Source organism: Argiope bruennichi, chromosome X1 (assembly GCF_947563725.1).
Source record: "Argiope bruennichi chromosome X1, qqArgBrue1.1, whole genome shotgun sequence".
In the NCBI taxonomy this organism is placed as follows: Eukaryota; Metazoa; Arthropoda; class Arachnida; order Araneae; family Araneidae; genus Argiope; species Argiope bruennichi.
Window position 1 is genome coordinate 107,043,781 of NC_079162.1, and position 139,190 is coordinate 107,182,970.

The window sequence follows — 139,190 nt, forward strand, 5'->3', positions numbered from 1 at the left end:
TTTTTATAAAAAATATTATGCTATTCATATACATTAAAACCATGTTGCACATTACAAATAATAATAATAAGAAATTACTACTGTTTAGTGCTTTTCAAATATGTTTCTAAACCCTTAGAAATAGTTTCAAACAAATATTGCTATTAGAGTATAGTATCCACCAAGTATAAAATTCTTAACCGACACTTAAAAAAATTGATTATCTTTTATTAACACAAGAATGAGAAAAAGTAACATAATATTTATGCCTTGCTTTTTCATATATAAGTTTTTTTTTTAAAAAAAAGGTATTAAAAACGCATTTTTATTAATATGAAAAAAAAAAGTACATTTTTTTTTTATTTTAAACATTTTCTACTTTTTATAATGCATTATTATAAAAAAATCATAGAGTTTTCAAACTAAATTTTTCTTCAATTTTCTGCCTGGTATTATCACTAATAGAGAATCAAAATTTAATTAAACTAATTGATAATTAAGTTCTGAATATATTAATAATGTATTATTAATGAGAATACATAAATGTACAAAATTTCATTATCGGCAGTGACAATGACACAATGCCACCTTTACAAACATGAAACAATTTACAAAAAGTGAACACACACGTTTATTGGGCACTTTTATTTATTGCATTAATTAACAGTTCAAGGTACTGATATTCAGAGGATCATTTACTTTTAGATTCGATTTCTTATGACCCTCTGAATAAGGCAATGTGTATAAAAAATTGAGATTATTGTCATTTTCGTCCCTCCTTCCAATTATTTTGCTAGAGTGCACATGAATAAAATTTATTAAAAGAAAACTGTTTAAATGCTAGCCTTATTAATGTTATTTGAAAACAACTTTTCTTGCACTTAAGTTAAATTTAGAAACTCTCACTAGTGGAACATTTTTCTCAACCTCTTAAAAAATGAAATTAAAAAATACAAGGCACTCCTATAGGTAATATTTAAAAATACTATAGTAATAAAAAAACACAAATGATGATTATTTGACATTTCTCATAAAGGGAATTTACATATGGATCACTTAAAAAAACTTATACATACATAATTAATGTATGCATAAGTATAATTGATTTTTTTAATGTATAATTTAAGATGGAACAAAGAAGCACTGCAGCAAAGAATGGACCCATATTAATAATACATAGTTATACAATCAATTTTTAGGATAAATAACAATATACGATGACAGAAAATATCTTTCAATATGAAAAACTAAAAGTAAGCAAAGCAGCAGAGCAATTATATATGCATGTAACAATTACTAACAAAAAATGATTAAAACAAATATTTGTGAAACAATATAAATACTGTTCAACAGAAGCATGAAATAAATTTTAATTCAAAGCAAAAAAAAAAAAAAAAATTACAAACAACTCTTCCTATTAAAATAACCAACAAGAAAAATTCATAATTTAATAATGCAGGAATGTTCAATATTTGATGAAGAAATGTTCATCAGGTCTTAAAATTTTTTTCACTGTGCACAAATTTATTAACAACTTATGTTAATGATAAATAAAATTAATTAGATATTTTATCATTCAGAATTCATCATTACAATTAGGATATAAATTAGGCTTATTAGAAATGCAATAACCAATTCTTAGAATAAATATCTTTAAATAAAAACTGATTAACTATTATCAAGTATTTATAACTTTTATTTGATCTTTTGATTTCAGACAATAATTTGCAGTCAGTTTAAAATTCAATAAATGACTTCAATTTTAAACATTTAATACTCAAAGCTGTCAGAAAATATAATCACCTAGTATTGTGCATCATACTCTGTTTTTAATAATTGGTAATTTTAACAGAAACTTGTCCAAATATATAGAAAAGAGCATGTTTTTTCAACTATAATTGATTATTCACATATTATGATGCTTAATTAAAAATATAACATTCAAGAAATCTTAAAATTTTTTTAAGAAAAAAAATCAAGCACTATTCACCAAACCCTTAACTATAGTTTGCTAATTTGAAATGGCTTCCTCAAATAATGGCATAGTTTCAATTCAAAATAAAATTTTATAAATATAATAAATACATTTTGTTTAAAATTGAATGCACCAGAACAATTTATAATTATGCAACATAATGGAATCAATGCATGCTCACTAATTTAAATTTGAAATTCATAGCAAACTTTGTATTCCAGAGTTCTTCAAAATACAAACAATTCTTTAACAATTTGAAGATTTTTTCCCCCTCCCTTTCTATTTTCTTAGGTAATATATATGTACCTTTTATATTAAGACTTTATTTTTTTAGTTCTTAAAATTTATCTAATTACAATAAAATCAAGTATCATTAAATTTAGTCTTATCTAAGCTGCATTTACATTTTCTAAAATTATAATATATTTGATTAAATATCTTATCAGATTACTTTTTTTTATTTTAACAAAGTTAGCCAATGAATGCACACATAAGCTGTTGATGAACTTTTCACAGCATTAAAACTTAAAATTTGTGCAAGTCCAATCTCTGAACTGTTAAATGAAAAACCATAAGTTTTTAATTTGAATTATAACAAATAAAAGCCACACAAGAATGGATATTATACATTCAAAAAGTTTGAGCACAATATGAACATACAATAAGATCATATTTAGGCTCATTTTTAGAATGTCATATAGTGCAAAGTGAAGCAACATAATTATAGAAGATGTGAGTAATTATGTTTGCCATAAGAAGGGGCGCCACATGAATTGACTCCATTCTTTTAAAGAACTCTTACTCTTCAACTTCTATAACAACTATTAAGAGCAGCATAATAGATTATTACAACCAGCTAAGACATAATTCTTGTGTGAAAACTTAAAATATTTAAAGTATAGCATTACAGATGACAATTTTAAAATACAAAACTATAAAGTTTAAAATTTATAAGTTCTTTTTTAACACAATGCATTTTATAAATGAACTGAATAATTATGAAGTAAAAAAAAAATTATTATAAAAATTGCCCATTTACAGTACTGGTTTTTTAAAATAAAATATTTCAGTTTATGCTTTCAATTTATTTTGTCTCCTTAAAGCATTTCATCAATTACAATAGTTAATTTAATATTTTGGAAGCCCATAATTAATTGCTTGTTGCTTTCAAAAATTAATTTTTCTACAATCTCTGCTTCACTGCAAATAAAAAACACCATTGCCTGCACTTTTAACTATAGATACACTGACTTTTTTTTTTTTTTTTATCATATCCTTTAAATCTCAATTTATGTTGTTGAAACAGAAAATCAAAGGGTAAAGAAGAGTGCAAATAAAACTTTATTTTAAAAATAAATCAAACCTATAATTTAATCAAGACAGTATGATTACTAATATGAGTCACTTATATGTTTCATACACAGTCAAGACAACCACAAAGACAAAAATTATTTCACAAAATACAATAACATGAGCAAAATAATAGGGGTAAAATGAATATATGCCATAATCTTTGGATTACAGCAGTGAAAGCACTTAATTCCCAGAAACATACAAAAGGCAAATGCGTAGAAACTGTGTACCCATCAAGTTGTAGATAATATTTCTATATTACTGAAAAGAATTTAAATATTAAATAATTAAAAATTACTTCTAATTAATTTTTACCATCTCAATAAGTAAACCAATATTTCAAGAAGGAATGTAAAGTAAAGCATATGACAGCAATGCAAGTATAGGAAAAATACAGAATTTTGAAGCATTAGACAGAAATTAATTCCAGAAGCCTTATTATGTAAATTCATGCGTTAAAACAATATAATAAAATGCACTTGCGATATTTTAACCCTTTTAGTGCCGACCGAAAGTATCGTACCAATGCAAAGAATGAAGGATCAAGATGACGAATTTACTACGGTTTTGTAAAAAATTCACAAGAAACAATATAAGGAAAAGAATAATGTTCCAAAAATTCAAAAAGGGTCATATTTCGAAATAAAAAGAAGAAATTAATGCCAATTGTATTGCAATATTTGTTGAAGAGTAAGGCCCCGTCCCATATGCAATGATATATCGGTATTGGCACTTTTAACAAGTTTTGTAAAATATGTTATATCGTCGTTCGGCACTAAATGGGTAAAAAACAGTAGACCAAAATAAAGTTAATTTTAAAATACAAAAGTTTATCAATTTTTTTTGGCAATTTTGGAAGGTTTTTCAGTTATTTTTTAAGTGAAAACTTTAAACACTCAACAGTAAAATGAATAGCACTTTTTGTATCCTCAAAGAACATCACTAATTAACATAATAGGTTATAAAACATTCTAAAAATACATGTAGGGACAAATCATATAAAAATACTTCTGAAGAGTAAAATGAACTACAAATAAATTTATTTATTATGTAATGAAAAACAAGAATTTATTTATTTCCTCAAGTAAATATTCTTTATAAAGCGACAATGAACAATGTATATATATAAAAAAAAATTTTGTTGTAAAACAAAAGTCGATCAAAACTGAGCGCATTTTTGGAAATGAGGTAAAATTGGAGAATTAGATCTCATTTGACTAGACAAAGCATTTTAATTTGATTTCAAATGAGATAAAAATTTTATGTTATATTGTAGATTTCCCTAGAGGCAAGAATTACATTCAGTGAACAATTTTTTCCACAGGAATCCATTTAAAACAGGACAATGCGTTCCATAAAGAAATAATAATAATGATGTAATTGATTATTTACTAGCTGGTACCCGGCGCGTTATTGCCGCGGAAGAAATACTTTTGGAAATATCATTAGAAATTTGAAACAGCTATCTTGTTTAATTAGGAATGATAGAAGAATTTATTTTCTTGTCGACAATGAATACATTCACTGAAACTGAATGATATATAAAGGAGAAGTATAAATAATGTTTATTCTATTTTTTTGACTTTATTATTCAAGTATACTTTAGGGTAGACAATATATTTTTTTTTTCCTGTCTTCAGAAAAAAACAAATAAATTTCTTGGCTGTCCGACTCGTGAGCATCCAACATACAATTGGCCTTGTGAAAAACATGGATTTTCTAGGTTCAAAGCAATAAGTTCGCAAAATTTTATCGCAATCGGATGAATGGTACGGCAGCGCATAAAATACGAACAAAAACTCATTTTTATATATAAGATATAATAATTGCACTATGCCTATAACCTTCGCACAAGGGCAAGCAATAAGTTGGCAAAGTTTTATCGCAATCGGATTAATGGTACGGCAGCGTATAAAATACAACAAACAAAAATCCATTTTTATATATTAGATAATGTATTTTTCACAAGAAAATCGTCTAAAGACATTTATTTTTGGCTACGTTTCAAAATTTGGCGAAAATGAGAACTCAATCTATCATCTTATGAATTTATAACCCTTATTTGAGTGATATTTCTTAATGTACGATACAATAATTTCTCAAGCTGTTCTTTTATTTGATTGAATATTTGTTGCTCTGTTGAGTTTACTATTTCTTTCACTCCTGACCAAATTGCTTTTGCTATAACACAAAGAATACAGATCCATATGTTCTTCAGTAATTGTGACTATGTTCTTACCCCTGCTCATCAATGTTGTAGCTATTCATCTCTAACCCTATACCCATGGTCAGAAGCAAAATATCGTCGATTAAGAATCTATAGGCATTTGCTGAAACCTCTCGGGATCGCGTTGACACCGTATCCAGCTAAAATTTCTTCCCTGTAGATATGAGGGTTCTCTTCAAACAAGCGCTCGACACAAACTGACACCCGCCAATTCTGCATGTGAAGTCACAGTGTCTCTTCGCCGCTCATCTGCGAAACATCGCTCGTTAAGTGAATCACTCGTTATAAGAAGTTCTCGTTAAGCGAAGTTTGACCTTGACTCATTAAACATAGTAGCTCAAACAAACAAACAAACACACACACACAAATAATCACAGAATCATCATTATTGATTGCTCAAGAATAACTTACATAATAAATATAACTCATATATCTGAAGTCAAAACGATAGTGTAAAGTATTTAAAAATATAAAGATCAACTTCTGAATGAAAATACTAGAACTTCTAGTCACTAATAATCATGAGAAAAATTTAACTTCACTAGGATTGATGCACCAACTAAAATCTTTACCATATTTAAATAACAATACCCAAACAATATAAAAATAGAAAATAGGAGAACTTTTAATTTCAATAGCTACAGAACAGCCGTGATATCCAGATGTAAATATTTACGAATTATTAACGAAAAAATACATGCTTAAAAAAATCTTGGATAAAAAGTATAATTACCATGAAACACCTTTCATTATTATTTATATATTATGCTAAAAATGTAATACAAAAGCCATATTTGCTATTTTTTGAGTGTATAGTTCCGATTTCTTAGTTACAATGGATACTGTAAATTACATTTTTACAATGATATTTTAAAACCAATTTTGTAATGGAATTTTTAAAAAATGTTAAAAGATAAAATCCCAATTAGGATATATTTTTGATGCTTTTTTGCAAATTCATAAATAAAAAAAGATATATTTACATCAATCACGTTTTATATTTTTAATAAATATTAAAAATTTGGAAATATAAATTACAGGGAAATTTTTTTGGCTACTTTAATACATTATTTCCCTACTTCGAAATGCTCTTTCGGGGGGGGGGGGCTATTTCTGCTTTGCTCAGGAAAAATGAATTATTAAAAAAGCAGAGTTAAATGCGTTTATAAGATGAAAACGCACATTTTATTGTTTGCAAATGCATCAAAAGCAAGAATATGCAAGCAACAATTCGAATATAATGAAATCAACATTGATTTAAATATGCCATTGAATCGAACATAAAGTTAAGTAAACGAAACAACAAATATGATACATTTCCTTTGATTTCAGAAAAAATATATCACTAACACTGATGATCTTATAATAATCCAACATTTTCATGAAGTATATATAATAACAACAAAACTTGTATACCAAAAAAAAAAAAATGTCCTTGGATTACAAAGGATTATGCACATTAACAAAAATTTCGACTCTTTGGTTACCATAAATGAAAGTTGGTTTAGTTCTTAGATGCTTTCTCTCCAAGTTGGCAACAAATTTGTCTTGATTCAATTGCAATCGAGGTTAATAAATTAATGAGTATATACTGCTAATCTGAATATCAGAAACTACAGCATAAAAGCAGTCATTTCGTTAAGATTGAAATATTTTACATGCACAATGAATATTTATAAAATTACTACACATGCAACAAATACAGCCTTTGAAAGAGATAAAATAAGTGAAAAAAAATTCACTTAGTACAACATTAAACATGTAATTTTTTTCAAATTCATTAGGCTTAATCATAGTCTCATTGAGACTTTCTATACCATGTTCATTAACCAAAATTAAATGATCCATGGCTAAAGCAGTCTTCCTAGGTAATATTAAATATTGTTTTAACATTTTCTGCAAGACAAGAACTGTCTCATCGAGACAATATAAAACGAATTTCTTTTGGAAACTTTACGTCATTGAGAATAAATATCTTAAGAGATTTGCAAGAACAAATCTGTCTTCAATTGCTTGACCAATGAAAAGCAATAGCTTCGAAGTCACTTCTGAGAGATACAAACTGTCATTTTCTTCCTGTAAAAATAAAGAAATAAATGCACAATAACGCTTTCCATTTCTTAAACATTAGAATTCATCTTATAACTAATAATCAACATGAAAGAATATCTAAACAAACATAATCTCCTTTAAAACATCAATATGGAATATTTAAAAAAAAAATTAGATTTAAGGTTATTTTTGTTCTCCCGATTTAGCAGTTAATTATTTCAATTTACTTCCAGAATGAATTTATTTTTGTGCAGACAAAAACCATTATAAGAAACAAAAGTTTTAAAAATGCACATTTTAGAATTGCATTTACTTCTTAATTTCATTTTCACTTCATAAGAAAAAACATTTTAAACAAATTTATTATTCAAAGCAAATAAGATGTCTAATGATTTTGAATCATATATTTTACTATTCATAAAAAAGCCAGAGACACGAGATTCAGCAGGCAATGTATTTTTTTAAACAGTGCTTCACAATTTTAAGATTATTTTACATTATACAAATAGTTTGCTGTATTCACAAACAAATAGAATTTCGGGAACTGCACAAATATGAAGATCATATATTGAAATATAATTAACAATTCTGCAGAGAATCTTAGGGAATTTTTGGGCCTTATGCAAATAATTATTTCACTAAAATTTAGTATAAACATCATTTTGAGATTCAAATTTTCAGCTTTGAAATTAGTATGCATTAAGAGAGCCAAAATATTTTTCTACGAGAAGCACAAAATAAAACATAATGGCTTTAAATCCTTTTTAGATACTTGAAACTGAATTGGTGCATGCATTCTAAAAAGAGGCGTAGACTAATTTTATCTTAAAAATTAAGCACTTTATAAGTGCTTTTTAAGCCTCTTTAGAGGAAAAATAAGAACCGAACAAAGTATTTTTTTATTATTATAGAGCTGTGAGTTTGATGAAATAAATTAAGTTGGGAATTAAATGAGTAAGTATCCAATTTTATACAAATATAAACATAATATCCTTTCAGGAATTACTGAATATTTTTTAAAAACATTGGAACTAAGTTATTATTATTATTATTTTGCAAATTTCGTTTGAAAACTCTTATTAAAAAGATTTTCATCGCATATCTTAAATTATTTAATTACACAACACATGTAGTATATGAAAAAAGATTAATACTGCTACTTCATTAACATTCCAATTCCTCGACAAAAGGTTAAGAAAATAATTAAAGAAATCCGGAATATAAAAATTATGTTAATTTTATTAAATATTTAAATAAAAAATTGTTTCTTTTTAGAGAATTTTACAAACACTTTTAATTCTTTTAATTTTTTTTCACTAATAATTTTCCCAACTCATTATGTTTTGTTAGTAGTTAAAAGCTTTTGATTTGTCAAACAAATGCATTAGCTTTATATTCAATTTCAGCAATTTCCTTTTCTAAGAAGTTTCTTTTTCCGTAAAGGGAGACCCTCGGGGGGGCACCTCGAAATGAGGATGAGATGCTTCCGGCATGGTGGTTGGATCTCGCCACCCTGGAGGGTACACTAATAGGTGGGGGATCTGGCTCCTCCCATCGATGAAGGGACGTACTTCCTTCGGGGAGGGTTGTACCGTGGCCGGTGCCGGAGCTTAGGACTCAACCACAGTTCCCGCCAATTGCTGTTGCGGCGGTCCGGTCATTCAGTTTTATGGTTTAAATCCGTGTGCCTTAGGGCGGGTCGGAGAGTTAGATGGTTGACTTTCCGTAAAGGGACCCAGAAATCAAATTTTCTTTATATCATTGATAACTTTTTCTTTAGTCATCTGTTTCCCCCAAAATAGGCAATATTTTAAATGGGCTGATGTTGGTACCATTCTCAATTCTTTAGTAATGAGTGTATTCTGCCAGACTGCATTATGTGGTCATAGACTACATGTAGTGAAACATGTTATATTTTCATTCAAATTACCCCACTTTAATATTTCAATTAATGCTGAATCCTCTTTCAACAAATGCTTCATCAAGAAAGAGTGAAAATAATTTTCAAAACTCTCCACAGTTTTTTAAACTTTTTAGTCTTTAAATAAATAACAAAAATTCATCCAATCTCATTTTCTTGACATGAAAATTATCGCAATTGAATAAAGATGATTTGAAGAGGAAATTTGTAAACTCCACGAGAAAAGCATCTACATAACATCTTATTATTTTTTCTGATAAAATTACAACACAGTGCTTGTTTTTTTTTTTTTTTTTTTTTTTTTTATTCACACTAACTGTCTGCCAAAAAAACATTTTTTACTAATGCAAAATTTTCTAGATCTATCCATAATGCATTCCAACATTTTAAAAACAAGCAACTGACAATCATGCTTTAAAAGTATATAATTTCAGTAGATACTGCTCGTCTGGAATGTAAGTCTTTCAATAATTTGTCCCCTCTTACGGACGCACTCACTTAATCAACTGGAGAACAAGATACTTTGTTAGAAAAATCATACTGGAATTAGCAATTTACAAAAGAAATATTTGCAACACAAAAACTTTCTTTCAAAAATAACCATTGTTTAACCAACTTGTGTATATGAGATGCATACAAAGGTAAACGTGAGTCATCACCAAGTATGCTCCGAAATTTTTTGGTAGGCCGATCGAATCCAAAATTCTAACAGAGCTATAATTTTTGACTTAAAAAACAAAACAAAACTTACGAAATTTTATTTATCTAAGCTGTTGCGATTTTAAGCTGTCGTTGCAGTGTTACACGCATTAAAACATACAGACCGCCAGATGATCAACTCACTAAAGGGCTTAGTTTAAAATTTTGATATGGATGTATACTGTACATGCTTAAACTAGGAGTCACATGTTACCGATGTACTGTCTTACATTTTCGATTAATCCTGTTCACTTGTATTTGGATAAACAAACAAAAAAAAACATTTATGGAAATGGATTTTATTCAAAATTTGGCATAAATCTGTAAATTTAGTATTAGGAAATTCCAGCTCAAAGCGTTTTTTAATTATCGTGTTCAGACACAGAGAAAATACCAAAAACGTGTTATTCGGACATTTGAATCACGGTGACTAGGTAAAATCTCGAGTACGAATTTTTTTTTAGCTTAATTTATTTTCTGCATCTTTTGACAAGAATTACAAATGATTTAAAAGTAACTCTGGAGCATCATTAACATTTTACTTCACTTTTATTTTTGGAAGCCTTGAATCATTCAGTGTATTTACTTATGGAAGTCCACAATGAATGACATACGCATTTTCCTACATATTGTTAAAAGTTTAAAAAGTCTTTACTCAAAAATTAACTGAAGTAAAAATACTTAAATAACTGCCTAATGGAGAGTCACTAAAGAATGTTGAAATATAAATAACAAGTAATCATGCGTAGAAAAGCAACGGGAGATGAAGTTACTGTTAAAAACCAACACTTGTGGTTTTACATGAATACGTCAAATTATCTTTATCGCCCTATCGAAACAAGCAAAAGGAATTAAAAGAAAAGTTATGTAAAAGAAAGGGATATATTTCCCTCTATTTAAAGTGCTAAGTAAATGAAAAGCATATATTTTCCCCATTTTATCAGCATTTCCCTAAACTGAGATAAAAATCTTTTCCACTGACCGGAATCATTAAATCTGTTAAATATGGAAATATCCGACACCATAATGAAAATACAGCCTATAATCGAGCAGATCTAGTGTCATTCCTCCCTCATCTGAAGGAAAATATAAAAATAAGCAGTTTTTAAGGACCCGAATAAAAATAAGCAGTTTTTAAGGACTTTGAATGACGCTATGCACCCTGATATGTATTTACGAATCATATATCATTGAATATTTTATCAATTCGAAATTCAACATAACATGCAGAAACACTATATGGCAATTTAACAATTTAAGAAAATGGTTTGGAAAATAAAAGTGCAATCCACAGAAACAGTGACACATTGATTGATTTATTAGAAGTGAAATATTTTGCAATGACCAGATTACATTTAAGAGAAAAAATTCAGAAAACAAACAAATATCAATAAGTGACATTCAAATTAAATAAATATCTAAAATTATTTGCACAGTCACTGGACAAAGCAAAAATAATCGTCAATACATAGTTTTGGTTAATTCATTTCAGCTCCCACCTTTCTTTAATATTATTTTAGCATATTTAAGACCCCATTAAAAGTTTACCATAAAAGACAGCTTTCAGTAGGAAAACGCATTGTTTCCACGATGGTAAAAAAGTTGCTGTAGTCTCCTCTTTCCTTGTTTTTGCCTATTCATCTTCAAAAATTTATTTTTACAGAGACAGAACTTTCAGGCACTTATTAGGATAGGAAGAGTCCTTTTTTAATTACACACTTAGTCTTTCATGTTACATAAACATCTTTATTTTTCATTTGGTTCGGAATAAACTACATGTATAAACGAAGATCTCAAATTCACAAGGGAACAAACATGCATTTGTAACGCAATTTCTGTTGAGTTTTATTTTTGAGCAATTTCAAAGTTTAACAGGCAAGCTGATTCAAAATTGTAGTTAGTTCTCTTCCACAACGTCAAAATTTTCCCTCGAAATCTTACGTGAATGTGACTAATTTCCACGGAATAGAGCGTAGACACTACTGCTCTTCTATTGGCTACAATAAAATTTTTGCGGCGCCAAATGAATGACACCGTAGGAGACCAAAGACAGGTGCCTAGTTCTCCAGACTAGTTCAATTACGCCTGAGATACTGTAGTGAGACGTTGTGCGTTGCTCTGATACAGTAATGCATGTTCCGACAGGCATTCCGAATTCTTGTTTACATACAAAGTCAGCAATGTTATTCCTCATTTGTATATGAGCTGAAGTCCTTCTATATACTTGCCTCAGCTAGTTCGAACCTTGCTTAAGTACTTAAACAACCTGATTCGTTTTTATTTAAGAGGCAGTTTTACCATTCCCAATAAAAGAACAAACATTAAGACATTTGTCAGACAAGCCTATTTTGTATATTTTAAAGTAAAATTTGGTAATCAAAATAAAACGAGGAATCCTCATAAATTGTGCAAGGAGTGTATCCAAAGTTTACAAATGCGTATAAAGAGAACACGTAATAAATTTATTTCACTTACGATTTGGCGAGAACCCAAAGATCACTCAAGAGATTATTACTTTTGCATAGAGAAAATATTAGATATAAAATGAAAAATGTAAAATAGAACACCTTATTTACCATCATCAATACACTAATTGTATAAATCAAATGAAATCCCAGTGCCAGATTTCAAAAAATTATCTTCATTGGAAATACAGGAATACGAGTCTAGTGAAGACTGAAGTGCTCCCATCAACGAAGATTTTCAAATTAAGGGATTTGAGCAGCATGAATTGAATGATTTAGCCCGAAATTTGGAATTATCCCAAACCGCTTCAGAGCTGTTAACATCAAACTTGCATGAGTAAACTTGATTAAAGACGAAACTTTCGATCAAGACAAAGTCCGCTTCTGCAATACTTTCGGGCAAGACAAAGTTCGTTTCTGCAATACTTTCGAAGCGATAATGGATTTGTATACTGCCATAACGAACATGGTTTAATGGCAGAGATGGGAATTTGAACTCATAATGCAACTGAATGGCGATTGTTCATCGATAGCTCAAAGTGGAGGTTGAAGTGTGTCCTCCTCCAAAATGGGAATTTACTTGGCGCAGTCTCAATAGACAGTTCAATTTGTTCGCATGAAGAATATGGAGTCCTTGATTTGTTGTAATATCACATGCACCAATAGATCACTTGTGTCGATCTTAAAATGGTCTACTTCCTCCTTGGCCAGCAATGCGAATATGCTAATTAAACCTGTTTTTTGTGTATGTGTTACAGCAGAATTCGTGAGAAGCATTCGGCGATCCAAACATTTAACATCTGCCACTTGTCGACAGAAAGAACATTGCAATTCGAGCATTAATATAACGGTCTCATGAAGTAATTTGTAAAGGCTTTGTTTGCTGAAGGAGACTGTTTCAATCATTTCATTTCTGCATTTCCTAGCCTGTCATTAAAAAAGACCAGCGTGTTCGATAATCCAGTTTCTGTAACTCGTTAAACATTTCATCGGAACAATAATAGAACTTGAAAAGAATGCTAAGTTGGCATTCAAAAACAATTTACAACACTTTCTTGAAAATACACGAGTGCAGAATTACGCCTAAGTTTCCAGCAACTCTTAATGAGCTGCAAAATATTTGGTTGCACAATGAACATCAAAATTGCATTTTTTACATAGCCATCTTGCGAACAAATTTTGGTGCAGAATGATGAGCAGAGTGAAAGATTCCACTAAGATTTGAAAGTCATGGTGGTACATTATCAAGGAAAATGATACAAATTTAATATTAATAAAATTTTCTTCAGTCTACGAACTTTATTTTGCATCTGAGGGAAGAAGCATGCACACACCTCAATACCATTGAAGGAATTAAAGGACAATGAGTTTTTTTTTCTAAGATAGAAATAGATTGGCATTTAATTGTTTCTTCACACACACACCTCACTTAACACAGTAAGTGAAATCCTGTTGAAAGTTTTAACAGAACCAATAATCAAATTTGTTGATTTTAGTCAAGCTGAAATGCTCTGCTTATAACTGATGTAGCTTCTCGAAACAGAGGTGTTACACACCTTATAATTAATATCATTAAATGTCTACTTTTGTGATTTAATTCTCTAATGTGAATATACATAGGTCTTAAGTCTCCTTACTAATAATGAAGAATTTAAATGAATTACTGTGAGTTTCCTATGGCTCAAAAGTTTAATAAATATTGCCACAGGCCACAACAGATATTAACAAAAAAAATTTAAGCCAGCAGAATATAAAAATAATATTTGACAAAACAATTAAATATAGCATGTGAAAATTGCATATAAACGTACCTCTCAGCAGCAATTCAACCCTTGAATGCCGTTCTTGGATCGATTGGTGGAATCTGAAAGAAAGAAAGAAAAGAATTAATACAGCAATGAGATATTTAAATGACCACTGAATTATATTAAATCAATAATGAGTTCTAATTAAAAACCGGCTTTACATCAATCCACACAAATGCATCATGCTCATGCTTCATGCATGCCAAAATGCTAAAAATAATAAGTAATTATATTTCTCACACTACTGTTGTTTTACGGAAAACTATTAATGACCAAAATAACAAACATTATTTCCAGAGCAATTTCATGCCAGCCGTGTAATATTTATGTTACCTTCAACTGTGATAAAAGGTTTAGTTACAAATAAAATATTGATCATCTATTCAAGAAATTTAAAATACCTTTCATTATTTGCAAGAAAAGCAACTTCTCTCTAAAAGTATTATCATTCAGACTGCAGTCTCCGATCATATTTGTACAAAGCTATATTTTGAATCAATTAGTGACAAATCATCATAACTATAAAACATAGGAATAATTTTAACTAAACAATTATTTATTTTATATAAACATTATAGCAAAATTTTATGAGCACATTTTTTTTTTTTTTTTTTTTTTTTTCTTTTTAACACCCTAATACAGGGTGCATAGTGAGAAAACTGCTGCAAAAATTAAGTACCCTAGCCAAAAATTTAAGCACCTTTGTACATGTACGTTTATGTAAACTTCCATATTTTCTAAGCATATGATATTTTATGTTTTATAATAATGCATAGTTATAATTGAAAAAATTTTAAAAATTAATTTTAAATGTGTATTCTTTAATTTTTAGTATTTATTTCTGTATTTGCAAAATATTGTAAAACAAATGATGTCTTTTTTGTCTTTATCAAAAACAAAAAATATTATAAAAATGAGAAACTATTAATACCCAAATATTATGTCAACTTTTATAAGAATAACAATGAAGATTCACAATTACTTTGCGATCTTTTTGAATATTTCTTAAAATTAACAAACTTACAAGTTTATTTAGTGGATATATCTTCTGAAAATGTCGACATTGATGTAGAAAAATAGCCAAGACCAAACAGTTTGTATTTGAGTTATATATATGTAACAACAAATAAGGTTCGACATAGTTGGGATGGAAAGTGCATATTTCCTCCTGTACTAACTTGCTATATTTAAAAATTTTAGTTGCAGTTTTATAACACGATGAACTAAGTATTCCGGAATAGCTACCATCATAAGATTGGCAAAACTGCCATGAAATTGACGATAGTGCAATACCAAATTCGAAACGAATTTCTCAACTCATTTTTTAATAGAAAAGAATAGCGGCGTTTAGAAACAGCCAGACTGTAAAAAAATTTGTCTCATCGCTTCTAAAGTTTAGTAAAGACATTTTTCGGAACGTTTTTGCATTCCGAAAAATTAATAACAACTTCCTTTTTAATTGATATATAAAAAAATTCTTACTTTAAAAAATCGCAGAAAAATGTAATTATATATTTTGAGAAGAAATGAAAATGTTTTAGCAACTTCTAGTTTTCATAAATCACGGAAACAAATTCGAGAAGGAAAAAAAGAGTCAGTTCTGTAGTTAATAGCAAAATGAGAATAAAGGCTAGTTGAAACAGTTTTCAAAAATTTTTTTAAAGCCGAGACAATATATAGCGTTGCTTCAAAATATAAAACTCATCAAATAAAACATTTTATTCAATGAACTGCTTTAATTTTTTTAAAGTTTAAATTTAAGCAAAGAAAGCATTTTTTTAAAATTTCATCTTAGTAAAAATCATTGTTATAAATTGTTTTGTTTTTCAAAAATTATTAAAACTAAAGAAAAAATGCATTCATTCAAACAAAATTTTGAATGAAACTGATATCACCGAAATAGTAAAATTTTGAATTTTAAAATGGTATTAAAATATTTCTTGAAAGATTTATTTGTTCCGAAGTAATTGTAGAAAAGCGGCAAAACTGCAGTTAGTTTCTAATTAATTAATTAATTTTTGCATTTTGAAAAGTTGACAACATTTTTTTTCTTATTTTAAGTAATAAATGTGTAACGTTTGTTTGAAATCGGCTGTCGTTTAAGTGAAAATATGGAACATAGTTAATATAGCCTATATAGCCACAATAAATTTTATTTATATTAAGATAAAGAACACAAATATTGTTATTTTCATTTGTTTTATGCCCAAATAGTAAACAATTACATAATATGTGAAACATGATACAAAGGATAGTTATTGTCCTTATAGATCACATCAGGGAAAAAATTAATCGACTTATAAATTATTATGACAAAGTTTTTAACAATGACGCCTTCAGTTATTTTATGTGATATTCCTCGCAATTTAAATTAAATAAAATTAAATAGGTACAGTAAGAAGAACTCTATCTCTCTCTCTCACACACACATACGAAGCAACAAATAAAATTTCTTCCTTTATGGTCACTGGTGAGCCAATATCTCAGAGAATCAATCATTTGATGACAGATATAAATAAGTGAAACTCATATTCACCGCTAAATATTAAGGTTAGCAAAAACTTCATAATTTTTTCAATGATTTTGCATGCCCTGACTTTGATTTGATTAGAAGAGGCATGCAGTTTTTATATTGTCCAATAGCTATATCATATTACATAAAGAACAATAATTAAGTTGGCTACTACAAAAAAGAATATCAATCTTATCTGAAAGCAACAATATGGATTAATAATAGAAAAAAATTCTTTCTGATATCAATCACTCAAATTTGAACTTAAAACTACTCAAAATCTCCTTAAAAATTATTTTAGAAATTATTTCACATATTGTTATCTATTTTTTGATTAATTTTAAAGGTTTTTACATTTATAGAACGATTCTCATTGGTTATTTAAAATACCTACCATCAAAATTTACATTCATCCATGCAACGAATTCAGTTTGTTTCTCACAAATCATAGTAAATTTCTAATGTGTGTTACTTAACTTTTTATTTGTTGTGTATGGACACAGTGAAGAATGCCCAATGAGTGAGAAGTAGGATTTGTTTGTCTTATATATATAAAAAAAAAGGTAACAAGCCGAAATGCTGCAATTATGCTAAAGAATACAGCATACGAAATCTTCTCTACCATTCTATATAAGTGACTGCTTTTGTAGAACTCTAAAGTTATACAGATCTACCATTATGGTTTTCAGAAAGGAAAAACAACGATTGATCAAATATACTCTATTAAAACAAATATTAGAAAGAACAAAGGAATACAACACAAGTGGAACTATTCTGCAAAGAGTAATCCAATTAAACAGGCAGTGTCGAGGTTTTTGTCTTGCTTGAGAATGCAACAGGGAAGTTGGTCCTAATCATTAATGAGGATAAAATGAGAATAAGAAAATGTAAAGAAATGATAGAAACAGGTGTCAAAGAAAATTTAACTACGCACTAAAATAGGCTTAACTGTGGTCAAATTAATACTCGCCCTGACTTGCCTATGGAAACTGATGTTCATATCTTCGAAATGGTTTTACAAAAATGATCTCAGAAAAATAGTTTTTGCATAACCTTAAGATTAAAATGTATGACCATACAAGAGAATTGAGTACATGGCGGAGGATGGCGCCAAGTTGTACCTTTTTAAAAATAATAAATCGCCAAATTTGTTTGTATCTTTTAATCTTAATTTTCTTATTACTTTGTTTGACGAGTTTTTATAGGTTTGGCTAGAATTTATTTCGAATGAACGAGTCTGGTACCTGATTGTTCTGTTTTACTCAAAAAGTTATCTTTTTAATGATATCAATTTCATTTTCGAACAATTTTTTTATTTTTAATCTTTTTTTTTTTTTTCAATTTACTTTTGGTTTCTATCTGAAACAAAGCTATGATGAAATTCAAGTTCATCCACCAAAGCACTCAATCAGGTGCTTTGGAAGGATGCCTGATAAACGACAGATATGACGAGTTTGACCAAAACTCACAGCTTCAAATTTAGAATATAGTTAAGTATGATGGTGATGGATGGTGCATGGCTCAAATCCTATGGCAATAATGGAATGTACGAATTCAAATCTAATTTAATCTCATCGACAAGTTTTAAGACCATGATTCACTGATTCTGCATCAAAAGAGTCCTTGTTTCTAAATGATGATTTCATGTCTAGATGTTGAAGGCCCATTCCAAAGATGTATGATCCTCTTTGAAGTGGTTGCACCCCTCCTTTTTCTGTGTGGTACACAGATCTTCATTCCAGAATGTTTACTAAATCTTGCAAATCCTTTTCATTCCATTTAGAAATCCTCACGTTTACCATAAAATTCAATACAGAAATGCTTTTCAGTTTTTCTTCAATTATTTATTTTCAAAAATAAAAATCCGATACAGTATTCACTAATATTCCCTTTCATCATCAGTTGTGTAATGGACTAACAGTTGCCACAGACATGAAAAAATTCAACCAATTATATTAGGGTCTCTCTAAGCATTTGATTTTAAGTTTAACTTATTAAGAATAAAAAAAAGTTCCATTACTTCTTTCCGCCACTATATATATATAAGCACATCATATATTTAGTTAGCAATAGTTCCAGAATAACTAGAGTTCCAACCATAGTAATGAGTATTTATTCACAGTTGCCATTAGCTTTTGCATCACACATCATGATGAAATTTATAAACTAGTCCCACACCAAATCCTAGAACACTCCACAATAATACCTAAGCAAACTTTACAAAAATATTTTAAATATCAAGGAACAATATTACAATAATTAAAATCGATGATGACAGATTTTTTACACTGCTTCTGAAATCTTTAATTATAAAAAAACCCGATGCATATAAAAATTATCACATGTATAAGTAATTTTACTAAGACAGAGAGTATAAACGTTTTAAATTTCAATCTAACACAACAAATTTAACACAAATCTAATAAGTTGTGTTAAATTTTCCTTAGGAGGTTATTGGATTTTATTCAAGACACTGACTACTTTCAATATCTCAAACAAATTATGATTCAAAGGCTTTTTTAACAAAATATTAGCAAAATAATATTAAAAGTATTTTGTATGTCCGATATAAATTGCTGTTAGAGAACAACATTGCTATTTTACAATTGAAAATACAGAAATAATAGATAATTGTAAATTTCTTAAAACTGGTATTTTATTAAAAATATTTTAGAAAAATTCCACAAAAGTTTTTCCACCTATAATTTGCAATTCATGATTATATGTGAATTTTATTTTAATATTTTACTATGCATTCATGCTTAAATTCCATCATTCATTTCATTAACAAATGAAATAAACTTTTCAATTATAGCCAAATAACATCTAATTAGTTTTCTAAATACAGTTACACTGTCCGCAAACTTATACCACATAATTAAAAGATAATTTTGGCAATTTCCTATGCTACTGCTTTTTACTTTTTTCTTTTTTTAAAATGGGGATTACTAAACAGATTAAGATTTGATTTCTCAAACATCGACAAAGACAATTAAGAGTTATACAATAACAAATTCTGGCTTTAAACTTGCAAACAAACATCATTTAATGTTATCTGATGGAGGAAAAAAAAATGATTTCATCTCTCAAAGAAATGGTCTTGAAGTTTATTGTGTAATTTCTTGCTTAGATTAAATATGCCGTACTACTTCAGTAGTTCAGGGCAAGTGGCTTTGAAAACTGAGTGAAATCAGTATGACCTCTAATGTTCTTTGAAAATCGCACAAACTAAACAAATGGCATCAAACTGAATTCAATAAAAAAAAAAAATCATAACATGAAAGTATGAATTTTAACATAAAAAAACTCAATAATGGAAATCACAATTTTATTTAAGTTGGAGATTTTCATCTTACTGAAAAACTATTACTACTACTTATACTATTGATTTTTATCTTACTGTCTATCTTTATCCATCTTTTTATCTTACTTTTATCTTAGGAAGTAGATATTTGATATAGGTAGTATAATGTAGAAATTCATGATAATATCAAGTGTGAGAAGTATAAATATTTCAACTCATTTTTGACAAAGATCATTGGATTATCTTTAAAACTAAATAAAGATTCACATCTGTTATTTCTAAATTATAATGAATAAGAATGATAAAACATTTTATGTCATTACAAAGAATAATATGAAAATGGTGCTTAAGAATGAAATATATAATTGCACCAAGGGAAAAAACATTATGAAATTATTCCAATAATAAGTGAATTATTTTCAAAAATCAAATTAAAAAATAATTTTCAGAATATCAGGTGATAAAAAAAATTACAGAACAGAATAAATTACTGCAAAAACCGAAACTCATTTGTTACTAATTTTCCTGAAAATTGAGACATCAAAAAACTCAATTTCCTAAGAACTGAAAATTGAGAATAATTTTGTTGTTTCATTGTTAAGGACATAAATTATTCTATGATCATTCAAAGTACTGCTTTCATTTGTTAAGAATACAGCTTTTTATTCAATAAACTATATGACTGATTAAAAGAAAAAATATACGTACAGCACAGTTATTTTTAAAAAAACCTGTTGGTGAGCGCATAAGTGAATTAATGGATAATATTATTATTCGTTACAGCAATTGTGTATTGTTGATTATATACTGAATTGCATATTTAAATCATGATATAATGGCGAATAATCTTTTTAAAAAATTATTTAAAATATTATGTATCTAATTCTTTTAACAAATCAATAAATCTTATTTTTATACTGTACATAATTTTCAAAATGTGTACCAAGTGAAATTTATTTTAATGTTTTTAAGATAAGGGAAAATGTCTGGTCGAGTTAACTTAGATTTATCTTATTAGACTTATTTGATAATATTAGATTAGAATTATTTGATAATACTAAAATTAAATATAAATAAATAAAATTGATGACATTGAAGATAAAAAAATAAAAATAACATTGTAAATGAAGAAAAAATAATAATTCAAGGTTCTTATATACTTACTAATGAAATGGGATAATCAGAATAAGGTAGAAACCTCAGGTAGATCAGAATAAGGTAAGGTACCTCAGAAAAACTTTTTTGCGGCACCTCTGATTATAATTAATTATCCTCTGTTATCACTTGTGTCAGAACACTGTCATATTCCCAAACACAAAATTGGTTTTGTTTTCAAACTCGCCAAATATTTTTTCCCCAACCAACAAACATTTTTCATCTACTTATTTCACAATCAACATTTATTATAAGAGTATTTGTTATTTTCATATACAAGTGTGTTAAATGAAATCTTTGAATCTTGCATTTATTTTCATTTTCAAACGTTTTATATGGAATTTTTAAAATGTATGTTTATTAGTTTCAGTTCCAAGTGTTTTGAATAAAATCATAATTATATTGATAATTTATTTAATAATTTAATATTTTATTACTAATTTAATAATTTTGTTAGTCAAATTTCCTGACATTTAAGAATAATGTAGGCAAACATATCACAGACTTCCTCATCAAATTAAGTTCATCAGCTAAGCTTATACAGAAAAACGGCCAGAATACATCTGTGCACTATACCACTTAATTTATTAATATTTTGTTATTATTGTTGATTATTTAGGTTTACATAACATTTTTAAAAATATACTTTATTACCTTTTCATATAACTAATAACCTTGGCGAAATGCAATTTTATACTAATATAAAGCAAACTTGGATATCACTTTTAATATGCATTTAAATTTTAATCTCTTACTCGGACACCACTGTAAAGTAGGGCTGTGTGTCGAAGGGCCACCACGTCTCGCGATAGGATGAGGATGAATTAACTTTCTATTTTTTTAAATCTTTAGTCCATACTACTTTATTCAGAATTTTCTCTTATTTCCTGATCAAAATCCCAATTTTTAATTAATTATTGCCAACACGAGCAATAAAACTTTCTTTATCTTTGTTTTCCAGCCATGAGCGAAGGGATACGAATCTCTGGCGCCTATGCAGGTTATTGCAAAGATACTTAAGATTCCCTTTTTTAAGTTGGCACGTGTCAACAAAATACCTATCGGAAGCCTGTAATAATATCAATAAAGGGGAAAATTCTGTCACCTTTGCTCTTATACTGCGATGCGAGCAAACGCCTTTTTTCGCTTCTTCCTGGAACAAATTATGAGATGGGGAAAAAAAAAAAAAAAACGAAATTAACATTTTCAAAGTTTTTTCTTTTCGGCCCCGCATTTGCAAAATTATATATATATATAAGAAACTTCTGGGAAAAGAAGCAGGCGATGGCTTATTTAGATAAATGCTTTATTTTTCATAATCATAACAGAAAGAATTAAATTTTTTACTACGAATAAGATTTTTCTGTTAAACTCAAGAATTTGGAGCAGCATACACTCCTACTCAAAAAATAAACAACAAACATCAAAAGATATGGTACGCATTGAAAACAGTGAATTAAAAAAGACAATTTACATATGAGACAGGGGCTGCATCACCGAATGCAAATGGGTAACCAAAATCAGCAATAAACGCAGTCCCTTAGTCACACCGAAACATCTTGAAAAGGGGCTTACTGGATGTAATCATTCTGTTCGAAAAAAGCGATAATTCCGCGAAATTCGAGATAGTTAAAGCAGAAAGCACGAGTAAAAGAAATCATTTGCACAATGAGATGCGTTGGAGGGCTGCCGGTATGTTGCAAGCTGGTGCATGAGAATCTACTGTTGTCAGAGAGCTGAAAGTGCCTCGTAGAGCCATCCATAGACTTTGGTACCATTATCAAAGGAATCAAAACTCCACTAGAAGGCACAGGTCTGGACGCCGGGAAATCACCACATCGTCAGACGATCGCTGCCTGTTGCAATGTGCCAGACGCCAGAGGACACTAACAGCGCGACAGTTGGCAATGCAGCTCTTAGCTGATGCAGGAATGCCCATATCCCGCCAAACTGTATCGTGCAGATTGCAAGAAGGCGGACTATTCGTACAACGACATATCGTTTGTGTACCTTTGTCCCCAGTACATGTCAGAGTACAATAACATTGGTCCCGTGAGCATCGCAGTTGGACACAAGAGCAATGCGGCCACGTACTCTTTACGGATGAATTCCGATTTAACAATCAGAACGATTTTCGAAGAGCTAGGATATGGCGAGAGGCAGGGGCACGTTATTGAGCTCCAGACATTGCCGAAAGGGACCATTACAGAGGTGGCGGTTTATTTGTCTGGGCAGACATAGCAATGAACGTAAGAACCGACCTCCACGTGTTCGCTGGAGATTCCGTCACAACTCCCTGATATCGTGGCGAAATCCTACACCTTCTCGTGTACCCTTTTATCACTGCAATAGATAATGACGTGGTATTTATAGTTGATGCGGAGTTATCTGGAAAGTGAAACCATTCCACAGATGGCGTGACCTACCAGATCACTCGACCTGAATCCCATAGAGCATGTGTGGGAGATGTTGCGAAGACGAGCCACGCAGCCTCATCGAGCTCCGAAAAGCCTTATCACAGGAAAGGGCATTACTGCCAGAGCCAATCATCAATGGCATTATTGCCAGCATGTTTCGCTATTGTCACGCATGCATTTCCTCTAGAGGGTATCATACTTGTTATTAGCGTGGGAATCCCATTGCACATTCTGTTTACCAATTTGGACTGACGTGTCGCGACGATCGTAATATATGTATTTTTGATTCTCTTTGTTTTATTATTTGATAAGCGATCTTGTAATGCCACACCTACCCAGTGTACAATTTTCACGCATATCCATTCAGTAGTTGTTTTTTTTTTAATTCCGAGTTTTACATTTGTTGCTTATTTTTTGAGCAGGAGTGTACTATGAATAGGAAGATAGAAAGCAGCTAAAAAAGCATATATTGTGGAAACATATTCAGAAATAATATAGCAGCTAAAGGGGATTTTCCTTGTATTTAGCTGACAGCATTTATTTCAGGCGTATATGAATTCAGGTGTAAAGGAAATAAAAACAAAACAACTCAGGAATTAAAGGAAAGTTAGAATTTAATTGATTTGAAAACAATTAATTTTAAGAACATGGATCAATTAAAATTACTACTAACATAAAAATTAGAAACAGACTTGCAGAATAAACCTTGTAAGAATTTTTAAAAAGCCCTGTTCGAGAATTAAATCCTAAATGCTAATAATATGAATATAAGTTCATTCTGAATTGATACAAAAAAAAAAAAAAAAAATACTTAACAACTAAATTTAAGTGTAAAAAAAATCGCAACGCAGTTTTGCTAGTAAAACAAAGTTACCAAAGCAGAAACCCCTGTGTTTTAAAGACTCGAAATGCATTCGATTGTTTTTTTTTTTTAACAACTCATTCCAACAAGGTTCAGCTTTAACCAGTTAAGCGCATTCGACATGTATACACATCAATCCAAAATTTTATTTTGGGGCAATCGATGCGAATTTTTTTTCTAATAAAAATTAAATCTTACTCGCTTTATTGTGATTTTATGCAAACCTTATTATGTAACCATTTGTATTGTTTTCAACGTGTATATGAGTCATCGCTTGACTATAAAATGGGAAGGACTTTTTTGTTCTGGGAAACGTTTATACAATTTAAATAACGACTTCATTAAAATTATACCTTAGTTTTTTAATCTTACATAATGCTTTTAGATATTTATCACAAATACACACATTCTCTTTACAAAGTCTAAAAAAACATCCTATAAGTATTTAAAATTATTTGAAGTAGAAAAAAATAGAACAATTTTGAAAATTTTGATAACCATAAATCTTTGTATTTCAAAAATTCCTTTTAATTTATATATCATCTGAGCAAAATCCTATACAATTTAATTTGGATTATTTTTGTATTCCACATTCACAGCTTTCCCTCCCACCCCACACATATACTCTAGTTTATGAATACCAATTTCTAATGAGTGTTTTTAACAGCAATATATCAAATGTGCATAGTTTGTCACCTAAAAAGCAGTTGATATAAAAGAACATAGTACAGTTTCAAAAACTGCAAAATTCAGAAAGTTTATTTTTTTATGTACAATTTTTTGCTGTTATTATTATATCCTATTTAGAGTTGCTATGAAGCAAATCCTACTCCATGAAAAGACAACTTCTCTAATCAAACTTAATGAGTATAACTTTGAAATAGAAAAGTAAATTCTTTACTTCTCAAAACCATGCTATACAGTTGAAATAAGCATTCTGCATTTAAAATATTATATATCTTCTAAATTTTTTTAAAAAAAATCATCTGCTGATGCAAAGCATTACCCTAACATATCGGAAAAAGATTCACCATTTCTCACTCTTTACAGAGCAAATAAATTTTATTGTAACCCAAAATATGAATGTAGGTTTTATTGAAGTAATTGCTGTATCATACAAAATTCAGATAGCTTCTGCTATTGCCAAGAGAAGACAGCCATTAAAAAAATAATAATACAATAAATAAATATCGATTTAATTACACAAAAAATGAAATCAAATGTTTAAAAATTAATTCTTACACTGATTTCTTAAAAGTAAATGAGTTTAATCAATAGAGTTACGATTTGTAATATGCATAACAACAAAGGATCAACAACTTCACTATTTTTGAGCATATCATTTTGGAAATGTTATTTGACAATCCAAAGGCTAAAAAACTCGCATGGAATTGCAGTCTTTGGAAGAGAAAGAAGAACAGATCCAATTAAAATTTTTTTAATTGAATACGCTTTGTGTACAGAATTACTAAAATAGGCAGCAGTCACAAAAGAAGAGATTCAATAAAAAATAATGGACACAAGCTGAAAGATTGATACTGTTATGCAAGTGACAACATTGAATGGAATCAAACTAAGGAGAGCAAGTTGAAAAATGAAAATGTTTCAAGCATATAATAAAAATTCCTCTAATTACAAAGATTTTTCATTTCATTCATTGAATTTAGAAAGCATTGGAATATTTACTTTCCACAATCTCAGTCCAGAAAACAGAAAATGAATGTTTTAATAACACAGAGATTTAATTGAATAATAATTTATAAACCTCTACATCTGAACAAGAATATATCAACCCAAAAAATAAAAACCGCAAAAACGCATAAAACATTTTTCAGTAAATCAATAAACAGAACAGGTAAAATAATCATCATTCGCTTCAGTTCAAATAGTCATGATTATTTTACATGTGAATGAGTAAAAGAAAATGCATATACCTGGGATTTCCATTAAATTGTTCAGATAACTAATAATTTCATATTTTATTTAAAAGGATTTAAGCTAAAATGAACTAAACAGTATTCTTAAAAAGATTTCATGGTGCTACCGAATTCAAATATTTAAATGCTGAGGTGAGGGAGAATCTCAAAATTTAAATTCTTGATCCAATTAATTCATTAAAATTGGCATGGCATTTAATGAATATAAGCATACATTTAATGAATATGTATGTTTGAAGTATTTAATACTGCTTAAAACTGGAGAAAAACTAGCGGGAATATTGCTGTCATAAAAAATACTAAATAACGATTTTCTGCTTTTACATTTAATACAGACATGAAAACATTTGCTATACATAAAAGACTGCCATGTAGAATAATACAAAACAACTGAAAGCATAAGGCTTTCCTAAAAAAAAATTCTATTAATTAATTAACCATTAATTTGAACCCTTTCGATTTCCTTAATTTTTTAAAAATAAAATTTAAAAATAATTTTTCCAAATTGTTTTTAGATGCATTTCTAAAAAACATTTAAAAAAAAAGCCATAAAAAAAGAAAAATTTCCAAGCAAAACTGAACAACTAAAGTTTCATACCAAATGCATCTCATACATTTACCATGAATAAGCACAGCATTCAATTCAAAATGTGCAATCCATTAGAAAAATGAAAACAATTATGAATACAGCTTTCTTCGTACACACCATCATTTTCTTTAATCCATACATCTTCTTCCTCTTGCTGTAAAACTTCTAACCATTGCTGTTCTAATTCATTAATTTCTTCTCCAACTTTAACTTCATATTCAGCCTTAAATATAGAAATTTTAACATACAGATGTGTTTGCAACATTTTCAGGAACATTTAACATGAAGAAAAAAATCCTGTTTGGCGATGTATCCGCAAAATTCATCCTATATTTTTCATTTTGGTATATTTATCAGTTATTTATATAACAGATATTTTAAATGAAATCAGTAGCTTTCAAAACACGAATTTCGAAGCAGTAATGGGATTAAGGTAGTAGTTTAGAAAAAAAAAAAATCTTTCAGCTCTATTTTTAATAATTAATCTTAAAAGTAAAAGCAATTTTTCTTCCTTCCATATCTTTCATATTTGTAATGATTTGTTCATCTTTCCAAGTTCTTTAACCTTAACACAATATATACCTATAAGTAAAAATATTGATTATCTATGGTTAAGAAAAAATAAAAAGCAAAACCATTTTATTAACATATAAACTATGAAATATTCCTTTGGATTTTGTTAAGTTCTCATCCAATAAACGCACACACAAACAGTAAGAAAACAATTAAATGATCAACCAGTGGATGGTTTTAATCAATAAAGGAATTATATATTTTTGCTTGCCGCCTTTGTCGAAGCGTTCTTCGCAAAAACACATTAATTTGAAAGCAAATTGGCTATTGCAAGAGAATGTCACCACACACACAACACACACACAAACTATTCCCCCCTAAGCTATTTTCAAGATACACAGTTTACTTGGTCATTTCATCTGTGCAGAAAATCTCAGCTAGAGCATTACATAGAGAATGGCCAGATGACACCAAATTAAATACAGATATAAAGCAAAGGAATTTTCATTGGATTGCTTGACTGTAGAATTTTCAAAGAATTAAGTGAATTAGATGGAATGAGAATAAAAAAACTCGAAACTTTGGATAAGAAATAAAGAGTAGAATTAAATGAATTGAACAACAAATGAATACAAACAAATTTTGAAAAAAAAAAAAAAAATAACTTTAGAAATTTCTCCTGCGTTGCTCTTAAATTTTGAATGAAAAATAATTTACTCTTTATAATCACTGAAATTTTTCTGTCTAAGAATATGTCATCTCAATAAATGAATCTTAATGTCATTTCAAATGTTTTTACCTCTTATAATTTCATCCACTTGTACGCTTATGACAACGTATTTTTGCACAAAATTATTTAATAAAGCATCAAACAATTGTCTATCCCATTAAATATATTTAAATGCACTTAAAATCAAAATCTGAATTCAAACATATTTTATAACCAAAACAACTGCTCTAAATTAAAAGGAGCTCATTCTTTCAATAAAATCTTATTAAAGTAAAGTTAAAATTTTATTAAGTAAGTTAAATCTTATCTTAAAGTATATTTCTTAAATTCTAAAAATTTCAGGAGGTCAGATGCAAATTCATATCTTTCAAGAAAACATAGCCTACTTATCTATCAGGTAGTTGGCAAGTTTTGCTACTCATATTGATGAAATTAAAAGTCAGCAATATACTTTTATATTTAATATGAAAGCATCTGCCTGTATTAAATTGCTACAAATATTATTATTACTGTATGGAACTGAACAGCTTTCCTTGTCCCCTCCATCTTTTCAAACTGAGCATTTCAATTTAGAATTTTTTCATTGTTTTGCTAATAATTTTTTGGGCTATATTTCTCATGCTTTGAAATATAGTGAAAGTGGAAGGGGATGCAGATTAATTTTAAACAATGAGTTGCTCTTTATGTTATAAATGTTAAACACTTAAACGTTCTTGTATGCTAAATACAACGAAAAATGCTCAGTTCAAATGACTGGACAATTCACTACTTTTAAACTATATAAAAACAAGGAAACTGAAGAAAGTTTTTAATATTAAGAACTCAGATGACGATGCAATTTCTTTTTTGTTGTTTTATTGTATAAGTCTCAATTTATATGTATTAAACAAAAATCAAATCAATAAAAATTGGCATAGCATTTTTCAGCAAGATCAGTGACTCAGATTAAAAAATTCACAGATAATAAAGTAGCTAATTTTATTGGTGTGAACCAGCGAATACATTTAACTAAACTAGCAAAAAGCACAGCGATGAATAATAAAATTATATCAACATATCTATAAACCAAAGAGATATTAGAATGAAAAATACATAGTTTTCAAACATGAAGACTTTATTTAAACAAGAAGGGTATAAATTTTGATTCTATAGCAAACATTAAAAATATAAAATATTCCTTTATTTCAGAAAAAAAAAAAAAAAAAAAACTGTTAGAATATTGAAATCAGTATATTCTATCGAAATTAAAGACATAGTCCTCCACCCCAAAAAATATCCTTATAAACTACTCCAAAAATATCCCTGAATTAGAAAATTTTAATTTTTCATAAATGTGAATCTCACACTAATAGAAAGTTTAAATTCACTTTTATTCTATAATAAGAACATGCTCTTATTATAAATAATAGTGCAAAAGCACCTTTTTAAACAAAAGAATGAAAACATTTAAGAAATTACCAAAGCAAGAGTTTAGTTTAGTTTAGTTATATTAACGGCCCATTGTAAAGCAACACTAGGGCTGTTTTGGGACGAACCTCGTAATTTTGAACCGCGGTCAGATGACGAGGACGATACCTGAGCTGGCACCCCCTCCCCACACCACACCACACCAGCGGGAGGACGTTTGGTACGACAGATTTAACGTGCAACAGACCCCTTTACACGACGGTTCTTCGGTGGAATTGGGTCTAGAACCTGAAACCCTACGGCTCACAAGCCGAGAACTTACCACCAGGCCACCACAGCCTTTACCAACGCAAGAAAAACAGTATATCAAATAAGAATAGTCAAAATAGCAAAATCGTAACTCTTTAAATATCACGAAAAAGACGAAGATGTAAACTCGCTATTCTTTCAACAAAAATAATCTTTACTTTTAACCTATTGATTTTCAATAATTATATACTTTTGACTAGGCTCACTGATTACAACTACAAGTAAGAATATCAACAAAATTCTAGAAAATCATTGATAAGAAGGGAAAAAAATTATTATGCTAAAAAGTTTAATTCAAAGTAACACGAAAAATTATTTTACTCTGAATTTCTTTTATGTTTATCTTTTAAACTTCAACAAAACAGAATCTTATACATTTTAAGTAAATACCAGCTTTTGTATTATTGGTAATGGGGAAAAAATGAAAATTAATAATACAACAGGAGGGGGGGGGGGTGATCTGCCTTTCTCATGTAAAATATTTAATTATTTTAATATGAAAATTCTTTTTACGAAAATTATATGTTTGTGTGCGATTGTGCACCATATACTTATCCTAGTTAATCTACTATAAACCTCATGTAAATAATATTTGAGTATCATGCAGTATTTTTGTAATTTTTCATAAAAGTACTTAGAAATATTTAGACAGCTAAACTTTAAAAAACAGAAATTTCAACATGGTATAAATACAGAAAATGAGAGGAAACTTTTTAAATAATTTTGAACAGAAAATTTAAAACAAGATTTGTTTTTCTCTCCTCAGTTATTATGAGCTTCGAAAATTTTAGGTGGGCATTATTAACCTAAACATTTAAAACTTCAGATAGATCAGACTTAAATCTGAGAAAGTTTATCAATTGAAGAATTTACTAACAATTAAATATTAACAATAAATTACAAAAACTAATTTCTTAAAATTATTATAAAATACTTGAATTTACATCCCAAAATCTAATGTTATGGAAATTTTCAAACAGAATTCGTTAAGACTAATGAGTTTTCATATTTTTAAATAATCTGAAAAGATATTCTTCAAACCTGGAAAAACATGATAATATTTGAAGAAACTGGAAGCTAAACTAACTAAAATAATAAATTATTCAAATTGAAATTCTTATCAATAAATAAATGCCCTTAAAAATCATCATTTTATGGAAGAAAACACAGTAATTTGAATATGGCTAGATTAAGTCAATCTAGAATACTAGGAAAGTGCTTAAATTGGGTCTAATTTCATTATTTGAAAACAAAGATGCATTTTATTTATTTATTTTTAGCAATTTCTTCAGAAAGAAAGTTTTATAGATTGCAATAAAAAATGAAAATAAACCTCGTATTATAATGCAAACACAGCATATCTTTTTCAAATCAGTTAAAACTACCAAACATATTCATGCATTTTTAAATGTGCAAAAAAGTTATTTTTGCAAAATAAGAAAGAATATACTTGCAGTTTCTTTCAATGATTAAAATTCTTTCAATATTCAAAGATTATATATTTTATATACTTAGGGAAAGATCAGACTGTGTATAATGGATTTCTTCATTTTTTTAATTTTTTTTTTTTATTTATTTATTTTTGCACTAGCATTAAGGCTATATTGAGTTATACCGTTTTCACTGCTTCAATTCCTTTTAGCAGATATTTTAACAGGAATTGTCAAAAATAATTTCCCGGACCTTTTCCTGATTTATAGCTACCAATTATATTAGCTTCCTGGCTTTCTCACTAATCAGAATCACATTTGTGCAAAAACTTTATTAAAAACACATTTAAAAATTATTTCATAGTGAAAAATATTTTTTATGAAATTTAATTTTAAAAAAGCAGAATGAGCATGTTAAAAATAGTATATTACATTTCTTAAATGTAAAAAAATATTGGAATTTTAATAAAATACTTTGCTTCTAACACTTCATAAAAATTTTAAGAAACATTAAAACTACTCTTTGAAATGAAAGTTATAATAACAGTAAAGGTTGTGATTTTTGCTAAAAATTTTAAAACAGTTCAACTAATTAGAGCTCTTTGAGGAATTTGTTGAAGCATAAATATAAAAAATAGTATGATTATATGTATATAATAATATATATATATATATATTTAGCAAAGATTTAAACAACGGAAACTGTCAAAATAACACTTGAAATGTTTTTCCTTTAACAAATCACAAATTACACAAATCAAAAACTTATGCGTTTAGAGATGAATATAAAAGTGTATTCACTATTACAAATAATGTTAAACATAAGGTACTAACTTACAGATAATAACTCCAGTAACAAATAACAACTGCTTGTCTATACACTTAAAATCCAAAAAATTATAAATAGTAATAATTAAGTTGAACATTGGAATATCAATTATTAAAATAACAATGAAAACAATTGGTTTAGAACAACCAGTACTGCTTTAAGAAAATTAAAAAGTTTTAAAAGCTTCTTTTGCAAAATTTTGAAGCCTGCAATTCTTTTCTTGACGCTTAAACTCTCTTTTCATGCTGCCGCAAGAATTATTATTATTATTTGTTTTTAATTCTTTAAATTGATATTCTGCTTTTCTTTGTCTCTTCAAATTTTCGCTTAGTTCCATTCCTTCCTTTCGTTTCTTTTCTTTATACTCTTCATATTTGGTTTGTGAATTCTTCGCACTTAAAAATCAATTTTTTGACACTTAAAATTACGCATTCCATCATTTTTGTTTGAAAGTTGTCATAAACCATTCTTCTTGCAATTAATGCTTGTTCTTTCATGTTTTCAAGACAATATTCATTGAAAATTCTCTCTCTACATCACAGTTGCCATGGAAAAGTACTGTCATTTTTAACACTGATTTAGTATCTTTACAAGGTTGCAAGTACAGGTCGGACAAAAATTATTACTCCTTTACCCCTTTGAAAAATGAAAACCTATCTTTCCGTAAGTTTCATCAGGGCTGTTGTTAGCCATATTCATCAGTTTATTTCCCTCCTTATTCAAAAGAAATTCCAAAGAGTCACCCTACGTTTGAAAGAAAGCTGTCCGGAGTTGCTGTTACTATAATCGTTTAGTGACATTAGGCTTCGGATACACAAAAAGGATTGCGCGAAATCGCCAATTGCACGTATGCTTGGTGTGATATATTCTTAAAGGCAATTTTCCCTGCTTTTCAGATATTTTTATGAATTTCCTCAACCATCCCAGATCAATAAAATTCCCTGACTTTTTCCTGAGATCCCTGATTACCCGGTTCTGTCGTCGTATAGTTTAACTTTCCAGAATTGAACCACTAAAAAACATACTACTATTAATGATGCATTTTACTGATAGTTATTAACATTGTCAGTAAACTGCATCATGTAATGTGGGCTAGAGTTATAATACAAAAAAGAAAAAGCAATTTCTAGCTAAAACAATTTTAAAAGTTAAAAGCATTGTTGTTAAAAGCTATGTCTTCATCATACAAGATAATGGAAAATATGCATCTCCGAGATATACACTGAGAAAATCTACAATTCTGAAAGACATAATAAAAGCTTTTATATCAAAATTAAATTTCTTAAAATGTCAGATAGTTCCTTTTTTTGGGAAGAGGTCTTTCAATGAGAAACTCAACTATTTCATAAACATTTCATATCTGCCTAACAGCTCTCTAAATAAGCTATAATTAGCAAAACAGAACAATCCTATCTGAAATAACAATTGCTATCATTAATGGTAAGCAATTCGTCAATTGAAAAAAAGAATTTTATTTTCAAGACCAAAAACAGATTCAAAATACATAAAAAAAAGAGAAAAAAACAAACGTCCTGCACAGTTTTCTTCATTATTATTATTTTACTAAATCTTCTTTAAACCCTATAAACAGAAGAAAACAAAACGAAGATGTTTTGAGTAAGATATTAAAAATCAATACCTTAATGTCAGCTTTTAAAGTGCCATATCATAAATAATGAATAAAATCAATCAAATTATTAAAGAAACCATTTATATACAATTGTAATTGGTTTCAAGTCTAATATTCAGAAATTAAACAAATTTAAAATGTTGTGTTCATAAATTATTATTGAACGGCAAGATGATTTTGTTAATTATTTATTATCGTAAAAATACCTCAGATGGTTTAAATGGAATATTTTCCAATGTCTGGGAAGGCCAAGGTCCAATAGATGTAGGTACAGTGCCACCAATTTTCAAATCATATTTCTGCTTATATGGATGTTCAGAGTATCGAGCACCATCCTATATAAAAAGCCAATTTACATAAACATTAAAATAACACCATAAACATCAGATTTTATAACATCAGATACATAACATAAATGATACATATCAATCCATGAACACCAGATACATAATTTATTTTAATGTATAATATAAGATGCAATTAAATGTTCTAAAGATAAAACAACGTTATCAACATGCCTTCTCAAATGAAAAGCAACACAATCAAATTGGTTTATTATTTAATAAGCTAGGCATATACATGCAATTCCTTCCTTGACAAAACAGTACAGTCAGGCTGTTGTGTGCCGATTTATTACATTACAACTAAGCTCTTCAGTCGTCAGGGGAGCACATATAAGGGAATTTTAATCGTTCAACCGCTATACAGAAGAGCATGCTCATTGCATGTTCATGCCATGTACGTCCCAGGAAATTCAGAATTTTCCCTCCCTTTTTACATGTTTCAAATTTTATCTGCTGAAAATTAATCAGATTCTTTTCTACCTAATGATTTGCCATGTAGTTTAATTTTAATCTTTGGACTGAATGATTAGCTTGTATTTTCAGTTATAATTAAATGCCTTAATGGTTATCAATAGCAATTGGCGAGTTCAATATATACGAATATAAGTCAAATTTATTTGATTAACCAAATGATAAAACTGAAATTCGAGAAAAAGTGTATTTCTGAATAGATTTTGTTAATTTAATACTTTCGCGTCTTGTGCCCTCGGTGATCGCCAAAAAGTATATTTAACGCCTTTAATTCATCTGGAATTTACAGCCACACAACGTATTTAATTTTAAAAAAATTCTCACGTTTCAAAGACTTTGAATGCGTTAGATGTGTAATCTACATAAGTAAGTTTCTTACTTATTATCATTATTTTTGAATTATTAAAATTTTAAAAATTAAATAATTCTTACTTTAATTTTCAAAATTACTTGCTGTTTGTTTGTTAATTATATATCATTTGTTAAAAGTCCTAAATATTATAAATAAATCTTTACAGAAGTTTTAAGCATAAAAATTTTCATTCTGTCCCATCATACTTCTTTTTAGAACAAATCTTTTTAATTCGCATTTTTAGACAAATCAGCGTTTCATTATAGTTCCATCAGCTTCAAATGAAAGAAAGTTTACATCTGTAATATGTACTCAGCTCAAATTACTTTGTGAGACATTTATTCAAACCTGCCTTTCTTCTTTAAATAAATGTTTCTAACAAATTCTGAATAATCAAAAAAGAAAAAGAGAAAATAGCATATAATGGAACTGCAATTCTTGAAGAAAAGTCGACGAAAAAAGAAAAAAATGAAATGATGAATGACAACATTAGCATGAATGTTCAGCGTTGAATAAAACCTATTATTTTTATTTCATAATTCAATATATAATAATAAAATTATTTTCGATCGGAGTTTTGACTCAGGAAATGTTACATAGAAAATAATAACTATTAAACATATGTACTCAAAAGTAATTTTGTTAAGTAAAAGCAAATAACCTTTTTTAGTATAAAACGAATATTTATGCTCTTCAGAACATATTTTTATAACAATTTAGATATGCGGATTCCCAATATAAAGTTAAAATTACTGAACTAAAAATTATTAACAAAAATTTATTAAACTAACTGAAATTGCAAAATATAACTATATATAATATAACTACTAATAATTTATTATTCATAATATTGGAGAAACATTAAAAATATCTAAAATAATCAGTCTTAATACAAATAAAAGTCAATGTGGCTATGTACTATGTATATATTTTCCACATCTCCGAAGCAACGGCGCCGAATTCAACTAGACTTTGCACATTTATTGTTTACAATAAAAGAAAGAATACTGCCAACTTTTCGAAGTACAGAAGTTAATTAAATATTCAATTAATTAGAAACTAATTGAAATTTTGCCGTTTTTCTGCAATAACTTCGGAGCACTTACAAGAAATATTTTACTACCAGGGTAAAACTTAAAATTTTACCTTTTCCATGATACAAATTCTTTTATGTAATTTTTTTCCCCTTCAACTGATATTAATCCTTATAAAATTTAACACAGATGATTCTAAAATACGGTAACAGTAGGATTCAGATATATTCTACCACTGTTTTTGAAATTTATTTCTTATCTTTTGTCGTTTTTAATTGGTTAACGTAATTCTTTAGCAGTGTTTAAAAAATAGGAAATGAAGAACTGAGATAACTCATTTTCAAACGATTACAAGAGGTGAAAGCCCAAGGGTTGTCAATAACTGATGTGGTGTTGCAAACGGATTGTTTACATCATGATAACTTATACAAAATTAGTTTTTACATGAACAATATTATAAATGGACGTATTTTAATTCAAGCAATGCCAAGCTGTAAACTAGTATTTTATAAAACTTTGTCTGATAAACTATTCACACCAATTTCAGAGCTCCTGTCTTAATTTTCAGTTACTAATGAAAAGCAGAGAATGCCTCTTATATGGATATATGCGTGCGTCTGTAGAAACGAATTACTTTGAGCCCAAGTCTGATAGAAGTCCGACCTTTTTATCAAAAGACAATTAGTATGGTCTTTTGATGGTTTAAGCGGACAAGATGTCGGAGTATGCGCTTAACACCTTGCCCTTATACACCAACATTTCTTAACCATTGTTTACTTGCGTACTCCCTTTGAACTATGATCACTACTTGGTTTAAAGTACAGCTCCATTATGAATAACTACAAACATCTACATATTGATACAGAAATAATATTAAAATATAAAGATACTTTTGTTTTGACTAATTGTGCAAAAATGGTGTATATTGGTATATATGTAATTAGTTTTTTTCTTTAAACCTTTTTTCATCATTATGAGGAAATAGCCCTTCTCTCAATTATTAAAATTTCTTTTTCAAACCCGTGACGAGAGCATCGGAACGTACCGACTAGGAAGGCATAAAGAGAGTGCGTAAAAGTATTTTTAACTTGTACAGTTTCAAAAAAGAATTTACTGATACCGCATTTTGATCAATATACGAAAATAAACGTTTGCACAATTCAGAAATTAACCTGAAGCCTTATCCCTGAGGATATACATACCACAGAGTATGCATGCCACCCTCAGGTATGAAAAATGCTACCAGAAACTGCAACAAAATTCCCTGACTTTACCCTGATTAAATTTGCAAATAATAATAATAGTTGCCTGCTTTATCCTTACCAAAAATCATATACGTGTACAATATATATTAATAAAAACAATTTGACAAAGTATTTTATAATATATATATATATATATATATATATTCATGAAAAAAAACTTTTTTTAAGGAATGAACATTTTAAAAAACTATTAAAATAGTATTTTACATTTCTTATATGGAAAAAAATACTGGAATTTTTAACAAAATACTTTTCTTCTAAGACTGCATAAGAATTCTAAGAAATATTAAAACTACTTTTTGCAATACAAGAGAATTATGTTAACATAAAAGGTTATTAACAAATAAAAAATTACTTCCTCTGATCAAAAACATAAGCTTTTATAAATGAATAAACTTTTTTTTAATTCCTGTCATTATTAATTCTAGATGTAAGATAGTAAATTAAAGGTAATAACTGAAGTAATAAATAACAAATGCTTGCCTATTACAATTAAAATGCAAAAAATTATAAATAATAATTAGTTATTAATTTCAAAATTAAAATATCAATTATTAGAGAATTAATAAAAAAAAAAAAAACATTGTCTCTTTTTAAGTGAATTGAAAAGTTTTTCCAAACTTTTGAGGTTTGCAATTTCTTTTTCAAATCGTACACTTTTCTTTTATGTTGCCTCCAGATTTTTTTTTTTTTTTTTTTAAATTTTTTTATCCCACTTCCTAAATTTTCGCCTAATTCATTTTCCTCCTTTCGTTTCTTCTTTTTATATTCTTCATATTTGGTTGGTGAATTCCTTACACATAAAATTGACTGTTTTGGCATTTCAAAATTACTTATTCCACTATTTGCTTGAATGTCATCATAAACTACTCGTCTTGCAAAGAATGTTTATTGTTTCATATTCTCCCATATCCAATCTTTATTGATCGAAAATCCTGACTTTAATTTTGTTGCCATGAAAAAGTATCATTACCATCTTTAACAATGATATAGATCATCGCCAGGTTTTTAATTGAGCGCAAGTCAAATCAAATTTATTCACTTCTGTTCTTGAAAAGTGAAAATCGATCTTTCCGAAATTTTCATTATGGCTGCTGTTAACGACATCCTTCAGTTTATCACTTTTCTTATCATTAAAAATTTCAAAAAGTCGCCGAACCCTTGAAAGAAACTGTCCCTTGTTGCGCTTACTATGATCATTTCGGCAGCATTAGGCCTCCGCTAATGATAGCGAGAAATCGCCATTCTGGGGCATGTTTGTCATGAAATACTCTCATCCAAAATTTTCCCTGATATTTCTACGAATTTCCTTGATTTCCTGGTTCTGTCGCCAAACTGCATATTCTTCCAACATCCAACTAATTAAAATGACTATAAAAACCGCATGCTTACTTTTGGTCTCAAGTTTTTAAAAAATATTTTTAAATTATGAGTCAGAATTTTTCTTAAACAGGGCTTTTAAAATACAAGCACATTTTTTAACAAATCCAAAAACTCAAACAGTAGAATAAGATAGGCATAAAAGTAATCTTATAAAAAATTTCCCGACTGATATGAAATTGGGAGCAAACTAACATTTTACTTCTACATTCAAAACATTAGCTTTTAATATGAATAAACGCCAAAATCAAATAATAATGCTCACATAGAAAAATCTAAAGAATATATAATCCATTTTCCTATCATATATTTAAAACTCTTAGCAACGTATTAAAAATTTAAAGATACAAAAATATTGCAGTCACAAGTTAAGTAAAAAACAAAATTTTAACTACATCACTCAAAAATGGGATGAAATAAAACTGCTGCACTAAAATGGAATTTTGATAAAGTGATATCAATTTAACATGACTTTTTTTAACATAACAAGCTCGCATAAATACTTTCTTGAGCTATTTGAAAAAAGAATTCTTACTTTTTAAAAAATTATTTGCATACATACTCACCAGGCAAGCAGGTGAATGTTATGATTATATTCAAATTTGTTCAGGTAAGCAGAAAGAAATAATTCAAAAATAATGGCATGCAAACAACAATGATTTGTTAAAAACACAATTATTCTGAGAATCTACTTTTCAATCGCATTTTAGATAATTTCTCTTTAGACTTTAACATACATAACTGAAAAAGATTCTAGAGAGAGAAAAAAAAATGAGAAACAATCAAAAGGAATAACAAAAAACAGTAAAAAGAAAAGGCCACCTCAATACTACCGAAAATAACTTTTTAAAATAATCAGAAATTTAAAGAGGTACATGTCTTTGATTTCGATCTTCTAATAGCTCATAAACTAAGAAAGGACGTTACAAAACAATATAAGCACATTATATAGGCAAATAATGCAATTACAATGGAAAATTCCATATAAGTGTTGTAACACATAACTCAATGTATCCATTTGTTTAAAATGGCATGATACGATTTTAATCAAGCATGTCATATTTTAAAACGACTAATAAATATCAATTACTAAAATTTATTAATTAATACTCAATTATTATGAATAATATGGTGAATGAATGAATAAGCTAGTCAGGGGAAAAAAAACTATACTCATTATAAAATATAAACCCAGTTCTCAAATACAATAATGAAACTTTCTAATTAGATTTTTAAAAAACTAATTAAACAAGCATGCATAAGTATTATAGGTTTATTATTTGAATTTTCTGCATTACATACTTTTAAAATATTCATTTCTTTTTCCTCAATTGTTTTCTCAACTTCCCACAATTCTTCTTTCAAAAGCTGCGTATTTAATTCCTCTGCTTGAACTTCCATCTAAAGATAATAAAAATTATCCACATCAAATTGGAAATTAACAACAACAAAACATTTCAAGCCAAATCACATCATAGTTGGAAGAATATTATACATACGGGCATTTTTAGAGAAATCTAACAAATTTCATACAATTTTTCTTACAAAAATTTTCTTTTAATAAAATATCATAGTTAATTTTTTACTAACCACAAATATAAGGTAGTCATAAAACACAAAATATTCAGAACACTTAACTTAAATATGTATAAGGCTATATATAACTTTTAAATTTGTAACAGAATTTAGCACAAAAGAAGTTGACTTCAGAGGATGCTTATAAGGGAGTTTTAAAGAAGATATCTGCAGAATGTTATCAAATAAAAATATTATCAAATTTTAGAAGAATTTGAGAGCATTCTTTTCTTCTACAAATGTTAATTAGTGTCAATTGAGAAGGTATTAAAAAAAAAGTTGGAAGACAAAAATCAAAAACTGCATTACTAGTACTTCTTCTATTTTAAATAGCTTTCACAGTTATTAAAAAAATGTTGAAATTTTTTTTAAAAAATAGAACTTGTTATTTTAGCCAAAATTGGATCTAATTAATCTGCTCTAGAATTAACAGCATATCTATCACTTACAATTGCCTTTAGAATGAGGGATATTTAATTTAGATGAGATAAATGAACGATCTGATGATCCATAAACTTTTTCAAGATTTATTATTACAAAAAATATTGAAAGATTTCACATATTCTTTATGTCAAGAAGTAAAATGATTTTAAATATTGTGTCATATTATATTTGAAATCAGTACTTCTGAAGTTTCCAATTTTTTAAATAAATAAATCCAGATGGCAACATTCTATTTGTTTTGAGGGTGAAACATCATCTAATGGATACGGCACACTTTAAGTTTGAAGAAACATATAAAATAACTGCTTCAAGATGTTATTAAAGTCTGATGGAATTTATCTCTAAAATTCATAGAAACAGAATTACATCGTCGTTCAACTGTGAAGGGGTCTAGTAGAATTTTTTTCATACCTCCAGTTAACTCTCTTAGATCAGTCTTACAGATTTAGCAGCCTTTGAAAATGTAGTATTTCTTCATTACAAACACTAGCTATACATGAATCAGACTCAAGATAAAAATAACTTACATTTCACGAATCAATTACACAAATGATTTGTCACAAGTGAAAACTTTTATTTGATAGCCATTGAAAGCGTTTCTAAAATTTTGGAGAGTAAAATTTCCAAAGGTAAACATTACATACGTCTCATTACAAGTTTCATAAAAAATTACTAACCACTTAAGCAACACAATTCGGCAAAAGCATTTTTTAAACAATTAATAGTGGAAATTAATTAGTGAACAACTTTTCAATTTGTTTTAAAACGAAATTATTATTGCAATTATTCTGGCTTCAGTAAACAGATTAAATTTTTTGAAATATTAGATAAATGGTAAATGGTATTTCTGAAATATAACTTCGACATTGTTTCATAAAATTATCTTCAGTAAAAACTTCATAACTTGCTGTTTCACAAATACATTAAATTACTAAAGCTTTAATCAATATGATTTAAAACAATAAATATTTTATAAGTTTGAAAAATTACAATTAACAAATTCTTAGTTTCTATTCAAGACAATTTATTGCATATGATTTTTTTCATGTACAATCCATATAAAAAAAAAATGAAAAATACTATTAAGTTAACATTTTCTTTCTTTTTTTCTTTAAATTCCATCAGATTATGATATTTACAAAGGAAAATCTTACTTGATAAAGATTACCATCAATGCATTCTTCTGTAGGTTTGAATCCTTCTGTTAATTCAGCATTACTTATTCTGAAATGTTATGAAGGCAAAATTAGAAGAAACGAAGGTAAAGAGTTAAAAAAAAAAAATCAGAAGAAACAAATTAGATGCCAATAAAAATGTAAAATTATGCTGTTCTAGTATTGGAACAATGTTTTATTAATAATATAATTACTGGAGCATTTTATTATAAAATCAATGCAATATACATCTGCAAGAAACTACTGAAACACACAAAACAAAAGTTAGATAAATATTTATATAAAAGATTAAAGTCCATATTATATATATGTGTGTGTGTGTGTCAGCATTATTTTATGTAAAGCAGAATGTAGTTTTGAAGACAGTGAAGAAACTTTCAATTTTGTGACGTCGTTTTTTTCATCTTGGGAAAGCAGGCATTATGTACGAGCAATGAGCACACACACAACACAGAACGACACAGAGAGAAATGAGGAAAAAGCACTTAAACATTTTATCCCTGGTCTTATATAACCTGAAATATGGATAAAGAAAATATTTCTTTACAGCTCTAATATATTATTAAGATTTCGATAGGGATTTTTGCTACACATGTCGACGAGGTAAGAGAAACACAGGGATCTTTTTAAAAAGAATTTGTCTCTTCAGCGGTATTTTGTCCCTTCACGTGGAGTGTGGGAAAGTTAGGCTTTTAGCCGATTCAGCAATTTTACAATGCTCTCTTGAATTAATTAAGTAGAGTAAGAGGAATTGGATCACGAAGTAAGAGAATATTTTAGAATGAAGTTACTATAGGCTAAATGAAGATAAAACCTTGGAAATTTATTAAATTGAAATTAAAGTTTAAAATATCATTACACACACACATATATACAAATAAATAAATAATTGTATGCTAGAATACAATTACATGAACCAATGGAAATATATACTGTATTATTCAATTTCAATATTTTATTAAAGTTAAAGACAATATTTCATGCGAATACTCTTTTTATTGAAAATTAATTTTAAACAAGTTTTACTAATGTTCTAAAACCTTTGAAATCCTACAGTGCATAACTAATTTACTATCTCAGTCACAGTTACACACTTTTCATAACCAGAAGGCAAAAATCTCACATTAATATAACACAGATGTGGCATTAAAAGCCTCAAAATTAATTTCTCATCATCATATAAACAGGAGTGTCTATACTATTTTAAAGTATTTGCCAGAAGTAAAAATAAATAAATCAAATACCACTTTTATTATGTGTGAATCACTAATAAACAGTAAAGCGAACGAATTGCAGAAATAATACATCTATTTTCATTTTAGAAAACCTTAGAAAACTATATTAATACTGCAAGCTAGCTTTTCCCTTTTTCCCCCATCCAGACTTTTTTAATGCCTATTCTTTAAAATGGCACTGTCTACAATTAATTCTTTCTGAAAATCAAAGATAAATCAATAAAATAAGACAAAAGCCTAAATACGGTTAAGGAACTGTTTTAATTTCTTTTTATTAGTAACGATTATTCCAATAAGAAAATATCTCTTTGGACGAGTCCGATTTGTTACCTACGGAATGCATATGTGTATAATATTATTTTGCTGGTAAAAGAAAGCAGGCGATGACTTCTTTAACTGACATGTTTGTCTTCATTATATTATAAAAAATGCTTCATTTTTAAATTCCTTAAAACATTCTTTGCTAAATCGATGTCTAAGCAGTAATGCAGTTCAAATAGGATGGGAAAAAAACAGGAAAAAGGTAAAGTAGGCTTTGGAGAGCCAGACTTCACATATTTCAAAAGTAAATTTCTCCTAAATTTTAGTCAAGTTACCATTGATAAAACTTGCGCAATTCAGAAGTAAAACTGAAATTCAAGTGAAAAGAAAATATTTATTTTAAGAATGCAGAAAAACTGAAATTATTATACACATACACACATATCTGAAAATTATCATGCAGGAATGAAATACAATATACAGCCTTGTATTAAATCCAACACATGCGAGGTAGATTTTCCTTTCAGAACTATCAGAAGTTAATATGATGCTCCTGACACTTCGAAATTTTATATGTTTCAAAATTGAAGTTAAGATGTGGTAATTATAAAAAGACTTCCGTTTCTCATTCCTTAAATGGCAGCATGACGTTCATAAACGCCACCAAGAGGTAGCATTAATTTCAAATCTTTCTCATTGATTATTTTTTTTAATTACCATGTGAAAAAGAAATCAAGTTCAATATGGAGAAGCAGATACTTCCAGGGCGTGGGCTATTATAATCCAATAGAAGGATGGAGTTTCTTCCTCACCCCAGTATATAATCAAAATACATAAACATTTTCTTTTAATTTTTTGGAACAAACAGAGTTAAAGGCAAAGCTTTCCTTTCATATATTTTTCATTTACTTAAGTTACTTACATTACTTCAAATACTTCATTTAAATTTTTATAGTAAATCATGTAAGCAAATTATTTATAATCACAAAGTAAAAAGTATTTTATAGATTTTTAATCCAATAGGTTGATGAATGAATACTCATATATACTAGTAAATACTTGTAAATATCCAAATATTATTTGGTAGTATATATATACTTCCAAATAATAATTGGTTTTATTCAAATATTTAATTTACAAAAAATTCCGTAGAATTAACAGAATTATTTTGAAAGGTGGATGTTCACAAATTTAAAACCTAGATTATATATCAGGTTGGGGGGGGGGGATCTATTATTTTTTCTTAAACTTCAAGACTTTATTTAACATGTTACGGATTACTAATTTTGGTCAAATATGCACCGTTTTGTTCCATAATTTGTTGCCCATTTAAAGGTAGCTTCATAATGCCTCCCTTATAAAAGTCTCGGTACCTATTGGCGAAAAACTCTAGCAATCGATTTTCACACTCTTCTTTTGATGCCAATTTCTTATCACTAAGGAAGTTTTGCAATGCAAGAGAAATATGGTAATTTCCAGGTGCCATGTCCGGACCATATGGTAGATGCATCAAATCTTCCCAACCAAGCTCCAGGAATTTCTGGCGAGTTACTATAGACGTGAGTGGTTAAAATTTGTCCTGATGGAACACTTCACCTCTCCTGTGGACCAATTATGGCCGTTTCCGGTCAATCGCTAGCTTCAAACGGTCCAGTTGTTGACAGTGAAGATCCGAATTTAGTGTTTGCCCAGATGGAAGAAACTCTTTCCAGTCCCATTAAATGCAGAGCAAAAACTTTCTGGCTGTTAGTCCTGGTTTGGCCACCCTTTGAGCTGCTTCACCGCGCTTTGATTACGATAGTTTTTGCACAATGTTGTCGTATGTGACTTATTTCTCATTCGCAGTCACTATCCATTTAAGAAATGGGTCGATTTCATTAGGTTTGGCCAAGGCTTCGCAGATGGAAATTCGACCCATCGTGTTTTTGTGTGTGTGTGTGTGTTAATTGGTGTGGTACCTAAACGTCAAGCTTCTTTTTGAATCCAGGTTTGTGCAAATGGTTTAAATCTGTTTCATGGTCAATTTTTAGCTCTTTAAAGGTGCTACGACTGCTAGCATGCCGGTCAACTATGAACATTTCTGTGATTTATCGACATTTTCGACGACGAGCCAACCTGTGCGAGATGCATTTTACCTTCAAAAATACCTGAACGGAATCGACGAAACCAAAATTGCCCGTAATAGGCTAGGTGCGGGCTAGTATCGGGACCATAAACACCATTCACAATTTCAGTCACCTGGCTTGCATTTTCGCCTTTATCAAAGAAAATTGTAGTTGACTTCCATTTTTAACATCCTGTAACTTAAAATGGACCAAACAAACAAAAAACAGCAAAAGAAATTTTTTTTTAGTGCGAAATGTCGCCTTTTCAAAGAGTATAAACCTGAAATCTTGTTTGATCGACACTTTACGAGACATCGATCACTATAGCTCATCTACAGAAAAAATAATGGAATTCTTTTCCCCCAACCTTATATTTTAAAGTTCCTATAAAAAATATCTGAAAAAAACCCCCACCAAATACGAAACTATTTTTACACATACACATCAGCATTTCGTATATTTTATGTTACTGCAAGGCACAGGAATGAACAACAATAAAAAACCAAGAAATTCAGACAAAAAATAAATATTTTTATAAATTCCTTAATCTATTTGGTTGCTATATTCATTGATTAAATTTTACATAATATTTAAACAGTATTAAATTTCCTGATTTCTAAAAAGATTTGAGGTTACATTGTAAACAATTAGCTATACACTTCATCTGAGTTATTGTACTATTAGTAATGTGGATGCCAAATCTGCATGAATCACCCCTATATACAAAGTAGATCTTTGAAAGACTGATTAAGAAAAAAAGGACTAAAAATTTTAATCTATCATTGTACTATCATGCTGCTCTTGTTTAATATTCCTAAAATGCAGGAGTATTTATAAGCTTTTGAATGCATATACCTACGGTCACGTTAAAATGATCTCAAAAGACATTTGCAAAACACTTCTTCTTTAAAACAATTCAGAACAGCAAAAGTACCCAACAAACATTGGCTTTGAAAATCAACATTTATATCATTACACTAGTATATTTAGTTTCAGGCTATTTCATAATATTTCTCAAAAAATATTTTACTTAGTTCGCTATACAATTGAAAGCTATTGTTTACCTTAGTAATTCAGCTTCATTGGGAAGGCAAACAGAACAGTCCACAGCCACTGGAACAACAACAGAAGCAGATTTAACAACAGGCAAATATTGTTCTGGGATAATAGCAACTGGGACTGTAAAACCTGTTATAGAAGAGAAAGTATTATTTAGTTTGCATAAAATAAATAAAAATTATAACATAAATGAAGAACGATGAATGATTTATAATAATTAAATTATGGGAAATCTGGACATCTGAAGATAAAAAAAAATGGAGGGAGGGGACAGAAGTACAATCTAATTGCACTTCTGCTTTTCAGAAGAGAAAAGCCACAGGCTTGTTGAATAACTTACTTGTAATTCTCTTCAAAGATTCAATAGTTTTATTTCAATTTAATTCAACAGTTTAAATAAACGCGAAAAATTTCCTCTTCCATAAAAAGATTAAAAAATCAGATTCTAACTTCCTTTTCTTTGTGTCATTGGCAGAAATTTTCAAATCCTCTGTCCCTCCAAAAATAAACGATATTTTAAATGGGCTGATGTTGATGCTATTTGCAATTTTTCAGTAATGTGTACTGCTTTTATTTCTGCAAGCCTTCAATATATTAACATTGAAATTTCACAATGAATTAAACATACATTTTCTCAGGAAACTGTAAAAAAGTTGAAACAGGAAACGAGTGGATTTTCCACACAGCTTAACCATTTCGCTAAACTGAGAGAAAAATATTTACGCTAATCTCTGGACTCATTGGCATAACACCATTCACATAATTCGGCAAAGCTAAAAACTTTTTTTTCTCCCTCAGATAGAAAAATAAGTTCCTGAATTTTTTAAAAGCCCTTTTAAAGCAGTTTTCACGGATTTTTAATGACATTACACAACATATTAACTATACCAAAGACGATTTTCATAACCACCGCTAACAAATCTTTATGTACTGTTGTAGAAATACAAATCCCCTTCTCAAGAGGCTATTCGTTAGCTCAGAGCATTCGTTGTTTTTTGCTTGAAATGAGTAATAGTAATGTATCTCTCATAAAAAAAATCCATCTGAATATATTTCAAATAATAGCAGACAAACCTATTTTTCGTCGAAGAGTAACTAACCTCTGACAAAGAAAAGAAATATACAAGAAAAAATAAAATTGCTTCTGTCAAGGCAATGAAATCGGAAGGAGATTTGAATGGGAGTGAAGAAATCGTGATCAACACTAAACGCGGGTCTGTTCGGACTGCGATTTCAGAGCCTCTAAATTCAAAGGAAGAAACAGGACGCATTAGGCTTCAAATCAATCAATAAATTCTGTGCGCAGAGGACTTTCATGGACTGCGTCTGATAAATTCGTACCAATCTGATTTTTTCTCTTTTTTTTTTTTTTTTTTTTTTTTTTCTTCTTATTAGAATTTTAAATTTTTTTTTTCTCCTTTCCGTTGATCATCGAGCTCTCAGAGCGAAAAATTATGACAAGAGAATCGAACTCTCAAAGTGGAAAAATAAAGAAATTCGATTAAAAAAAGAAGAAAATTAAACTTAAAAGATAATAATTTCAGAGGTGCTGCAGTTCTATAGCTCTAGTGGATCAGCCACTACTGGACTCATCTAGGTTCATTCAAGCTTTGATTCATCCTAACAAAAAATAAAATTAAAAATATAAATGTAATAAAGTCTATTAAAACATTTTGTACATAAAATGTTCATAAGAAATAGTTTATATATATTTATTTGCCCAATTAAAAAAATTTAAAGAACACCCTTTTATTTTAAATCATGAATAGATTTCTCTAGGAAAAATCGTAAGATTAACAAATTTTGGCTACTATACCATGAAAACAAAAGGAGCTATCTGAGATTATGTATTTGAAAGTTGTCTACCTATTTAAATACTTAAGCTCCCTGTTTATCCGAACGTTGGTAAAAATATTTTCTAATCTTTGCAAAACTTTAAATGCATCCTTAAAGTTATAATTTTGATGTTACAATCAATTACTTCTTCATGCATGGCAAAGCATTACAGATTTGAAATTTTCTAAAGGCATTTTGATTCCTAATTAGAAAAAGAAAACCAAGAGCACTAAAAGTTTTATTCACATATTTCTTTTTTGAGTGTGAATTGTCTTTATGCTTAAAGTCCTAAAGTTTATATTTAAGTTCTGTTGTGTGAGGCAAAGAAGTAAGCTAAAATAGATTTTTGTTGTTTTATGACATATTGATATTAGTGTTAAGACTAACTGCTTGTGAATAAAGAGATTACTAATTTTTAAAGTAATCTTTTTCTTGCTTCATTTTAGTGTTTCCATATCAGTGCATGGTGTTTCTTTTATCCTTGCTCAGTATTCATTTATTAAAATACTAATAAAACAATACACACCTTGTTTTATAAGCATTTAAATAATGACATTGCTTTTCCCTTATTGATAAATGCAAAAAAGATTTCATCCGTGTTTTACAGGCAACTTCAGTGTTTCATACAAGTTCCCTTTAATTGCGAAAATTTTCCTAATACAGATATATAAATATTACGAATATAGAACACTAATCGCAGAACATAACTTTAAATACTCATTCATATGTTTATATATCTTTAATTTTCATCATCATGTTTTTTTTTTAATAGTTAAGCTAGATTCACCATGCATTTTGCTGCTTCAGTTATGAAAAGAAATTTGAAATAATATGAAATTATACTAATTATAGGTACAGAAATAATTATATTATATACATAATTATTGGAATAATCATTAAATAGGATGTTTTTAAAAAATAGCTGGCTAAATAATCGAAAACTTATATAGAAACATTTTTGATTTAATGCAATTAAATGCATTTAATTATATCGGTTCAAAATAAAAAGAAAGAATCAACTAAATACAATAATTGGAGTAATAAAATTGATAAATAAGAACTAAAAATCGTGGAAATACATCTAAATGTAGTTTACCAATAAACACAACATTATACTTTGGAATCCAAGAATAGGTATGTTTAATTTGTCATTAATTTTTAACAGTTTAAACTTTATTTCATCAAGATGTAAGAACAACGATATAATTCGCAGAATTCTCGATTTTTCAGTGAAATGAGATCGAATGAAAAATAACCATAATTATTTAGAAATTTAAAATCTACTTAAAATAAATAATAATAATAATAATAATAATAATAATGAATTCCGTTCGAAATTTTATGCCTTATTTAATAATAAATATTTCTGTATAAAAAACTGTCACAAATCTCTTTTCCTAAAAAGTTTACCCATTTTGTCATTCAAGAAATTTGGAATTCATTATTCTTAGATTTGATCCTCTTTGGTGCCTCAATAAAATGCAAAGTAAGGAATGCATGATTTTATACTAACAAAAAAAAGAAATAATATGAAATGTTAATCAAAATTTCGTCAATAATTAAAATTATTTTAAACTGTTCGTTTTTCGTGAGTGTTTGGATTCAATATAAGCATTTTAAATAATATTTAAAAATGATAAAACCAAGCATTTAAAAATAATAAAACCAAATGCATAACCTAATGATATTTTAATGATTGAAATTAATTTCGTTTATGTTAATATACAATGTTGTTTACAAATAAGGCATATTTGTTTGGTCTACTTATCAGCATATTCTAAAATTACATAGTTACAATTCTGCAAAGATTTTACGAGGGTGACTGATTCTAATTGTTCGTTTGATTTTTGATATTCTGTGAGTGACATTTTTTGGCCTGACAAGTAGAGCCATACCAATTATTGATTTTTCGATATCAGACCATGAAGGATGGTTCATGATGCATCGCAATTAAGTAAATAGATACACAAAATTAATTTTTGGTTTCGTTTCGATTAGTGTTGATTTTTGTTGCTCTCCATTTTAGTTCATAATTTTCGTTAACATTTCTATAAATACTGCAATATTTTAATATATAAAATTGTTATAAATAATGCTTGTTTTAAGCATGTATTTTGAAACACATTGTCTTTTGTTCCCTAAATTGAAGTACACTAAAAAAATATTTTTATTTAAATATAATAAAAGAATTATCTTTTATTTTAATATATTTACAATTCAAGCAAATTTTTTTATGATTTATTTATTTTAAATAACCGAAGTATCTTCCAGAAATAATGGTAATGCAGTTTTGTAATAATTTTCTATACCTTTAAGAATTATTATTTAATTTTCAATATAATTTACAGCAATTATCTAATTAATTAAGATATCATGGTCCAACTAGAATAATAATTTTATTGTCATTAAAAACACACTTATTTCAATTTGAAATTCACTGCAGATATGCTTAACTAATTATTCAAACATTATCATTATTTCCCAAGCATTTTTCTTTTCACTCTTTTTATGCGAGTTTTTATAAGTCTAAATTTTGTAATGCATTTCAAAAATTTTCTTAGGTACATACATTGTAAAACACAAAACTAAATTCGTTATAAAATTAGATTTAAACGAAAATCCAACCTTCTTTTTTTATTATTATTATTTTATTTTTTCGAAAAAAACTTGTTCTAAAGACTTTATTTCAAAAAAGTCTTAATTTACTAAAATTTTTACTGCCAAAAATGGAATTTTATTTATCTTTGTATTATTTGTATTTAATTCGCATGTTTATCTGTAGTATGTGCTTCTATATTTTTAAAAATGCATAATTTTTCGAGTTTTATATCTAAACAATGTTCTTTCCCAATTTCTTAATACATTTTTACTAGAACATTTAATTTTATATTTAAGATTATTTTTAATGATAGAACGGTTCACAGCTATGTAAATTTTTATGCTCATCGAACTTGCTCGATTGCTCCGTGCTGTTCCTTCTTGATCGAACTTCCAATAACTATCAAACTTTCATGACTATCAACAAGCAGTCCTGGCAATATTTACGACCGGATTTCATGATATTGTTTTGTATATCAATAGAAAATATGTTTTTTCTACGACCTTCTTAATCCACAAACTTTCCTGTAGAATGCGCTTTTGTATTTCTAAAAATGTATAATTTTTCTAGTTTTGTATCTTTAAAAATTTTCTTTTCCAATTTTATAATATATTTCTTATGAAACTGTTTCATTTTGTATTTAAGTTAAAGATGAATGTTAATGGAAAATGTTTACCATTCCGATTTATTTCAGTTAATATTATGAGAATTTATTTTGTGTTTTTCTTCCAAATTTTCAAGCAATTTAAAAATATTTTCTTTTCTTCCCCTCTTTTATTCATTTACTTTTTTCATTTTCAAATATTCAATACTTTCGATTGATTTTAATAAACCACGCATTTCGCCGACTTAAATTTTTTGAAGGACAGGATTTTAAGATTCAGACACACAGTGTTTTGAGTGTTGGCTATTTTTTTTTTCACTCTGTTTATATTAATGATAATATATAATGGCGTATTTTTCTTTTATTTGACCATGCGGTTTCATAACTGAATGAAAATCTTTTTCTAAAATTTTTAATGCATTACATCATTTTTTGATAAATAAACTTGAATGCCACAATATTTGTTATTCGTGTTTTAGTTGTTTCGGGATTACTATTTTTTGTCTCTTTTTGATTTTAGAAACAGTGAATTATGTGAATGACTCTTTAATATTAATTAGCTAATTTATCCATTGTTAAAATTCTAGAGTATGTTTAAATTAAATCTGTCAGCAATACCTTTAAAAAAGAGAATAAAAATTTATGTCATTCATATGCAGAATTAATTTTTGAAGACAGGCTTACATTTCAAATTTGTGTTTCATTAAAACAGGTACTAATTTTACCTGTCAAAGGCATCATTATGTAGTTTTTTTTCTTTCGTCCCCTCCCCCCTTAAGAATGAAATTTACGTTTTTTCAAATTAGCAGTAAAGAAGGAAAAAATTTTCAAATTATTATATTATTCAAAAAACGGAATGTAATAAATTGTAAATTGCAGACATTGCTGTGACAAGGTAAATTAACACAATTATTTTTAATTGTGTTGATTGAAGAAAAACGATTCTCATTAAATAAAATAAAAGATTTTTATTTGCAGTCGCTCTGATTATTCAGTATGCTAAAGTCTCTATTTATAATTTATAAAATCAATAAATAAATAGTGAAATCAGGATATATTGAGAAACATCGATATATGTTGGATATATGTATCGTGATGATGAAGTTCGGTCATCGCCCAGCCCTACTGACAAGTAAAAATTCTAATTAATGTAAAAGACAGAGATACTCCACCAGATTAAAGTGCAGTGATTACTAATAAAAAAATATTATGGCACTTCAGAGCACTTTTTATGTTGATTTTATGTTTTGTCACCATCAAACACTTTATATATTCTTAAATAACAACAATGTGTAAAATAATATTTCATACTAAAAATGTATGATCAATAGTATTTGAATCTCAAATTAAAAGAAAAAAGATGAAGACAATTTGAAATTTGAGGATGCAACTCTAAATGCCCCCTTCTAAAGAAACTACAAAAAAATCTATTCATAAGAATTAACTAAAATTTTGCACGGCTTCGGTCATTGATCTAACTTTTGTTTCTGGCAACTCAACAATTTTTAGTTCTAACTTTCATAAAATACAATGCATGTTAAAAAAATGTTTTTACATGATAAATGTCTTTAAAATGTAATTATTTTATATTGCCATAATAAATAGATTTCAGGTTCATAATTATATTATTTTTCAAGATGCGAATAAAAGTTCTAATTCATATTTTAACAGAGGACTGAAATTTTATTAGAGAATCAAAGTCATAATTTCTAAATGAATAGATCTAGAATAGTGAAATCTGGTGTTCACAAATAACTTTTGACATATTGTTGAAATTTGATATGGAAAATGGGGTTGCCGTAAGACATTTTCCTCTTATTTCATTATATAGCTGGACGCTTATGAAAGTTTTAATTCTAAAATATTTAAGAGGACATTAATTCCTTTTATATGACTATGATGAATGATGCTGGAATAAAGCTGAGTGTCTAGTTTTCTTAGTTTTTGCTTTGCTTATATACTAGCATAAAAAAAAAACATGTATATAAATCTAAATTTAAAAAATTACACAAGGCCATGAATTGATTTTATTTTATATTTTAATACTACGAATGTTTTAGCAAGGATTTTTTATAGTTAGAATTTTCAAAAATTTTCATCAGTCCAATCAGATAGTTCAAAAAGATATAGGGTCCATACAACACGCTTAAAAAATTTTAAAACAGGAAAACAACAACAAAAAAATAAAAAAATATACAAACCTGATGCATTTGTTGCATAAAAAGATGGAGCTAAAGAAGCAGATGGCAAAGGATGACGCACAGCCGAAGTGGGACTAGTAAGTTCTCCCATATGAGAGACAGCATTCACTTGAATTGGAGCTGGCCCACGTATTAAGCTTTTAGAACATCTAGATATTGGACCATACTTAGAAACTAAAGGTGGGTCAAAAGGAATAAACTCATCTTTTTCTGATGGACAAAATAGAGCACAGTTGGAGAAATCCCTGAAATAAAAAATAAAAAAATTACAGTGACAAATTAAGAAATCTATTGAATTTTATCATGAAAAAGCTGCAAATCAAATCAAATAAGAATAGTAAAAGAGAAAAGAGAGAGAGAGAGAGAGAGAGAGACAGAAAGCTTTTTTTTTGTCTGTTTTTGTTTTTTGTTTGCAAATATAGCTCTTCAGCTGATTTAAAACAATCTGGCTAAAAAGAAAGCAAATAGACTTCAATTTTAAAAAAATATTTTCATTTGAGTTCAAGTCATGTGCAAATTATGCTGTAGTTTCTCATCCAAAATGGATCAATATTCCATCATGATGGAACACATACGTTATTTGATAACAATCTTGTCATCTAAATAAATCTGGTAGTAATATCCTTTATAAGTATTCAATGATGATTCTTGCTCAACAGTTGACTAAGAAGCATTGTTACTATCCATGTGGATTTATTTTCATTCATAACTGCTCAAAGTGCAAATATACCATTACATGCAAAGATGCATTCATCATCGAAAAGTGTTCAATGCATCGAGAAATTCAACATTTGCTGCACAACCTAGATAACAAACATTACACTCTGTGGTAGGATCCAGAGCATAAAGTACATGCAAAATACTAATCCATTATACTCCGTGCTTGAAAATGTTGAACATGAATCGAATGTAATATTTCATTCTTCAGCACCTGCCATGTCATGAAGTCAAATACACCAAGAAGACTTGTGTGAATGCACTTGACTTATCTGCCATCAATTCTAAATGCCAGTTCTATTACTGCCATTCTTACGCACGGCCAGAAAGAAAGATGGCTGCAGGCAACTGCTCATAAATATGAACTGATATTTTGGGGTAAAATAATCACTCTCAATATAGACCCAACTCCCTCTTTTTTCTTTGTTATTATTGTTTGCATTTGCAGAAATGCATATCGTTATTACTAAACCACTGTATTAAAATAATAATTAACAGTTGCACACTTCTAGAGCTTCATAAGACTGGCTTTTATTATTTATCATGACACACATTTGTTGACAGCTTCTTCCTACATGAAGTATGCACACATAAGAAAGGACACACAAGTGTGTGTGCTCTTATCAATAACTTAAAATAAGAATGATGCTATAATGTTAGTGATAGATATTTCCAAACAAGTTAGATCTCTTACATTTCATTTCAGACCATGCATCCTATTAATCAATTTGTTCTGGATATCTACAATCTTTTATATTTTTTCTATCCGGTATAAAAATTCTCTCCAAATAAGCATTAATCATACTTCATATAAACAGAACCAACCATGAAAGAGCAATTTTAAAATCACTAACAAATTGATAAATTTAATCTGCACTTCTAAGCATCTAAAATGTGACAACAGGAAAATTCACAGAAGACTTGGAAATAAATAATAAGCAGTGAGTATAGTTATTTAATTTGCTAACTAGAAAAATTGCAAGGTATAAAAGTAGTGTCAGTCAAACACTTGCAATTCAAAAAATCTTTTTAAATAAGTAAAAGTTAGGATCAAGTAAAAATACCGCTCTTTTATGTTCAACTTCAATACTTTTTTTTACATTTATTCCACTGCTATAAACAGCACCCTAAACAGAGAGCAGACAACAGCTTTTGGAGATTTAGCTTCTAATCTATCAATAGATATTTATTAGTAACACGAAAACTAAATCTGCAAAACAGAATATTTATTTCTTCTGCAACATTCTGTTAGCTTAACAAATCAAATATCACAAGAAATGGTTAAAAATAAAAGTTCGAATTTTCACCATTATATAACCACCTTATTGTATTTAAAAATAAAGCTCTTAAATTTAATTCTTAATTCTATTCCAGAACACCTTAAAAATTACATACCAATAAGGAACAAATAATTATATGAAAATTAATAAATCCGGATAAAAATCAACCCTGAAATATTAATTGGCAATCAGAGTTCAAAGAGTTTCCTTTTCCTGACACACCAAAATTCAACATGTCTTTAATCAATATTTTCAAGAATATCAAATATTACCAGTCTAGTTATATTTACATTCTATTCTGAAGAAATTTTGCAATTATTTAACCTCCATAGTGTGCAGAATCTCTCAGATCGCTTAGATATACTCTGCATTCGCTCCTACAATCAAATGAAGACTTTTTTTACCTATCTTCATGGATTTTTAAGGAGTTGGGACTAATAAATTTTCGCTATCATTCGTTCTCCTTGAAGCACTTAAAAACGAGACTACGATTAGATGAATATCCACGGCTAAAATCGCAACTTTAAAAAAAAAAAAAAAAAAAAAAAAAAAAACAATTTGCATATTTTATATAGTATATTGTTGAAATCCTTTTACATAAAATTAATTTGACTAAAATTTATTTATATAAAAACCGGGATAATGGACACTACTACATCAACATTAATTATATATATATAACTTTACAATATGAAAAGGGAAAAGTCAATTGTATTGACAAAACGCATCCTACAATGATACAAAAAAAAAAAAAAAATGCCAATAATGAAAAGTGTCATTGGAATAAATGGGAAACAGCCCAGAAAAGCCTCATGGGATTAAATAGCCAAAATTGTACTTATTGCAAATGAAAACAAAAATAAACACCATCGAGACTTTTATTCGTTTATTTGCTAGTTGGTTAGCTCATTACTGCTAGAGAATGACAAAAAAATTTAAACCAAATTATTGGCTTGCCAATTACATACCTTCGAGTTTGAAAAGGTCGTTACTTGAATATGATTTTCTGTTCTTATAAGAACATGCTCGTTCGAAAGTTATGCTCACCTTATCACTAAACACTAAACAAAGAAAACCGATGAAATTTACATATCATTTGTAAAATGCTGATTTATATGTAGAACAATTATATAAAATTCAAAAACTTATTACTAGAATATAATCACTGAAAACTATGTATCTAATTAAGAATTATCATATTTAATTTCATATTTCTTATTTATTTTTGAATATATATTACAAGAATAAAAATCAAACGCTAATAATTTGTGATTATGTAAACCTTTTCAAAGGTGGTGGTCGCAAAAGAGGACATCAATTTAAAAATTTTCTATAAAAAATACTATTGGCTTTGAAATCCCAAAAATAGATGAAATAATAGCATTTAGTCTCCTTTCTAAAAAATAGATGGCAGCATGAGCAGTTTTATGGCATTAATTTTACGTTAAAAATATCCCGCTTTTTTGCCTCAAATTTTGGATTTTTTCCCTCCATTTCTTAAATAATGAAATTTTATCAATTTCAATTACCCTTTTTCTTACAATATCCATGAAGTTTTAAATTATAATTTTTGTTTAATCTTCAAATTAATTTAAATTAAGTACGAAACAAATTGGCTGATTCCGTCTAGGGCGTATGTTTATTCGTTCACCTCTCTTCGTGTGAAAGGTGTAATTTGATATTTTGCAAAGGGTATGATGCTGATTCTGTGTTCAAGGGGGAGTTTTATTAATTTATCTTCGGATTCGACAATAAGAAATCCATGTTTGAAGCCATAAAATCTTTCACATTTAAGATTTGCCTTTTTCTCTAGACTGTTACTTATGCTTCACCATCTTGTTCTGCTTATTTATTTTTGCTGACTGTTTCTGTAAGTATTTTTATATAGCCATAATTTTTCATTTAAACTTTTTTTTTCATAAATATTATTATTGCATTCAGCATGTAGAAATTATACAGCGAAAGACATAAACGATTTTAATGACATAAAAAAAATGTTCGCCAAGTGTCGCCCTCGAAAGTATTCGCTGTTCAGTTTCAAAAAAATGTGCACAAAACACGAACAATGAGCATTAAAATTCCATTATGTCTTAGACGAAAAGATACTTCCACATGCTTTCATGCCAAAATATAAGATATTTTTAATTTTGTTTTTATTTGACACTTTTACTTTATTAATTAATAAAATTAACACTTATTTAATAAAATATAATTGCAAATACTTATTTTTAGCATTTTAATGGGATAATTTATATTCTTCGTTGAATTAAATTATAATTAGTTTTTATAATTTGCATCAAATTGTAATAGTTATTTTTTTTTTTTTTATTATTTGTAAGATTTAGTTTATAATTCTTGTAGTATATATATTTTATATATTTATACTTTATATGTTTCAAATTACCTCGAAAATGAATAAAAATGTCTATAAACCTAAAATATTCACAATTACTGCTGTTGTCATAAGAAATTTACGCAATTATTTCAAAAGATTTTCAGAGTTTTTTTTTTTTTTTTTTTCGAGAGATACTCAGAGATTGCTCAAGACGGTCAGAGTCCTCGTTTGAGGACACCCCCCCCCCCTGCGAAAGGAGGCAAGTAAAAAAAAATTTGGGCTGCAAAATCCATGTGTATACAACCTATTAATCACACTGGTTGTGTTTTTTCATTATATTTCAAAAATTTTAATGACCCGCCCTGGAAACCCTATATAACTGAACTTAAATCAGTGTAACTAATCATTCGAATCACAGCTTACGATTTAAATAAGGTGGTCATAAAAAGAAAACTTCCCCAATATAAATACCCATTAACTAATCAGAAAGAAACTTCAGATATTGTTATTTGAAGATATGCACTCAAGATTGTGATGATTTAAAACTATGGAGTTCTTTCATGGTTATGGTTACACTGAAAAAATTTCAAAATTTTCGGACGGCAACACATTTTTTTTTTTTTTTTTTTTTCCTTTTCATGGTTAACTTGATCAGTGTATAGAAAAGCCATAAATGGCTTTAGAACGATAAAAGTATAGCAAAAATTAGCGGCGGAAAACATTAGAAATGTTGAATATACAAAAGAAAATTTATTTATAAGAATGGCAGAGAAATATTTACATTTCCAACAATCCATTCTCTACGTCTTCTGTAGAAGCTATTGAATTTGCTTCACTACAAGATGAATTTAAAGAATTACTGTAATCACTGTTTGTGCAGTGTGTTGATGATCCATATGGAAATACATTTGCTGAAGTCCAAGGCGAATAGTAGGAAACTGTATTACCATCGTCCATCGTTTTCAATATACAATACTAAAAAAACAAAACAAAAAAAATATGATAAAAGATGATAACCATTATAATAAAATACGGACAATTTCGAAATTTACATAAACAATTGACTTAAGAAGTATCTAATTAAAAAAATGAATTTTAAATAAAAAATAAAAAGAAATAAAATCTAGCTTTGCTGATATTCTTTATGACAAATTGTGCTTGCACAAATCACACAAAAATGATGTTGCCAGTTAAAGAAATTAAAAATCAAAAGAATGGTTTTTTTTAAATTCCAAAAGATGTAGATGAATATAGGTCATCCATGCTTAATATACAGAAGCTAATTTTATACTTCTGTGAACAGCAGATACAAATCAGATAACTGTTTGTTCTGTCATTTATCGTTGGGCTATCTAATCAATACAACCTCATCCCTTTACCTTATTTAGAAGCCCAAGTACATGCAATATTTCTGTATGCTGGATATTTGGATCCTTTTCAAAGTTGCTAAAAATTGATTCTGTCATTACTCATTCTTCTGCCTTTGAAGAACTACCTCAATGGAGTCACTCATTACAGAGCAGACTCTTGAAAAATGGACAACTTAAGTGAATGAATCCCAAATAAGTACCTTATCCTATAATTATAAGGTATCCTTATCTTTATCCTAAATCCGATTATTATAAGTATCTTTTTCCTGATCCCAAATAAGTACCAGCTGAATAAAAAATGTCATTGTAAGAAAACTGAATTTTTAATTACAGTCTTTAAAAGCATTTGCAACAAGAAAAATCAAATGTACAGGAAACACACACAAACACACACCCACACAACAAAAAAAAAAACAGCGAGTATGGTGAGTCTTTTATAATGCAGGATAAGTTACTTTCATTTTGAAGTCGTAAAATTTGTTGCAATCGAAAATTCAATATTTGTTCGCCTGACATTTTGTGATAATTGTATCATTCTTGCAAATTTCTAACACTAATCTGAGACAACAGCTAAGAAATGTGACCTACATATGATCTTCTAACAGGTTGCATGTCATTTCATATTTAATTCAACTGTAAAATTCATTCTAGAGAAAATAAAGTTTTCTTCTAAGAAAAAATATGAGAAAAGTAGCATATCATTTAAAATTGATTTAACTTCTTAACATTTTTTTTTCTATGACTTACATCCAAAAATACACACAGAACACAAAATAAGACTAAAGAGAAATATGCATCCTAAAATATTCCTACAACATAGCTTTCAAAGCAGTTTTAGAAGTATTAAGTAAGATTTTATAATACTAGCCATCAGAGTACTAAATTTTAATTTAAAAAATTAAATATTTGATTAAAAAACAGAAATACATAAAATTACTTTTAAGAAGCAGTAAATCAGAAAAAAAACCTGGCAATAAAAGCAGCAATATGAATGCAGTGAAACACATGTTCATATTCAGGAAATGATGTTTAAGCTATATCATAAGCATCATTGCCATAACATATTAATTTTGCTAAACATTTGAGCAACAGCACAAATATGCATATGATTAACATTTTCCAGCTTCTTAAATTATTTTAAGCTGTACAATACAGTAATCACAGCAAATTATTAGAACAAATTAAACAGAAATAGGATTTTTCATAAATAATATTTTTTAAAGCAATCATAATTCTCAGGTTATAAAAGAATTAACATACTGATGTTGCAACATCCGTGGGTAAAATATTGCCATTTATTGTGGGATCAGGACCAGAAGCATTTGAAAGTCTCACTTTATCCAACTGGGCTAACAGATGCTTCTTTCTTTGTTGAAGAGCTGCAAGGGTCTGACATTCCAGCTGCATAAAATAAGATTGAAAATGATAAAAGATTTGTAAATGAAAGATTATTTCATGGATAAACAATTTCAAAATAAAACATGTATCAAGAGCAAATTAAATTTGCTTAATTGACACAATTATATACTGTTTATATATCATAAGAATCTCTATTAAAGACTATTAATTTGAAACAAACCATCTCAAGAAAAGGAGAAAAAGAAATATGTCTGCAGTTTTCATCCTTCCATACAAAACAGTGTCAAATAGGTTTTAAGTATAGAAAGGACACAAATAATAATAACTTTTTTTTTTTTTTTTTTTTTTTTGCATCTGGATCTGATTTTTTAGTAAACTGTTTTTATAATATCCAAATATATTGAAATACAAAAATATGTGCTAAATACATAAATCAATCCCAGTTCTCTTTAAGCATTCACATCTTTAATTACTTAATATTCTCATTAAATGTCATAATAATGTTCAGATTATAGTTTCCAGTTATTAATATTTAATTCTGACAAGAAAAATGGTTAATGATTATTTTGTTTTGACTGTATAGTATCTTACATATTTTTTTTAAATGTATAGACATATTTTCCTTTTCAGCTGTGGTTGACCTGAAAACCAGTGCATAGGCAGACATCTAGAATTTTGATTCAGTTTTTGAGCTTAGCTATATGAAAATTGTAATCAACTGTAAATTAGTAATGCAAGTGAATGGGTATGTTCCTGTTGTAGTCATTTTATGTATGTATGATTAAATACAGTACTGAATCTAATGATAGATTCTATTATTTAAAGTTAAAAAACAGAAAATAGATTTTAAATTAACAGAATGGTGAATTTCCAATTAGGTTAAGAATGGTGCAATTGCAATTTCAACTTAGAATCATCAATAGAAGGCATTCATGCCTACAGACATACACTCACTATAACTTATCAAGATACACAGAACACTACTCAAACACCTTCATTTAAAGAAAAACGGTTTTCCAATTATAATTTCATTTCTTAAGGGGAAAAAAATCCCACAATTAACTTAAAAACAACTGTCTAATATATATAATTTCTTAAATAAGATAATATACCAATAAATATTCAAATACAACAGCTGTAGAAAGATTTCTGCTCATGACAAAAAAAGCAGCGGAGTAACTAGGACGGAGTGGACAAGACAAGTGTTTTGAATGTCATTACCATGGGGTGCAAAACAGAGGAATTAATTAGTTACATTTAACAGAAATGCATGTCTATTTAAACTCTTATATCCCAGAGTCTTAAAAATTAAAATGGTTCCAATCAAGTGTGAGAAATCATATCAGAAGTCATTCTTTTTTAAAAACATAGGAACCAACTATAAGACTTCATTTCTTAAAACAAAATAATAAATAGTTTTATGTTACAGAGATCTGACAGCTAAAACCTGTGAAAAGTAAAAATGGTCCTTTCCAGAGACTTATGTCTCAAAAGTGAGGAAAATATTTTCTTTAAAATGGAACATAACCAGGTGGTCTGAGGATTTTTCATTATAAAATTAGAAGTCAAATATTATAAGCTCCTTATTCATACTGAAAGAATATCGTCTTCATTTGGTTATGTACGGAAAAATCTGTTTTTCCTACTTTCAAAAACAGTAAAGCGTGGAATGAAATACTATTACAAGCAAGGGTTTGTAAAGGGCCGATTACCAACTATTAACTTCTATGGATTAATGAGTAATGTATATCCTTTTTCTGAATATTTGCGGGCTTTTTTGAGATGATTAAATGATTAGTATACATTTTAGCCAAAATTTTTTACATACGAAATCAATGGAGCGCGAATTCGCTTTATATTGTTTCTAAAATATGGAAATTTTACATAAAAAAATTTTCATCGAATTTTTAATTTAAATCATTTTTTAGCTGGCTATAGTTATAATTTATCAAATTTTCTGGCCAAGTTTGACTAAATTTCATTAAAAATTTCCGAAATTATATCAAAATTTGTTTCCTAAATATTTTTATGATAAACCCTTATCCAATACATCTGAGATGAAAAAGCCGTTCTTGCTTAATTTTATAGCCATTTTATGTATTTATTGTTTGTTTGTCCATTGTGCATTGCAAAACCAACCAGATTTGACAAATATATTTTGGAGGATGGAATATACATCTTCAAACAACTGTTTTGAAACATTAAACAGAATTTAGTTAACTAAAAAGCAGGTAAAATTTCAGTTCCTTTCGGTGATATAATCGCATAAAAATATTTGTTCGCTATTTTAAAATTTCTAAAATTATTTTTTCCAAGATCTAAGAAACGGTTTTTTCAAATTGAAATCTATGTATTTCCTTATGTAGTCAGAAACTTTAAAAGTACTTTAGCAAAATATTCATAATTATTACCCAGAGGGAAAAACAAAACTTCAATGAAAATTCAGAAGATCCAGTAATTACCAGGAAATCGACACATCTAGTGGCCTATCTTTAAATATTCCATACACTGCTCTTAGAATAACATCTACTTTCTATTCAGTAGATTTATGTTGACACTGAAACATTCAATGGATTATGTGTAGTCCAGATCTAAAATTTTACAGTCATTTTCGTATGGAAGTTATTTTTTGATATATTTTTTAAATTTTAAAATTACATTTGGTTCATCCATACTAATTTATAAAAGTAACTGCAAGTCCAAACTTAATATAACTGCTTTGAAATTATCAAACAATTCTTGAGCAGTGGTATGCCTTAAAAATATTGAATTCCAATACTTAGTGGACACTATTGGTTGATTCGCACATTTTACAATAAGGTCCATTTGGTACTTTTGAGGAATGTGGCTCAAAATTTCATTAAAGCATATTACAAATTATTTATTGTTTAAAGATTTTTTAAGAGATTGTTGAAAAAAAAACGGAACTAATCCATAACACATAATGTACAACATTTTTGCAAAATATAAAGTTTTTTAACTTTTTTTAATTTTATTTTTTTATTTATTTGGCTATTTCACTAACAATGAACATATGTGAAAACATTTCAGATATATTATCGAGCAGATATATAAAGCATATTTCCCATATATTAAAGCCAATTGTGACGCAAAAAGGGCTCATGCCCATAAAAGTTTAGCTTTAAATGATTGTTCTTCAACTAAGAAGTTCGAAATCGGGTTATATTTTTTTTCTGGTATCAAATTTGACAGTTTCGGACTTGGCATATCATCTTCTTCTGTATTCCTTTCAAATACAAAGTCCAATATCAATTATGACTTTTTTTTGAAATGGCAGGCAATAAATACTGTGTTTTCCTTTTTTGACATTTCTAAGTGCGCATGCTTTCCCATCTTACTTAACCTTATTATCTATTTACAAAGCAAGTAGTACACAGCCAATGGATTTTGCGGCATAACCCATGCAGCAAAATCAGGATTCATATTTTTATTCGTCCAATCTGTATTAAATACGGATTTTGAACAGCTCTACTTTCAGCTTCAACAGCTTGTTTTTCATTTTTTAAAGCCCACTCTGAATAAGCCCTAGGTTTCTCAAATAATAAACAATTTAATAAACTGAAATATAGTAGACTAATCATCACCGCACTGCTTCTGCAAATTGAATGGTGCTATTCCCGCCAGAATTCTATTTTCTTACGCAGTTATAGTAGTTTCTCGCATCATCATTAACTGCAATCGTGGAATCTCATGGAAGATCTCTGAAATCGAAATTAAGACTGATTTATACAGAAAAAAAGGGGACAGAATGAGTAAAATAGGGATGAGTATCCGCGATTACACGTTTGTTTCATTTTTAATGCTATGGCTACGGTCTTTTATTTTTACAATGTTCAGAAATCGACATTTTTTAAATGGGGGGGGGGCTCAGAAACTTGAAATTACTTGTATTTTCCAGGTTTTTGTAGAAATTTTCAAATTTTTCCTGATTTTTTAGATGATTTTTAAATTCTCTGTATTTTCTCGGTTCTCCAGGTGCTGTGGAAACCCTATGTAACTAGAGTAAATCAAACTAATAATAAAACAATCATCAGGATAAATTAAACATTCGCCACTTTAAAATCCAACAAATCGTTATAAAAGTCAGATATTTCTTTGCTAAGATCTTAACACTTACAGAAATTTCAGTTAATGGATACTATAGTTTCTTTTCCCCTACACGTGTTATTATGAGCATGCGATAATTTATATTTCAGAATTATATTTAGTATTCAATGCTTTTATTTTTTTTTTTCATGTAGAAAAATAATTTAGATGATTGTTGTGATTTTTTTTATGGAGATGTTTAGTTTTTATATTTCATAAGAAGCTAATTTCACTTAATTTTAGGATAAAAGTCTCAACAAAATTAGTTATGATTTACTTAAATATTTAGTTCGTTATTAAGAAATATTCTATCATTTAAATTTAAATTAAATTCATGCTTGACTAAATGATTCAATAATCCAATAATACAGGATTTAATCCTAATTACAAAAATTAAAATCCTCATCTTTTAGAAAGTCATCCTACCAAACGCTTTTTAAAGTCTTAAATCATTAACTACAAAATATTCAATACATTTTTATTTTGCTTAGTCATCAAAATGCAATTCAAATATTTTTATAAATTTTCTACAAATTATTTCAATTTCCAATTTATACCTTGTTGTATATCACAATTAATGTTTTTAGCAATTCTAAAATTAAATATAATCAAAAATAAATTAAACTCAGTTAATTTGATGAGTGAAGCAAGTGTTTGTCAAAGGCGGTTTGTAATACATAAATCATATAAAGAATTCAACAAGGTTTTATAAATAATTCTTTAAATTTAAAAGCAAATTCCAATTTTAACTCTGACATAAATTTTCAAGAGAAGCAGATATGCAGATTGCAGTTACAAAAAAAAAAGGTGGAGGAGGCATTGTTCTGGCAACTGGTCTGGACATCATTTTATGTAGGTATGCTTTGAACCATAAGATTGATACTGCAAAAAATTTTCAGAAGTGTGATGAAGAAGCGAACAAAAATAAAAATGAATAAAGTATAGGGCTAAATAAATGTAAAGCCACTACACATATTATTTAAATAGAAAAGCATGGTCATCACCGATGATAAGGCAGCTTAAGGAATGTTGAATTACACTGAATACACACACAAAAAAAATCTATATCAAGATAAAAAAAATTTCAATTAAGTTAAATGCTTTTTACCCAGTCACCCATTAATATAAATACAACATAAAATACTAAAAATAATATATAAATGAAATTGAGCAAAAATATTGAAAACAATTTTTTGTTTAGATTATTAAAATTTAATGCTTAAAATATTTCTGTAAGGTAGCAGGTCCTAATCTATGGCCTGCAGACAGTGTATTGGTAAGCTGCAGAATATTAAACCGCTTTCCGACGACCCGTGGCCTTACGGATTTGGTCATAAATCTGCCAACTGACCCATTGTTCAACCACCCCCGCCTGTGGACGTCGGTTCGGAACTTCCCGCTAATTCTCGGTAAAATGAACAGACATCAAAGAATCCTGGAAAACCACAAGAGAGGGAAAAGAGGGAGAATTGTTCCCGACTCGTGGTAGACACATGCGGAGAAACAAATTGATTGTACAGAGGGCCTTGAGGCTATAATTGTCCAATTTTAATCCAAATTGCCTCTCTCATGAGAGACAATATCAAAAATCTTTTTCACTTTTTACTGACTGCACTTTTTTAAAATTTAAAATCTTTATTGCTTTTTTTTTTTTTTTTTTTTGCATTGACAGCTAATAATAAAGTTTTATGCTTTATAAAAAATATTTTTAAACATTTAATTGAAATAACGCTTAATAGAAAAAGAAACAATAAATCACAAAAATACAACACCACAGATGTAATAATAAGACCTTTCTTTAGAAACATTTAAAGTTTATTACCTGATTTTTCACCGCTGACTTGGACTGTATTGATGGATCAAAATCTTTAGACTGAACAGCATTCATGTGACAAACAGACGGTAAACAAGAAATAGATGAAGAAAATGAAGTATCACAAGTAGAAAGACAAGGTGAACTTTGCACTGATGGTTGAGAAAGGCAATTACTACTCAAGTTTAAATTAGCTGCAGGTATGCCTGCTATGGCAGTTGGGATGACACTAAGAATAGTAGTTGATACTGTTTGATAAGATGGTTGCACTGGTAGAACTTGAGGCGATTTTTTTGTCAAAGGCTGAAAGGCAGGTGACTCTGGATTCAACATATGAGATGTTTGTATTGAAGAATGTGCATCTAGATGAGATGAAGGATCAGATAATGATCTATTGCCAACTGGGACACTGCATAAATGAGTGCTAGGAGAATTTTCAGATATTGCTTCTGTTTCACATGATGGTGCTAAAATATTGAATAAATGTCACAAGAGAAGTGAAAAACTAGTAACAGTTTCCATATATATGGAATATATATAAAAAATGAAAATTTTAAAAATGAATGTTTGTACACAAAGCAGCAAAAATGACAATACAATATCAGAAAAGCATCTATATTATATTTCTTAAAAAATCTAAAATAATACCTATAAAAGCGGGATCAACAGCTAAAATCAAATTTCTAAAAAATTGAATATTGACAATATGCGTAAGTTACTTTAGTCAAACACTATCTAAATTTGACATGTAGAGAATGGTACAAAATTAGCCATATATATTTTCACATAAAAGAGGGAACACAAAAACAAATTGCAATCATACAGATCTACAGAACTGAATTAACTCTTCTAAGCAAAGAGTTTAGATACAAAAATAAGACAAAGTATACAAAATTTAAAACTTGTATTCAAAAAATTTAACAAAACTCGATCAATCTGATAGTAGTTGCACACAATGATTAACATAAAAGGTAGGTTACATTCCAATCATACATATTAATATATGTCTAAAGGATGGCACATCATTAAACATTCACATGTTCAAATGTAATTACTTTTGCATAAAATTTACCAACAAATACAAGATACAAACAATCTGAAACTCAACAAATGTGTTTATGTATATGAATTTATAAATTCCTACAAACAGTAATTTATTAGTTAAATCTAATGGTTATACTAATTTAAGAGTTTTTCACTATTTACAAACTGATGTTCTTTTTAAAGTTCTGACAAAGAAACGTCTGGTTAAATAATCGTGAATGAATGCAATTTGTTTTCGTAATCCTTATTTCGTTTATATACAAGACTTTGAATCACAGTGGGAGGTTAGGGGATATATGCTAAGTACACCATTTTCAAGGCAGAAGCAAATTTTAGAAGAGCTCCACACTAATATTCCAACGAAGTATCCACTAAAAATGCATCCTATCAAGTAAAAGCAAGGGATTAAAGGGTTCTCTATCTCTTTTGTTTAATTAACCTTTTTATTATATCCCACATAAATAAATTCGGCGGTAGTTGAATGTTGGCATTGCTTAAGCACTGATCATATTTTACTTCCATAAAATTGAAATAATTTCACAAATAAGGAAACATAATATTTGATTACTTTCATTTGAATTAGGATAAATTTGAGTAATTCGAAAAAATAAAATGAGCTAAAAAAATGTGTTGATTATGCTTCAATGAAAAAAAAAAATTATATAACATTCTTCTGAAAAACGAAGTTTCAGTTTTATAAGTGACTATGCAACAATAATTCAATCTCACAATACCTGACATAGCAATGAGACAAACCACTACTTAATGCCTATTTACTAATACATAACAAAAATTAATTTTATACAAATTAGTGTAAATCTCTACTTAAAAGCAACGATAAGAACTACTTTAAAACTGGGACAGGGTTGCCACTCAAATCTGGGGGGAAAATTCCTATGTTTTCCCAATACGTATATAGAAAATACAATAGCACTCATGCACTAGTTATAATGCAATATGGTTATAACGTATGGAAAAAGCAACGAAAGAATAGCATATTAAAAGGTTTATATTTACACACAACAAAATTATCTTTATTTATCATCTAAAATTTAGCAAGGTAAATTTTATATATTAAGGGGAGAGGGACAAATTACCTATAATGCTCTTTAAATGTAAGTCACACTTAATAAAACACCCGAAAGAAATGAAACACAAAACATTTTTGCTATTATGATACAAATAATTTAATGTTTACTTAACAAAAAAAAACTAACAAAACACGATAACTTTTTAATTCATGTTTATCAATTCATATATTTCCGCATCAAGTTCTGCAACTTCAGCAGATTTTTCAACCATCAGCTTCATTATTTTCTTTTGCAACATTTTCATTTGCAATACTGAATTGCGTTTGTTGGACTTTTTCCATTCATTAACTTTCTTCTGCTTTTCTGAAGCTTCATAATACCTCGCACATGCTAATTTAGCATACTGAAGCAAATCTTTTGAAATCGAACATTAAAAAAAAAATAATAAATAAAAGTTTATGACATCATACACAGTTCTTAGAACTTCTCGAATTCATTGAGCAAAATCAGAATTGATTTTTTTAAATCCATCCAATTTGTACTGAATACAGATTTTGAACAGCTAATTGTCCTTTAAAAAAATCTCTAATCTATTTTGAATAATCTCGCACTTTCTCAAATAAATAAAGCATTCAATAAACTCATGTATAGTAAACTAAACAACACCGCGCTGCTACCATAGATTGAATGTTGCTATTCCCACCTGAGAAAAATATTCGATTATTTCATGTCGTTACAGAAGTCTCACGAATGTTTATCAGCTGCGATTTGGGAATCTCATGGACAAAGAACTGCCTCGCAAATCAAAACTAGATTGACCTAAATAGAATAAAAGGAAGAGAATAGAAAAAGGGGCGAGTTTCCGCATTACACGTTTATAAACGGTATTGCTTCGTTCTCGGAAGCAATGACTATGATCTTTTATTCTTGCAATCTTAAGAGATCGGCATTTTTTATATGGGAGAATAAAACCAAAAATACTTATTTTCGCCGTTGTTATGAAAATTTTCAAATTTCCCTAGATTTTCCAGTTTTATGAGCGATTTTTAAAATCCTTGTGTTTTCCAATGTCGTGGCAACCTTGTATGTGGTACAGAGAAATAAAAGTTTTTCTCAAAAAGGAAAAAAAGTACAATAAAATCTAATAGGAAAAAAACTATAACATAATTTTATATCTCATGCAACAGGTAAATCAGTTTCTAACAATAGTATTTTAGACTTAAGAGACTATATAAACTGCGAAAAAGCCGTTTATATATTCTCAAGTGTTACAGCTATCGTAGATTTTAATTGGCAATTGTAATATAAAAATTTGCAATAGCTGTACCATAAACTGAAAAAATCATGTACAACTAATAAAGATATACAAGCAAAAAAAAAAAAATGTAGTGAAAAGAACTTTATTATAAGGCAATAAAACGAAAAAGAGAAAGTCTCAAAGAACATGTTAACTCGAACATTATTAACTAAACTTGCTGTTAATTTTCTGAAAATGTAAAGCATTTTTGGGCAGTTTATCTGAATGAAAAGCTAAGTTACTGTTAAAGCAGGTCTACATGAAGTACTCCACACCTTCAAACAGCACAGATTAGATATATAAAAACAAGATAGTGTCAAAATTTTCTTCTATATTATACACTCTTGTATATAACTTCATTAACAAACATGTTTGCGTGAACTTTCGAATTTGCCTGTTCTTAACAACAAATAATATGATATGCAAGCCAGCAGCAGGGAGTGGGTACTCTTCAACATGAAAGTCAATGGGGTCAATTCATGTGACGTAAAAGTCACATGTCATGAGCTATCCGCGCATGGCATTTAAGTTTCATCCGCACTGCTTTCTTCGATTAGTCTGCCATTAACGTTCTCCACCGAGTATGATGCGGATTTTTTTGTTTACATTTGAAGCTATAATTTTTGAGTCATTTTCTTTCCTCTTATGTTTTAAAAGAGGAAATACTGGTCTGCTGATGGATGATTTAATGCGAAACACAAGAGTGACTGTCATAATAAAATGTTTTCTTATTTTCCTTTCAACAATCCTACCTAGGGTTGGTACCTTTGGTATAGATTTTTTTCAAGCCTTCGAGGTCGGTGATATGCTTCGATCATTTTGAAGAATTCGTTCAGTGTGTGTTCATTTATTAAATCGGATTTCTGATAATTTTGAATATGTTTAGAAGGTTTTAAAATGTTTACATGAATATTACATTGCATTTTCTAAAAAAATCTTATCTAAATTTAATTAATGTAAGTAAACAAACTCCTGCTGCAAAAATAACAACTGCTATAATGCTAAACTTAGGTGGAAGTGAATAAATTTCTTAAAGATTTATTTAATAAGTGAAATCTTTACTAACTACTGAAAATTGAATTTTCTTATTGACTGTTATAATAGTATATATATAATTGATGTATTTTATTAAAAGTGTTCTTAATTTAATAAATTGAATGCTATATTATATATATATATATATATATATATATATATATATATATATATATATATTTAAGTTTTGAAAACACATGTCATTTAATTAAATATATAAATTAGTTAAGTATAAAAACCATTAATTAACATCAAATAATTTTTGCATTTGATCTTTCGTTTTTGGCATTATAATAAAATGCATTATGAGGTTTTATTTTTTTACTATGAACCTTAAAGTTTTCTTTATCTTTTAGTAATTCATGTTATTCAGTTATTGCTGGGTAATCATGTCTAATAACAAAAGAGCAAAATGGATGGCTCCAGAAAGCATTATTACTAGTTTTCTAATTACATTTGCAGGTTTGTGATAGATTCAAAGTGAATTTATATCAAACAACTTTTCTATTGTTAAAAGTGAAATGTCAATAGTTTATTGTATTTAAACTGAAATTGACTGTTATCATAATATCATGTTATACCATTGTGCACCTCAGTGATTTCTGTTTTAATAAATACAGGTCTTTTCATTGAAAATCAATTTCCATATCAGCATTTATTATATAATTTTTATTCCCAGCTTCATTGCTACATGCATGTTTTACTTTCTTTTTTTTTTTTTCTATTTTTTTAACATGTCAATTTTGAATTATAAAATTCTGTAAAAGCATAAAAGTGTTTCTTCTAACTCCTCTTTATATCCTATTTAACTTCTCTTTCTCTCTCTCTCTCTCTCTGTATATATCATGACCTTATTCTTGTTTATTAAATTTACTGTATTGTATGTTTTATTTTATGATATTCTTTCAATGTAATTTTTATCAATGTAACTTTAACATTTAAAAAAATTTCATAAATGTTCTGCTTTAAAAGTATATTGTTCAACATAATGTTTTTATTCGTGATAAAAAAAACTGTTGTGTAGTGTTTAGAATGTTTCTGTTGAATAAAATTGATTTCATCATTTACATTGACATTCTTGTCATACTGTGTTTATATTTTTTCTAAGTGTCTAGAAAAATAAATGTTGATAAATAGTTTTTTGAATTAGTGAGTACATTGAAACATCCATTTGATCACATTTTTCAAATAATTATCATATATATATATATATATATATATATATATATATATATTTGTAATGTATAAATAAAAAATATGAAAGTGTAATTTTGTTTGTTTCCCTTTAATGATCTCTACAAATTAAAATGAAATAACTGATTTATAAGTTGCATAGATTTAAAAAAAGGTATCTATACCTTTTATATTTCATAATTTGAAATTGTAAACATAATTTATTCAATATATACTAATTTGAATTCCATGTTCTTTCCTCTGAGCAAACTGAAAACATTAAAGTCTTAATATTAATAAAAATCATTACATAAGAAAAAATGTAATAATTTTATTAGGAAGCTTTAAAATATTAACTTATCTAAGAGTAATAATTTATTTTTAAAAAGAACTATATTTATAAGATTCAACTTTCAATAATATTTAAATAATATGTAAAAAAAAGAACATATGTAATTTTTCAAAAACACTCCCATAGTCATTTGTCAAAATGTATCCTTTGGATTAAAAAAGGAGGGGGAAAAGGATATGGGAAAGGAAAGAATAAAGCACCACCAAACGAATTAAAAAGCGACGTTAATTAATTATGCAAAAACAATAATTCCATTGAAAATACTAATTAAAATTTTAATATAAGAAATAAAATTATATATCTACGAATAATATCTTTAAAAAAAAATAAGAAGTTTTTAATAATTGATTGGCTAGCGTAACATTTACTAAACAATGGTTTCATCAACGTTATCGGCAGATACCCCGACATTCGCAGAACAGTTGAAAATTGAACAGAAACGGTTTGTTTGGTACCTGACACGTGACCGTGAATTGACCCCATTGTGCATTGATTGATTGATCTGAACAATCCTAGCTCCTACTGAATCTAGAGGTATCAGAGTTGCAATTCGACTCAACTTAAAGCACGGGCAAGATATTTCTCTCACTTTTATCCAAAATTAGCCTTTGTTCTGTCGATGTTTCTTTTTTTCTTTTTCTTTTTTTTTTCCCTGCTTCCTCTCATTGGCTGTTTATTAATTTCGTTTTCACTTCTTGTTATCTCAACAGAAACATATTAACTAAGTTGAATATTCGTATTCTTGTATTAGAAGCCGCTCTTTCAAAAAAGATACATAGATAATTTTCTAAAATGTTATTCAGATGAATTTTTTTAGAATAAGAGATCAATTGTTATTATTACATGTAAAAAACAATATACATTGCAAATCTTTAAAAAATTGTATTTTCGCAGTTTTATTGAGCGAAAACAATATATTACATATAGGTCGCTCTTTGCTGAATTTGAGCACTGTTCAAGTCTCTAAGCAAGAAAATCCAGTACCAGCGAAAATTTCACAAAAATTATTCTAAACATGGGTGGTCAGATGGCTGTAATATATATATATGTGTAAATATATTATTTTGTTTCCCATGTTACATACATCTTCACTTCATTTTATGGAAGTGAAGATGTATGAACTGATGACGATGTGAATGATTTATGTCATCTGCCTGAAAAAACAGAAAAGCACGACCACTTTAACCATCTTTATAGACCACTTTTAACTCAAGAAAGGTATAATTTTAATGAGCAAATTCCGTGCAAATATTAGAATTTTTTTAAATGTATTTATAAACAAAAAATCGATTTTTTTTAAAAAATTAAAAATAATTAAACTAGATTAGGACAATATAAAATATATTTCACCTAACTATGTGTCAAGAAAGAAATCAAATTGTTACTCACTTTCTCCTAAAAAAGATCCTTCATAAGTATAACCTGATATACCACAGTCGGGTGAACTTAGAGCAGCATTTGAATTCGAATGGCTGGAAAACAACATGTTACAAGTTATGAAATACAAGATAACTATTAAGAAAATCATTTGTAATATATGTACTGTATGAGCCTGATCTCTATTTTTCATTCAAATGTGTTATTTTATTTTCATTTGTATAAAGCAAAAATTTTCACCTGTTCAAAGAGAGTGGTGAGGAGTTGCAGGCAATAACATCATCTTTTAGCGCAGCAGCAGCTTTCTCCGCAGCCATTCGTTCTTCATAAGCATTATCCCGAGCCATATTACGTTTGTTCCTGGCTCGAAACCTTTATAATTGATAAATTTTTCAAACACCCCATAGTTAAATCTTGCATAAAATAACTACATACAGCTTATTTAGTTTCAAGCTCATTATTTTAAACATGTTTGTCATGTCTAAGATTAAACTTAACCTATTCGTCATAGACATTAATAATGTATAGACTTAATCACTAAAAGTGTATAAGTCTCTGAAAGGTATTTAATTTTATTCAAAAACGGGGAAAAAAATTAAGAACTGGCAGGAAGTATCACAAAATAAAATTCATATACTATGTGTCGATAATGAGATATCTTACAAAGTTTATATTCAAAAATTATCCGTAAATCGATATATTCTTTATAAGAAGTTAATTCAAACTTACATTACAGATTACAAGATATCTCACAATTAGTAGTGAATTAGTTTAGAATTTTCTAAATATTACAACTTGAAAATGGCATTATACCTTGATAGTTCATCATCAGAATGAGCAAAAGTACAGTTCAATCCTCGTGGACAATTCCTTTTTTGAGTCAAATCACGGCACATACTTGTTTTGTATTTTGCATGTACATTCACTCGCTCCTCTGGCACTTTACGACTTCCGAAATTCTGAACAAAATCAACTAGTCCTTTAACAACAATTTTAGCAGCTTCTTGCGCATTTTTAAGATCTTCCCATGGTGGTGCAGGAGCATCTGAAAATAAATATTCGTATAAATAGAAACTTTTATCCACATTAAATATGTGTAAATGTCAATTAAAATAAAATTCATTACTGAATTTCTAGAATCAAATCTCCAAGATTGAATGCCATTTAATTTAGTATGCAGAGTACTTTGGAACAAATAAACTTATTTTGTCAGCATGCGCTATTTAGTCCATACAAGATTGATCGATAAGTCTTAGTTTAGAAACTTCTAGCATTACAATTTAAATCAGAATCAATTAAAATGAGGCTGAACATAATCTGTACTACCAATTTTTTTTTTTTTGATGAAATTTGTAGAAATATCTGTATATAATTTCTTATTAGTACTGCTACATTTACTTAAGTTTGGAATTATCTTGTAAGTGCATTCCTTCCTGAGAGTCTAAAATGCACATATATATGTATGAGCTCAGGTGTTTTTTTTTTTTTTTTTTTTTGCAGAAAACGTTTACAAATTTATGCTTGATTTAAATTGTGAAATATTTTTTTTTAAATTTAACACAATAAAGATAAGATGAACATTCAAATCTTTAACATCTATTTTAATCTTAGTTTTTTTTCTATTTCCAGATGCACAAAAAAATATTAATATGACTCTTTAAAAAATGGTACTTTTTGCTTTTTTATGATAAGATACAGAGCATAAGGAAAATGAATCATTAATTTATAAATCTTATGTTTGTATTAAAGAAGATAAAGTTAATATATTTTTTTAAAGAATCAAAACATTTACGAATATTTCATCAAGTGTCCGATGCTTTGTTAATTTTACATTTTCATAGCTACAACAGTATAGAAAACTTCATACATGAAGGCACAAATTAATAGTTATTTGACATTAAACTGGCCTCCAAAAGTTAAGTTAAACAATCTGACCTTTGGAGCTCACCATTAAATGAATGCAAACAAAAGTGAAAAAAAAATTATTATATGAAGTTTATAGAGTAATCAATTACATTATATGAAAAATGTATATCTACCACTTTTAAAGAAATTCGTACATTTATAGAAGTTAAGGAAAACTATGAATATCTCAGATTTTTGTAACTTGTGAAAAATGTCTACGGTTGCTAGTTAATCTTCAATTTTATCTACAAAGATGTTGGTAACCACTCAGAGGAGTCGTTTATCGGATTCGTAATAATGGGAGGCAATCGGTGGATGGAAATTGGCTTGATACAAGCTGATGCTGCTAGAAGGCTTAATATATTTTGCCGTGCAAAACGCAAAGACTCCAGGATTTGTTTCAAAGCGAGAATTCAATTTCGAGAAACCTACTCCAAGCTGCATTTTTAAAAATCCTTATCCTAATACACAATAAGCAGAAAAAGTGGCCGATATAACCTCGTATAAACGCATAGACGCAATAATATAATATATTCTCGCACTTTACGAACGAAACAATGAAAAATTAAAATTCTTTTTCTTTTTCAAAATCATTAGCCAGATTTGGTTCCAATTGATTAGTCTTAAGCTTCATATTAATATATTTCTTTGTTTCACACAATTTTCCTGCTTTTATTATTATTATTATTTCACATTCTAGTTTTCTAAATATTATTTTGGATTAATGCATTCAGCACTCATTTTCAACAATTCAGTACAGAAAACATTCTTTTTTGTGTTGGAAAATTTTTAACTAATAAAATTATTTAAAAATATCATTAACAAAATATAAAACTTCCAGTACTTTAGAAAATTATTTATAATTCATGAAACAAAATAACTGATAACAATTCAAGTATATTAATTGACAGCAGACTTAAATGTTTTGGAGTAGAGGAATGTGAATGTGAATGTATGCATGTATTTGTTATGATCCATTTCAGGTACTACTTCTAACTAAAAAAAGGTAACTTTCTAATATCAGTTTAACTGCTACATCAGATTTAATATTTAGTTTCTATACTGTAATCCACCATTATTCACTTTCATTATTCTTATGTTTGAAATTGTGCATTTACTGGTCCATTTCAAAACACAACTTCATCGCACACTTCAATTATTGAAAAGGAATTAATCTGAAATTAAACCTCAACAGCCATGTCTTTCTTTTTTTTCTTGTCTATCTAATTACTTACAAGAAAGTCTATCATATTTTCCTCGTTGAAGTTCTAAAGTTAACAACAACTCATTACTCAATCAATCACCAATAACTGACTGTTTTTTCTTCAGCACAAATCCTTTCATTATTTCTTAAATAACTAAAATATTAGCACACATAACTAAAATCTAAAGAGAAAACATGCAAATATTGAGTGTAAAGATTTGAGAGAAATGTAACAAAAAGTTTTTAAGTAATAAAAACTAACTATAAACTATATTTCTAAAATAAATCCAAAATTTATTATAAAGGGTGTAGGACTAAAGAATTTACCTGCTCATAACCACTCATTTTCATTAGCTGTTATTATAATAAGGTATACAAAATTTTCAACAACAAAATAGCTTGGATCTTTCATACAAATTATAGATACTTTAGACTTAGGTTTAATTCTTTAATTTTCATAAAAAAATTATGCATGGCAGCATGTTCCGAGAAGCTAGACAATCCTTTTCATTTGATTTTCTTCTGTACTTGAAAATAGTTAGGTGTTGGATAAACTAGTTATTTTTCAATAATTAAAAATTTACACCTACTTATTTATAAAAGTAAATTATCAGATATCCCAGCATGGTTTAAAGGTTTAAATGTAAATTTCTGAACATTTATATGTATTTACTCAAATGTGTAAGTTATCAAATATCCCAGAAATACAATATTAAATAACTGACAATGTTTAATGAGAGATCATGATAGTAATAATCACATAAATTGTCTGTCTGTTTGTGAACGCCATTAGTGCTCAAATTTTGTCTTCAGAGTCCTGTTAAACAGCGTGCGTTCCTGCTTGACTAGTGTACTTTCTTCGACTTAATTTGGTAGAGAATTACAATTTAAGTAACACAAGCACATACAAATTTCATTTATCTAAATTTTTGCATTTCTGAGTTTATATGAATAGTAATGTACATATCGTTAGATGGTCAGCCAGTGGAAGGATTTGATTCAAAATTTGATATACAGTGAAACTTCTTCGAACGGCCATCCTTGTAATAGCGGTCACCCCTATTAACAGCTAATTTTTCAAGATACGGATTTTTCAACCCATAGACCTAATGTTAAAATAACACCTAGCAACGACCAGCCAACCCCATTTGAAGGGAAATCGCCATAGGTATCTCAATTTTTAGGTATGTAATCACTTCCTGTTTCTAACTATGAGCTGAAAGATTCAAGGTGAGGTTAAAAAAGGCTGTTTGTATTTCTTGCTTCCTATTGGTTATTACAGGATTCCGATAAATTTGGAACAAAAACGTCATTCAGGCTTCTTTTATTAATTGGTCAGTGATCTGAGTTACATGAGTTGCAACGATATCGAAGCTCATTTTTCTAAATCTCGAAACGCATTCAAGTTCTGCATTAATATGAGAACAGAAAATCGGCGAGAAAGTTAGCTGAATTATTTAACTGCGAAAAACGCAAATCAACAAAATCATTAAAGAAAAGGATTATATTTTCAAAGAATACGAAGACGTTAAATTTCATGGTGTCAAAGGGATGAGACACGAAAAATATGTCGATATAAATGAGATTGTTTTGAAATGGTTTAAATCTGTTCGTACGAAGAAAATTCCTGTCACTGGGCCTATGATTCAACGCAAAGCAAAAGAACTCGCTGATGCTCTGAGAATTGAAAATTTCTCTGCCAGGCAGTGGATGGATGGACAGATTTCATAGCCCTGGTCATTTGGAGATGTCATAGATCCATGTATTTTAAAGAAAAAAATTTAAATCGTCTTGGTGTGTCGTAGTACGCAAACAAAAAAGCATTGATGACATCATCCATTTTAGAAGAATGATTGGTAAAATTCGAGGGAAAAAAGGTTTAATCAAGCCAGGAAAGTTCGCAAGGTAGATAATGTGACGTGCAATGCACACAGAGCTCAGCTCACAAATGTTAAACTGTTATTTCCACCGCCAAATACAACATCAAAACATTAGCCATTAGATCATGGTGTTATTAAATGTTTCAAAATGGAATATAGAAAATGCGCTCTGCATCATGTTATTGCACATATGGATGGATGAGAAAGTGCCAGTGAACTTTCAAAGAAAATTTCTGTCAGAGATGCTCTTAAGTGGATTAAAACCCCCTGGAAAAAAATAACTCAAGAAGTGATCACTAAATGTTTCGTTAGCTGTGGTATCAGTAGCAGAGAAATCGACGAGCTGATCAATTAGCATAGCTCTCAAAACATGGTGGAATAGAGTACGATCCCGAATCCTTCAAGCACAACGTAGTAGTGGAGTGCTTTGATGCAAGTTCCGTTTGGGAGGAACGCCTTTTGATTGATGAGCCTATCAAAGATAAGCGTTTTTCACATACCTTTAATCAAATCTAAAATTAATTTAAGATTGATTTAAAGTAACTGAACAATTTGTTGTGTGTTTAAACTTTTCCACAAATAAATTTTTGTTGTGTTGTTGTTTCTTATGGCACTTACCATGGACAAGCCAGCTGTTCGAAGATAGCCGATTTAAGCCTGAGGGGGAGCGCCTCTTGTTTCTATAGTAGCGCCATCTAGGGCCAAGAGAAGACTTAGCTACACACACGTCCGCCCCTTTTTACGGGGCAGACTTCATTCACGCATTTCATTCACTCATCCACAGATCGTAATTTAGACCTGAATCAGATAACGATCACCCCTGATCCAGTACCCCCGGTGGTATTACTCTCCACATGGAGGACTTTGTGACCACGACAGATTTGTACGCGCATCAGCCACCAAGCACGCGGGGAATCTTCGGCCGGCGTCTTTCGAACTCGCAGCCTAAGGGACGCGAATCCAACGCTCTACCAACCAAGCTATCCCAGCCTTGTAAATTTATTGTACCTTTCAGGCACTGATTCTGTCCATGGCGAGGAATTCCGAGTCAATAACAAACAAATCGGTTAGAGAATTATTTTTTTAACGGTTTAGCTTGAAAAAATGGTTGTTTCCGAGAAGAGTAAAACAATACCTTTTTTTTTCAATAAAATGCAAAAAAAAAATAATAATAATAAAACAAATCAATAAATAAAGTATTATTTTCTCTTTAGATAAGTCTCAAACTTCATGTTAAATATATCATACTTGTTCATATTATGTATCATAGCAATTATCTTTCATTGTAAAGAAACCCTTCAAAGCGGTTCGCCCATCTGAGCGGCCAAATTTTCTTGGAACGGAGGAGTGACCTTTTAGAGACGTTTCACTTTATATCTAAACTTTAGATGATAAAAAATGTACTAAATTTGATCTATCTGGATTTTTGCGTTTTGTAGTTATCGGGTTTACTTTTCTCAAAATTTCTGTATACAGATTTCGTTCAAAAACCGATAAAAATCAACAAATTTGATGTAAAGATTACTCACCAAATTTCATGCTTCAAATCGAAAGTGTTTTTCAGTTATCGTGTTCACCAACAGACAGACATAATTCCAAAAATGTGTATTTCGAGATCAGAGTGGTCTAAAACGTGGAGATTCGTCAACATTTTAAAATGAAATTTTTTGACGAATACAATTATTTTCCCTTGTATACGAGAAAGTAAAAAATAGGGCGAAAGAGGAAATGATCGTTTTAACAGCTGAGAAAGAGAAATTTCCTTTTCTGGAGTGAGCTGAAATTGGAATTATTTGGGCAGCAGCTTAAGACAGCTAAAGACACATCTATAAGATCTCCAGAGATGTAACAAAACTGCGCTAAAGAGAACTGAAAAGTGTTTTTTAATGTTAAATTTAAGTAGAAAGAAAATAATTTTCTTACACGTGGATAAAATGAATTTGTAACATATAATTTTCTTTAAGAGTTACTTTATCCCAGGCATGTTCGATCTTTTAAAATGTGAAACATAATACGGTTAAAGTATTTTCGAATTTCAAGTCATCAAAACAATCCTTCAAAAAATGTTTTAGTTGGCATTTCAAAGTACATTTGATTTTGAAACTCGGGTGGTTAAATCTCCTTTGTAATATTCAAGTGAATATGCTTAACTAAATATATGTTAATCATAAGTTAGAAATGAATTCACTCGTCTGGATAAAACCTCAACTTAAATCTATAGCTTGAAATTGATTAAGTCCAAGCAACAGAAATTTCAATAGATATGAGGTTCGCATCTAACAACGTCGCCAGCTCATGACACCCAATGATAATGCTCGATTTATTTGCCTTTACTGTATCAGAGTAGAGATTGTAAAAATACTATTGGGCCAGATATATATTACCACTCCTGTTGAAAATCGCTTTCTAGCAATTTAGGCCAGACCATCATCGAATCTAAGTTTATTTAAGATCATTTCGCCACAGGAAGAGCAAAAATACTGGCAATTACATTACAAAGACACTTCATAATCAAGGAATATAAGCAAAAAGATCATTTGTATGTGAGTGTAACATTGGCAAGAGAGCATGTTACCAGGACCAAACAAGGGGTCTTTGCACTCTTCGCAGATGAGACCAGATCTACCTTGCTCAGAAATTCAGACAGTATCTTGATATGGAGAGAACAAGGCACCAGATGTCATTAATTGTGGAAAAATATAAAGGAAATAGAATCATGATTTGTTTGTTTTTTAACTCTTTGATAACAATACAATACAACTCTCTTGAAAATAATACTTGACCTCACCAAGCTAGGTTTGTTGACGAATATCTTTATTTAAAGCGAATGGATTGGCAGCTCACTCAATCTATGGGTAATCCAATAGAGCATCGTTGTACTACCTCGGCTTACAGATAGTATATCTATATGTCTGGTTTAAAGATGGCTGCTTCAAGTACCCTTTTAGAAGTCATTAAATGAGTTCAAACTTTGCTCAATGGAAGATTCCCTTCCCTCTTCATATTACAATCCAGAACTGAATTGAAAATATGGAAAATCGATGTCACTAATGCATTCCAACTAGATTCATTATTAAATATTTTATTTTTTATTTTTTAATCGATACATTTTATTTATTATTTTTCTCCAACAGTTGATTTTCGTAAAAAAAAATGCAATAATTCCATTGTAACTAATGTTTTCTGCTAGCTCAAATTAAGTAAAATTCAATAAACAACTATTTAAAGTGCACAACTTTTTCAATTTTCATGCTTATTTGCCTGCATATTACACACACACACACAAACAAACAAAAAACAGACTATATCTTAACTTTTGAGGTCAATGTAAATAATAGTATAATGTACTGAACAACAGCAAATATTGTTCAATAAAAAACATACAATATATAGGGTATTCAAAAATGGAGAAAGCATTTCTCTCCCTAAATATTGAACCTAGAATATAAAGTAAGCAATTATACAAAAAAATACTTTGGCTTAAGAGGCTGACAGTAAATTTAAAAAATTTAATTTTGATGTGGTCCCCATGATGGAAAAATGTGAGGCAGTAAAATATTTTTATTACATTTATCTATGTACATACAAAATTTCATGCTCCAATCTACAAAATTTAAAGAGAGGTGCGCATTTTTAAATTTAGATGGAAACATTCTTTTTTTCAAAATGCTAATTTTATCAATACAGAAAAACTGTCATAGGTCAAAACTGTCACAATATATGTCTAATAGCACACCATCCCATAATCATGCTTGAAAGGAATCACATACTGTTTATCTTATTTATTGGTTAACAAAAACAACTTCGACTTTATAAAGGGAACTGAAATTAAAGAAATTTAAGATATTTCAGAAATAGTAAAATACCGAAAATAAAATTATTTGCTCACATTTGTGTGCATGGTATTAAGCTTTCCAAAGAGGGACATATTTCAATAACGAAGAATATTTTGAAATTCTACATGTTATTGTAAAGCTGGCCTGGAAGCTGAAAAGACGTTTCTTGAATTTCCGGCATCCTTTCAGGTAGTGTATTTACAGAACGATTCAGCAACTGAAACTACATGATCCTTATTTATTCGAGGAAGATGAGACGTTTTATAATTGAAACATAATTTGCTATTTAAGCTTATTTCTTAAGTCACCCTCATGCAAGTGCACAAACAGTAAATCCAGAAATCCAAAGCGACAAATACAGACAACATTTCACCGTGCTGCTTGCTCATTCTCGGATTCGGAAAGCCTTCGCGCTTTTTCATGCATCAAGAAACGTTTATTTCATCAAAAATGGAGAGAGGAAAGTTATAGGAAGATATGTTTGCTTTTAACAATCAGGTGAATTTAGATTAATCACGGAATTAGGAGGTGTAATAACTGCTCATTTTTCTGCGTTATCACCCCTTAGCGAAGAACAATGATCGAAAAAGTTCTAGTCTCGGAATCCGGAAAAGAACAATAATAACTGGCATCCATGCAGCATTTGTTGAAAACATGGGTAGCTAATCAGATCCTGACCGGCATCCAGTTTTTTTTTTTTTTTTTTTTTTGCAATTGGGCCAAACTTGAGATAGAATCAAATCGTCCCCCCCCCCCGGAGAAATGTAATTTGGACAGTGTCGCTTTAAACCAGATGGAAACATTAATTGACAAAACGATCACTTTTAGAACTGTGGAAGTCAATTCTTAGCATAAGAGCTTCAACATCAATGGCAATTTTCCATTAATGTGTGGTGCGGCAATTTCAAAAATTCCTCTTTTGTACAGCAGCATGCTGAAATATGATCAATAGATTCAGCTCGTTCTGAATTATTCACATTCTATAATAAGTTTCCTGTATAATTCGAAGGTTTTTTTTTGTTTGTTTTTATTTCCCCTTTTCTTTTGACGAATTCAAGAAATCTCTCTTATGTCAAATGTGATGAACTGGTTCGCATGTATTTAAGGTAGGTGCAGAAGGTACTCATGAACACGTTCTTAAAGCATTTCAATTAATATATAATTTGACCTTTTTTTTTTAAAAAAAAAAAATTAACCTTTTGCTTAAAGGCGATACGATTGTTGTATTTTTTTTTTTTTTTTTATCTTTGCTTATGGAAAGATACAATAGTTATACCGGCAACAAATTCGGATAACATTTCTCCGTATAAATTGACCAGCAGTACCTTAACTGCTCCATTAAACTACGTCCCGTATTTTGTCAGATCCCAAAGGGTCAGGAGATTTCAGTCAATAGATATTTTAATTAATATTGGCGCCAATGAGTTCAGTGTCATGTTTCGGCGATTTTTTTTTTTTTTTTTTTTTAAGAAGCAGTCATAGGATGCATTAAATGAGAAAGCCTCATTTCATTCACTTGTTATACTCGAATGAATCGTATTGCTTTTCTACACATTTCTTAAATTTGTGATAGCAGTTTTCCTATTCAACAATACTAATCGTTAATAGAGAATGTTGACCTATATTCAGAATTCCATACAGAGAAAGGCGGTATCTTTCAGGAAAAAGCTGAAAATCTTTCAGAAACAAAGCAGACTATTTTTCAGCGAAATATTACTGCAACAATAATACTGCACTTTAAAGTACGTTATAAACAAACTCCCAATTATACCACCTTATAAGCAAGAATTAATGTATAAGCGATTATTAACAACTATTTAAAAAAAATTAAGTAAACCAAATCCAATTTTACTTTGTTTAATTACATTTCTTAAGTTCTGATAATTATTTGCATTTTAGAAAATTTTTGAAAAAATATAAAAATAATTTTTTTAAATTATAATTCAGTTATCGATTATATATAAAACTCTAAACATTTTTTAATTTCAAAAAATGCGATGATAAATGTAGTGAATAACTGAAATTCACAATAAAATTAAATTTTCAATAAGCATTCTAAGTATTTACAATATATTAAGAAACAATACTATTTATATATATTACAAAACTATTATATATATATATATATATATATATATATATATATATATATATATATATATATATATATATATATATATATATATATATATATATATACTATTTTCAATCTATGTTAAATATAAAAATATAATCAATTTTGTATTAGTTATTAATATATTCATATTAAAACGTCCAATTATACTTTTAGTCCACAGAACCGAAGAATGCAATATGTGTGTAACATAAAGCATAATATAAACATTTCTAAAAAGAAAATACAAGTAACTAGAAAATATTATACGTAAACGCTATTTTGTTTATAAAAAATTGATTTGCTATAAATATAAAAATAAAATAATTTACATTATAATATTCAGACCTTAAAAAAATCATAATTTCAGCAATTCTCGAGAAATTTATTTCAATTAATATTCAAATTCCAAAATAATTGCAAGACAAATTTTTATTCTACTATCTTTATAAAAGATTATGAAGGTGAAATTTTGTTTAAAGTGCCAAATTGTACAGCACAAAATTTTATAGAATTTATTCGGAATCGTAATATTTAATTACATATTTATGTCCAGCAAAATTAGTAATTACAATTTCAGGAGAAAAAATAAACTAAAACTATGATATAAAACCACTTCTAGGGTTCACACAAGATCAAAACCATAACAGAGCAACTTATTAACTACGGGGGAGATAGATAACCCATTAACTCAAAGGGCGTCGAAATTAAAGAGGCTATTTTCAATCAACATGGTTAAAGGAGTAAAATTTTCTCAGATCTCCTCACTGGGGGAGAGGGGTCGCAATTACAGAAACTTTTCGGTGTTTGGTTCCTGCTATCTAAAGGCTAATAAGGCATATAAGCATTCTAATGCATAAGCTCCATATGCATTATTCTTTAATTCTGTCATTTTAATAATCTATGATGATGTATACATTGTCCCTGAAATGAACACTGAAAGACTCGTTCAAATACCAAATTGAGGAATGAAAAAAATTATCCAAGTCAGTAAATTTGCTTAATCATGCATCAACAACTTTTGCAAATAGAAAGAAGCATTTAACTTCGTGTGCTTAGAGTTGAATGCAAGAGAAACATTTTACTACAGAAGAATGCAAGAGAAACATTTTACTACAAATGAATGCAAGAGAAATATTTTACTAATTAACATTTTCTTCCATATGGAGGCCCGTACAAGTATCTAACAGAAAAAATTTTATTATTAAACTTTTCTGTGGACGTGATTACTTGCAGTTTCAAATTTCCTATATAAGAAATCCCCTTCCTGCTAATCTTTCAAACAAAAAAATAAAACTAGCACAGATATAACAGATAGTATACAAGACAATCGTATACAAGAATGGGGAAAATATGCTAATTTCAGATAGAATTAAATTATAGCCATTAGTGTCTGGCGTTTTACTTTATAGCGACTTAATTGGGAAATAATACATACGTTCTATTTGCTAGGAATATTTCCACGCTCACAGTTACATGTTTAATACACCCAAATTTTAAAATTTTTTAAAAATTTCTGCTTATATTCAGTTTTTAATTTTAAATAAATTGTTGACAGAAAAACGCACTCTCGATTAATACACGGATCGGTTAATATTCTGAAATATATGGTAGTTGTATTTTACAATTCTCTGATCACAGAATATTTTTACTTGCGATATTTTTTCTATCAAAATATTTTTCTCTGTCTTCAAACATAGTTATAGCATATATAAATCAAGCGTATATAACTTTAAAATATTTGTTTTGCATATTAATCGAAATTTTATGTAACCTAAATATAAAGGAATCTTAGTGTTCACTTGAAGATATATGGTTTGGTGAGGAGTGGAAATTTGTAAATACTTTTACAAATTTTTGAATACTTGGGAAGTTTAGATTATGAATACCACAGAGATCAGCTAATACATCTCAACCAATAGTTGCAAAATGGACAATACTATTCATCTGTAAACAGATAAAGGTTTTTCATTAAACTCCCCCTAGAATTTTTGTTCCATTAAATAAAAAAAATATTTCATTTAAGTTTGTGCTACTTTTGTTTGACAAATTTTATAATTTATGGAATATTCAGATATAAGTTTATTCTTATTCTCAGAACATGCATATGCAAATATGAATTTGATAAAAATTCACTTTTTTAATTAGTTTAAAGTAATATAGGATTCAATTATGATTGGCACAAGTGCTTTTTAAAAATAAAATTCACATTAAAACTTGTAGCAGTTTCCCATTGCACATCATTTTACAACTGCAAAAATAGTTTTTATGGTATGTTATGTAATATTGTATGTATGTAATATGTTATGTATGCACAGTTTTAAACAAATTTTTTATCCCAATTTAAACAAATGATCTATCCTTATAGAAATTTTTAATTACATTAAATTTTAGGACAAAAATTAGAATTTATAAATGAAATTTTTCATGACATGAATTAATGGGCACAATTCTTTTATCAAATATACAAGAGCATCAAATGCTGTATTGCACTTTAAATCGTATGCACTTCCATACATTTTACAATTCTTAATTTCCTTTACTTTTTTTTTAAGCATCATTTCTTTTCATTTTTCAATCACATTTGGAGCACAGAGAGTCGATAAGAAGTTACAGTATGCTTTAATGATATGTTAGCTAAAGAATAAGAAAAAATTTGCAAAAACAAACGATAAGAGATCCTGATAATCAATATTTTTATTGGTTTTAAAGTTTTAGCATAATATTTATCATAGATATTATTAATACATGGCTTCATTAGCAAAAAAATTAATTTGTGCATTGGATTTGCTAAACTACAGTCTACAGATCCTGCCAAAAAGGTTTAGAATCCAGTAAAAGCAAGAAAATACACACTATTCAAAATGTGAAAGAAATTTTATAGAACAAAATTTATTTTTTCTGCTAGACATACCATGGGTTTGCAATGATTCTCAAAAATTATTTTTAATTTCTAATCATAAAAACAAAAACAAAAATAATTTTTACAACTCCAACTATTTTAAATTATGAATGAGCTTTACAGACAATCTATACTACACATAAAACAACACAAGTGTCAGTGTATGTATTTAAAATTATCAGATACAGAAATTGCCCTACTATAATCCTGGATAATTAAGATCAGTGTAACAGATTAAATAGAATCTATGAAATTAATAAAATAAACATTTAATCATAGAACATTTTTATTAAAAGCTTCTAAAAAACATACCTGGACTTGGGTCAATGGCAGCCAATAATTCTAAATGAGGTCTTAAAACTGATAAATTTCCTGGGTCTCCAGTACGCTGAAGAGCAATCACTAATTCTTGAACACTCTGGGAAAATGATTGCGGTGTTTGTAACTGTAAAAAAACCAACAAAAACATTTATAAAATGATATACAAAAAACACATAATTATGTAAGAGACTTTTATGGCATAAAACATGCATCTTGATAGTTTTTCATTGAAAGAATCTTCCCAAATAAAAAATAACAATAATAAACACAACTACATAATATTTAATGCCACAAATTAACTAGCTTGCACATGAATTCCTTAGAAGCAAGAAAGGCATAAGCTTTGAAATATTGATAAAATACTACATTTCTTTTCTAAGAGTTTGAATACATGAACTCAAGTTATAGCATTTAATAAATAATCAACTTGTTCTTATTATGTATATTTGTAAAAGAGAAAAAAATTTATCTTTGCCCTAAGCATATCAAGCCTTTAGCAGATTCTTTCTATATCAGTTACTGCGATTTATGAACACAAGCAGCCACTCATTTTACTCCCAGACTTAACTAAATTTTCATTTACCTTGCACATCACTGAAATATTTGCCTTGGTAAAATAGTGTCGAATATAATGGTCTTACATAAGCATATATATATCCATGTGAGTGGTAAATTTGCATATTTTAACACAATTTGTAAAATAATTATTACATATTAAAAAATTAAAAATGTCTGTGAGCGTAGAAAAATCGCTTCTATAAATACACATAATTTTCGTTTCTTCAAAAAGTTATCTCTATATTAAGATATATACAACTAATTTTTTTCAAGCAAATGCTGCGTAAAAATTCTAATTTTCCCAAATAAATTATCATTATTATGTTATTTTAGCTATTTTTACATTTTGAGAAACAGTTGTTGAATTATCGGCAAATGAAATTTAAACATCCTTATTTCAAAAATTATTTGCCTTTTTAGACTCCTTTCAAATTTTCATTTCATATTAAAATGCTAATTAACATTGGCAAAATGAATTGTAAAATACCGCATATTTCCGAATACTAATTGAACCACGTATCACTCGAGAAGGCATTAAAAAAAAATACCCACAATTAAAAACCTGTACATAAATCGAAATAAAAAAAATTCTGTGACGTTCAAACATGTCGCAATATTTAATGAAAATATCGCTGTGCAGGTAAAATGGGTAGAAATTTTTTAATCAAGTCACTATAAAATAAAAAACCAGACACCAACAGTTTTAATTCTGGTAATCCTAAATGAGGCTAGTACACTTTTTTCCCATTGATTTCTTGTCTTATACACGATATGTTGTATTTCCCTCATATTCTGTGCCACTTTAATTTTTTATTTGATAGAGAAGCGGGAAGACAAACAATATGGCAAATTTCGAACAGGCGAAAGAATTTGCGGACAACTGTAAAAAAAGCAAGGATGCTCGGCATTCCTTTGTAACTGAATATCAAGTTCGTGAGTGGAGAAAAAAATGTCTAATAAGTGGAAATCTTAACAGCACACATTTCGTTTTGCGATGAAGCAATAGATCAGAAATAATACACAATTTTGTAAATAAAACAACTCATTTTCAAAAAAAGGAATAATTCTTTTTAACAAAGCAAATAACTGATTCCATTTAACAATTTTTTCCTTAAACTGGTAATGAATTATAAACTATAGAAAAAAAAGTACCATATTTGACGATATTTAGAGCAATCGTCTGAATATCTAAGAAATACACGTGTTAACCCTGCATTATTGTTTTTAAATAGTAATGGGGCTTCCAAAGATATCAGAGAAGAAAAAATGCAATAAGACAGTGAGAATCTAGCAATTTGAAAATAAAAGCTGATCATGAGGGTGAAGTTGGCGGCAAAATGCGAAACACAGATTCAATATTTAGCTATTGGAGACATAAGTAAAGAATGATCTCATTGTAGGGTTTTGAGTTTTAAATCGGAAGCCCGCCGATCGGCAAATTTATCTTCTCATCACGGAAAGATTATGCTTCCAGCATTGTAAGAATGGCCAGTACAGTTTAAAAACGTGCTAATTGGAACATACGAACATCGCATATGGTATCGGACAACATAGGTTGTGGCGAGTGAAAGCGAGCTGGGGGAAAAGCCCCCTAGAATGGCCAGTACAGTTTAAAAACGTGCTAATTGGAACTGACGAACATCGCATATGGTATCGGACAACATAGGTTGTGGAGAGTGAAAGCGAGCTGGGGGAAAAGCCCCCTAGTCTATTTATAACAAATAAATATCGCACAACAGGAAATTTGCACAAAGAACATATATAGACAAAGAAAATTCACAACAAATAAGAACACGTTTTGGAATTAAACTCAACGTAAATAGGAATGAAAAGATACATAACCAGGTTAATAATGTAAGAAACCTATTCGTAAAATTTGCTGCTTAAGTGCGCATTGTTGTTCTTTGTATTTTATACACTGCTTCAGATTTTTCCACTGTGGCTTTAATTCTAAGCTTTTTTTTAGTTGTGACATTATTCTTTTAAGTAAAGTCATTTAATGTGGCAAATTCTAGATCGCTTTTATCTATTATGAAATGAATAGACTTAAATCATATATTTGATAAATCGCCAATATTTGAAATAATTAAACAGAAGAAAAATAGGGGTTCCTATTAAAATTTGAAAATTATAAAATAAATATGCAGCCAATCTTTGAGAAAATGTAATTTTACAATTATTTAATGACTACATTTTTTCTTATCAAACAGAAAAGGTTACCCTGATATTTAAATTTATAAATAAAGAGAATTAATAAGCATTTGGAACATAAAAAAAGAAAATTAGTAAGATGGCAAAATAAAGATCTTTAAAATATATATTACTTTATCAATAATGGATTGCATATGTGATTTATGCGCTGTATCACCATACAGAAGAGATGACCATTGTTCTGGTGCAATGCGTAATCCTGCTTCAGTTGCTATTTGGACTATTTGAGCATCATGTTCTCGTCTAAGTGCTTCGTAGGTGCGAAACTCGTCTTTCAATTGCATTAATGAAGAATCTCCTTCACGTTTAGAAACCTAAAATAATTTAAAACAAATATTTTATAAAATTATGTTACACTAAGCAATATAAGTTTCACCTAAACATTAAAATATATTACACACCTTGAAGCAAGAGGCCCTATAAAGTAACTGAACTACATGACCAATGCTGGTTTTCGAAGCTTGGGGGAAATGAGGAGCAAGACGTTGTACAACAAACATCACTAAAACTTTTCTAGAAAGTGCTGAACCATCTTCCAAAGCCAACAAAACTAATTTAAGCACTTCCTCCTGCATCGCTATATGTAAGCAAAATGTATTTAATCATTAATTATTAAAATGTAGATGACAGATAACAAATCATCTACAAGAGTGTAAAAAAAAAAAAAAAAAAAAAAAAACTGCACAATAACAAAAGCATCAGATTTTAAGTAATAACATACAAATATCAAACATTACATAAAATGCATCTGTATATTTAAAGATCAAGAAACACTGAAAATATTTCAAATAAAAACAAGTTAAATGTCTTTTTTTAATGTGCTATCAGAAAATCATGCACTGCAAACATTAAATTTGAATATACACACTAAGCAGAGAAAGTGAATTTCTAAAATAATAATTTAAAAAAAGTTAAAAAAAAATTTTTTTTTTTAACACTTGTCTTTATCACTCTTATACTTACATGATGAATCCATTTTTCAGTAATATTTTAATATTAATTGTATTATAATGCATATTCTTTCTAAATAAATTCAGTAAATCACATATTAATGATATAAAATATTGCATCTAAAGTAATTTAAAGTATTCATTTTACATATTCATAAAGTATTATATATTTCAAACATGGCATCGACAATATTTATAAATAAATCTTCAATATCATAAAAAAGCAGCAGAAAATATAAAAATGCAAAAGGAACTAAACGTACCGGGTCCTAAAAACTGACAGCCTCTTGCTCTAACTGCAGCCCATAAATTTGCAGATAGTTGCTGTGGATTCTGGTGTTGTAATATTAATTCTGTCACAGATCTTTCACCTAGAGATCGAGCTGCTCTCATTCCTCTTGCACGACCTTCCTCTTCCACAAGCTGACAGTTGATGAGAGTGACAAGTTTTCTCTGCATAGGTCTACTGAGTGGGCTATTCTGTAAAATGCCATTGGCTATGCCTACAATTTAATGGTGTAAAAACCTTTAGATATATGATAATTTGTTTAATGTAGTAAATAAAGCAAGGGCATAACACAACTCATTTATAGAAAGCATAAAATATCTTATAAACAACTAAAATTCCAACTAAACTAAAAATTAAACTAGCCACTCTTTTTTTTTACAGAAAGTGATCGATTAAATTCTAAGAAAACATATCTAATTTCAAATAAATTTCATTAACATTTAATTTAATACAATTTTCAAGTCTCATATATACATCCCTACTTCATATCACTACAAAAAAAAGAACCTTTTGTATAAGAGACCTGTCAGCAGAACAATTTTAACAATGTAAATTTAGAATAACCTTGTAAATGTCTGCTAAACTTGCAAACTCATTATTTAATCAAATGTGATAAAAATTATGGGACGTTCCTGGATTGCTGTTGTTATAAATCAATCTAAATTGCAAATGTAACAGACACTGCCTCCTTTTTTCTAAATACTGGAATTTGCCATCAGAAATTAAAATTTCAAAGATTAGTCTCATTGTAATACATATCACAATACAAATATTTCAATGATTTTGGGTTTTGATGCTATTTACTTCAATTCAAAAATTAAATATAAGAAAAATGTAATTTAAAAATGGCAAATTTTAAATTCATTAGCTTAGAAGGAAAATGCATCTAATTTCATGGTTATGGAAATGGCATGGTTTCATGGTTATTACAACAGGACCATAGTTGAATGCTCTATTATCTTATTTTAATATAAAATAGATTGGCTCTGAAAAGATTCAGAAGAAGAAAAATATTCTTTCTTAGCACATAACAAAGATGGTGCTTTTTTCAGATAAGAAATAGTAGACTTCAGTTATTTTGATCCCTATAATATTTTAGTGATCTTTTCAGTATCATTCAGCATTTATACTTATAAAAGTAAGTATCTGTGTAGTGTACATGCATGTGAAGTTTACAAAGTATAAAGAAAAATCCATCACACTAACATCCATTAAATTTAGCACACAGGGAGTAATAATGGTGATTCACTGCACATGGTGCATTCAATGAAGCTGAATTTTAAAGTTTTGCATTAAAAGAATTTGTATTTAATATTTTGTATTGTTTTGAAAGAAGTTTTGCATATATTGGCCCATAGTTGATCACAGATAAAAATTATTGCACAATAGAACTGTTGGTTTTGAAGAAATTTGTTTAATATCTCTGAAGCAATTTTACTAAATTTTGAGAAATTTTTAAAAATAGAAACTTTTTTTGAAAATTTTAACTATCATAACCAAAATTCCTGCATTCGAATTCCTGATGAGTTCAAAAATCTTCCTTGACCTTATATTATTCATTCGGTCTGGCATAGAATCATATAAAAATTTAAATATTCTTAATTTTTCAATATTTTTAAAGTAACTTTGTAATTGAACATAACAATAATTAAGGAATTACAGACCAAGTTTTATAAACACTTTGCATGCTTAAAAAAGCAAATATTTATTTATATATCTATCATATTCTGAACCATATGAAATTTATCTCACTGATTTCATATAAATATGAAATTATATTTAATTTCAACTTACCAGGTGTCGGAGATTTTAAGTACAATGCTAACTCTTCTATGCATTTCTTTGCCTCTAAATAATGTTTGTAATCCTGCTTGGGTACCAAAGATATAACTGGTGGTTTTTCAGGCACTCTGCCTCCAACAAGTTGAAGAAGTGCATAATTCTCTGGAAGTTGGTTGATGTCAGTGTTGATGACTGTTTGATCAAAAGGACACTGCTTTCTTTGAAGCTTTGACAAACAGCTTTTGCACGCTGTGTGACCACAACCCAAACTGATAGGACGACGAACATTACATTCAAACTCATTATAGCAGATAAGACAACATAGAAAATCTGTCCACGGAGGTGCTTGAACGGGCATTGCAGCTGATTAATACCAGCAGACATTACTGGTACTGTAGACATATAAAAAAAATGTATAAATGTCACAAAACTTGAACTACTATAATGTCATAAAGCATATATGTTACACATATTTTATGGAAACTTTCATATAATTTTCAAAACATATTCTCATATATATTGTAATAAGAAAAGACACACTTTCAAAATTTTTAGCCATTAATATCAAGCATCCTCATTTGAAGACTGTTTCATTGATACTTCCAAGGCCAAACCAATTGCATTTCATATATGTATTAATGTTAATATGTATTCTCAAATTCCAAAATAGGTTTAAACTACAATATATCATCAACATTAAAAGGACATTTTTAATTTTTTTCCTTTGATTTATTTTTGAGATAATGCAAGAAATCAGTCTTACTCTTTTGGTATTTCAATATATTTAAAAAAATATTCTGCTACACATTTATAAAGTTTTTTTAATGATTTTCCATTGAATTTACTCAGCCTTTCTTTAAAAAGAGATGATTAAAAATGAAAACAATTCTTTAAAATTCTATTTTTATTTTCAAAATTTTTACTTCAGTTACTTTATTCTTGGTATTTTAAACATAATTTAAAAGAAATTTGTACTTTAAAATCATTTGGGCAGAAGTGAGTTATGTTCAAAATCTTGAAAATACTTGTTATAAAAGATTATATTTGGAAATCAATTTTGGTATGCATAATGGAAAACTTTTGTTCAAATTTTAAATCGAGTATTAACACTTTGACTTCCGCATTACACGCCTGTTCAATACAGATAATATGCAACTGTAACAAACCATCTATCTTATTAGATGGCCCCTTCTCTACTCTAGTTCAGAGATGGCAAAGAAGGTTTGGTTTGGTTGGTTTGGTTATATTAACGTTCCGTTTGAAGCAACACTTGGGCTATTGGCAAAGAAGGAGTCATCTAACTAGATAAAAGACATGAATATGCGGCGTGGGGAGAGACAACGAACGCGTTAATGTTATTCAAAAATAATACCTGTGAATGAGGTTCTCAAGCTCTCTCTGCTTTGGGTCCTTTTCCATGATTTACACAATGGTTATGATTTGGATTTGTTTAAAATACCTTCTGAAATCTTTTTCTGTTAAATGAATCATATATGCACATAATGTTGTGTGTGTGTGCGCGCGCGCGAGTGCGTGCAAACATATTTTAGCAAATGCATGTCCGAAGAGAAGTAACTTTATTTCATCCCGAGAGGCATAATTTATACACATAAAAAGAGGTAAGAGATACGTCAGTCTACATCGCGACATAGGAAGAAAAGAGAGAAATTTTTCCCTTCAGTAATTTTACTGTGAGATATTTAAAGAGTGTTTTTTTTTTTTTTTTTTTTTTTTTTCCCGCATGTCCTATTTAAGAAAGTGAATATTTGAAAGAATGTTGTAAGCATTACGGATTTGCAGCGATCGTTCTAATTCTCTCGGAGAGAGCGCGCCAAAGTATGACGTGTGTTTCGTCTCCGTTAATTATCCAATCGCATTAGGCGTAGCATGACTCAGCATTTCCGCCTCTCAGAGAGCGCGGAGGAATACAACGAAAAGAGTAGCTCCGGGCGACAAGGCGCGCGATGTTGTTGTGTGTGGAATAAAGATATATTTTTTTAATAATAAAATGTAGAGTGATTGCTTCCAAACCCTTACATGGAGTGAGATGAAGATAAATATTATTATGGATTAATCAATCCTCTTCAGATTTTTCTCCCTTTCCTCAGAGCGTGAGAAAGTGCTGAAGTCGGCAGTTTTATAGAGCGTGTGTAAAATTAATTAAATAAAAGGTGGCAGTTGGACAGGAAATAAGAGAACATGTAAGAATGAAGTTAATATGGGTTAAATTAAGAAAAAAATTAGGAAATTAATTAGGGTTTAAATTAGATTAAGAGATATTACATATATTATATATAACATAAATAGAAATCATGTAAATAGGTATAGTAATCATGTAAATTTAGTATAATTATTACACATAGCTTATAAATATACTTACAGTTTTGATTTTCGGTGACTTCTCATTTTGCTTTCAATTTCGTAAAAAACAAGAAAATTTTGTAATTAAAAATGTAGTTGCACAACATTCTCAATTAAAAGTCTAATTAGAAGTTCCGCAAAAAAAGAAGTAAAACATAATTTGTAACTTGACTTAACCTAAAAGTTCAAGTTTCCATGGGATGATGGAAATGATTATCAAATGAAGTGGTGATGATGGTGAAAAAAGTGCTTGAAAAGTAACTTCTTTATAGCTAAATCAGGAATTTTCTTCTTTACTTCAATACATGCAATTTCCATTAGTGAACTGTATCTAATGAAGTAAGAATAAATCTAAAAAAAGAAAAGAAAACAGAAACGTAAAAATATATAATTTCCACAAAACGGTTTTAATACATTGTCATAACAGAAAAAACAATTTATAAAATATACGATTATGAAATAAAACATTTAAATTTTGACATTAAGAATCACAACCTCACATAAAAATCTCTTAGGATAAACATATAATAAAATTGATAAAAACTCTCCTCTCAAATGCTTGAATTATGCAAAATGAAATTCATAATAGATATTCACTGCAAAACACCTGTGCTCTTGAAAAACAGCTTTTCCAAAACTCAGAATGAAGTTAATTTTATTTTTAAAGAAGGCTAACCGGCCACCATATTTTAAAATCAGCTAAATTTCAATGTGTCACATTTCTATATTTGAATTTGTTAATATTTGTAAAGGATTTATCAAATTTAGATATGCAGCGAATGTGTAGTGGATAAAATAAAAGCGTGATTTAGGAAATGACTATTTTCAAAATGAACGTTGGGATGAGATCCATGAGAACAATAAACCTACCACAAAAGGCCAAACGACTGCTTTCCAAAGGCAATTCCAATGTATCTATGAAATGCCTGTACGTTTAGCGTTTACGGATGAAGTATATCTCCTTTTCATATGGAATACATGGGTCGATGCTAAAAGATTGTAAACCCACCAAAATGTGAATTTATCAAGAAGAAATAAAAAGAAATTATCCCTTTTCAAAATGGCCGATTCAATCGTTCTTTCTGTGCTGAAGTTAAAATATTTCAAAAAATTCAATACACTTTAGTAATTCCAAGATCTCTTAAGATAATATAAATATTTGTATTAAGCATTCTTTCATTTGTACTAAGCATTAGTCCAAAAGTATATACTTCATTTTCTTTCTGCCACATAGCTTTTTCTGGCTTACATATGAACAGTGCAAGAATATCTAAATTTCAAATTACTTCCAAATATTAAGCTTTCTTTTTTTTTTAATTCGGCTATTTTTTCCATTGCATTGATATTTGTACATGAGACTGGCAAAAATATATATTGAGAGATTATACACGAAATCAATCTTTCATGAAGTAAAATTTTCTTGAATTGTAATAAAAATTACATACAAAATGATAAAAACACCACTGTTTATTAAAGATAACTGAAGACGCAAGCAAAGTGCCTCCATGCGGGCATAATCAATTCATTAGATGTGTCTATAAACATTTTTTGTTATTTCGTAAAATTCCTTTCAGAAATGACAAAATGACTATTACATTTTTTAAGAAAATTAAATAGAACATGGACCCTTATATCAGAACTCAATTTATTTTAAAATCTCAGTCACAGTTTTAGATTCGTAGAATGAAAACATTGAAACTGAATGAATGTGGTGAATTTCCACATTATAAAAGACTATGACACAACCCCCAAACAAAGAAGAAATAAAAAAAAATGCAAGCATTTCATGTACTGTCTTAGATTTTCATAGATTTTGCAGTATGAAAAATATTAATGTAAATAAAAAAAAAAGTGAAAATGAAAAAGCAAATAAACTGGTTACATAAATTACATAGAAATCCGATTTATACAAACTAAAGAAGCAAAAATGCCGATCAAATATTTACATCCGGATTTGAAGTAACATGAGATCAACGATGTGAAGAAAATGCATTAATCCAGATTAGCGGTGTAAGACCCAATATATTTTTTTTTCACAGAAACATAAAAAATTATACCTTAATACAAAATAGATGCACACAAGCGTCACTCATGAATTTATAAGGTAAAATTAAATCGTTCATAGATATTTATTAATTTAATATAGTGTTATTATAGATAAGGTTATTATTATGTCTATGCAAAAATTACTATTCCTCTACACACTCTTAGTTGAATCAAAATAACACATTCCCAAAATATAATGTATCATCTAATTCGAGAAACTACCAAAGAAGATTAATTACGTCTCAAAAGTACATGGTCCATCTTTATAACAGCCATAAAGTAGCTTCAAAACGGAACTCGGATCCAACTATTCAATTAAATAGATTCCTAACTGTCATACAAATTAATCATTAATTTACTGTTTCATATCAATTCGCTGATTAGAATTTACAGGGAATATAACTTGAAAAAGTAATCTCCCTAATTAAGATTCAGCAATGAAATTTTTGATTACATATCCAATCTAGACCCTAGTTAACTTTGTTTTCTCTCTTGAAAATAAATAAATAAATAATCTATCAAGAACGACTGTGAATTATGAATTAAAAAACAGACCATGACGTCTTAAGCATGCAGGAGACTATGTAACTCTATTTCGAAAATCCGGAAAATTAAGGAAACACAGACAAAATTTCAAATAATTCAGGATTTAAATATGATACATATACATATATGCAAAGACAATAAAGTCCTGATTATCCGCGGAATTGAGAGGTGTGGCAACCGCGAATAAACTGAAAACGGACACAAATCAAAAAAAGAAAAAGCTTTTGGAAAATTTTAATTTACAGTAGTGGTCTACATATACAATTATTGCTTGTTAACAATAAACAGGGTTGCCACTCAAAAATTGGGGGAAAAAATCCCCGTTTTTCCCTTGTACGTATATTCAAGATACGAGGAAATGCGCAAATAGCACTCGTGCTAGTTACAATACAATATATTTTTTAAGGAGTGGAAAAAGCCAGGAAAGGGAGCAACAATTTAACATTATTCGAAATAATAGCATATTAAAAGATGGTTTATATTTACATACAAAAAAAATCTCTTTATTTATTATCTAGAATTTATGGCAAGACAAAATTTATATGTTAAGGGGTGGAGGGAATATATTAGATCTCATGATCTTTAATGTAAGTGACACAAAATTAAGGACTCGGGTGAAATAAAACACAAAACATTTTTGCTTTCATGATATAAATCATTTAATGATTACTTAACAAAAAACATTGCAAAGCAAGATTACTTTTTTTTATTTATTCATTTTCCCCAGTTCATGTATTTGGGCATCAATTTCTGCAATTCCTGTAGAATTTCCAGCCATCAGTTTTATGGAGTTAATCCGTAAAAAATAAAGTACAATATTTTTGTACGGCCTAAAGTACATTTTTTAGCTGTTTCACTTTCCGAGAACATACATGAAAATATTTCCGATATATCATTGAACGAATCAAAAGACGAATGTGACGCAATAAGTTTTAATGCCCATAAAAGTTCAGCTTCAATGATTGTTCTTGAACTAAAAAGTTGGAATTCGGTTAATTTTTTTTTTATATTGCATTTGACGTTATCTTATCCTGCATTCCTTTTAGATACTAAGTTCAACAACAATGATAACTCTTGGACTGACAAGCAGTCTTGCTTGTTTTCCTCTTTTGGTAGCCTAGTAAGTGCTTGTTTTCCCATATTACATAGGCTTATTATCTTCTTACAAAGCGAGCAGTACATAGCAAATGGATTTTGTGGAACTTCTCGAACGCATTCAGAAAATCAGGATTGATTTTTTTATCCGACCAATTCATATTAAATACGGATTTCGAGCAGCTCATTATTAAAAAAAAAAATTCAATCACTTGAATAAGCCGATAGTTTCTCAAATAATAAACCATTCAATACACTCAAGTATGGTGGACAAAATACCATCGTGCTGCTTCGCAAATTGAATGTTCCGGCCAGAGAAATGTATTGTATTCTCCCACGCAGTTACAGAAGTCTCGCGCACACTCATTAGTTGAAAATCGGGAATCTCGTGGGAAAAGGACAACTGTCTCGCAAATCGAAACTGGACTGAACAGAAAAAATAGGAGGGAAAATAAAAAAAGGGGCGAATTTCCGCATTACAAAACGCGAATTTGATTGCTTCGTTTTCGGAAGCTGTGACTGCGATCTTTTATTCTTGCAATCTTTAGAGATCGGCATTTTCTAGACGGGGAAAAAATAACTAAGACACTTAAAATACCCTTATTTTCCTGGATTTTATGAAAAGTTCCAAATTCCCCTGTTTTTTCTGTCGATTTTTAAATGCACTGTGTTTTCCCGGTTCTCCAGCTGGCGTGACCGCAGTGAATAAACTTCTGTACTTAGAAATCTGTTGACTTATTACTTTTTCACAAAAAAAATCTGTTTTTTTTTTTTTTTTTCCCCTTTTAAAAGATTAAACTTTTTACAATTACGGTTGTTGTTTTTTTAAATTTAGACCACGAAAAATCATATGTAATCGAAAGTTTACGGTATTTTCAAATAATTTAATTAATAAGGGAAAAAAATTTTATGAAATTATGTTTCTTTGCATTATTTCATGGAGTTGTTGCTTTTCCAATATCCCATTAATTTTTTTTTAATTTAGCTTTCTTTTTTTGGAAGGGTGGGTATCATAAGTTTAGTAGGATTAGCAAGACATTTTGTTGAATGCATACATACTAAATACCTTTAAGTACTAAATGAAAAATTGATATATGCATATTAAATTATACAGAAGAAAAACTAATAGAAAAATAATGGCTCGTGGAATGATAGGATTTTAGTTATGTTGCCCAGGTATTAAATAAATAATCTCTAATCCCAACATATTTTGAGAGAAAATTTCTGACCTAAAACACTTCACTATTTTTCATCCAATGATATAACAAATCACATTTTACAACATTTTTAAATTATTCAGAGACTTTTACAATTTCTCTAATATAATATCATTCATGTAATGATTTTTTAATGATATATTAACTCTACAGCAAAATTTGAAAAAAGATAATGAACGCATTTTCAAAACACAGAATTTCCAAATTTTAGAAAATAAAATAAAATAAATTTAGAATAATGGATATATTTAGATCATAATCATCAATAGATTAAATGTGTGATTCAAAAATCATCAGTAATTACATAATTTGCGAAATTTATTTACCTGTGCATCCCATCCTTAAAATATACCCTATCTTAAGCAAATTTGCACCATCCTTTGCTGAGTAAAATTCAATACTCTTAAAAAAAGTTCATCTTTGTCAGAATGGTTCAGAATAGTCTGTTCTTCCGATGTTTAAAGTGATTTGAAAGCGCTATTTGATAACTAGGGAAAAAGCAAACGCACGTTTCAGAAAACTATACTTGATTACACAAAACGATGACAGGAAATTTTAAAATTCAGATAAAAATTTCATTATTTCGTAGCAAATTAATTACAATCGTAACAGATTAATCAATTTCATATATTCAACATTCATCTTATCATGCCAATTTCAATAGTTTTAAACAAATACTTTTTCTGTCACTTTGGGCATTTTTTATTATCCAAATCATTACCCTGAGTAAAGGGTGCTTCTTTACCAAATAGCTTAATCATTACAGTAAAAATAATTACGCATGTTTTGTTAACCCTTTTCTAATGGCGATCTCTTCCTGGGAGAAAAATATAATAAAAAAAAAGAAAAGAAAATATGACTTTAAGTGCAAGTATAAAGAGGAAAATAAACCACGACATGTATTAAGAAAAATACATTCTTTTGACAGAATGTCAAACTATTTCAAATTATGATAACATTCATAATTATTATTGCTCACTAATATTGAAGAGCCGAAAAGAAATGCGTAGTCACCGTTTCTGGAGATCGCAAAATTCATGTACAAAAAATTATTTGGGAGTAGAACCCATAATTTAAGATTCACTGCTCAAAAGTATCCGAAAATCATAAGAAATTTTAACAAATTATTATAAACCACATTACATCCAAATCCCATCTTCTAAAACCACAGCTATTTAATTTTAGAAGTGTTCTATTCTGATAAGAATGCCATTGTAGCTACATTAAGCAGCCAAAACATTAAAACACTCCACAGTACACTCTTTATTTAAAGGAACTCGAGAGCAACAGTAATTAATTCACCTCCTTACATCGGTAAACATCCGCCAATAAGTAGGAAAATATTTAAACTTGCAACTAAAATAGTCACTTTTGGTTCTTTTTTAAGTCAAACATCTTAATAACATGAACATATTCGTGCGTGAGTGACTGCGTGTGAGTGGCATATGGCAATTTTGCATGAACAAATGCAAAATTCAGATTTAATATAATCTTTTTACACGATCTTTCTTAACATATTTTTAAATTTAAATAATACAGTTAACATCAGTAACATGTAATTTGCAATTTTACAAATGAAAAAATATACTTACGAAATAAAGATTACAGTAAAAAAAAATAAAGTTATTTGAAACTTACTTTAGACTTAAAAATAATTATCTGAATATCTCTGATCACTTCAGATACGGAGAAGAGGGAAACTAAGCCAAAGAAAAACACGGTGTCTTCCAGTTAGTATGGAATATGATTCTACCACTGCCATTAATGACAGAAGGAATTAACACGTAATAAACAATAATATTCAATGGGACGTTACAATACTGAACTTTTGAAATAAGGCAACCGTATTCTTTGCATAGTAAAAATCGGAAAGGTTAACTCTTCAGAAACTAATTTCTTAAAAAAAGGACAGTTAATCGTACTTGGTCCAGCAGAACAAGATTTAGTCTTTTAGTAAGAATGTGACCCAATAATTTATTGCAATGTTAATTTAATTTTGGTCGAAACCAAGTTAAACAAATCATGATCAAAGTTTTGACACATTTAGTACTGCGAACGAAACAACATTCGATAAATACCAAATAAAAAGTGAAATACCATTCTACGGGAAATTGTAATTTGAACTTGTGACTGATTCTTCTGATTCATCAAAATATTACACTCACCCTATTTTTGAAGTGCTGTAAATCCCTTAAAGACTACTTTATTAAACGAATATATTCTTGGCAAACCTTCAAGAATCTTCAAGAATTTAACAAATGTAATGTAACTACACAAACAGTTACTCGGGCATGATAACAAGCACATAAATTGGTTATCTTAATCCAGACTAGAAACAAATTACTGCTCATAAGATTTAACAACAGATATTGGTAAGGAAACTATTTATAATCACGCCATTTATTGACGAAACGAAAATCTGAGTGATAAAATAACAAGAACATAATATGTGCAACCTGATTTTGAAAACTGATCAAATCCCTGAATTATAGAGATTATAAAGTCTTTTATTTTGCGAAAATATTTTTAAAAAAACAAACTTCTATCCAAAGGAAGGTGACTCCAAGGTTAAAGAAGTATAGCTGATATAACCTGGTTGGACATATTTAAAAAATAACAATTTCTGTTCACACTTTTAATAAAAGTGTACAAATAAGCCTTTTAAATTCTTCAGAATATTTTTCAACTTTAGAGGGACTTTTTTTTTTTTCAATGCACTGCTATACGACATTGGTAATTTTATCTTCAGAAATCATTCTAAAATATATTCGTGGGGGGAAAAGGGGGGGGGTAACATATCTCAAATTTTTGTACACAATTAACAGAACAATTGAATCAATTAGAATAACTGAACTTTTTTAAATCAACAATGGAAGTTCTTACGGCAGTTTCTAATCAAGAATATGTGAGATATAATTATAAATTATACGAATAAAGAGCATATAAAAAGTGAAGTATTTCTGAATACTTTCCCAATACCTGCTGTGCTAATTAATCGAATAGTCTCTTCCTTTCTTAACCTCCCCTCCCACAAAGCAAAATTATACTTATTCATCAAAAAGCTATTAACCAACTCCTTAGTTTCTATAAAAAAATTCCTACCAAAAAAAGAAAATATATATAAAAATTACTTTGAATAGCAATATTAAAATATTTCAACTATTAGCTTATATTTTCACCAAATGTCAAGTACAGACCTGTATGTTAGTTTTCAATATTTACGGACAAAACTGAGAATTAAGATGAAATATCATTACATTTTATACAAAACTAGAAGATGTGCCCGTCTAGACTAACTGTTATCCTATGAACAATATAACGGATACGATTGTCACAGATTAAAGTTGTAGTAGAAAATATCGCGTACTTTGGCAAAATGCTTAATTTTTAAAAAAAAAAAAAAATAGTGTAGTACTACACTTTAAATATAAATATGTATTAACATTAAAAGTTTTGCTTCCTAGCAGTGGGATCTTCTATATTCTCAATGTTCACGAATACAAAAATCAAAACTAAACATTTAAATCGGTTTGAAAAAGAAAAAGAAAAAAAAAATAGTGATTCATTAAAGGGGGAAAAAATGCAGTACCAAATACAAACCAAAAATAACGCTGAAAGAAAACGTTAGCAATAACCTCCAAATGAAGTGAGAATATTACGAATCTGCAGATTTCAGTTCATTACCTTTTGCCACAATCCAGCATTAAAAATGTAAATGAAACGTGAAGTTTATGATTCCATTACTAATTTTTATTCGCACACATAAGAAAGAAAGAAAAAAAAAGTCTAAGTTACTAGATGCCGAAACAGAAGATTTATTTTGCATCGGCGGGGATATTTTGAAACTCCGCCCAGCGTTACAATCGGTACTGGGCAGTCATATAGGATGTCCCAAAAAGTGGTATAAACTTTTATTTCCATACATATCGCACCTAGACATATACTTCCAATTACAAAGTTTCATTAAATGAGGTAGAAAACTGAATGAAAACATTTTTTCTTCTGTGGAGATTCATAATAAGTGGTTAAGAAATTAAATTTTTACATGTCTTCCATAATACAAAGTAATCAATTAGTAAAATGTTACTCTTTCATCAATGCACATACAAAATTTCACATTTCTATCTACAAAATTTTGCAGAGATATGCTTATTTTTAAATTTAGAAGGATTAATCATAAATGTAGATGAAAGTATTTATTTCAGAAATGCAATTTTATTCAATACAGAAAAACTATCATATGCAAATATTTACCTACTAGTATATCATTCAATCATCATGATTTCAAAGAAATTTGCTAAGCATTATTCACGTTGATTGGGCGTCAGATGCAACTATGACTTTATGAAGAAAGAGAAACTTGAGAAACTGAACAATCAAGACATCTCAGAGAAATACTGAAATACCGAGCAAGAAAATGAAATTATTTGCTGGTATTTGAGTGTTTTCTAAAAGAATGAAATATTTCAGGAATAAGAAACGGTTAGATATGCTGACGATTTACGCCTATGCAATCATAATGCCGCCTTATTTATAGAAGAATACAAATTACATTTTCCGAATTCCCGGCGTTTTTCTAGGAAGTGTGTTTATATAATGGTTTAGCGATTGCAAAGGATTCTTAATTTCCCGGACATGAACTTTGAGGAAGAGGCATTATACATGTAATATAAAAATGGATATTTTGCCTTGTTTTTCATATTACTCTCATGCTGGTGTACGAATAGACAGTTCAGAACTCAACATTCCAAAACCGAAAGTACAGAGAACATTTCAGTGTAATAAATGACATCCATACAGGATACAACTACATAATCAACGTCTAGAATTTAGAATTAGGTAAAATCAAATCCTACTGTTCTGAGAAATGCAACTTGGTTAAATGAATGTTGCTTTAAGCGAGATAAAAATATTAATCTTCATAAATGTCACTTTTGGAACAGTAAAAATACATTTTTTGTACATGAGGTTCATCATTAGTAGCAATATTCTATAAATGCATTATGTATTTCTATTTTTAGAAGCTCCGTTCCGTTTTGTACCAACCAAACAATATGCTGTAGTATGCTGAACAGTGACAAATATATTCAATTAGTTTTGATTGATGTATCTGAACTAAGGAATGAATTGGCTTTGTCAGTACACATTCTATAGATTTTGGCCGACGAATTTAAAAAGCCATACTTTAAGTCCTAAGTGAGAAACTCGATCGTATAGGAGCAAGTATTGTTAAAAGAATGCAACTTTGCAAAAGGTGTCGAATTGTCTTTATATAAAGAGTTTATTTGAAACAAGTTTTTAAGCACTTCAATTAGTGCAACCATTTTTTTTAATTAATAAATATCAATAAAGGCATCATTTTCTGTTTCTGCCTTTTTGATAATCTTCTGTGATATGTTTATTAATTATCCCTTAAGCTATATAACTACGTTCGGAGCGAATTTTTTGAAAAACGTTAGAAAACAGTTATATTTTTGAATATTTGCCTAAAAAGAAATTGAAAAAACATCTAAGAAACCAAAATATACCAGTTAGGAGGCAAATAAAAAAATAAAAAAATGGAAAAAAGAATTTTTTGGCTAAAAAGTGGTATGAAGAAAAAATCTTCAAGTTTCGAAGTGCGTCACGTGATTTGCTTAACATTTTGCAGGTAGCTTAAGAAATATACTATCTAGTTCCTGAACTAAAAAATAAGCTGTATTTCTATCAATTCTTTAAATATTGGACTTCGATTGATAAATAACATGAAAATTTCATTTTTTTTCACATTGTGAAGTATGAAAAAAACTATAAAATATTTCGAAATGAATAGATTGTTTATTCTCTAGTTCAGAAACTGCAGAACACATTGAGAAATTGTTACACCATATTTGAACAAAAAATATGCAATAGATTTTAATTTATGAGGTTTTTTGCAAGTAAATTCAATCAAAAATCAGAAATTGAGAAAAGAGCATCTAACGATGTAAAATAGCATTAAAACGTATGCAAATGAAAATATAAAAATTAGTGTAAATTTAAAAAAAATAAAAATAAGAAACAAAATGTTAATGGCTTTCTAAAGAAATCTGTTCAAACATTATAGCTTTGACATCTGTCAGAGATATGGTAAAATGGTCAAAAGTATGTTAAAAACACAATGAAATTTCGTGTCTTTATAGAAGAGTAAAAAGAACCCCTCTTCGACACTTTTTCGTTATGGGGGCAGTACATAAATATAATTTTGTAATTTTTTATTATTACCCTCAACAAAAGTCAAAATATCTTCATATATATGAGTTCCTTATTTGATTAATGCAATTGAAAGTAAATGTCTAATTGCAACAATTAAGGAAATAAACGCCTCTTCCTGTTTTTTTTTTTTTTTTTTTTTTTTTACATTTTGTATACACTGATGATTTTAGATTACATGACTTAGGGTGTTGCACTTTAGAAAATCATCTTCTTCTTTCTTTCATTTTCCATTCAATCACTTCTTGAAAGCATTAAGTAATCGTCCTACATCAACGCAAAACCGTAACTTTTTTTTTTTTTTTTTACTAATTACCCAAGTAATCTGAGAAACTAAAATTCGCCCAGTGATCATAAATCTGAGACTTCACTACGAAATTACAGTTCATTTTTATGAAAAATTATCTAAAAATCGTAATCACTCATTGCAACTAAGAGAAAAACGAAAATTTTGAAATCTATCAACAAAGTGAATACCGTCTTCACCATAAGATCTTCCGTTCCAGAAAACAGTTCTCTATTTGCACAAAAAATATGGTAAAAAAAATTACCATTGAATAAATTTTTTTTAAGTACTGGTAAGCAAAAATAAGTAAATTTAAAAGTACTAGTAAGCATTTTCAGAAAACAAAAAGCTAAAGCACCACTGTTTCATAAAGATATAACGATTTTTTTTTTTTTTACATAAAATTATAAATCTTTGAAATCTTGAAAATAAGTTTATATAACTGCAAAGATCGCATCAAATCACATTTACATGTTGACTAGTCAAAAAATGGAACACAAATTCATGGAAGAAAATGCTAACTCAGAAAAATTAATAGACAACAAAAGTCAAACCAAATTGTACTATGATATGGAAAAAAAAATACGTATAAGTGGTCATCTAATACATGGTACTATATCATGAAATCCGATATCGAACCGAATCAGGGCAATTGAACTATCGGTTTTTCACATTTCAATGAAAGGCTATTAATCTTAGAAAAAAAATAATTATAAAAACTTATATATATATTTTTAAAAATCGATACAACAAACTGTGGGATATTAAGATAGTTTAATTTGGTCAGAAGTAAATTAAAAAGTACCAGAAAGTATCTTCCAAGAGGACTCTGGGAATTAAAGCAGAATAATTGACTGTTAATTTCAAGTTATCAGCAGTCCTTTACTAATAACAACAATACAGAAACAATTTAAAATGTATAGCATATACAGAATTTGCACACAAAATATGATTTACTTAAATGGTTACTATGGTCTTACTTATTTTCCCCCCTCCCAGCATTACGAATTCGGACAGTATAAATATGATAATGAGACCTAGAGACTATATTAATCTTTCAAATTAATAACATTACCTAATTTGTAATAGTCGCAATACTTAACCACTGCAAACCAAAACAACTACAACCTCATAAATTTTATTAGAAAAAACGTACTTTCCATATTTTGAGTTTTTTAAAATGAAAATTCGGTCATGATTAACAAATTTTTTTGTGTCTTGATAGCATTTATAGAGTAAAAATAAGTAAATGATAATGACATGCTAAGAGTAGAAATCACATTGAACTTCAGATCATTAAATAGAAGTCTAAAATTCATAGCTTATTTTTCATAAAGAAAGGAAAACGTTTTTCTTTTTTCAATATAATTCATATTCTTCTACAGAAATTTTTGGAACTTTTGTAAACATTCCCTTCCTTGTACACTTTAGAACTGTACAGGGTGCGTTTTAAATTAATGCAAACTAAAAAGCCAGAATAAAAAATTAATATTCAAACAAATTTTCGGTATGCGCGAATATGAGCAGGGAAACATCGTATTTTTTTTCCATGTATAAAAAAGTAATTCCAAAAGTAACCGAAAGAAGGCGTTCACACCTCATACTGAGACGTTTTATGCAAATCACGCCAACAATAAAACAACTAACTGGAGATGGATTTGTCATTCAATCCCTTTTTCTATCTCACACCATTTCAGTCCAGGCCAATAATACAGCAAAGTACAACGAATTTCTCCCAAGAAGGGAAGTAGCCTCGGTTCCGAGGCGGATACTCCATAAAACCATCAATGTCGAGATTCGTCATTCGATCCCGGTAGTTATGACATCGTTACCAGATCGAGCGTTGGTGGTTCAACTTTCCTACAAGAATGGTGAATTCACAACTATTGTAATGCAAAAGTTTCGCACGAAGAAAAGACTGAAGGCGCAAAAAACTTATTTCAATTGAATGGAATATTTATTGAATTTAGTACGACATTTTGAAGAATCATCAACGAATAGGCAGACTTTCTTTAGAGCGGACCACGTCCATGCTGTGAGGAATAAAATGGTAGAATTGACAGTTGAGACACCAACGGGAAGTAACAGAGATCGCGAAGTTGGGAGAATAAAGTAGATTCCGGAATCGTCATATTCCGTAAAGAATCTTGGACCATGTGCATAAGGATACGATACAAGTACTACACCAGCTATTTTCGGTAGATATAGATGGAAGAGTGAACTCTGCTACAGCCACAAATGGAATGTAATCCACAGTAGTTACTTTATAGCATGTGGATGGATGAAGTCCACTTTTTACTGCACGGTGGCGTCAATAAAAAAAAACTTCCACATCTGGGCGAAGTCAAATCCTCGTGAATACATGACAAAACCCCCTTTTATAACTATTTGATGTGGCTTTAAGCATCTTTCATCCTGAGCTCTCTCTTTTTTCAAGCACGTTTTCTTGTATCAGGCTAAAAAATATCCGTACAGTCACTGTAGAACGGTATGTTAAGCTTGTGCCAGCATTGTAGGAAAGGTGTATTACCTGTCATCACATGCAAGCATAATGGTGCCCCGGCTTTTGCATGTGAAGTCAAGATGTTCCTGTAAGACACTTTCACTGTACACCAGGTGATAAATTGAAGTGTAAATTTAAGTGGCTTTCATGATCACCAGACTTGACACCGGCAGATTTTTAGATAGTAGGGATACTTAAAGTTTTACGAGCACTAATATTCCCCTACCTCTTTGGCGGAACTGAAAGATGCCATTTGACGGACCGAGGGTGGCATCGATGCCAACATGCTACATTCAAATGTAACAGGCGTAGTGACGCGCCTCGATTGCCTAATACACCTTGTGGTGGTGATCATGTTGAATATCTTTGGCTTTAAAATAAATGCACAGTGCCATGTCATTGTGATCTGTTTCACTGTCTGTTTTTGCTTGCTTGATTTGCATAAAACGTCTCAGTATGGCAAGCGCCTCGTTTGCTTATTTTTGTACATGGAAAAAATCCAATGCACCTCTAATTTTTTCTCTCGAACATTACTTCCTATTGAAGATTGCATGCATTTATGATGCACTCTGTACTTAACCGATTAAGGACTATATATATTTCGAATTAACGTATTTCAATAATTTTAAGCTGGCCCTTTCAAACAAAATCTAATACCCGAATCTAATTTCAGGCACCTAAACAATAATAAATTTGAAACTCATATACATTTCTCAAGAAACGTTTTGATAACAGTTAAATTCAGCAGATTAACGTTTCTTAACCGTATATTTGAAGAAAAAAAATTGTGCGAGCGCAAACGCTGTTAGTAAAGTATACGAAAAAACATGCAGAGATTTATACATTTAGTTAACATAAATTAATCGATTTAAGGAATATTGACTACTGCAATTATTAACTGAAACAAATAATAGCTCTTATTATTAAAAACATAAAATTTTATTTTATATTATTATAAAAGAAAGTTACCAGAAAATTATATGTATGTGTGAGAGTATCCATTAAGCACGATTTCTAATATAAAAGTAACAAATCATCATTTCATATTTCATTCTAATTTCCAGTTATTTTATTGACAGACAGATTCGACATGTAACTTTAAGTAAGATATTCCTTCGCATAAATCATAAATTTATTGCCCTTTCTAATTTCAAAACGCCTCTGAAAACAACACCTACGCTTTTCACTGCAAAATTCACGATAAACGACAGCGTTTATCCCTCGCCTTCCTAATAAGTTTATGGCATGGATATTCGCAACATTTTAAACTAGAATTGTTTTTAATATAATACTTGAAAATGATGTCAAAATTTAAAAAATAATAATAAATGTAATTTTGAATATTTTGTCCATCTTTCATCTCAAATATATATGTAGATTTGATGTTTTCAAAGGATCCCAGAACGAGTCATATACTACACTGAAAAATTTTCGATTTATAAATAAATAAAATTTTTAATCGTTAACATTATAAAGGATTTCTAGAATGTTATGAATCTTTCAAAGCAGCACCATTACTATGCTGAAGGCTCTCTCTCTAAAATGTTAAGCAATTTAAACATATGGCAACAAAGTTTTATAAAAAATATAATATAATTTTAAAAAATGAGCATTTTATGTTCCAAGCCCGCATTTCATGAACAGAAAAGCATTCCTTTAGATAATTTCTTAATTATTCTCACGTTATAATACGCTACGAGCACTTAAGAAGTCACCGATTCACTGAAATCATACTCTTTTCTGGTATCAAATTGACCCATTTGTATGTTTATATGTTTATTTAATTTAATTAACACTGCTCCATTATTATGCTTTTGTTCAAAATATTTGCTTTTCGACCAATTATAGAAAAATGCAAAGCAAACATCTTGTCATAGACCAAGTTTTCCAAGGAATCTCTTTTGAACTGAGAATTATCCAAATGAAATAATACCATAAATGCATTTTAAATCTTTCTATAACATAGTTTGCGCCTAATCTGCCATCTACGGAAAAGAAGTATATCTATATGATTGGTGCAAAACGTATTAATAAAACTTTATTTTTTGCTATTTTTATTATTAATTGATCTTTCTTTTACAAATCTTTTAAATATGGTTGTTTTACAATAAGCTTTGCACTGTGAAAGAGCAAACTTAGCAACTTCAATTATTATCAGAACTAGGTTTGTTTTTCTATATATTAAATTAATCTACTTTTTGACAAACAAAGACTGAAAATAAAATAATCCGAGTTTAAGAAGATAAATTTCAACCATTTATAAAAGCAACTCGTTTTTAATCGGAAATTCACAAAAAATTATATATTTCATTTATTGCAATCACAATAAAAATTACACAATATGTAACAACGAACGAAAATGCTTTCTTTTTAATGTTTTCTGGTCAAATTTAGTCTAAATTATTACCAAACAAATGAATTTCATTTCAAATTATGTAAGCACCTACGGATGATGTCATCCATCATTTCAATAAAAAGTCATGTGTGTACAGGAAAATTTTGTTATACTGAAAAATGTAAGGTCCCCTGATATGTTCTAATGAAACAAAGAAAAAGAAACAACCAAAAAAAAACTTGTTAATAATATATTCCTAAAAAAAATGAAAACTGAAAAAGTTTGATAATTTGCAAAACAAAACAAAAATTAATTTACTGCATCAAATAAATACAAAAGTTGTATATAAAAGTAGTTGGCTGACAACTAAGTTACATGGGAGGGGGGAGAGAATTTGCATAACAACCTTTTTTTCAGTATTCAGCTACACTTTAAACCCATTTAACAGTAAAGCTATTAATATAATTAAGATATTAATAACAGTATTTTAATTTAATTATAATATTACAAAAAAGAATTAATTCTTAAATATATAAAACAAAATATTTTTAAAAAAATCTGCCTAACTGGAAAATGCCAGATATCTGAAGTTTTATTCATTTGTACTACAGCTTGGGATAACTTTCATGTAAAAGCTCTAAAGGTCCTCAGTGTATCATACATTTCAAATTCAAATAACTTGCTGTAATGCACAAAAACATTTAATGTGAATTTTAATTTAAATGTAGAAACCTTAAACAAAATTATCAATATATATTCCATATACGAAAAAAATGTACTTTTAGTTTGAAATAAATATAATTTTTCTACAAAAAAATAAAATTTAAAAACTATTTCTAGACAAAACTCGACATTTTTATATTCAATAAAAATTAATCTCTTTGCATAACAATATTCAATGCAGTTTTAAAAATTCACTGATTCCAATACTTCCCCAAACCATAATTTAGAATAAGAAAGGCATGAGCTAGATTAACTAAACTGACAAGCAACCCAACTCATTAAAAATATTCAATGTATGCTGTAATTTATGTGCTGTCTTTCATAATATTTAAACTTATCTTAAATTGGATCTAATAAATAATGATATTTTAATTACTTAGTACATTATCTTTTTAAATTAATTGTTAAAGTTAGCAGCCTATTTTCAAAGAAAAAAAATGTTCTCATATAATACAGCAAACTACTATACAATGAAGTAGATAATATTAATAGTTCTATATTTTACTTTAATTCAATCTATTTCCCATATTTCTCAAGACATTGATGAAGCTGGTTTTAAATATACTTTTTTTAATTATAGTTCAGCCTCATATACTGGCCAAATTATTTATGCCTCATATACTGGCATTTTCTCTTAATGTCTTAGTTGAATTTGTCCAGCATGCTCCATAAGCTACCAGAAAATTTAATAATTAATAACATCTGTCAATATAATGTATTTTTTAAGCCCAAAGGTATAATTTTAATGGTTGTAACATAATTAAATTATGAATCAGGATTTTGCTAGTTGTCTTCATCAAATTAAAATTTGTGATAAGAAATGAACACAAAAACAATATTCATAGTTTTCAGAATTTTTTTCATCACATCAGCAAAACTTCTCTAATCAAAGTAAATAGAAAGGAATACAAGTAGATTTTAGATTTAATATATATTCATTAGCGTCAAGAGCTATAATACTAAACAAAAATGTCCGATAATGATTAAAACAATCAGTTCAAGTCCCTTTTTACTAAACGTAATAACAATCAATAATATTAAATCCGAATTTCTCACAAAGGAAAAAAATATATGATAGCACCATTAAACAATTCTTTTTAGCAGCTGAAATGTGAACTTTTATAATGGCTCATTTTAGTGAAATTATTTCAGTTTAAAAAAAACAATAGTTCCCAATTAAAATGAAATTATTTAGCTTTACACTTAATTTCCCTAACAAAGATAAAAGTTCTATAGTCATGAATGCAGCTCTGACCAATCACTACACTAATGCAGATACAAATAGTTCATAAAATTAGCTATTATCCTATTATCTAAAAGAAAAAATGTTTTAATGTGTGAAAATAATATTTTGGAAAAAACAATGCTGTAGTATGAAGCATATGCAATTTGTTGATATATTATTTAGCTTAATCTTTATATTATAAAAAATTACTTTGCACTATTTTAATAAGATAATTTTAAGTATATGGCAATCTGTCTGGAATAAGCAAAGCAAAGGAAATTTACTTCCACATACTATTTATGATGAATTCAAATGATCTCAAGCAATACAACAAAGAAAGAAAGCATTTCATTTCATTAAGTATGCTTAAATACCAAGAAAAGAAAGAAATGTAGTTAACTAAAATATGCTTAGCAGAATTACATATACTCTGTCTCTAAAATCTGTTGCTTACTATTCAGTGTCTTATCGCAAAAATGAACAGGTAAAAAAAAAAAAGAGAGAGAGTTCCATCTCAATGTCCAAAGTGGTCTTTAATCAATAGCATTTAAATGATATACAGATAGAAAAATTTTACCTGCATGCGAATCAAAATATTAATATTCAACTATAAGCGTGTGAAATAGCCTCAAGTAAATCTTAAATAAGGAAGGGAGGTTTCTGTCCCCCCCCCCCTTTTTTTTGTTATTTGTTTTTTCCTTTCTATTCAGTGTATCAGTATTTTATGTTTGTGTGCTGTTGATAAAAATTTGTCTTTTAATGAACCAAATCATGCAAGCAATTTTTAAGACTATACTACAGAATTTCAGGAATAATTTTGATGCCTAGTGAAAAATATATTTAACAAAATATGTACAAGTAAAACATCAAAACACAACAAGTAATAGATAATACTAATACAAATAAATATAACAGAGATGTAAAATTGCAATTTTATATTTTTTTTCTTGGTGTTTAGCAAAGTAATAGTGTTTCAGAATATAAATTTATATATATAAAAAAGACAATTACAGAGAAATGTCCCCATTACTAAAAAAAAAAAAATTTAAAAAAATTATTTTTAGGTGTAAATTTTTAAAACAAATATATAAATAGTTATGTTTTGCTATAGAATAATAAAACTAAAATGAAGTTTTGTGAAAGAAAAAATGTCTAGCTAATGATTGAATTCCAAACAAGTTTAATTATGAAGATAATTTAATAAATTGCTTTGTTTTCAAATATAAACAATGTATTAGAATTCACAATATTTCAACAACTTCAATTTTACAATATATATTTTTTTCCTACTTAAAAAACTTTTTGCAGTAGGACTATTAAAATTTGTCCTATATTAGATATTTGGTCTTGAGAATACAGAATGCATTATTAACTGAAGAGAAATATTATTAAGGTGTTTCATTTATTTTACTATAAACTTATAATTTAAAGTACAGTTTCGTTGCCATATTTTGCAATAAAAACATTTTGCACCGATTATAATCGAATATGTACATCGATATCTATAAAATAATGTTTATAAATATATTAATTTTACATAAAATAATTTGAAGTGGAAAAAAAACCTTTAATTATACCCATCAAAGAATACAAAAATTACTTTCTAAAAGATGGTAACATAAATTCAATTGATTAACTGGAGCAAAAAAAATTTTGTTACCTTCAAATACATTTCTTAATATACAATTAGCACAAAATGCTTAACAACATTGTTACAATATTTGTATGATGTTATTCAGCCTTCAGAATACTGAAAAATATTGCAGAGATATCACACAATAACTTGTGCAAATAATGAAAATTAAAACTTTCCTTCTTGTTTTTTAAACTGCTTTAATCTTTATTAAAGTAAATTTATATCTAACAAAGAAAAAATATAAGAATATTGATAGTTACATAAAATATTTTCTATCAGAAAAAAAATTATGATATTACCAACATACATCACAAGCAGTGCATTTTTTTTTTTTTTTTTTTTTTTTTTTGTTGTTGTTGTTACATTTTTTTAACATTTAGCACCGTAACATATATTTTTTCTTGATTTCCAACTTAAACTTGAAAAATTATATATATTTCATATTTACAGAATTATAATATCTTCAATTAAATAATTTAACACTAATAAAATTATATTAAAATATTAAGCAATCTTTATTCCAGATAGTTCCAATTGCTCACTAATTTCCAAAGTTCTTATAATAGAATGCACATACATTGTTCAAACACAATTGTACTTATAATACAAAATTTCTAATGGAAAAGTAAAAAATACAAAGAATAATTTTCAAAATCATGTAAGAAAAATTACACCATAAATAGAAAAAAAAAAAAAAAAAAACTGCATCTCTATGTGATTTAAATACATAAGATCAAATATTGATTCCAAAATATCTATAGTGAATTACTAAAAAGTAAATTTAATTGTATTTATTTGAAATATAAAAATATACTTTTAAAAATAAGTTAATATCAAAATCTATAACATTTAGTTTCAACTAAAAAAATTTTTTAACGAATGTAAAAACTCAAAGTTAGAAATACAACAAAATAAATAATAATGAAAAAGAGCATTTTAAAAAAAGATAAGATATTTGTAATCTGAACAATATACTCATTACAAAAAAAATGCAACTTATCATTTAAGGAAAACACTTTCCAGTTTTTTTTATTTATATTCTGAATATTTTTTAACAGATTTTTAATTCTTTACTAATTACACTATTTATGGTACTAATGCATTGTAAAATTTTCCAGGTTTTAATCAATAATTCATGAACTGTTGAAAACAGTAATCTATGTTGAAATGTTCAAAACTTGTTGACAACCAACAAAAGGGGATCTTAAAATGGATATGTCTCCACTTGTAGAAGATTTAGTTAATGATGATACAGAATTCAAAATAATCCGGAATTCTTGTGATGTTGAATTCAAACTCACGAATTCTAGCAGATATTTAAAATGGTTATGGCGATATCCATATCTATTTTCAGCAGTTTCTCTCTATTAATCGCCACAATAAAATTTAACTACTAGAAGAAAAATCAACACTGATATTTCTTGAATTTTAAAAGAAATCATTTGATAACAATAAATAATTGGAAACCAACTGTTTATTTTTAAATTAAATGTGCACAAGAATAGAGAAAATCGAGTGTTTGGAATATTACTGAAATTCAGTTATATTTTATACCTAAAAAGGCTGCAAAATGAACCATTTTAAATTCTACAAATTACAAAAAAACAGGCAAAAAAGTTTGAAATTCAATGTATAATGAAAAATAACAAAAATAGTAAATAAGGAACGTGACTTACGATTGACAATCTGCTTATACATTTCTGTAAGCAATACTGATTGCTCGTTTACTTGCAAATAAAAAATCCACTAATCTGATGTTTACTTCGCACTTCCCACATTGACGGAATAAAACGAGAATCTTTCGAATAAATAAATATGATAATGCGTATTTTTAACGCTGGATTTTCAATACAAAAAAAAAATTATAAACTCTCCAACGTCAACTATAGTTTCACTTCAATTCTATATTCGTTTGCCCCAGTATTCATTAAATATCGATAGTATTCAACAGTTGATATAATAGAAACTCCAACTACCGATTGTGATTTAATTTATGATATCGATATCTTGAGCGAAAAAAATATCGAAAAAAATATGAAAGTCAATAATTTGTTGACATTCATAATTATCGAGATCGAAACCTTCAAATCAACTCAATAATACAGATTCAAGGAGTACTGGTTTTAAGCTGTGTCCGAATTGGAAAAGTCTTGTATAATTTATTTTTAATTTTTATTGAGTTTATAACTATAAAATATAAAAATAGTGTCAGGAAAATCACGAATGAGTATCAAGAACGAAAGCAGAACTCTTCAGGGACGGAAGTAGCCAATTTGCGATAGTCATAACTGATACCGTTTTCTGGCACAAACAGTCGTCTCATGCCTCCAGAATCTCGGGGCCGGAGTAAGTTCAATAAGTAAGAGCCGGGGATTCCTTCTTCTATACAAACTTCAAAAACTATATACATCTTTACTGATTTTAATGTAATCTCTATTTAAGTAGTTTAACACATATTAGTTACACATAAGAGTTAACACTTATCATGACAAATGGAGATAGGAGCCTTCCAAAAAGTTGGTTTCAGCATCGGATGTATAAAAAATTAAATTATTTTTTAATTTAATTCAAATTTTTAAAATAAAATTATAATAAATATACAATTTTTAACTCATTCTAGGCACTTAAAAACACAGTTTACTAGAGCCAAGTTGATTTTTAAATCAGCCAGTCAACTGAAAAAAAAAAAAAAAACCTGATATGCAAGCATCTTCGAACGCATGAAAAAAATCTTAAGAGAAACACTGTGAACTTTAAACAATATGTGATTTTAATGTGAATATGTTCAAGTACATGACCAAAACAAATTAAATGAACACAAAATTAGATAGCTCTGAAACTGTCGTAAAATTTCTGGGGTCAACCAAATCTATAGGAGCCCTAATCAATCGTGTACTTAGCCAATGTGATAATCTAATCTAAGCATGGATAAGATAAATCTAAGTTTAAAGTTTCGATATTAGAAAATTAGGAATGCTTAGACAAATGTATTTATTGTATTTTATTGTCCATTTTGTAGACTGTTCTGAATTAAAACTAAGCTTCTCAAACTTTCAACGACGATGAAATACATAAACGGAACGAAAAAATGGAGCAATAATTTTAAACCAAAATAGATTTTAACCCATTAAACGCCAAAACTCAAAATCATTATTTGTTTTCGATGCAAACAATACAAGTTATTATTTTGACCACTTATAATAGTAATTTAATGGAAAAATAAGGAAATTGCACTTATCTTTAAAAATATAGGGTGTTGCGTTGGTGCAACGTCAGCGGAAAAGAAGTACGAATGTTGATTGTTATCACCGATAACTACGCCCCATTTTCTTTCCGTTTTAAAAACTAGAAATTTTTGTGAGCTTATAAAAGGATGTAAAATAGTCAAAACACTTCTTTGAAAATTTTAATGTATTAAAAACGAACAAATAAATGAAGTTGACAAACTTATTATGTAAGAATAAGGTGATATAAATTTCAAGTATGATATGCTTCACTACAATTGTGGTGTAAAGCAACTTCACAAACACTGCAGCGATAAATAGTTTGGCTGTAGCAGTACTTGCAACGTAGTTTTCAACTGTCTGTAGACTTAACAATAAAATGTCCTACGAATATTGGTTTTGTAAGGCTGAATTTTCTCGAACGTCCGGTAGCTGATCTTTTCGTCTGTAACAGGTGAAGCACAACCTCTCGTCTAAAATCCAATAGTGACTTTTTATTTCCTTCTTCAGAAAATCTTGATATTCTCCACGCATTTGTTAGTGAAACATCGATGAAATTTGAAAATATCGGCCACCACCATCTTTTGCCATGGACCCTAATTCTGTAATTGGAAACAAAATTGTCACACAAATCTACACCACCTATTTTCTGATTATATTGCTCAATGCAGTGAGGCTGGGCTACTAATATTTTCTTCTGATTTTTAGAGTATCGAGAAACCTTTTTTAGTGGTTCAATTTTTCGAAACGTTGACCCTATTGTCACAACAGAGTTGTCGTTCCGTCGAACAACAAGTATCTTTGTGTTTTCTTCATATTGGAAAAAAAAAAAAAAAGATTGAAAATATCTGCACTAGTTTTATCTTCTGTGATTTGTTTGATACGATCAATTGAAGTTTTTTCTTCATTTTTCGGTTGAGGCCTATCAATTGGTTTCTTTCTTTTCCACCGTAATTCTTCCTTTTTGTTGTTGTTTTAGCAGAACTTTTGGGAGGATCTGACTTCTTCTTTACATGAACTTCAACTTCCCCTGCAGTGTCTTTAGGTAAAACTTCATTATGATTATTTAAAATATTTTCATTACCTTCTTCTTTATCACTAGCATCTGCTGTTTCTGGAGATACGACAACAATATCGGTCTCATCTGCATCTTCGTCATCGGAATATTGTTTGAAATTTTTTTCCAAAGCTTCTTCTAACGTAAGATATCTTGTTCTACGTATTTTAAACCACAGAGGATAAAAATTTTACGCATTTTAAACCACAGAGGATTCAATTGCTACCAATAAGAAGCACAGTACTGAAATGAAATCTTTCAAGAAAGATAACAGTCTAGTCCCTTTCCGCTGACGTTGCGTGAACGCAACACCTGTTTTTACTTTCCCCTCCTCCCCCACAGAAACCTCTGCTTTGTGGAATGTACTAACAAAGAGTGACCTTGGCTAATGTATTTCACAACCAAACCCCAATTTGTTTTTAATTTTTATTTTTTCTAAAAAAAAAATGAGTTTGGAAATTTGAACAAAAAAAAAATGCTTAAAATAAAACATTGATTATTAGGTGTAAAATAATTAATTTAAGTCAATTTTTTCACTGATTTGTTAGCAGTGGTATTCTTTAACATAAAACTGTAATTTATTCAAAAATTTGTTTAATTGTTATTTTTTTATATTTATTTATATTGACCGTTGCGTCAACGCAACACCAGCGGTTAATAGGTTAATACAAATTAGTGTAAAATAGTGAATATAATAAACCGGAATGGATGCAGTGTTAGCGAAAAATGATAGTCAATTTATGTGGCATTAGTGCGTTTTATTGTTCTGATTGAGACAGTATTTAAATTGCAGATAATTCAAAGGTTACTCTAGCTGTTTAACAAATAATTAAATTTTGCTCCAAAATTCATCGAAAGATGGCGCGGAAGAACAACAAATCAATTGAACAATGGGCTATATTCAGTGTAAATGCTCGACATGCTTTCTCAGTATGCTTTCCTTGTAACGTGTGTTCAAACTATTTCTGTCACAAATTATCATAATTTGATACGAGCTTTCGTAACCCGAGGACTGTAACCACCTAGATAACAACATAGATATTATTTCCCTGCACGATGGTACCTTAGTCATATTGTTTAATCAATGGAACAATTATAGCACAACATTCCGCTGTGGTCCACAATATCAATGTTATTTCAAAATAACTTCCGTTTCTTCTCTCTCCTGATATCATACCACGCAATTTTTGCTTATAGGTTTTTATTGAAGGGGAATATTCACCGTCCCTGACTTGAATATTTGCAACTCTGAAAAATGGAATTCTTCAACATATTATGGGTTTCACAGTAGATGAGGTACACTCCACGAAAGAAAACAATGATTGTTGAGATTACAGCACTTTAAAGGAATACATTGAGCAAGTACATTCAGCCTTTATGTAATGTCACATCATACAGTGAAATATACAAAGTTACTAAACAACAAAAGCGGAGGCAAAAATTTTGATATAGAGGAAGGGGGTAAATAACATTTCTCTAATTTATCATCAAAATAACACACAATAACTAATTTCATATTAAAGTAAAAGTAATTTAGAATCAAATTATAATTAACAATTATTTATAATAATTAACTAATTGCAGAGAGTCGTAGTATTAAGAATCGTACGATTAAATGACGATTATTGATAAAAAAAATAAAGAATCAACTATCTGGCGAACATATATTCATCCACGATCGATATTTTTAAATTAATTGGTAAGATTGAAGAACCATTTTCCCTGATATAATTACTGGAACCGATTGCGGCAATTTTTATTTCTTATGAAAGTTAATGACATATATATATATGTCATGAATGGTCCCTTGCTCTCACCCACAGCCAATTTTCGACAGAAATCTCAGAAATTCTTCTTCACTCTACATTCTCTGTGAGGAAAACCCTTGATAGTATTTCCCAATCACAGCCATTAAATAAAATATCTAATGTACCGATTTTACCAATTTTTATTTCATATATAATCTTATGACTTCTAGATACGTAATCATGGATCGTCTGCTCCCACTGACTCCATTTTCAAGTGATATTGCAATATAAAACTTAGACAGAGGTAGACATAACCTTTCATATGAAACAAAAATTGGACAAATCGGAACAGTGGTTGAGGTTGGGGGACTTTCCTTATTATTTTAAATATATAGATATTTTAATAATATCGAATAAAATGTACCGAGTTGATATTGAATACAAATGTTCATACTATTAAAATCTTATTAAAAATTTAATTATAGCCAAAACAAGTGAAAATAAGTATTAATTTTGTTGGGATTAAGCGACCGAACTATTTTTCTATAATATCTTTGTGCTGATATATATATATATATATATCTAATTACACTCCCCTCTTCCTTCATTCCAATCATTCATACTCTTCTTCTCTGCGCGAGCTTGGAGATGGAGATGTGTGCTGGTATATTGAATTGAAAGTGCTGTGTGATCTTCTTTTATTCGTCTTTCCCACATATATGTGTTTGTGTGTGTATAATAAATTTGCTATCTAAAATAATCAGGACGAGATCTCATTGAAAAACAACAACAATTGGCAGCGGACCGTGGTTTTGATTATTTAAAATTCTTTGTGGGAAAAGGAAGTGTGTGATCCGAAACCGAAATTTTAGAAATGGCCAAGATAAATGACCCTTAGTTAAACGGAACCAATCATTTCGTCTAAGTTCTAAAGATTCAAACCACTCGAAGCTCAAGTCTGGACAGTATAATATCTACTATGAAACCAGAAAATCTTTGTGAAAGATATGCATCTGAATAGAATCAGAAACAATCTGGCGCTGCTGTGTATATTAAGCTATCACTATCGGAATTACATGCTCTGCAGTTCGCGACCGAGGAAGATACAGCAGCTTTCAAAGCAGTTTTCATGGGTCAAGTAGAAAAAAAAAATTTAAGAAAAAAATTTATTCAATTTAAATATTACTTAATCATCTGATTGGTTAACTTTTATACTATAAAGCAACATATCTTGTTAGAATTATTAAACAACGTAATCTAAAACTGGTATACGATAATTAATTGTGAATGCTGTTAGAATAATGTTCCAAAATTTAAAAGGTACTTGATTTTATTTGAATACGTTTGAGTACATGATCCTTGTAAATTAAACCTCTAAAAATACGGAGGGAAAAAATCTGGAACATCAGAACCCCTTCCTCCCATCACCATAGTTACGGGATCCCTAGAGAATTGTCTATTTTGCCTATTTATCAATCCGTCCTCATAGAACCTAAGGGTCTCAAAACAATTTTGAGTTTGAGACCTCGTATTGCCAAATCCCCTACTGGTCATAGGTATGAATAGAAATTTCTTCAAAGCTCGAAGATGGGCATACTTCGACGACTGCCCACCATGCATCCCAAGCTTGGTTGTGTATCTTTGTAAAATAGGCCCAATAACAGACAACCTCATAAGTCCAGTCGAATTTTCATGAAAGTATAAAAAATGTAGAAAAATATATAACAGCATTATTTTATTAGTTTGTTAGGGCGTAAGTAAGTCAGGAATAAATTTTTAAAAATGCGATTTTTTAAAAATTTGAGCAAAATTTTCGGAACCATTACTTAAGTGCATGTTTCATAGAAAGAAATAACTGACGAAAATTAAAAATCGATAACTGCATTACTTTTTTTTTTCCTGAAAAATTTGACTTCATCGGAAAAAATAGGACAGTAATAATCTCTAATACTGTTACTGCATAAACCAAGCGCCACCCACTCGAATTGTAACACTCTCTAATAATGCCAGAAGCCAACCAAGCGCCAACCTCCTCGCCAATTCAAAGTACGGCAGTACGATGCTAGCTGCAAGACTGTGAGTATGAATAACTTACCGATCTCGAAAATTAATTATGTTAAGCTATTATATTATTATATTGGCTAAATGTAGAATTGTTGTTGTAAGTGTAATGTATTGTATAATTGGTTGTATATTAAATTCTTTTAAATTGTTAGAGCCTGTTTTCATTGCATTGCGCTTACAGGACCAATGGAAAGTACTTATAAATACCTTGCTATCATTCAAAATTCGCGGTCAGAAAAATAATCCTATCTAAAAGCATTGTTCTTCGATTTCATATGATATAATAATGTTCGATTTTCAGATAAAAAGTAGTGAAAAACAATTTGAAATTAACATTTTTTCTTAATTAATAAGTTTGATCGCATTTCCCGATTATTGTTACCCTCGTGAACATTACTACGTTCCCCGAGAACTAGCCGTTACAAAGTAATATACATTTTTCTTTTTCAAATTTAATTTTCATCGCCATTTTTTATTTTTATTTAATTTTATTTTTTAAAAAAATAGGTCATCGTGATACTATTTGAAATCGAAGAATAACACTTTTAAAATAGGATTAGTTTTCGATTAAGGAATTTTGATTGATAAAAAAAATACTTACATGCACTTTTAAACTACTTTTTCTTTTAGCAATAAAGTCAAATTTTTCAACAACAACAACAAAAAAAAAACAACCCTTAAATATTAATCTGAAATTTTCACAAGTTTTTTTTAAAGAAAAACATTTTACGATTTTTCATTTTTTAAAATGTTACTTCTGATTTAATCAAGCAATCATAATAATTACAACTCATTTTATATGAAGTTTCAATACCTACAATTTCTGCATACAGGCTTTTTCTTTCAGATTAGTGTTTTTTATTTAAACATTAAAAACCGATATTTCAACTCCCCCAACAGAATAGCGGATTTTGACAATATGTGACCACAGGTACTTGACTATTTTGAGGTCCGTCTTAGATAAACTGTTGATGACATGAGAGTAATGTGAATTAAATTTAATTGGGCTCTTTTTACCTTCATACTTATTTTCAAATATTCATTACTAGCCGCCTTTGGCGACCAGCCGGTTCGCCAATCTTAATGTTCGTTAAAACTTTAATAATTAAATATTTTATGCAATTCCTACTTTAATAGCTTCTTAATCAAAATGTTTTTAAACTTCAAATTTTGATAGTCATATAATTCACTCATAATATTATAAAGGCCTTCAGCCATAACCTAATATGCATCTCTTTAATTTTCTGTTAGCTCCCGTAGAATTTATGCTTTAAATTAAATTGGAAAGGATTAATCTGCAATTAATATAATAATATTTTTTACTGAAACAAAGCATTTTTTTATAATATGATTACTGAAAACAGAGTCACTGAGCGTTTAAACTTTATGAGCACTAAAGAATGTCTTTCTTAATTTATGTAATATCTCAAGAATTTGTCGACAAAATTTTCTCAGATTCATAATGAGCAGATCGATTAATTAACAATGTTCAATTTTAAATTACATTACATTACATTACAAACATTAAGAAAAATAAACAGAATCGTTTGATACAGTCGGCCGAAAAATGTTAAGCCTAGCCTCATTAGCGTGATAAAAAAAATTGAACCCTTACTCGTTTGGCGGTGGGGAAAGTGAATATTTTTTGGTGGGAAAGTTAGTTATTAATTAATAATTAAATTCTAATGAAAAATTCAAAAAAAGGGACCTCAGGTGCACATTACCGACCTCCAAGATATACATGTACCAAATTTGGTAGCTGTAGGTCAAACGGTCTGGTCTGTAGAGCGCCAACACACATACACGTTGAGCTTTATATAAATATAGATATAATTTGAAGGTAATTCCTATACACTATTTAATGCATCAACAATTTTTGTATCTCCTCATTTGTACACAGAATATACTTCGTTATCGACACAGTTCATATATAATATTATTTTTTTAAATGGCTCGACACCACTGAATCTTGTATTTCATTATATGTATATACATTCATTATAGATTGGTCGGGTTTCTTTACTTTTATTACATACTAGTATAAATACAAGTTTGTAATAAACTAGTATAATACTAGTATAAAAACATACTAGTATAATACTAGTATAAAAACATACTAGTATAATACTAGTATAAAAACATACTAGTATAAATTTACATTTCTAAATAAATGTTTTCGTCTACATCTGTGATTGTTCCTTCTAAATTTAAAAATAAGCATATCTCTGGAAAATTATGTTGATAGAAATGTAAAACTTTGTTTGTGCTTAGATGAACGTAAGAGAAACATCTTACTAACTGATTTCCTGTCAATTTATTTCGTTTAAAATTCGATAGATGACAACACACCAAATTTCATCTGTCTGGCTTAAAGCGGTTTCGAGCAATCGTGCTCACATACAGACAGACAGGTATGATACCCAAATCGTGCTTTTTGGATTAGGGGAGGTCTGAAATGTTGAAATTCAATAAAATCTGGAATTCGAATTTTTTGATGATTAAAATATTTTCTCTTTGCATATTTTGTATACGAGTGAGTAGAAATGCGCTTGAGCTCATAAATAAATAAACTTTTTAGTGAACTATGATAAATCTATACTTATAATAAAGCTCAATGTGTGTGTGTGTGTGTGTGTGTGTGTGTTGGCGCTCTACAGGCCAGGTCATTTGACATACAGCTATCAAATTTGGTACATGTATACCTTAGAGGTCGGGAATGTGCACCTGGGGTCCATTTTTTTGAAATTTTAATTAGAATTTTAATTATTAATTAAAAACTAACTTTCCCGCTAAAAAAATCTTCCATTTTCCACACCGCCAACTTTTCCGCCAAAAAAAATCTTCCATTTTCGCCACCGCCAAATGAGTAAGGCTTCCGGTTTTCTTTTCTCCCAACAGTAATGAGGCTAGGGTTAGTATTTTTCGGCGGATTATTTCAAACGATTCTGTTTATTTTCTTAATGTTTGATGCATTTAAAATGAAACATTGTTAATGAATCGATCCTTCAGATTCATTCTGAAGTACTTTTGAATTAAAATAAAACAGAATAAAGGAAATTAAAAATTTCTAATCCGCATAGCGTTACCCCAACTGGCGTAGAAAAAAAAATCACGCATTTGCGTTTCGTAACTGGCGTTTAAAATTCACGCATGCGCTTTGTGTTCTGAATTCCGCATTGTGTTGACGAATTATTATCAACAGATGCGGACTGGATTTAAATTATTTTTAGGTTCGTTGTATGCTTTTGTAATTAAAATGTATTTATGTTAGTTATATATTTTTTGTATATGCTTATAGTTTTAAGTACATCGTTTTTTAAGTAGTTTTTTTAAAACCTGTTTTCAACCGTTTATTTTAAACGATTCGTTTTATTTTCTTAGTGTTTGATGCATTTAAAATTAAATATTGTTAATGAATCGATCTGTTCATGATGAATCTGAGAAAATTTTGTTGACAAATTCTTGAGATAATACATAAATTAAAAAAAGATATTCTTTAGTGCCCATAAAGTTTAAACGCTGAGTGACTCTATTTTCAGTAATCAGATTATAAAAAAATGCTTTGTTTCAGTAAAAAATATTATTGTATTAATTGAAGATTAATTCTTTCCACTTTAATTTAAAGCATAAATTCTACGGTGCTAACAGAAAATTAGAGAGATACATATTACGTTATAACTGAAGGCCTTTATAATATTATGAATGAATTATATGACAATCAAAATTTGAAGTTTTAAAATATTTTGATGAAGAAGCTATTAAAGTAGGATTTGCATAAAATATTTAATTATTAAAATTTTAACGAACATTAAGATTGGCGAACCGGCTGGTCGCCAAAGGCGGCTAATTTTATTATAAACAGAGGACTATTAAAGTAAAATTTTATAATCTTTCTGGACTTCGAGATGGAATAAACATTGTCAACTTTCCATAATCCAAAGATTAAATGGTATATTCTAAATTCTAGCATATTTTCTGATAAAAGAAGTAAAGTTAAATAATGTTTTTGAAAGGAAATGATATAAATATTAATGCTAAATAATACACAAAATTAAATTTTAGAGGGTGACACCAAAATGCATATTGAATCGCATTAAATTTATGGTTTTAATGTGATAATAAAAGAAATTTTTAAAAAATGGGAATAAAATTTTACAAACATAGAAACTGATATTGAAAAACATCAAAATACCCCCTTTCTTGCTTTTAACTAAGAGAGCTTGTCGATAATTTTTTCGTAACATCACTTTATTACTACATCATTTTCAATAAATGAAAAAGACTATTGACTCAAATTATTCTGCAAATAAAAAAATAATAATAAAAAAAAAAAAATCGACGTTTAAATTAAAACATGGCTTGGATTTTTTCCGACAAACTTTTATTTGAAGGAAAATAAACAAAAATCATTTAAAGATATTTCTCTTAAATAATTAAATGCCATTTTAACCTACTGCATTTAGAAATTTTTCACTAAGTTAGAAAAATTTGAAGGAAAAGGCATTTAAAGTCTTTTATTGTAATCTTCAGATGATTTTTAACCGTATAAACTATTGGCTTAAACATTTAAAAATAAATATTAAGATTCCATCATATGACTATTTTGTGAAAGTTGGTGACTATTCCACTATGATTATTTGGCAAAACAGTGGTGGATTTCTGAGTAGGCAGATGCCCAGGGACACTCGCTGAAAGGAGCTGTCAGCAGGTTGTTAAAAAATATTTTTAATCTATAGTTAAATAAATAAATTTGTAAAAAATACTAATTCTATGAATTATCAAATAATGGGTACGGGGACAATTACTCTCGAAAAATTGTTCATTCATTACATTCATTTAGCTATTGCAGCATTTACTTAGATAATAGTATTTATAAACACCAAATGTCTGTTTAAATAATAAAGTACAAAAGTGGATACAATGCAGTGCAATCATAACACACACACACACACACACACACACACACACACACACACACACACACACACACACACACACACACACACACACACACACACACACACACACACACACACACACACACACACACACACACACACACACACGCTGACGTTCGTGCCACAGAAATCGCTCTTATTACTTATTGCCGAAGCAACATTCAAATGTAAATACATCAACATACGAATGTTTTAGACTGCTTCATTTAACTCTTTTACTGCTTATTTATATGCTTCTTTAATTAATGAAGCTGCAAAATATTATAAGAAATGCTCCGGATAGGGCTCACCAAAAACAAGGGGAAAAAAAACTTAAGAAACAGGCGGTAAACAAACTTTTAATCGAGCTTTGAAATAGGTTTAACCATTGTCAGATGGGAAATCGCAATAAGTTACCTAAGGAAATAGGTGCTCATATTTTCCAAAACTATTATCTTATAAAAATAATTTTTGAATTATCATGAAACTCAAAAATTACCTTTTTAATTATATCAATTTCATATTTGTACAATGTTTTCTTTATATTTAATAATTTTTTAAAAATGAACTATACAATTTATAAAAAAATAATTTTTAATGTTATGAAATTTGAAGTCATTTATCAAAGCATTCAATAGCGTACTTTTGTCAATATTAAAATTAAGAATTTTTTAAAAGAAAATTCTTTTTTTGGACATTAATTCCAAAGCAAGATTTTCACTTTCACTTTTATTCGTAGAGTGCACTTTTTAATTAGCACGTGTTATAGTTTGTTTCGGCTTATTTAATTAGATTCATTCTTTTTGTTTGTATCAAATAACCATATATATGTGTGTGTGGATTCCACGTTGATATTTAACAAATTAAAAAATCAATAATCTGAGAGAGCAAGCTGGTCGCTAAAGGCGGCAAGTAAAATATAAACAAAAACATATGCATTTCACAAAGTTACTAAAGTAAGACATTAATTAAATAAATCATTAACGTGATGTTAAATTAAAAATGAGTTAAAATAAGAAACTAAATTGTCCAGTTTATTAAATTACAAGCCTCACATTATATACTGCCAAAGACTGTAAAATGCCTACATCTGCTCCTGGTAATACCTATCCCCAGTAAGCCTCAAATTGATGAAATTAGTGGTTGGACTTATTTTAATTTAGAAATAGAGAGTATCCGTAACTAGGAAAACAAAATATAAAAAAATTGCTTATTTCGTGTTTTGAAAAGTTTCTGAAGTTCCTTCTGTTGTAGGACTGTGGATGTTTTGTGGGTTCTGAAGTGGATGAATCTTCTTGTTTTATGCCTTTTTGAAGACGAGGGAATAAAAAGAATCAAGTTTTAAATTTCGACAGCACATGTGCATGCAATAACTAACTCAAAGAGAAAAATGAGTCATATGCGCTTTTATCAAACCTGCAAATGCGTATCAAATTTCGAATCAAATTCGTCAAACAGCAGAGTGTCACGGTTGGTGTATCTGTGTGAGAGGGAACATGAAAGCTCCAAATCATACAAGGATTCATACAATTTAGTAGTTTTGGGTTAGGAGAAGGAACTATAAACTTTGATATCGTCGTAGGTCTAAAACACAGGTAACTTAGGATTTAATAAATGGTATTTTAAAATTTGAATGATTTTAGTAGGCACCATCTTAATGATTCAAAATTAAATATTTTACAATTAAAAAATGCAAAATTCCGATTTAATTAATACATTTGCAGATATATACACAAGTAAATAAATGAAATCCAACTTATTATTGAATTAAAAATCTGTAACATTTTTATACTAATTCAAGATCTTTTTCGTAATAAAATTCCTTTTCTTTTGCAAATATTTTATTTCGATGCACCATTTTCTGGGAATAAAAAAATTTTAAAAAATTAAAAAATTCTGTTAACAAAACGTTTGAGTCTTGCTATATTCTTCTGTTTCCATTTAGACTACATTACGTATTCAATTAATATTTAGTAAAATTTAATCAAAAATTGTCCCCAGTAATAAAATACACATAACAGTAAAACTATTTCTTATGAAGACCTTTTTAATATAATTTATAAATTCACTTTGAAATTTATAAAACTAGCCTTTAATGTAAACGATTTTATCTATTTTCGTTGAGAAATACTCGTTTTATTTCCTTTTATAGCAGTCGTTCCAGTTTCAATTCTTAAAGTAGGATAACACACACCCATCCAAAATATGCAGATACGAGGAAGTACAGAGAAAATGGTGCGGCGACGTAGCTTCAAAATTTATTTTCTGTAGATTCACTTTTTATATTAAAAAAAGATAAAAAATAGAGACAATTTTGAGCTAACATCCTTATGGCTAAAAACTGCATTGTCTAATTGCATTCGACCAAGTCAGCCCATACATTAATACATTTATCACTTCAAAAATTAAATTGGTTTCTGTCGCGTTATTTCCTATTACATCTTCATTTATCATTATCAAAACACAGTTTAAATTCTTTACATTTACTTTAGATTGATTTAAAAAAGCCAATATTTTAAAGTCTTCAAAAACAGATTTAATGGAAAGTTTCGTACAGCATATATACGAGCCCCAGCTACCTCAGACACCGTTTAATACATCGAAAAAACTATACAGAAGGCGTTTTAATAATTAAACACTGTACAAATCGTCATGCTAAGACAAGGATTATGTATAAAAATAAGGATTTAAAATAAGGATTATGTATTCTTTAATGATGTTTTAACAAGTTCAGTTCAAGAAGCTACAAAATTTTAGACAAAGAGAAGATGAATAAATAAAATAAATTCGTTAACTAAAATGGATATTTTATTTCCTGAATGAACTTCAATAATTAAGTAAGCATTGCACATAAATATTTCATACAATAAAATGAGTACTTGATGTTTATACAAAAGATGCGATGAAGTTCATTGTAAATCATTGAAAAGAATAAAAGCTTTCGTCGTATCTTTTACTTCAAAACACTGCAGATGGTGAGAAGAATATTAACAGCATCTTCAAGGAAGTGGACGAAGTCTGAAGACCTTCTTCCCACTGTACATAATACAAGCAAGATTATCGTAGTAAAATTTTTTCTTCAATTGCATGTCACAAGAATCCCACATAATACATATGAGAAATAATCATGCGGAAAGTTTTTAGCTCATAACAATCTCAAAGGTAACTACACTCACACCGGAGAAAAACCTATAAAATGTTTTGTTATAGATTGTCATTGTCATAAAATTCTTTCTAAGTAAGGGAATTAAAACTTATCCTCGGAAATAAACTCTATCCTTTTATATATTCTAATTTAATACAGCTGTCGTTATTTTACAAATGATACATAAGTATATTCTATTGTCTTTTTTACTTTTAAGACACCCTCAGAGAAAAATGATAGAGACCTGCAAAACCGAATAATGGCATAGCAAGAGTAAATTGCGTTTAAGATAAAAGTATTATATTTTAGTTCCCTCTCCTTCATATTTAGCTTTCAAAACTGAAATATATGCATTAATATTTGGCCTTTACGACGTTCCTCTCTTCGACTAGTTCCACACATTCAACTGGTATAGGCACCAATTTATATTGGTTATGGGTTTTGGTAATTGCAAATGGTAGTAAAAGGAGCACTTATCCCACTTTTATTCCTCGTGGTTATGCCACTATAGCTAAGAACACTGAAATGTATCCTTCAAAACCCACTGTTATAACAGCGACCGAAAATTAAAAACAAAACAAAATAAAATTCCACATTGAAATTGTCCTGAATATTTTCTTTGAGCGTGATAACAATGATTGAAAATAAAAATGATTATATCCTGCAAAATTATGATTTGTGTCAGAAAAATGTTCCGAATATATTCGAAATTAAATTTTGAGTGTAAACATAAAATATAAATTTTATTTTTCGGAGGACATCTTCATTGAATGTTTGTGCTACTCAAATGGCAAAGTCGAGAAGGTGACAAAAGTAAAGTATATTTAGTTTACTAATATAAAGGCATAAATTTAAAGGCGAAGGTGGAATATAAATGGATGCACTGTAAATCTCGGAGTTTTTTTTTTTTTTTTTTTTTTTTTCAGAAACATTTAGCGCAATTGTTGATCGTTATTTATAAAATTCTTGTAGAATCGTTAAATTGCAAAAATGGAACTAAATATTTTTTTTTTTCATTTTTGATATTTATTAATAAATTAACAACCTATTTAAAACTTGCATTATTGAAAATATTTTCATATAGGAAAAAGTATTTCGATTCAATCATTGTCTGGCTCAAATCCAGGAATATTAGATATAGATAGAAGACATTTTTATATGATCCAAACATATTAAATATCTTTGGATTCTTACTGAGTATTTAATGTTACATTTTCTAAGCCTGGTAATTTAATGCAATGCTAATATGGATAAAATAGAGCAATTTATTTATTTTTTGAGCCAACATTAGAGCTTCTTGTATTTTAGCCTTTCGTTTCATCTTTCACGAAATATTTAATAATATTTTTTCATGAATCAAGTTAGGATGATTGAGGTTCAATGGCAAAAGATTCACATTTCATTATTACGAATCAAAGAAAATTATAAAAATTCTTTATTAATTATTGCGATAATTAATAAAATTTCAATTCATAATTTAATATACTAGTTCTGTGAATCCTAAATTTATAAATTATAAATTTCCTTTCATGTATCTATTTTCTGAGAGAAAATGAGTAAATACAGCAGATAAGCATTACATAATTAAAATTATTCCTTACTAAAAAAGTGTTATATTACAGAAGGCACATATTGTTGGAAGTACACAGTGGGTAAAATTTATAATGTTTATTATTATTTATTGCAAAATTGCACTAGCTAAAATAAAGAAATCTTAAAATAAATAATATTCTTTCTTAAAAAGAATTGTTTTTATATCTAAATTAAACGTTTATTAATTCGGATATTCTAATGATTTAAGATGTGCTTCTCGATTGAGGCAAAATATTATTACATAGTGTACGTTTTCTCAGTTTCTTCATTTTTAATTTATATTTTGAATGCTGCAAATGTATTTAAGACTTTCAGCATTCATTTAAATTATCGTCTGATGCAGATTTGGATAGTTAAATTTAATCTGAATATTGGATAAAGAAAGAATTTGAATGATCTCTCAGATTTCGGAAATGAGTAAATTTTAGAAGGCAGATAGGATATGATTTTTTTCTTATACTAGAAATCTTATAGGAACACAGATAATTAGCAGATAAGATTTTAAACGTGCGAATTATTCTTTATGAGGAAAGGAAAAAATGTATTATGCATTTAGCACTGGAAAAGGAAAGAAAGTATTGGAAACAAAATTTCATTTTTCAGGATTGCTGTGAATGTAAATTTGACATCAGGGAAAATAAAAGTAAGATTATGTGCACATGAAAGAACCTATTTCTTATCACAATCAATTTCTTTTCTTATCATAAGTCTCGACTTCCAAATAAAAAGAAAAATTTTCAAATGGATCTATACCTTTTTTTTTTTTAAACATTGTCGTAATATAATGAACATATTTATCATTTTTTTTTTACATCTATACCTTTTCTTAATTAATGTACAAATTATTTACTTTTATGTATATAATTTATATATTGATTAAAAAATAGAAGCTAAATAAGAAATAACATATTGAAAAAAATTCTAATTGGTTTTCAATAGTATTATAATTTCTTAAAATAAAATTTAAATAAAAAAAATTCTATGTATGTACAGATTGTCATCATGTGTAAAGTAAAGTAAAAGTTTCACACAAGTAAAATTTATACTATATTAAAATGTTTTGCTTTTCTTCCTTACTTTTTTTTCACCTTTTCTTTCAAATTTTTCTAGTCTCCATCTACACTCGTCCATAAATTAAGGATAATTCAGAGTCACGCGGAAATCGAACTCTAAAATATATATATCACCCGTAAAATGACTACACACATCTTCAAAAATCATATGCAAATTGCAGGAAGTCACTAGATGACATCGATAGTACGTCACAATGACGAGTGTGTAAGATTGATGTATAAAGCATACAGGCAAAGAAGTAAAATTGTTCGCAAGCGCTTTATAAGCCTTTCAGTGCAATAACCCGTAATTATGGCACAAAGGACGCATTTGGATGATTTTTTACGTGGTAGAATTATTGGCCGTCTGGAATGTGGGCGTACCCAGCTGGAAGTATCCGAGGAACTTGGAATCGCCCAGAGTGTCATCTCCAGGCTTTAGCAACGATTCAAAGATGTAATGTGATTAGACGTTACAGCAGAGGTCGCCCCCGAGTTACAACGTCGAACGAGGACCGGTATTAGGCAGTTAATGCCAAAAGAAACAGAAGGAGCATAGCATCAGACTTGTCTCGTCAGCTGTCTTCAGCCACTGGTACGACAGTTTCAAGGCAGACCGTGTACAGACGCTGAGGGCAGATTGGTCTATATACTCGTAGGCCTATCAGTTGCATTCCACTTACTACAACTCACTGTCGCTTACGGTTAGCCTGGAGTAGAGAGCATGAATTGTGGACACCGCAACAGTGGGCTTGTGTGATGATTTCCGACGAGTCCAGGTTTAGCTTGCAGTCTGATTCTCGCCGGACTTTCGTATAGAGATCGCCAGGTACCCGTTACCACCAAGAGAACATCATTGAACGACACCGTCATGGAGGTGCATGATTGCTCGTTTGGGGAGGAATTATTCTGGGTTCAAGAACTGACCTGTATGTTCAAATTGGAACCATGACAGGCCAAATCTAGCGGGACGTCATTCTGGAACAATAAGCACTTTTTTTCGGGACGCCATGGGCGCAGAATACGTGTTTATGGATAACAACGCTCGTCCTCACCGTGCAAACACCAAATACAAATGCCTTCGATCGGAGGATATCACCCGTGTCGACTGGCCAGCATTCTTACCGGACTTGAATCCAGTAGAGCATGTGTAGGATATGCTTGGCCGAAGAGTTGCAGCCAGTCAACCACCTCCTCCATGTCTACCGGAACTTCGGAGAGCATTGCTTGATGAGTGGTGTAATATTCCCCAAGATCAGATCGATAATTTGACACTCAGCATGCCTACGCGTTGTACGGCCTGTATTGCATCGTCTGTGAGACATATTATGTATTAACCATCATACCAGCCATGTAATATTGATTTTTGTAAATAGTTTTTTTTTCTTTGTAATTTGCTCCAAGGAGTAGAAAAATTGCAATTTTTATTAATGATATCAAACATATAGCATCTTTTTTTGCTCTTTACCTTTTGTTTAATAAATAGGCTTTACAAATAAGTCACATTTGTTCTGCTTCTGACTTTCTTTTCCTGAACTTGCATTAGTCTTAATTTATGGACATGAGTGTATTATCAGAACTTTTGAAGTAGCAGATAAGAGTTCTAGCACCATTTCTGGTTTTTCCATTTTAAAAAGTTTAACTATAACTTTAATATAAAATTTATATTTAAGTTAAGTTAAGCAAAGAATTAGCCCCTGTTAAAGCATTCCATTATTTCAAAAATGGTAAAATATTATCACATGAATGACATATCCTTATATATGAAAAATAATTAACTCAGAAACAAAATTCATACACAAATGCAACATTTTTCATAGTATTTATTCATGAAATCAAAAGCAATTTACATTTTTTTAAAGATTTCTATACATGTGATTACTTATAAATCCAGTACATACTATAACTAGTTACTTTATAATCGATTTGATGTTATCTAAGTAATGATATAAAAGCTATATGTGTATTGTAATAATTGAAATAGTTCTACACTTCATACAGTAAAACACAACTTGTTTACATTAAAAAATTGATATAAGTATAAAAATATAGATATTTATAAAAAAGAAAAAAAAATGATTTATGTCTTTATTTTTATATCAAGAATACTTTATTTGTTTTAAATATTTTTAAAAATTCAGTGATAATTAATTTTTTAAATTAATCCTCTAAACGTATTTCATTTCTGCAAATAAATAAATAAATAAAAAAAATACAGATTCTTTTGTATGCTGAAATAATTTTTAAAAATACAACATAGTTTTACTTATAAAAGAATACTACGTAATTACAAATATTTTCAATCTTTTAATTGAATAAAATAAAACACTTAAAAATTAAACATGATATTACAGTAGATACATTCATAAAAAAGTAAAATATGCAAGAGTTTTTGAAATTTGATCATAATTATTCTGATAAATAATATCAATTTATATATTTCCCTGTTAATTTTAATATAATTAGCAGGGATTTTTCACATATTTAATAGAAATAATACTAAATAACCTATTTCAGATATTGACAAGGACAATATTATTTTAAAAAGAAGCTCTTTCTTGTTGTCATCTGATACTTGTCAATAAAAATGAAAAAAAAAAAAAATTGTTATTGCAGCACATAGGCCACATTTACATCTGGTTTCTCTCGCATTACATTGAGCATGCACAAATGTTAGTAGCAAATACTTGTTTTTTGACTTTGTTTCAAGTTTTCATTGTGCAATTTATCAGTCCTACATTAATTCTTTAATCACTATTCCTATAAAATAATATTTCAATTTTTATATTAGCGCAGTTTCATTTCTCTTCATTATTCTTTTCTTTATCAGTTTTTCCCCAAAAAATTAAAATGTTAATCTTTCCAGTAAATATGTGAGAATAGCGTTCGGAATAAGAACTTTAAAATGTCTCCTTTGTTATTAAACTAATACAATGAATTATAACAATTTTTTTAACTAACTATTTGTGAAGCAGATCTTAAAATTAAAATGCCTTAATCAATTATTTTTTATACATTAAACAAGCCAAATATTTAATTTAATATTCTATACCTAATTAAACCCGAAAATATATAGAAATATACAATTTTAATTTTTGATTCATCTTATCATTATAAAAATATTCATTAGTACTTCCAAATGGATATTCATTTTTTCTACTACTATTCATATCATTCAATGGTTTAATCTAGTTCTGTATAACAAATTTACAACTTCCACTGTATTACAAATTTTTGCACATTGACTTTTGTCCTTTAAACAAAATTAATTAGGAACAGCAAAACTATATGTTTAAAATGATACTTACCACTAGTCAAAAATGGATTTTTGAATTGCTATATAATACATCTTTTTAAAATTATTTCTACTTTTAACTGACTTCCTGGTTTTAACCGGACCACAGTCCCTCTTTCTTCTATGATAGGCAATTCTGTTTTTCTTAAATGAGCAAAATATTAATAATTAACTTCTCATCTGATATGTATCTTTACTGATTTATCCAGGGCTAGAGTTTATTCAAAAATCTACTGATTCTTCACTTGCCTGACTTTATAACCATTGCATGAATCTGCACATAGAATCAAGACTCCCAATCAGCATCACTTGCCTGAAATCCCTTTGATGATTCAGTCTATATGAAAATGTTGTTTGAAATTTTTGTACTTTGTTTGTATTTTTGTACTAAAGCAAAGTAAATTTTTTTTTGGATGAACCAAATTTTATCAGAAGATTCATAAATCTTCTCCATTCTCTGGGAAAATACAAGACGATTAATACTTTTATTTGATTCTGCCACTAAACAATTGCTTATTGTCATTATTTCGGATTTAAAAAAAAATCTATCAAATGTATGGTTGGAACATCTTTCATTTAATAAATACGAA

General features: G+C 28.7%; 1 protein-coding gene across 1 annotated transcript; it reads right to left on the reverse strand.

The window, feature by feature from the left end:
* Positions 1-1,502: 1,502 nt before the first annotated feature.
* On the reverse strand, positions 1,503-118,357 carry LOC129958271 (roquin-1-like). Its single transcript, XM_056070603.1, has 20 exons — positions 118,162-118,357; positions 96,662-96,993; positions 94,294-94,673; positions 92,474-92,713; positions 91,662-91,837; positions 91,374-91,574; positions 88,483-88,615; positions 75,144-75,375; positions 74,571-74,702; positions 74,343-74,425; positions 67,031-67,488; positions 61,003-61,143; positions 59,154-59,347; positions 54,041-54,285; positions 46,806-46,929; positions 42,120-42,189; positions 40,249-40,347; positions 34,307-34,435; positions 14,483-14,535; positions 1,503-7,610 (listed from the first exon to the last, which is right to left on the reverse strand). Exons 3-19 carry the CDS (start codon positions 94,637-94,639, stop codon positions 14,497-14,499), a joined length of 3,042 nt encoding a protein of 1,013 aa, XP_055926578.1. The 5' UTR covers positions 94,640-94,673; positions 96,662-96,993; positions 118,162-118,357; the 3' UTR covers positions 1,503-7,610; positions 14,483-14,496.
* Positions 118,358-139,190: the final 20,833 nt, after the last annotated feature.

Bases quoted from the DNA above. Each gene is read 5' to 3' on its own strand.
- LOC129958271 (XM_056070603.1), bottom strand. From the start codon at position 94,639: ATGCCCGTTCAAGCACCTCCGTGGACAGATTTTCTATGTTGTCTTATC. The intron at 91,575-91,661 runs GTGTGTAATATA...AAATTATTTTAG, and splicing joins ATAGGGCCTCTTGCTTCAAG to GTTTCTAAACGTGAAGGAGA. The intron at 67,489-74,342 runs GTGAGTAACAAT...TCAATATTTTAG, and splicing joins AGGATCTTTTTTAGGAGAAA to CACCATCATGTGAAACAGAA.